Source organism: Sarcophilus harrisii, chromosome 3 (assembly GCF_902635505.1).
Source record: "Sarcophilus harrisii chromosome 3, mSarHar1.11, whole genome shotgun sequence".
NCBI classification, from domain to species: domain Eukaryota; kingdom Metazoa; phylum Chordata; class Mammalia; order Dasyuromorphia; family Dasyuridae; genus Sarcophilus; species Sarcophilus harrisii.
The window spans coordinates 92,258,465-92,402,643 of NC_045428.1; the positions used below are offsets into that span (position 1 = coordinate 92,258,465).

General features: G+C 32.9%; 1 pseudogene; it reads right to left on the reverse strand.

Moving 5' to 3' along the window:
* Positions 1–4,207: 4,207 nt before the first annotated feature.
* Positions 4,208–99,917, reverse strand: LOC100935226 (annotated as a pseudogene).
* Between the last annotated feature and the right edge of the window lie 44,262 nt (positions 99,918–144,179).

A 144,179-nucleotide genomic window follows, 5' to 3' on the forward strand; every position in this document is an offset into this window, starting at 1 on the left:
GAAATTGAAACTATTTCTACTCATTTGAAAGGGTGTTCTAAATCACTATTGATCAGAGAAATGCAAATTAAGACAACTCTGAGACACCACTACACACCTGTCAGATTGGCTAGGATGACAAGAAAAAAATAATGATGAATGTAGGAGGGGATGCAGGAAAACTGGGACACTGATGCATTGCTGGTGGAGTTGTGAAGGAATCCAACCATTCTCGAGATCATTTTGGAATTATGCCCAAAAAGTTATCAAACTGTGCATACCCTTTGATCCAGTATTTTTACTGGGCTTATATCCCAAAGAGATACTAAAGAAGGGAAAGGGACCTGTATGTGTCAAAATGTTTGTGGCAGCCCTGTTTGCACTGGCTAGAAACTGGAAAATGAATGTATGCCCATCAATTGAAGAATGGTTGGGTAAATTGTAGTATAAGAATGTTATGGAATATTATTGTTCTGTAAGAAATGACCAGCAGGATGAATACAGAGAGGCTTGGAGAGACTTGCATGAACTGATGGTGAGTGAAATGAGCAGAACCAGGAGTTCGTTATACACTTCAACAACAATACTGTATGAGTATGTATTCTCATGGAAGTGGATATCTTTGACAAAGAGAAGATCTAATTCAGTTCCAATTGATCAATGATGGACAGAATCATCTACACCCAGAGAAGGAACACTGGGAAATGAATGTGGACTACTAGCATTTTTGTTTTTCTTCCCAGGTTATTTTTACCTTCTGAATCCCAATTTTTCTTGTGCAACAAGAGAACTGTATGGTTCTGCACATATATATTGTATCTAGGATATACTATAACATATTTAATATGTATAAGATTGCCTGCAATCTATGGGAGAGGGTAGAGGAAGAAAAGGGAAATATCGAAACAGAAGTGAGTGCAAGGGATAATGTTGTAAAAAAATTACCCATGCATATGTTCTGTCAATAAAAAGTTATAATTAAAAAATCATTTATTCATTTTGACCTTAAAACAAATTAAGTCTTGGCTTCTCTCCCTTATTGCCACCCACAATCAAGAAACTATTTGTGGAGTTATAGAAAACATTTCCATAAAACTCAAGTTGTGGGGAAAAATTAGGTCTCCCACCCTAATGAAAATAAAAATCTTTAATAAAAAATGTTTTAAAAAAGAGAGTGATAGAGAGAGAAAGAGAGAATGCCTTTGATCTGTACTTATAACGTTCTTGGTGGTTTTCTGGAATTCTTGGGACTGCCTTCTTTTCAATTCAGTAATCACCACAAGAATCGCCAGATGTTAAAATCCAAAAATCTTTATTGTGTCATTTACCTGGTACTCAGCTAGCCTTGTGGCCTTCAGAGGGGACTTGGGTTCAATGGAGAAAATGAGGGAGAATAGGCCACCATGGTGGCGTGAGATGAAATGAGTCTGAATCCAAGTATTTGTGGTTCAGCATTCAGCCACCACAAAGGTGGATGATGGAATAAATCTGCCTCTGCCTCCCAGCTTATATGCTCTACACTGAGTGTAAACCAATCATTATATCACTAGGAAACCATCATTTGTTGTAAGATTAACTTAATCACACTGAACTTAAAGAACTATTAAGCAACATGCTAAACTAGATAACCACTGTCTCATCAATTCCACTGAATTAACATCTTGTAAGAATCCTTGTTTCAAGTTCAGAGTTCTGGCCCATAACATCTACTGAGACACAATCAATTCCTTCTCTGGGTAAGGAGAGGATTTTTCATTGTAAATCCTTCACAGTAGTCATGGATGGTTATATTACTAAAAATAACAGTCATTCATTGTGGGTCATCCCAGAATATTGCTATTACTTTGTATACAGTACATTTCACTTTGCTGAGTTCATGGAGGACATTCCAGGTCTTTTTTTTCTTTGAGAGCATCCTGCACATTATTTTCCATAGAACAATAATATTTCATCACCAATACACACCACAATTTATTGAGCCATTCCCCACTTGATAGGCCTCCCCTGAATTAATATTTTTTTGCTATGAGAAGAAAGTTGCTATGAATATTTTTGTTACATATTTAATTTAGTTAAATGTAATTTAATTTAATTTAATATTTACATTTTCCCTTTCTTTCTTTGGGTATTCATCCTAAGTAGTGGTGTTGTTAAGTCAAAGTACATGCATGAATTTATAAAACTTTAGGTACAGTGTATCTATTTATTTTGATGTTCTTTTTGTGAAGAAAAAATTAAACTCATCTTAGGGGATATTTGTTTAAAGGAATTTCTTTTAAAGGAACAATAACTGTAAGCTCCATGCCTCACCTTCCTCTGGAAACAACAAAGTGGCACAGTAGATTCTAGATTTAGACTCAAGAAGAAGTGAGTGCAAATCTGATTTAAGACACTTATTAGATACATGACACTAGACAAAGAATTTAACCCTGTTTGCACACTTTCTACAAATGTAAGAAAACTACACCAGTTATCTTTGAAAAGAAAACCCCAAATAGGATCATAAAGAGTTAAAAAAAAAAAAAAACTAAATGCTATACCTAGATGAATAATTGCTGAAAACTTCAACTTAACTTAGGATGAATTTACATTTGTTCTCTCCATTCATAACTAGAATCACAACTAAGCTCATATCCTCACTAATACCAATATAGTTCTTTCATTAGTTTCTGTTAACTATAAATGATGAGTTCAATTAATTTGCCATTGCTAGCAACCAATATTATCTAGGATCTGGTAGGAAAAAAATAAATAGCATAACCATTCTATACTTCCATTTTAGAAGTATCAGAAGGTTTTTCATTTATTTTCATAATATTTTTTAGTTTTTCAAAATATATGCAAAGATAGTTTTGAATATTCACCATTGAAAAACCTTGTTTTTCAAATTTTTCTTCCTCCCTCCCTCCTCTTCTTGTCTCTAGATGGCAAGTAATCCAATATTGGTTAAACATGTGCAGTTTTTTTAAATTTGTTTCTACATTTATTATGCTACACAAGAAAAATAAGATCAAAAAAATGAGAAAGGAAAAAAAAAGCAAGCAAACAATAACAAAGGTGAAAAAACTATGATGTGCTCCAAATATAGTCCCCATAGTCCTCTCTCTGGATGCAGATGGCTCTCTTCCTTCTGTTGGAATTGTTCTGAATAACTTCATTGGTTAAAAGAGCCACACAGATGATCTTATGATCTTATAATCTTGTTGTTGCTTTGTACAATGTTCTCTTGCTTCTACTCACTTCACTTATTATCAGTTCATGTAAGTCTTATCAGACCTTTCTGAAACCATCCTGCTGATCATTTCTTATAGAACAATAATATTACATTATATCCATATACCATAACTTATTCAGATGTTCTCCGACTGAAGGGCATCTCAGTTTCCAATTCCTTATCATTACATAAAGAGCTGCTTCAAACATTTTTGCACATGTGGATTCTTTTCCATTTTTTAATGATATTTTTGGGAACTGCATCCAATAGAGATACTACTGCATTAACAGGTATGCATTTTGAAAGTCCTTGTGCATAATTCTGAATTGCCCTCCTGAATTGTTCGATCATTTCACAACTTCACCTACAATATATTAGTATCCCAATTTTCTGACATCCCCTCCAATATTCATCATCATCTTTTCCTATCATCTTAGTTAATCTTAGAGTTGTAAAGTGGTATTTCAAAGTTGTCTTAATTTGCATTTCTTTAATCAATAGTGATTTAGAGCTTTTTATGATTAGAAATTTCTTTTATTTCTTTACCTAAAAATTGTCTGGTTCTTTAACCATTTGTCAATTGGAAAATGGCTTGTATTCTTATAAATTCTCTCTATATTTTAGAAATGAGGCTTTTATTAGAAACATGCATGTATTTTTCCCCAGTTTAACTGAAGTTGTTTTAAAAATAGCAGAAACTGATATTTCTTTGGCATTTTTGGGTTATTTTACTTTGCATCAATTCTGTTTGTATTAGTAATTATTTCCATTTCATCATATCAATAGTTCCTTTTTACAAGTTTAGCCAAAGAGTTTAACGTTGGATCTGAGAACCATCTGTTGGGAATGTTTAGCCTCTGCTGATCCACACAGACTACCTTTCTCATATCTTCAAAACTTGGATCATTAGGAACTACATCATAAAAGGGTGGCTTATAATCTTCAACAATACCTTTAATAGTCTTCTGCTAAGCTATTCCTTGTACATTCTATGATCCAGTAATATTGTCCTCCTTATGGTTTGTCCCACATAATATACTTCATTTCCTGACTATGCACTTTTACAGATTGAACCCTCTCCCCAGAATTCACTCCCTCATGAGGTACAGCTGGATTGTTTTGTGCTTCAAAGTTTTCTAGAGATTGGCCAGTGAGCCTTTCTGTCATATCTGCCATGTATTGTACATGTTCTGCTAGTTCTGCCAATTCCTTATTTTCTTCTTCTAGGCGGGCAATTTCATTGTCCTTCTGTTCAATTTCTTTATGTAGTTTCTCATTTTCTTGTAGTGCTTCATAAAGAGCCTTCCTCCATTTTTCTGCCACTTCTTTCCAGTACTGAGGAGGAGGATTTTCATCAATCATGAGGTCAAAAGCTTCTTGAGAGACTCCTTCTAGATTTTCATTTTCACTATGCTCTGGATCGAAAGCAACATCAGTGTGAGAAGACTTGGATGTTACTTGGTTATTTATGCATTTTACTTCCTTCTAGAAAAATGAAAACTCTTTTGTGAACTTTTATTCCTTTGTATCACAGATACATAGCACATGATCAATAAATGCTTATTGAATCAGATTCATAAAAAGTCAATAAGCAAACATTTATTAAATATTTACTTTGAGCAACATACTGTGATAAATGCTGGTGATACAAAGGCAAAACAAATAACTAAAACAAAACATAGTCCATGTCTTCAGATATAACATTCTAATAAGGCAAACATTAATACAACTATGTATATAAAAGTTACATGCGACACTTCTTGTCAAAGTTGGTATTGTAATTGAGTTTTGAAAGAAACCAGAGTCAGTTAAATTAACTCTGTGAGGCACAATTGATATAACCAAGCATGTAGAAGAAAGATAAGTCTATCATCAAAACTTAGAATCAATAAGAGAAAAGGAGAAAATATATTATGTTTTAAAAGAAAGAAAGAAAGAAAAGAGAGTAAAAAATTAGCGGAGAGCTTTTATGATTCACCACAAAAATAAAGTGATTGTATTAGCATTTCAAAGATCCTACCCTGGTTTAACTTTTTATAGTTTTTTTAATCATTAATGAACCTATAGTTAGTTTCAATTAGTGTGAATAACTCCTGAAGTAGTCACATATATTCAAATTAGTACTATTCAAAGTTATAATTATGTAAAATATTATAATTTTACATATCATAATTGATTCCAATCCAATGGAAATATGTAGAATAAATTTGAATAATTTGAACACTTCAGGAAGATTCCTTATTTGGACTATATCAATGGAAAACACTACTCATACTACAAGACTTATATTCAGGTTCACATTAATTCATTAATAAACAATTTTAGTGTACATTTAATTAGCTATAAATCTACCTCCCTGTCAGTCATCCCACAGATCTTGACCTTATCAATAGAGCTATTAGGGGAATGTTCTTAAATACTTTGCTAAAATTAAGTGGCACCATTTTTCATATGATCTGGCATTTCAACAATTCAATAATTTTAATGAGATAATGATACTATTCTTAGTGAATTTATTCTGGCTCCTGCTTATTACTTCTTTTTTGTTAGGGCTTGAAAATTATTTTATATTTACTAATAGAAATTTCCTGCAACTTGACAATATGTTTTGTGAGAACTCTCTTTCCCCTGAAAAGTCAGTATACGGGCGGAGCCAAGATGGCGGAGAAGTCACACGCAACTTTCTAAGCTCTTCTCTTACCCTCTTTATCAATATTATATCGAGCCTCAAAAATAGTCTTGACTGCTACAATTCGTAAAGATAAAAAGTAGAACAACTCACCGGCCGAAGAAAATCTGCAGTCTCACCAAAAAAGGTTGGTTCCGGGGCCAGGGGGGAGATCGGCGCAGACGGGGAGAGAAATTAGGTTCCGAGGAGAGTCTCAAACTGAGGGTGAAGGCACAGATCTCAGCATAAGCGCGCAGCCCCAACCCGCAGTACGGGGCTTCTCCTTGGGGCAGTTGTGATCCTGCACGGCAGGAGGACTCAGCCCGGGTTAGCCTCCAATCTGCGCAGTGGGGAGCTCGGCTTGGGGCCATAGAGCTTTTCCAGGGCCGATTTGCATCAGGCAGAGACTCTAGGCAGAGTTTGTGGCGGTCTGTGTTCTGCAGTCAGCTGCTAATACTCACAGTCCCAAAAGAGGCTCCGGCCTGGGGCGGTGACACTTTCACCACTTAGTCTCTAGCCTAGGGCAATCGATAATCCACTCAGCCCTACTAAGCAGTTTAATAGCTCAGCCAGTGCTGAATCCACTTCCTGTTGGGGGAAGGGAAAACTCTCACCCAGAGCACTCCCATACCTCGGAGCCAGAAATCGGTTTACATCTTTCCCTGCTCTGCAGAGGAAGCTGGTAACCCCCTTGCCTAGGAGACCTACCCTAAAGGCTTTCAAACATGAATAAAAAGATGAAAAGAACAATCGACAGCTTCTAGGCAGAAAAAGAACAGGTCAGCAAACCTGAAGAGACCTCAAACAGCAAAAATGCATCAGACTGTCCTCCTTTACATAATGCTCTCATAGAAGAGACCATTAAAAGTCTCAAAAGAGAGTTAGAAGATAAATGGGGAAAGGAAAGAGAAGCCTTACAAGAGAGCAACAACTTCCTGAAATACGAATTGGAAAAGTAAAAAAATCTCAGGAAAGTAAGAATTGTGAGTTGGAAAAAATAAAGAATTCACTAGAAAGTAGGATTTGTGAATTGGAAAGGACAAAGAACTCGCAAGAAAGTAGGATCCGTGAATTGGAAAAGACAAAGAACACGCAAGAAAGTAGGATCTGTGAATTGGAAAAAGAAAATAATTCACTAAAAAAAATTAGTGAAATGGAAAAAATTCACAGACCAAAACAATACATTCAAAAACTCAATTGGACATATACAGAAAGAAGTAAAAAAGCTATTGAAGAAAATAATTCTTTAAAAATTAGAACTGAACAAATTGAAACTAATGATTCATTGAGACAGCAAGAATCAGTCAAGCAAAACAAAAAATGACAAACTGAAAAAACCATGAATTATCTACTCACAAAAACGACAGACTTGGAAAATAGATCTAGGAGAGATAATCTGAGGATTATTTGACTTTCTGAAAACTATGATGAAAAAAAAGAACCTAGATACTATTTTACAAGAAATCATCAAAGAGAACTGCCCAGATGTAATAGAATCAGAAGGTAAAATAGGCATTGAAAGAATTCATCGAACACCTTCTGAAAGAAACCCTAAAATAAAAACCCCAAGGAATATTGTGGCAAAATTTCAGAACTATAAGATTAAGGAAAAATTTTACAAGCAGCCAAAAAACCATTTAAATACCGAGGTGCCACAATAAGGATCACCCAAGATCTGGCTGCCTCTACATTAAAGGAAAGAAGGGCCTGAATATGATATTCCTGAAAGGCACAAGAACTTGAGATGCAGCCAAGAATAAACTACCCAGTCTAAGCTGAGCATTTTCTTCCAGGGAAGAAGATGGACATTTAATGAAACAAATGAATTCCATTTGTTTCTGAAGAAAACCAGAACTAAACAAAAATTTGATCTCCAAGAATAGAACTCAAGAGATGCAGAAAAGGTAAAATAACTCTTGAGAATTGTATTTGTGTTGTGGATATACAAAAGAATACATGTATAATTTGATTGTACTGATATAACATAAAAAGGGAAGTAGATATGGAAAAGGGATGATGGCAGAATAAGGTGGGAAGGAGGGATAAAAGAGGGAAACCATCCCACAAAGAGGCTAAGGAAACTTATCATATCTGAGGGAATTTAGAGAGGGGAGGAACATTAGTGTGAATCTTACTCTCATCAGAGTTGGCCTCAAAGAAAAAATAATTGACATTTGTTTTAGAGAAAATTCTCTCTCGCCTCATTAAAAACGGGGGAGAGGAAAAGGAAAAGAAAAAGAGTAATAAGGGAAGGAAGGGGGAAAGACTCAAAGGGGGGGGGAGGGATTATAAAGAGGATAAGTATCGTGATACAAGAGGGATACATAAGTTTAAAAGGGGAAAGAGGGTTGGGGAGGGAAGAATAAGTAAAGCACAATCTGGGGTTATTAGGATGGCAGGAAATACAGATTTAAGTAATTCTAACCGTAAATGTAAATGGGATGAACTCCCCATAAAGAGGAGGCAGATAGCAGACTGGATCAAAAGTCAGAACCCACAATATGTTGCTTACAAGAAACACATCTAAAGCCGGGGGATGCATATAGAGTAAAAGTAAAAGGCTGGAGCAAAATCTATTATGCTTCAGGTGAAGTCAAAAAAGCAGGGTAGCCATCCTTATCTCAGATCGAGCAAAAGTAAAAATTGATCTAATTAAAAGAGATAAGGAAGGTAACTACATCCTGCTAAAGGGTAGCATAAACAACGAAGCAATATCAATATTAAACATATATGCACCAAGTGGTATGGCACTCAACTTCCTAAAGGAGAAGTTAAGAGAGTTGCAAGAAGAAATAGACAACAAAACTGTAATAGTAGGAGATCTCAACCTTGCACTCTCAGAATTAGACAAATCAAACCACAAAACAAATAAGAAAGAAATTAAAGAAGTAAATAGAATATTACAAAATTTAGGTATATTGGATCTTTGGAGAAAATTGAATGGAGATAGAAGGGAATATACTTTCTTCTCAGCAGTTCATGGAACCTATTCAAAAATTGACCATATATTAGGACATAAAGACCTCAAAATTAAATGCAAGAAAGCAGAAATAGTAAATGCTTTCTTTTCAGATCATGATGCAATAAAAACTACATTCAACAAAAAGTTAGGGGGAAATAGACCAAAAAGTAATTGGAAACTAAACAATCTCATTTTAAAGAATTGATTGGGTGAAGCAGCAAATTATAGATACAAATTAATAATTTCACTCAAGATAATGACAATGATGAGACATCATACCAAAATTTGTGGGATGCAGCCAAAGCGGTAATAAGAGGGAATTTTATATCCTTAGAGGCTTACTTGAATAAAACAGAGAAAGAAAAGATTAATGAATTGGGCTTGCAACTAAAAAACTAAAAAAGACCAAATTAAAACCCCCAATCAAATACTAAATTGGAAATTCTAAAATTAAAAGGAGAAATTAAAAATATTGAAAGTAAAAAACTATTGAACTAATTAATAAAACTAAGAGTTGGTTCTATGAAAAAGCCAATAAAATAGATAAGCCTTTGGTAAATCTGATTAGAAAAAGGAGGGAGGAAAATGAAATTAGTAGTCTTAAAAATGAAAAGGGAGAACTTTCCACCAAGGAAGAGGAAATTAGAGAAATAATAAGGAGTTATTTTGCTCAACTTTATGCCAATAAATTTGATAACCTAAGTGAAATGGATGACTACCTCCAAAAATATAGACTTCAGACTAACAGAGGAGGAAGTAAATTGCTTGAATAGTCCCATTTCAGAAAAAGAAATAGAACAGGCAATTAAACAACTCCCTAAGAAAAAATCCCCAGGACCAGATGGATTTACATGTGAATTTTACCAAACATTTAAAGAACAATTGGCCCCAATGCTATATAAATTATTTGATAAAATAGGGAATGAAGGAGTCCTACCAAATTCCTTCTATGACACAGATATGGTACTGATACCTAAACCAGGTAGACTGAAAAGAGAGAAAGAAAATTATAGACCAATCTCCCTAATGAATATTGATGCTAAAATCTTAAATAAGATATTAGCAAAAAGACTACAGAAAATCATCTCCAAGATAATACACTATGATCAAGTAGGATTTATACCAGGAATGCAGGGCTGGTTCAATATTAGGAAAACCATCAATATAATTGGCCATGTTAATAACCAAATTAACAAAAACCATATGATCATCTCAATAGATGCAGAAAAAGCATTTGATAAAATCCAACATCCATTCCTATTAAAAACACTTGAGAGTATAGGAATAAATGGACTTTTCCTTAAAATAATCAACAGCATCTATTTTAAACCATCAGTAAGCATCATATGTAATGGAGACAAACTGCAACCATTCCCAATAAGATCTGGAGTGAAACAAGGTTGCCCACTATCACCGTTACTATTTAATATTGTATTAGAAACACTAGCTATAGCAATAAGAGCTGAGAAAAAGATTAAAGGAATAAGAATAGGCAATGAGGAAGCCAAATTATCACTCTTGCCGATGACATGATGGTATACTTAGAGAACCCCAGAGATTCTGCTAAAAGTTATTAGAAATAATCCACAACTTTAGCAAAGTTGCTGGTTATAAAATAAACCCACATAAGTCATCAGCATTCTTATATATCACTAACAAAATCCAACAGTCAGAATTACAAAGAGAAATTCCATTTAAAGTAACTACTGATAATATAAAGTATTTCGGAATCTATCTGCCAAGGGAAAATCAGAAACTTTATGAGCAAAATTACAGACCACTTTTCACACAAATTAAGTCTGATCTAACCAATTGGAAAAATATTAAATGCTCTTGGATAGGGCGAGCAAATATAATAAAGATGACAATATTACCTAAACTAATCTATTTATTTAGCGCTATACCAATTAGACTCCCAAAAAACTATTTTAATGACCTAGAAAAAATAACAACAAAGTTCATATAGAAAAACATAAGGTCAAGAATTTCAAGGGAATTAATGAAAAAAAAATCAAATGATGGTGGCTTAGCTGTACCAGATCTAAAATTATATTATAGAGCAGCAGTTACCAAAACTATTTGGTATTGGCTAAGGAATAGATTAGTTGATCAGTGGAATAGATTAGGTTCAAGGGACAAAACAGTCAACAAATATAGCAACCTAGTCTTTGAAAACCCAAAGATCCCAGCTTTTGGGATAAGAACTTACTGTTTGATAAAAATTGCTGGGAAAATTGGAAACTAATATGGCAGAAACTAGGCATTGATCCATACTTAACGCCGTACACCAAGATAAGGTCAAAATGGGTTCATGACCTAGGCATAAAGAATGAAATTATTAATAAATTAGAGGAACATAGGATAGTTTACCTCTCAGACCTGTGGAAGGGGAAGGTCTTTATGACCAAAGCAGAACTAGAGGTCATTACTGATCACAAAATAGAAAATTTCAATTATACCAAACTGAAAAGTTTTTGTACAAACAAAACTAATGCAGACAAGATTAGAAGGAAGCAATAAACTGGGAAAAATATTTTTACAGTCAAAGGTTCTGATAAAGGCCTCATTTCCAAAATATATAGAGAATTAACTCTAATTTATAAAAATCAAGCTCATTCTCTAATTGAAAATGGTCAAAGGATATGAACAGACAATTCTCAGATGAAGAAATTGAAACTATTTCTAGTCATATGAAAAGATGCTCCAAGTCATTATTAATCAGAGAAATGCAAATTAAGACAACTCTGAGATACCACTACACACTGTCAGATTGGCTAAGATGACAGGAAAAATAATGATGATTGTTGGAGGGGATATGGGAAAACTGGGACATTGATGCATTGTTGGTGGAGTTGTGAACGAATCCCACCATTTTGGAGAGAAGTTTGATCTATGCTCAAAAGTTATCAAACTGTGCATACCCTTTGATCCAGCAGTGTTACTACTGGGATTATATCCCAAAGAGATTATAAAGAAGGAAAGGGACCTGTATGTGCACGAATGTTTGTGGCAAGCCCTTTTGTAGTGGTAGAAACTGAAACTGAATGGATGTCCATCAGTTGGAGAATGGTTGAATAAATTGTGGTATATGAAAATTATGGAATATTACTGTTCTGTAAGAAATGACCAACAGGATGATTTCAGAAAGGCCTGAGAGACTTACAGAACGTGCATGCTGAGTGAAATGAGCAGGACCAGGAGATCATTATATACTCTACAACAATACTAGATGATGACCAGTTCTGATGGATCAGGCCATCCTCAGCAACGAGATCAACCAAATCATTTCTAATGGAGCAGTAATGAACTGAATTAGCTATACCCAGAAAAGAACTCTGGGAGATGAGTAAAACCATTACATTGAATTCCAATCCCTATAGTTATGCACACCTGCATTTTTGATTTCCTTCACAAGCTAATTGTACAATAATTCAGAGTCTGATTCTTTTTGTACAGCAAAATAATGTTTTGGTCATGTATACTTATTGTGTATCTAAGTTATATTTTAATATATTTAACATCTACTGGTCATCCTGACATTTAGGGGAGGGGGTGGGGGGGTAAGAGGTGAAAAATTGGAACAAGAGGTTTGGCAATTGTTAATGCTGTAAAGTTACCTATGTATATATCCTGTAAATAAAAGGCTATTAAATAAAAAAAAAATAAAAAAAATAAAAAAGTTATCTTTGTTACTTTATCTATGAAGTTATCTATGTACTCAACATATGCATGGGAGACTTTGGAGAAAAGGTATCTACGCCCATTTTTTTTTGCTCTACTGCAATCAATTTATTTTTAAAAAGGTAGTTGATGAACACAGTGAGAACTTGTGTTCTCTATAACTCCCAGTTCATTATGTAACTAATAAAGATGTGTTGTGATTTGGAAAAAAAAAAAAAAGAAAAGTCAGTATAACACTTTTCCTTCTTTTTTTTTAGATTGTTTCTCATTCTCAACAGTTTCACAAAGCTTACTAACATTTAAGAATATTGGCTTTTAAATCAGAAGACCTGAGTGCGGTTTGGAGTTCTATTGTAATAGTTGTGGGTTCTGGAGTAAAGAATTCAATTTATTTAACAATAAAGTTTCTTCATCTACAAAATGTGAATGACATTATTTGTACTACCAATTTAAATCATATCCTATGAGGAAAAATCAAAATACTTTATGAATGACAAGAAATATATGAACATAATTAAACAGCATTCTCATATTATCATATACTGCAATGTTTTTGACCTTATGATTCAATTTAACCTTTTTTCAAAGTTATTAATGATTTCTTAATAGCATAACCTAATGACTTTTTCTCAGTTTCCAGTTCTCTTGACACCTATATTCCATTTTATATTGCTTAGGATCCATTTCTTTGAAGACTTTTTTTTCTGTATTTCATGAAACAGCTCTTTCTTGCTTTATCTCTTACCAATTTGACCATAATCCTTCTCATATTCTTTTGTCTGGATCATCAACCCATTAAATATTTGTGAATACCAAGATTCTATTTATGGCACTCATCTTTCTTCATTATTCACATCACACAAAAATTCCAATGGTTTTAAATAACATTTCAATGTTATTTAATTTAATTTAATGACTTTCAGATCCACATATACAATTCAGAAACTCAGTCCCACATCAATATCTGTTTGCTGGACATTTTGAACTAGATTATTCATTAGTATCTTCAATTTAATAATTTCAAGACAGATGTCCTTTGCTTTCCGTTTAAACTCACCCTTCACCCAGTCTTCTGTATTTATTTCAAATTTGCCACTAATATATGATACCATCTTTCAAATATTAAGGTTTGTGATTTGACTTTCAATTTTATGCCAGCTAATGGATAGATCCCAGGACCTGTATTAAGGAACATGTGAATTTAAATCTGGCCTCAGACATATACTATGTGATGCTAGGCAAGTCACTTAACTTCTACTTGCTCCAGTTTTCTTGCTTGTAAAATAAAAATAGCACTAACATCCAAAGGTTTTTGTGAGGATCAAATGAGATAATAATTGTAATGTCTTTAGGACATTACTTGGCACATAGTATGTACTACATAAATTTTAGGTATTTATTATCCTCATTATTATTATACCTTTCACCTCTCATTTTTGTTCAATTCATCTATATCATCAGTTGCCAAATCTTGTCATATCTACCTCCACAATATCTATTTATCCAATTATTTTTCTCAATCACTTTTTTTATTAACACTAAACATATATGAATCAAATGGCATAGCATCCAAATTATTTAAAAAAAAATTAAATAAATTGGAGAAGGAAATAGAGAGTAACAGTATACTACTAGAAGAAATCTCAAATTTTCCCTCTTAGAGCTAGATAAACTTAATAAAAAAAAAATAAAAAAAAAAAAAGACTTTGAGGGAATAAATAAAATCCTAGAAAATTTAGAAATTACAGACTTCTGGGGAAAACTGAATGGGAATATAAAAAGTATAAGTTGTACTCAGCTGTACATTATATCTTCACAAAAATTGGCCATGCATTACAGTATAAAAATCTCATACCATAATTCATTTTTTTTTGTTTGCTGAGGCAATTGGGGTTAAGTGACTTACACAGGATCACACAGCAAGGAAGTGTTAAGCATCTGAGGTCCTCCTGACTTCAGGGCTGGTACTCTGTCTACTGTGTCACCTAGCTGCCCCACCATAATTCAATTAAACAAAACTTAAATAAAAAACTGTAGATTAATAATTTTAAAATTTCCTAAATATCAAGTGGATCAAAGAACAAATGAGGGGGGCGGAGCCAAGATGGCAGAGAAGACACACGCGACTTTCTAAGCTCTTCTCTTACCCTCTTTATCAATATTATATCGAGCCTCAAAAATAGTCTTGACTGCTACAATTCGTAAAGATAAGAAGTAGAACAACTCACCGGCCCGAAGAAAATCTGCAGTCTCGCCAAAAAAGGTTGGTTCCGGGGCCAGGGGGGAGATCTGGGCAGACGGGGAGAGAAATTAGGTTCCGAGGAGAGTCTCAAACCAAGGGTGAAAGCACAGATCTCAGCACAAGCGCGCAGCCCCAACCCGCAGTACGGGGCTTCTCCTTGGGGCAGTTGTGATCTTGCACAGCAGGAGGACTCAGCCCGGGTTAGCCTCCAATCTGCACAGTGGGGAGATCGGCTTAGGGCCATAGAGGTTTTCCAGGGCCAATTTGCATTGGGCAGAGACACTGGGGCAGAGTTCGGGGCGGTCTGCTGTCTGCGGTCTGCGGTCAGCTGCTAATACTCACAGTCCCACAAGAGGCTCCAGCCTGGGGCAGTGACACTTTCACCCCTTAGTCTCTAGCCAAGGGCAATCGCTAATCCACTCAGCCCTACTAAGCCGTTTGATAGCTTGGCCAGTGCTGAATCCACTCCTGTTGGGGAAGGGAAAACTCACTCAGAGCACCCCATACCTCAGAGCCTGGAAATCGGTTTACATCTTCCCTGCTCCAGAGGAAGCTGGTAACCCCTTGCCTAGGACACCTACCCTAAAGGCTTTAAAACATGAATAAAAAGATGAAAAGAACGATCCACAGCTTCTATGCAGAAAAAGAACAGGTCAGCAAAACTGAAGAGACCTCAAACAGCAAGAATGCATCAGACTGTCCTCCTTTACAAAATGCTCTCATAGAAGAGACCATTAAAAGTCTCAAAAGAGAGTTAGAAGATAAATGGGGAAAGGAAAGAGAAGCTCATAAGAGAGCAACAACTTCCTGAAATACGAATTGGAAAAAGTAAAAATCTCAGGAAAGTAAGAATCTGTGAATTGAAAAATAAAGAATTCACTAGAAAGTAGGATCCGTGAATTGAAAAGACAAAGAACACGCAAGAAAGTAGGATCTGTGAATTGAAAAGAAAATAATTCACTAAAAAAAAATTAGTGAAATGGAAAAATCCACACACCAAAACAATACATTCAAAAACTCAATTGACATATACAGAAAGAAGTAAAAAAGCTAATGAAGAAAATAATTCTTTAAAAAATTAGAACTGAATAAATTGAAACTAATGATGCATTGAGACAGCAAGAATCAGTCAAGCAAAACAAAAAAATGACAAACTGAAAAACCATGAATTATCTACTTGCTAAACGACAGACTTGGAAAATAGATCAGGAGAGATAATCTGAGGATTATTGGACTTTCCGAAAACTATGATGAAAAAAGAGCCTAGATACAATTTTACAAGAAATCATCAAAGAGAACTGCCCAGATGTAATAGCATCAGAAGGTAAAATAGGCATTGAAAGAATTCATCGAACACCTTCTGAAAGAAACACTAAAATAAAACCTCAAGGAATATGGTGGCAAAATTTCAGAACTATCAGATTAAGGGAAAAATTTACAAGCAGCCAACAAAAACCATTTAAATACTGAGGTGCCACAAACAAGGATCACCAGATCTGGCTGCCTCTACATTAAAGGAAAGAAGGGCCTGGAATATGATATCTGAAAGGCACAAGAACTTGGGATGCACAAGAATTAACTACCCAGCTAAGCTGAGCATTTTCTTCCAGGGAAGAAGATGGACATTTAATGAAACAAATGAATTCCATTTGTTTCTGAAGAAACCAGAATTAAACAAAAATTTGATCTCCAAGAATAGAACTCAAGAGATGCAGAAAAGGTAAAATAACTCTTTGAGAATTGTATTTCTGTTGTGGATATACAAAAAAATACTGTAAAATTTGATTGTACTGATATAACATAAAAGGGAAGTAGATATGGAAAAGGGATGATGGCAGAATAAGGGGAAGGAGGGATAAAAGAGGGAAACCACATCCCACAAAGAGGCTAAGGAAACTTATCATATCTGAGGGAATTGGAGAGGGGGAAACATAGTGAATCTTACTCTCATCAGAGTTGGCTCAAAGAAAAATAATTGACATTTGTTTTAGAGAAAATTCTCTCGCCTCTTAAAACGGGAGAGGAAAAGGAAAAGAAAAGAGTAATAAGGGAAGAAAGGGGAAAGACTCAAAGGGGGGAGGGAGGGATTATAGAGAGGATAAGTATCGTGATACAAGAGGGGTACATAAGTTTAAAAGGGGGAAGAGGGTTGGGGGGAGGCAAGAATAAGTAAAGCACAACCTGGGGTTATTAGGATGGCAGGAAATACAGATTTAGTAATTCTAACCGTAAATGTGAATGGGATGAACTCCCCATAAAGAGGAGGCAGATAGCAGACTGGATCAAAAGTCAGAACCCTACAATATGTTGTTTACAAGAAACACATTTAAAAGCAGGGGGATACATATAGAGTAAAGGTAAAAGGCTGGAGCAAAATCTATTATGCTCAGGTGAAGTCAAAAGCAGGGTAGCCATCCTTATCTCAGATCAAGCAAAAGCAAAATTGATCTAATTAAAAGAAATAAGGAAGGAAACTACATCCCAGCTAAGGGTAGCTATAAACAACGAAGCAATATCATTAAACATATATGCACCAAGTGGTATGGCACTCAGCTTCCTAAAGGAGAAGTTAAGAGAGTTGCAAGAAGAAATAGACAACAAACTGTAATAGTAGGAGACCCTCAACCTTGCACTCTCAGAATTAGACAAATCAAACCACAAAACAAATAAGAAAGAAATTAAAGAAGTAAATAGAATATTAGGAAAATTAGGTATGTTGGATCTTTGGAGAAAATTGAATGGAGATAGAAAGGAATATACTTTATTCTCAGCAGTTCCTGGAACCTATTCAAAAATTGACATATATTAGGACATAAAGACCTCAAAATTAAATGCAAGAAAGCAGAAATAGTAAATGCTTTCTTTTCAGATCATGATGCAATAAAAACTACATTCAACAAAAAGTTAGGGGAATTAGACCAAAAAGTAATTGGAAACTAAACAATCTCATTTTAAAGAATTGATTGGGTGAAGCAGCAAATTATAGATACAATTAATAATTTCACTCAAGATAATGACAATGATGAGACATCATACCAAAATTTGTGGGATGCAGCCAAAGCGGTAATAAGAGGGAATTTTATATCCTTAGAGGCTTACTTGGATAAAACAGAGAAAGAAAAGATTAATGAATTGGGCTTGCAACTAAAAACTAAAAAAGACCAAATTAAAAACCCCCAATCAAATACTAAATTGGAAATTTAAAATTAAAAGGAGAAATTAAAAATATTGAAAGTAAAAAACTATTGAACTAATTAATAAAACTAAGAGTTGGTTCTATGAAAAAGCCAATAAAATAGATAAGCCTTTGGTAAATCTGATTAGAAAAGGAGGAGGAAAATGAAATTAGTAGTCTTAAAATGAAAAGGAGAACTTTCCACCAAGGAAGAGGAAATTAGAGAAATAATAAGGAGTTATTTTGCTCAACTTTATGCCAATAAATTTGATAACCTAAGTGAAATGGATGACTACCCAAAAAATATAGACTTCCCAGACTAACAGAGGAGGAAGTAAATTGCTTGAATAGTCCCATTTCAGAAAAAGAAATAGAACAGGCAATTAAACAACTCCCTAAGAAAAATCCCCAGGACCAGATGGATTTACATGTGAATTTTACCAAACATTTAAAGAACAATTGGCCTCAATGCTATATAAATTATTTGATAAAATAGGGAATGAAGGAGTCCTACCAAATTCCTTCTATGACACAGATATGGTACTGATACCTAAACCAGGTAGACTGAAAAGAGAGAAAGAAAATATAGACCAATCTCCCTATCGAATATTGATGCTAAAATCTTAAATAAGATATTAGCAAAAGACTACAGAAAATCATCTCCAAGATAATACACTATTATCAAGTAGGATTTATACCAGGAAAGCAGGGCTGGTTCAATATTAGGAAAACCATCATAATTGGCCATGTTAATAACCAAATTAACAAAAACCATATGATCATCTCAATAGATGCAGAAAAAGCATTTGATAAAATCCAACATCCATTCCTATTAAAAACACTTGAGAGTATAGGAATAAATGGACTTTTCCTTAAAATAATCAACAGCATCTATTTAAAACCATCAGTAAGCATCATATGAATGGAGACAAACTGCAACCATTCCTAATAAGATCTGGAGGAAACAAGGTTGCCCTACATCACCGTTACTATTTAATATTGTATTAGAAACGCTAGCTATAGCAATAAGAGCTGAGAAAAAGATTAAAGGAATATGAATAGGCAATGAGGAAGCCAAATTATCACCTTTGCCGATGACATGATGGTATACTTAGAGAACCCTAGAGATTCTGCTAAAAGTTATTAGAAATAATCCACAACTTAGCAAAGTTGCTGGTTATAAATAAACCCACATAAGTCATCAGCATTCTTATATATCACTAACAAAATCCAACAGTCAGAGTTACAAAGAGAATTCCATTAAAGTAACTACTGATAATATAAAGTATTTCGGAATCTATCTGCCAAGGGAAATCAGAAACTTTATGAGCAAAATTACAGACCACTTTTCACAAATTAAGTCTGATCTAACTAATTGAAAATATTAAATGCTCTTGGATAGGGCGAGCAAATATAATAAAGATGACAATATTACTAAATAATCTATTTATTTAGCGCTATACCAATTAGACTCCCAAAAACTATTTTAATGACCTAGAAAAAATAACAACAGTTCATATAGAAAACATAAGGTCAAGAATTTCAAGGAATTAATGAAAAAATCAAATGATGGTGGCTTAGCTGTACCAGATCTAAAATTATATTATAGAGCAGCAGTTACCAAAACTATTTGGTATTGGCTAAGGAATAGATTAGTTGATCAGTGGAATAGATTAGTTCAAGGGACAAACAGTCAACAAATATAGCAACCTAGTCTTTGACAAACCCAAAGATCCCAGCTTTTGGGATAAGAACTTACTGTTTGATAAAAATTGCTGGGAAAATTGGAAACTAATATGGCAGAAACTAGGCATTGATCCATACTTAACGCCGTACACCAAGATAAGGTCAAAATGGGTTCATGACCTAGGCATAAAGAATGAAATATTAATAAATTAGAGGAACATAGGATAGTTTACCTCTCAGACCTGTGGAAGGGAAGGTCTTTATGACCAAAGCAGAACTAGAGATCATTACTGATCACAAAATAGAAAATTTCAATTATACCAAACTGAAAGTTTTTGCACAAACAAAACTACTGCAGACAAGATTAGAAGGGAAGCAATAAACTGGGAAAATATTTTATAGTCAAAGGTTCTGATAAAGGCCCATTTCCAAAATATATAGAGATTTAACTCTAATTTATAAAAATCAAGCCATTCTCCAATTGAAAATGGTCAAAGGATATAGAACAGACAATTCTTCAGATGAAGAAATTGAAACTATTTCAGTCTATATGAAAAGATGCTCCAAGTCATTATTAATCAGAGAAATGCAAATTAAGACAACTCTAAGATACCACTACACACCTGTCAGATTGGCTAAGATGACAGGAAAAAATAATGATGATTGTTGCAGGGGATGCGGGAAAACTGGGACATTGATGCATTGTTGGTGGAGTTGTGAACGGGTCCAACCATTTTGGAGTGTAGTTTGGAACTATGCTCAAAAAGTTATCAAACTGTGCATACCCTTTGATCCAGCAGTGTTACTACTGGGATTATATCCCAAATTGATTATAAAGAAGGAAAGGGACCATGTGCACGAATGTTTGTGCAGCCTTTTGTAGTGGCTAGAAACTGAAACTGAAAGGATGTCCATCAGTTGGAGAATGGCTGAATAAATTGTGGTATATGAAAATTATGGAATATTACTGTTCTGTAAGAAATGACCAACAGGATGATTTCAGAAGGCCTGGAGAGACTTACACGAACTGATGCTGGAGTGAAATGAGCAGGACCAGGAGATCATTATATACTTCAACAACAATACTAGATGATGACCAGTTCTGATGGATCAGGCCATCCTCAGCAACGAGATCAACCAAATCATTTCTAATGGAGCAGTAATGAACTGAGCTAGCTATGCCCAGAAAATAACTCTGGAGATGACTAAAACCATTACATTAAATTCCAATCCCTATTGTTATGCACACCTGCATTTTTGATTTCCTTCACAAGCTAATTGTACAATAATTCAGAGTCTGATTCTTTTTGTACAGCAAAATAATGTTTTGGTCATGTATACTTATTGTGTATCTAAGTTATATTTTAATATATTTAACATCTACTGGTCATCCTGCCATCTAGGAGGGGGTAAGAGGTGAAAATTGAACAAGAGGTTTGGCAATTGTTAATGCTGTAAAGTTACCCATGTATAAATCCTTTAAATAAAAGGCTATTAAATTAAAAAAAAAAAAAACAAAGAACAAATGAGAGAAATAATTAATAATTAAAGAGAACGAAAACAGTGAGATAACATTCCAAAATTTTCAGGATGCAGCTAAAGCAGTTATTTAGGAAAATATGTATATTTGTATATATGCACATCAGTAAAAAGAAAAAGAACAGATCAATAAATTAGCCATGCAAATAAATTAGGAAAAATAATTCAAACTACCCAATTAAACACTAAAATAGAAATCAAGAAACTCAAAGGTGATGAATAATATTGAAAATTAAAAAAAAAAAACCTAACAAACAAAACTAAAGTTTTGTGGGGGGGGGGAGGAATTATACATACATATATATATATATATATATATATATATATATAAATTACTGATGAATTTGATTTGTTGAAATGAGGAAATTCAAATTACTATTATCAGAAATAAAAAAGGAGAATGTAGATGAATATAAATATGACTCATGCAAAGTAAAATGAGTAAAAACAGGGGAAATATGTATACTAGTAGCAGCAATATTTTAAAGATGACCAACTATGAAAGACTTAATATATTTGACCAAGACAAACATCTGAAAAATTACCAAAGGATCCATGATAAAAAACTCTATTTACTTGCAGAGAGAGAACTCTGGATGCAAACTGAAGCATAATTTATTTTGTGTGTGTGTGTGTTTGTGTGTGTGTGTGTGTGTGTGTGTGTGTGTGTGAGAGAGAGAGAGAGAGAGAGAAAGTACAACATGGCTAATATATAAATATGAATTACATCATTCTGATTGCCTATTTCATATCAAATTGCATTCTCAAGGGGAGATAAAAGACAAAGATAATTTGAAACTAAAACATTTTTTAACATTTACTTTTTTATTTTTTAAAAGTTTTTGTTTTCAAAACATATGCATAGTTTTCAACATTCACCCTTGCAAAACCATGTGTTCCAAAGGTTTTTGTCCCTTTCTTCCTTACATCCTCTCTGCTAGACAAGTAATCCAACATATGTTAACCATGAAATTCTTCTCTACAAATTTCCACAAATTCCATGCTACACAACAAAAATAAGATTAAAAAGGAAAAGAAATGAGAAAGAAAACAAAAGATAAACAAACAGTAGCAACAAAAAATAAAAATACTATTCTGTGATCTACTCTCAGTCCCCACAGTCCTCTCTTTCTCTGGGTGCAAATGGTTCTCTCCATCACATTCTCTTTAGAGAATTGGAACTGGGCTGAATTACTTCATTGTTGAAAAGAGTCAAGTCCATCAGAATTTATCATTATACAATCTTGTTTTGCTGTATACAATGTTCTCTTGATTCTACTGACTTCATTTAGCAGCATTTCATGTAAGTCTATCTAGGTTTTTCTGAAGTCATCCCGCTGATTTTTTTCTTACAGAACAGTAATATTCCATTATATTCATATACCATAAATTATTCAGTCATCATCTAACTGATGGAACTCTCAGTTTCCATTTCCTAGGCACTACAAAAAAAGGCTGTTGCAAACATTTTTGCAAATGTGGATCATTTTACTTTTTTGTGATCTTTTTGGGATACAGACCCAGGAGAGGCACTGCTAAGTCTAAGGTTATGCACAGTTTTATAGATTTTGGGGCTATCAATTTAAATTAAAATTGGGCTAAACAATTTAAAAATTAAAAAATAACATTCTATAACATTGAAAATTTAATGTAAAATTAGAAAACATTTAATAAAATAAAAATATTTTAAGAAAAACAAAGAAAAGCTTAAGATAATAAAGTTAAAGAGAATAGGAAAGTTGGTAGAAAAGTACAAGTTTGAAATGTGCTCAGAACTAGAGAAACAGAATAAAAGACACTAAAAGCAGAAGCAGAAGTTTATTGCTTTTGCTTTCCCATATCTTTATACAAGATCCTTTCATTTAAGGTAATAAAAGCATGAAAATGAAGTGAATCTATGTGTACAAATGTTGCATTTAGATTTACTTGTGGAAGCAAAAATAAAGAGAGAATGTAGAGAACAATTCACAAAATTCATCAGTTCAATGAATTTCAAAGCTAAAACAAACCATACCATTGAGCTTTCTCATTTAAAGAATTGGATTAGATTATAAATTTTGGAGGATAAATACTGTTTTTCTCCCCACTTTGTATCCTTCCCATTTAGCTGAGTGCCTAGCATATAATAGCCATTTAATAAATATTTTTATTGATTAATTGAAATTCAAATAGAAATAATTCACTAAGAACTCCAAGTTAGTACATTTTTGGCATTAATATCAGGAATTCATCAAAGTCATATATCACTCTAAAAAAATTCTACATTTTTACATGTTAATTTTGCAAGCAATTGATATCCTGAATCAATAGAGAGATCCATATTATTTTTTGTAACTTCTGTGGAATACTTCCAGTCCTGAAGTTCTTATATACTCCAAGGGATACAGTCTACTCAAATCAACTATAAATAGCTAGTTTCAGAGAAAATAAGGAGCAGATATAATAATAAGCTTAGGTTTACTATGTTTAAATTGGTAATCATTAAACATTCTTTTCATATGCTATCTTAGAAATAGAAATTCCAACTACAATTGCTTTTTGGAGTACTCTGTAAATGCTGTTAGGCTTTTTTTTTTTTTTTTAACTACAATAGATGTAATCAGTGGTGAGGTACTTTATGCTAATGACTTTTCTAAGCATTCCATAGCTGTCTGAAGAAATTATTGATTAACCTGAATTGATGCCAAGACCATATAGTCATCAACAAATATCAGTATCTAATGTTGCAATACATACTTGTATCCAGATAACAGAATGACAGCATTTCTAGATAAAAGCTGTGTTTTATATATGTTTATTTCACTGCTAAGATTCCCCCTAAGCCATCAAGAAAGGAATTTTGATTATGTTTGAATAAATTTGCAATTTTGAACAATTTAAAAATGCATTATTTTCAGGGTAACCTTGGGAATCTTCTGGGCCAGAAAACTTTCCTGGTCTGTATTCAATGAGGTTAGGGTCAGCAAGAATTCACCTAGATGCTTTCAAATTGTGTAGTACTTCATAAGTATTTTCTCTCTGAAAACACATGGAAACAATTGATCAAAATAACAGTGTGATTATCTTCCTTCAAGTAATACTTTACTACCATTCAGGTTTTAATTTAACCACAAAATATGGAATCTGATTAAAATATTTTCTATTCATATTCAAAGGCATTTTTATCTTCCCCATATCAGGGCTTCTTATGAAGGATAAAAAAAATATCATTACTAGAAAATGAAGTTCAGTATTTATTAGTGCCTGCCTTTAAAATGGCTATCAGACTACTAACAGAACATTCAAAGCTCTCAGCTCCCATTTACACTCCTATACAGATCAAGAAAAATGAGAAAAGGTATTTCAAAGCTGCTTGGCAAGTTAAATGACAGAGAAACAAATGTTGCCAAATGATTAACTTTACAGAGGGCTTGCTTAGCTATGCATCAGGAAAATAATTTTGACTGACTATCCATGTAGGGAATTCATGCTCAAAATAATCCTTGTTGATCCTTTAGGTGTTCTGTTCACTCTCCTGGAAGAGAATAGGAGGTAACATTGGCCAGATATTCAGGGAAGCTTGTCCACGTCAATCCTTCATTATCTCACTGATGGTTGCACAATATACTGTGCATTCATTGGAGGTGGGCTGAAAGAATATTAAACTTCTTCTAACTTTTACTTTTGGAACAATTCTGAGAATTAGGTCACACATGTAATGGAAATTTTATTGATTATAATAACAGTAGAGTTTGTGATGAGATGCAATCTTCCCTAAGTGGTCATTAGGTAGGTTAGTCTGTGAATTAGTAAATATTATTCAGCAATTCAAAATTAAGAGTAAGCTTTTTGTTTACTTCAGTATATACACAAAGATCTAATCTGCTCATAAAAAATGAGGATGAGGGTAAAGATTATGAATGCTTGTTTTTTGTTTTTGTTTTTGTTTTGTTTTACTAGACAGCCATTCACATGGTGAGTACTAAGAAAGAAAAATAAAGTGTCATGCTTGAAGACGTCTGTGTTTTCATTGAAAAAATCTATGACTCCAGTGGAATCTAATACTTCTATCAAATTTATTTTTTTTTCTTTTTTGTCACTTCAATTATGCATAGATCAAAAGAAAATACTTATTTTTCTATAATGGAAGAATGGGAGGAGGGAAGGAAGGAAGAAAAAAGGGAAGACAGGAAGAGAGGGAAGGAGGGATGAAAAAAGGAAAGGAAGAAGGAAGAAGGGAAGGATTGATGGATTGAAAGAGAAAGGAAAAACAGAGAAAGAAAATTATAGATCTATCTCCCTAGTAAATATTGATGCTAAAATCTTAAATAAGATATTAGCAAAAAGACTACAGAAAATCATCCCCAGGATAATACACTATGATCAAGTAGGGTTTATACCAGGAATGCAGGGCTGGATCAATATTAAGAAAACTATCAGTATAATTGGCCATATTAATAACCAAATTAACAAAAACCATATGATCATCTCCATATATGCAGAAAAAGCATTTGATAAAATCCAACATCAATTCCTATTAAAAACATTTGAGAGTATAGAAATAAATTGGCTTTTCCTTAAAATAATCAGCAGCATCTATTTAAAACAATCAGTAAACATCATATGTAGTGGGGAAAAACTGCACTCATTCCTTTTTATTTTTTTTATTTAATAGCATTTTATTTACAGGTTATATGCATGGGTAACTTTACAGCATTAACAATTGTCAAACCTCTTGTTCCAATTTTTCACCTCGTACCCCTTCTCTCCCCCAGATGGCAGGATGACCAGTAGATGTTAAAAATATTAAAATATAAATAAGATACACAATAAGTATACATGACCAAACCGTTATTTTGCTGTACAAAAAGAATCAGACTCTGAAATATAGTACAATTACCTTGTGAAAGAAATCAAAAATGCAGGTGGGCATAAATATAGGGATTGGGAGTTCAATGTAATGATTTTTAGTCATCACCCAGAGTTCTTACTCTGGGTGTAGCTGGTTCAGTTCATTACTGCTCCATTGGAAATGATTTGGTTGATCTCGTTGCTGAGGATGGCCTGATCCATCAGAACTGGTCATCATCTAGTATTGTTGTTGAAGTATATAATGATCTCCTGGTCCTGCTCATTTCACTCAGCATCAGTTCGTGTAAGTCTCTCCAGGCCTTTCTGAAATCATTCTGTTGTTCATTTCTTACAGAACAATAATATTCCGTAATATTTATATACCACAATTTATTCAACCATTCTCCAACTAATGGGCATCCATTCAGTTTCCAGTTTCTAGCCACTACAAAGAGGGCTGCCACAAATATTCATGCACATACAGGTCCCTTTCCCTTCTTTATGATCTCTTTGGGATATAAGCCCAGTAGTAACACTGCTGGATCAAAGGGTATGCACAGTTTGATAACTTTTTGAGCATAGTTCCAAACTACTCTCCAAAATGGTTGGATTCGTTCACAACTCCACCAACAATGCATCAATGTCCCAGTTTTCCCGCATCCCCTCCAACAATCATCATTATTTTTTCCTGTCATCTTAGCCAATCTGACAGGTGTGTAGTGGTATCTTAGAGTTGTCTTAATTTGCATTTCTCTGATTAATAATGACTTGGAGCACATTTTCATATGACTAGAAATAGTTTCAATTTCTTCATCTGATAATTGTCTGTTCATATCCTTTAACCATTTTTCAATTGGAGAATGGCTTGATTTTTTATAAATTAGAGTTAATTCTCTATATATTTTGGAAATGAGGCCTTTATCAGAACCTTTGACTGTATAAATATTTTCCCAGTTTATTGCTTCCCTTCTAATCTTGTCTGCATTAGTTTTGTTTGTACAAAAACTTTACAGTTTGGTGTAATCGAAATTTTCTATTTTGTGATCAGTAATGATCTCTAGTTCTTCTTTGGTCATAAAGCCCTTCCCCTTCCACAGGTCTGGGAGATAAACTCTCCTGTGTTCCTCTAATTTATTAATAATTTCATTCTTTATGCCTAGGTCATGAACCCATTTTGACCTTATCTTGGTGTACGGCGTTAAGTATGGATCAATGCCTAGTTTCTGCCATATTAGTTTCCAATTTTCCCAGCAATTTTTATCAAACAGTAAGTTCTTATCCCAAATGCTGGGGTCTTTGGGTAAGTAAAAGACTAGGCTGCTATATTTGTTGACTGTTTCATCCCTTGAACCTAACCTATTCCACTCATCAACAAATCTATTCCTTAGCCAATACCAAATAGTTTTGGTAACTGCTGCTCTATAATATAATTTTAGGTCTGGTACAGCTAAGCCACCTTCATTTGATTTTTTTTCATTAATTCCCTTGAAATTCTTGACCTTTTGTTTTTCCATATAACTTTGTTGTTATTTTTCTAGGTCATTAAAGTAGTTTTTGCAGTCTGATTGGTATAGCGCTAAATAAATAGATTAGTTTAGTAATATTGTCATTTTATTATATTTGCTCGCCCTATCCAAGAGCATTTAATATTTTTCCAATTGGTTAGATCAGACTTAATTTGTGTGAAAAGTGGTCTGTAATTTTGCTCATAAAGTTTCTGATTTTCCCTTGGCAGATAGATTCCTAAATATTTTATATTATCGGGAGTTACTTTAAATGGAATTTCTCTTTGTAACTCTGACTGTTGGATTTTGTTAGTGATATATAAGAATGCTAATGATTTATGTGGGTTTATTTTATAACCAGCAACTTTGCTAAAGTTGTGGATTATTTCTAATAACTTTTTAGTAGAATCTCTGGGATTCTCTAAGTATACCATCATGTCGTGGGCAAAGAGTGATAATTTAGTTTCCTCATTGCCTATTCTTATTGCTTTAATCTCTTTCTCAGCTCTTATTGCCAAAACTAGGGTTTCTAAAACAATATTAAATAGTAACGGTGATAGTGGGCAATCTTATTTCACTCCAGATCTTATTGGGATTAGTTGCAGTTTGTCTCCATTACATATGATGCTTACTGCTGGTTTTAAATAGATGCTGCTGATTATTTTAAGGAAAAGTCCATTTATTCCCATACTCTCAAGTGTTTTTAATAGGAATGGATGTTGGATTTTATCAAATGCTTTTTCTGCATCTATTGAGATGATCATATGGTTTTTGTTAATTTGGCTATTAACATGGCCAATTATATTGATAGTTTTCCTAATATTGAACCAGCCCTGCATTCCTGGTATAAATCCTACTTGATCATAGTGTATTATCTTGGAGATGATTTTCTGTAGTCTTTTTGCTAATATCTTATTTAAGATTTTAGCATCAATATTCATTAGGGAGATTGGTCTATAATTTTCTTTCTCTGTTTTCAACTCTACCTGTTTAGGTATCAGTACCATGTCTGTGTCAAGAAGGAATTTGGTAGACTCTTTCATTCCCTATTTTATCAAATAATGTATATAGCATTGGGCCCAATTGTTCTTTAAATGTTTGGTAGAATTCACATGTAAATCCATCTGGTGGAGGGGATTTTTTTTAGGGAGTTGTTTAATTGCCTGTTCTATTTCTTTTCTGAAATGGGACTATTCAAGCAATTTACTTCCTCCTCTGTTAGTCTGGGAAGTCTATATTTTTGGAGTAAGTCATCCATTTCACTTAGGTTATCAAATTTATTGGCATAAAGGTGAGCAAAATAACTCCTTATTATTTCTCTAATTTCCTCTTCAGTGGTGGAAAGTTCTCCCTTTTCATTTTTAAGACTACAAATTTCATTTTCCTCCCTCCTTTTTCTATACCAAAGGCTTATCCATTGGGGCGGAGCCAAGATGGCATAGAAGACACAAGCGACTTTCTAAGCTCTTCTCTTACCCTCTTTATCAATATTATATCGAGCCTCAAAAATAGTCTTGACTGCTACAATTCTTAAAGATAAGAAGTAGAACAACTCACCAGCCCAAGAAAATCTGCAGTCTTGCCAAAAAAGGTTGGTTCCGGGGCCAGGGGGGAGATCAGCGCAGACTGGGAGAGAAATTAGGTTCCAAGGAGAGCCGCAAACTGAATGATTGACAGCTTCTATGCAGAAAAAGAGCAGGTCAGCAAACCTGAAGAGACCTCAAACAGCAAAAATGCATCAGACTGTCCTCCTTTACATGATGCTCTCATAGAAGAGACCATTAAAAGTCTCAAAAGAGAGTTAGAAGATGAATGGGGAAAGGAAAGACAAGCCTTACAAGAGAGCAACAACTTCCTGAAATACCAATTGGAAAAGTTAAAAAATTCCCAGTAAGTGCAGGGAAACAAAATTGGTGAATTGGAAAAAATAAATAATTCACTAGAAAGTAGGATTTGCAAATTGGAAAAGACAAAGAACTCGTAAGAAAGTAGGATCTGTGAATTGGAAAAAGAAAATAATTCACTAAAAAAAAATTAGTGAAATGGAAAAAAATTCCACAGACCAAAACAATACATTTAAAAACTCTAGTGGACAAATACAGAAAGAAGCAAAAAAAGCTAATGAAGAAAATAATTCTTTAAAATTTAGAACTGAACAAATAGAAACTAATGATTCATTGAGACAGCAAGAATCAGTCAAGCAAAACCAAAAAAAATGACAAACTGGAAAAAATCATGAATTATCTACTTGCAAAAACGACAGACTTGGAAAATAGATCTAGGAGAGATAATCTGAGGATTATTGGACTTTCAGAAAACTATGATGGAAAAAAGAGCCTAGACACTATTTTACAAGAAATCATCAAAGAGAACTGCCCAGATGTAATAGAATCAGAAGGTAAAATAGGCATTGAAAGAATTCATCGAACACCTTCTGAAAGAAACCCTAAAATAAAAACCCCATGGAATATTGTGGCCAAATTTAAGAACTATCAGATTAAGGAAAAATTTTTACAAGCAGCCAAAAAAAAAAACCATTTAAATACCGAGGTGCCACAATAAGGATCACCCAAGATCTGACTGCCTCTGCATTAAAGGAAGGAAGGGCCTGGAATCTGATATTCCAAAAGGCACAAGAACTTGGGATGCAGCCAAGAATAAATTACCCAGCTAAGCTGAGTATTTTCTTCCAGGGAAGAAGATCTACATTTAATGAAACAAATAAATTCCATTTGTTTCTGAAGAAAAAATCAGAACTAAACAAAAAATTTGATCTCCAAAAAAGAACCGAAGAGAAAGAAAAGGTAAAATAATTTTAAGAATTTTTATTTCTTGTATATACAAAAGAATACATGTATAATTTGATTGTACTGGATATAACATAAAAGGGAAGTAGATATGGAAAAAGGGATGATGGCAGAATAAGGTGGGGAGGGAAAAAAGAGGGAAACCAATCCCACAAAGAAAGGAAACCTTATCAATCTGAGGGAATTTAGAGAGGGGAGGAATAAGTGAATCTTACCCCATCAGAGTTGGCCCAATGAAAAATAATTGACATTTGTTTTAGAGAAAATTTTCTTGCCTCATTAAAAAACAGGGGAAAGGAAAAGGTAAAAGGAAAGATAATAAGGGAAAAGGGGAAAAGACTCAAAGGGGGGAAGGGGGATTTATAAAGAGGGTAAGCATCGGATACAAAGAGGGGAAATAAGTTTACAAGGGGAAAGAGGGGGGGAGGCAAGAATAAGAAAGCATAATCGGGTTATTAGGACAAGGAAAACAGATTTAGGAATTTAACCGTAAATGTGAATGGGATGAACTCCCCAAAGAGGAGGGCAGATATCGACTGGATAAAGTCAGAACCCTTAAATGTTGTTTACAAAAAACATTTAAAGTAGGGGGAATAGAGTAAAGGTAAAAGGCTTTTGAGCAAAATCTATTATGCTTCAGGTTTAACAAAAAGGGGGTAGCCATCCTTATCTCAGATCAAGCAAAAGTAAAAATTGATCTAATTAAAAGAGATAAAGGAAACTACATCCCCCAAAGGGTAATAAAAAACGAAGCAAATCAATATTTCATATATGCACCAAGTGGTATGGGATCCAACTTCCTAAAGGAGGAAGTTAAGAAAAGAAAAGGATAAAAAACTGTATTAGGGAAGATCTAACCCTTAAATTTCAGAATTAGACAAATTAAACCACAAAACAAATATGAAAGATATTAAAGAAGTAAATAAAATATTAGAAAATTAGGTAATGTTGGATCTTTGGAGAAAATTGAAGGAGATAGAAAGAAATATACTTTTCTTTCAGCAGTTCATGGAACCTATTCAAAAATTGACCATATTAGGACATAAAGACTTAAAATTAAAATGCAAGAAAGAAGAAAAGTAAATGTTTCCGGATCATGATGCAAAAACAATTCAACAAAAAGTTAGGGGAAATAGAACCAAAAGTAATTGGAAACCAAAAAATAATTTAAAGAATGATTGGGTGAAGCAGCAAATTATGATACAATAAATAATTTTAATTAAGATAATGACAATGATGAGACATCATACCAAAATTTGTGGGATGCAGCCAAAGCGGTAAATAAGAGGGAATTTTATATCCTTAGAGGCTTACTTAATAAAACAGAGAAAGAAAAGATTAATGAATTGGGCTTGCAGCTAAAAAAAAACTAAAAAAGACCAAATTAAAAACCCCCAATCAAATACTAAATTGGAAATTTAAAATTAAAAGGAGAAATTAAAAATATTGAAAAGTAAAAAAATTGAAACTAATTAATAAAACTAAGAGTTAGTTCTATGAAAAAGCCAAATAAAATAGATAAGCCTTTGGTAAATCTGATTAGAAAAAGGAGAGGGAAAATGAAATTAGTGGGTCTTAAAATGAAAAGGAGAACCTTCCACCAAGGAAGAGGAAATTAGAGAAATAATAAGGAGTTATTTTGTCAACTTTAGCCAAATAAATTTTGATAACCTAAAATGGATGACTACCTCCAAAAATTATAGATCCAGACCAATAGAGGAGGAAGTAAATTGTTGAATAGTCCCATTTCAGAAAAAGAAATACAACAGGCAATTACACAACCCCCAAGAAAAACCCCAGGACCAGATGGATTTAATGTGAATTTTACCAAACATTTAAAGAACAATTGGCCCCAATGGCTGTATAAATTTTTGATAAAAATAGGGAAATTGAAGGAGTCCACCAAATTCCTTTCTATGGACACAGACATGGTACTGATACCAAACCAGGGGTTGGAAAAACAGAGAAAGAAAATTATAAAATCTCCCAATAATATTGATGCTAAAATCTTAAATAAGATATTAGAAAAGATCAGAAAATCATTCCGATAATACACTATGATCAAGTAGGATTTAATTAAGAATGGGGATGGTTAATATTAGGCAAACTATCAATAAATTGGCCACGTTAATAAACCAAATTAACAAAAAAACCATATGATATCCTTTAATAGGTACAGAAAAAAAGCATTTGAAAAATCCAAAATCCATTCCTATTAAAACACTTGAGAGTATAGGAATAAATGGAATTTTCCCTTAAAATAATCAGACCATTTAAAACCAGCAGTAAGCATCATTGTAATGGGGACAAACCAAACCATTCCCAAAAGATCTGGAGGTGGTTGCCCAATTATCACCATTACTATTTAAATTGAAAGGGAAACACTATTTAGCAATAAGAGCTGAGAAAGAGATTAAAAGGAAAAGAATAGGCAATGAGGAAACTAAATTATCAGTTCTTCCGTTGGGACATGATGGATACTAAGAGAAAACCCCAGTGATTCTTCAAAAAGATTAGAAATAATCCACAACTTTAGGCAAAGTTGTTGGTTATAAAATAAACCCACATAAGTCATCAGCATTTATATATCACTAAAAAATCCAAAGTCAGAGTTACAAAGAAAATTCCATTTAAAGAACTACTGAAATATAAAGTTTTCGGAATCTATCTGCCAAGGGAAAATCAGAAACTTTATGAAAAATTACAGACCACTTTTTCACACAAATTAAGTCTGATCTAACCAATTGAAAAATATTAAATGTTTTGGATAGGGCGAAAATATAATAAAGATGACAATATTAATTTAAACTAATCTATTTTATTTAGCGCTATACCATCAGAGTCCCAAAACTATTTTAATGACCTAGAAAAATAACCAAAACGTTCATATGGAAAAAAAAAGGTCAAGATTTTCAAGGGAATTAATGGAAAAAAATCAAATGAAGGTGGCTTAGCTTGTACCAGACCAAAATTATATTATAGAGAAGAGTTACCAAAACTATTTGGATTGGCTAAGGAAAGATTAATTGATCAGTGGAACAGATTAGGTTCCAAGGGATAAATAAGTCAAAAAACAGCATTTAGTTTTGATTAAACCCAAAATCCCAGCTTTTGGGGGAAAGAACTTACTGTTTGATAAAAACGTTAAAAAATTGGAAACCAAATTGGGAAATAGGCATTGATCCATACTTAATGCCGTACACCAAGATAAGGTCAAAATTTCATGACCCAGGCATAAAGAATTAAATTAAAAAATTTGGAGGAAAATAGTTTCCTTAAGACCTGTGGAAGGGGAAGGTCTTTATGACCAAAGCAGAAATAGAGATAATTACTGATCACAAAATAAGAAAAAATTTCCTTATACCAAACTGAAAAGTTTTGTCCAAACAAAACTAATGCAGACAAGATTAGAAGGAAGCAAAACCGGGGAAAATATTTTTACAGTCAAAGGTTTGATAAAAGGCCTCATTTCCAAACTATAAAGAGAAATTAACTCTAATTTATAAAAATCGCCATTCTAAATTGAAAAGTCAAAGGATATGAACAGACAACCAGATGAAGAAATTGAAACTATTTTAGTCATATGAAAAGATCCCAAGTCAATTATTAATCAGAGAAACAAATTAAGAGATCTCTAAGATACTATAAACCTGGTTTGATTTTAAGACAGGGAAAAATAATTATGATTGTTGGAGGGATGTGGGAAAATTGGGACATTGATGCATTTTGGAGTTGTGAAGAACCAACCATTCTGGAGAGTAGTTTGAACCAATGCTCAAAAAGTTATTAAATTGTGCATACCCTTTGATCCAAAGAAAGGTTAGTTAAGGGCTTATATCCCAAAAGAGATTAAAGAAGGAAAAGGACCTGTATTGACGAAATGTTTGAGCCCTTTTGTAGTGGTTAAAAACTGGAAAACTGAATGGATGTCCATCAGTTAGAATGGTTGAATAAATTTGGATATGAATATTTGGAATATTATTGTTCTTAAAGAAATGACCCAGGATAATTTTAGAAAGGCCTGAGAGATTCTACCGAACTGATGTTGAGGAAATGGAGGAAAGAGATCATTATATACTTCCAACAATACTATATGATGACCAGTTCTGATGGACCAGGATCCCCTCGCAACGAGATCAACCCAAATTACCAATGGAGCAGTAATGAAACTGAACCAGCTATGCCCAGAAAAAAAACTCGGGAGAAGACTAAAACCATTATTAATTCAATCCCTTATTTATGCCATCCTTTTTGATTTCCTTCACAAGTTAATTGTACAAGATTTCAGAGTCTGATTTTTTGGTTAAGAAAAATAACGGTTTGATCATGTATACTTTTGTGTATCTAATTTATATTTTAATATATTTAAATTACTGGTCATCCTGCCATCTAGGGAGGTGGTGGGGGGTGAGGTGAAAAAATTAAAAAGAGGTTTGGCAATTGTTAATGCTGCAAAGTTACCCATGCATATATCCTGTAAATAAAAGATTATTAAATAAAAAAATAAAAAAATTAAAAAAAAAAGAAAGCAAGACTCCTTTTAATAATCCCATTACATTGCCATTCAGATCCTTCACAAGAAGGAGTCGTATGAATTATCTCAAAGAAAAAGAGAGGTGCTAATTGAAGGGCACCTGAACCATTTGCCAAGGATGTATAAAAGCCTTTAAAGGAACTAGAACCTAGCAACATCAAAAGACGTAGAACAAGGAAGATCTTTAAAAGATCAACCTGAACAAATGTCAAAAAGCTATGCATCAGATAAGTCTAATTGGAAGCTGCACCCAAGAAACCATTAGACCTGACAACCCTCTTCGTTCTTGAGGTAGTGTTCATTTGTTAAGGATACAACTTTTGGTAGGCAAAGCATCCAATCACAATAGTCAGGACATTAAAATGAAGTTAACTGTTTTAAGATACAATTCATATATTCAAAAGTCCCAGCTGCTAAAAATGGTATAGGAAGTGAAAAGTCTTGGGGATGTTATTGTGGAAAACCAAATATTAGATTTTTTTTTTTGAGGCAAAGTGTGTCTGATGATTAAATGCAATAGTTCAAGCAAGGTACATGGGGGAAAAGGATGGGCAACAGCTTTGATCATTGTGACTTCTGTGACAAATTGTGTCACCACAATGCCATAGCTTTTATAGGTAACAATTGCAGTTAGGTCAAACCTCCTGCCCTGAGAAAACCGAAAAGAAATAATAAAATTAATTAGAGGCAAGTCAGAAACTCTGAGGAATCATGTCATGCTATTCTTTGAGATGTAAGTAGTCTAACTGGCATTAGGAACATAGCTGATCATAAATATTTCCTTCATCTTTTATTTAGAGGAATCATATTTTAACAAGCCCACTATAACAAAGGAGCATGGCTTCCACATCCTGACTAGTGGTAGACAAATTCTCCAAATTCTGCCATTCTTGTAAAGGCATTATTCAGTTTAGCTGAAGGTTTATAATGCTTTGTCTGGGCACTAGCATTCCCAGAAAGTCATATGCAGTGGGGGAGGGAGGGAGGAAACATAATAGAATTCCTAACATTGATATTGACACTAAAGAGGAGATTCCTTTATTGTCTAGTCCTATTGCTTCCATGCTCCAGATCAATCTGTTAGACTCATAGATACTATTCAGGTATTATGTAGATAAAATCTTATCTTTTATCTATTCCCATCATTTAAGGCCTTTTCATATTCCAGTTATATAGTTAATATATCAGCTTATTTGAAAACTTGCCTGTATTTCTGTTCCTCAAAGTGTCCCATGTTGGCAGTTTAATGTCTACTCAAGTTTAATTCCATGTCTTTCTCTAAGTAGAATTATCAGTAAATTAAGCAAAATGGTGAACCTCAGGAGTCTTTTTCATAATTGCAGGCCTATTGGGATAGTGAGAGAGTCAAGATACCAGAGTTTGGACAGAAGGCTTCAATTTCTGGTGCTAACTCATGAGGATATTATCCATAGGAATAATTTTGTTTAATTGCAAGTAATTTATATCAGAGAAACTGAGGACAAATGTGTTTTTGTTGTTGTTTTGTTTTGCTATTTTTTGTTTCTTTTTTGTTCTTGTTTTTGAGAGAAGGTACAATGGAGAAACTGAGAGAATGTATCATAATCTTATCACAGCATACTAATTTAAATAGCTCAGAGATTTTAGAGATTTTTTATTTTTATTCATTTTATAAAGACACTGAGGCCTAGAGTTCAATAACACCAGATAATATAAGTGGTTGAGTTTCAACTATTTAGTGACTGTGAAGACTTAGAATCAGGAACTCCTGACTTTTAGAAATGTAATTTTTTCCATCCATCATATCACATAGTTGTCCCAATTTATTTAACTGAAGTGATATCTACAAAGCCATTGATAATTTACCACACATAAAGGAAAGTAATTAGCAATTGCTATATACGTTTTCTTAATTGTATTCTTATCATCTGGAAAATTTCATATTTGAGAAGAACCGAAAAGGTTATCTACTAGTTCAAGAAGTATTGTGTTCTACTACAGTTTAACTCTAATTATTAAAAGTTTGTATTTTGGTTAAGGCAAATATATATCTCTACAACTTTCATATACTTTTTACAGAATTAGAAAAATTCTCATGAAATATTTAATACCATACTGCTATTTAAAACATTCTTGAAACCTTTGCATTTGATAGAAAATAATCAAACAATGTAAGCCAAAACATGAGAGAAAGTTAATTTAGGAAACTAAATTATCCTATACAACAGAGTTCACCCTAACTGACATTTAAGCAATACAAGAGAACACTTAACATAAGTGGCATACTGTAAATTAATTTCTGCTCTGGTTATTTTGTTAATTGATTTCTCAAAACCCAAATACCAGACATATACCTTATAACCCTTGCAATCTTAAGGCCTCAGTGATTTGATTAGATTTCCATTAAGTAGAAGTCCTAATCACATGTGTCCAAAAAGGTCTACATAAGATGTGACCATATGTGTTTGTTAACTTTGCAGACACCCTAATTTACCATCTGAATCTAAAAATAAATCACTATCTTACCCATATTTCCCTGCCTATCATCTTTTGATTTTAGAAGACTACTCATTGAAAGGTGGTCTTAAAACAGAGAATGAGTGACCAATAAGACTGAAGATTTCAAGAAATTATAGGCACCAAGATAATAAATCTTTTTCTGAACACTTTAATGCAGTACCTACAAAAAATTTTCTATCATTTTCAATGAAATAAATGTCTTTTCTACACCCCCCTCCAGTGTCCTAAAATGAGTTTACTCTAGACATGAAAACTTGTTTTTCACTAAAACAAAAAACTCATTTTAATAATAATAAAATCAAGAATAAAAAGTATTTTGGATGTCATGGCATTTAAATCCAACATTTAATCATCAGAATCCCAAACTTAACTAAGTTTATATAAAGCCCCACAATTTCCTAGTCTGTGCACCTAGAGCTTTAGGAAATTCCCTATAATGAGGCATATGGAGAACATTTTTAAGCCTGTATTCCATTGAATGACAAATGTGTAAATGATATTCATACATAATATTCTAATTTACTTAATAGTTCCAAAAATCTAATAAAGAAGAATATTTATTCATGTAAAAACATTTTAATCTAATATTCTTTTCATTATTCCACAAAGTATGTCTCTCTTTTATTGCTTTTTATTTCATTTTATTTTTTTTCACAATCACATGTTGTTGGTTATTTTGCTATAGTAATAGACCAATTACTAACACTTTTAAACTACCTACTTTTTCCTAATTTTATTCTTATCATCTGGCAAATTTCATATTTGAGAGGGACAAAAAAGTTTATCTACTACTTCAAGAGATATTGCACTGCTTCATACCTAAGAGAAAGACTTAAAAAATAAATTCATAATAATTTGTTACTTACAAAAGTAATAATGAAGTATCTAGTTTTTGTGACTTCAGTTAGAGAGAAATCCTTTATAGTGGATTGTGCATTGAGCACTCAAAAAATTTCTTTTTCCTATGTAACTTCCATTGTCCCTCATTGTCCAAAGAAAGATATACTCAGCAATCTAAGGAATTTGTATCTGTAGCTATATATATGCTTGTTGAAACCCCAAAAGAAAGAAAATCACTACTCTTCTCTGACCTTTTATTGATGATGTCATGCTGTTTTAGAATTTTTTCCCATTACTGTTCATTAGCAATCCCCTTAATAAGGTGTTCTACATTGTTGCATACTAATACTAATTCTGACTCAGTATTTTATTATCGGTCCTTTGGAAGGTTATCAAACTGTGTATACCAAAGGGTATCCTTTGGTACAGCAGTATCTCTATTGTGCCTAGATCCTAAAGAGATCATTTTTGAAAATAAGTTTTTATTGACAGAACCCATGCCAGGGTAATTTTTTACATTATCCCTTGCACTCACTTCTGTTCCAATTTTTCCCTTCCCTCCCTCCCTCCACCCCGTCCCCCAGATGGCAAGCAGTCCTATACATGTTAAATAGGTTACAGTAGATCTTGGATACAATATATATATGCAGAACCGAACAGGTCTCCTGTTGTTCAGGAAGAATTTAATTTACAAGGTATAAATAACTTGGGAAGAAGAACAACAATGCAAGCAGTTTACATTCATTTCCTAGTGTTCTTTCTTTGGGTATAGCTGCTTCTGTCCATCCTTGATCAATTGAAACTAAGTTAGATCTTGTCTTTGTCGAAGAAATCTAGTTCCATCAGAATACATCCTCATACGGCATCATTGTTGAGGTATATAATGATCTCCTGGTTCTGCTCATTTCACTCAGCATCAGTTCATGTAAGTCTCGCCAATCCTCTCTGTATTTATCCTGCTGGTCTTTTCTTACAAAACAATAGTATTCCATAACATTCATATACCACAATTTATTAAACCATTCTCCAATTGATGGGCATCCATTCATTTTCCAGCTTCTGGCCACTACAAACAGAGCTGCCATAAACATTTTGACATATACAGGTCCCTTTCCCTTCTTTATGATCTCTTTGGGGTATAAGCCCAGTAGGAACACTGCTGGATCAAAGGGTATGCACAGTTTAATAACTTTTTGAGCATATTTCCAAATTGCTCTCCAGAATGGCTGGATGTGTTCACAATTCCACCAACAATTTATTAGTGTCCCTGTTTTCCCACATCCCCTCACACATTCCCCGTTATCATTCCCTGTCATTCTAGCCAATCTGACAGGTGTGTAGTGGTATCTCAGGATTGTCTTAATTTGCATTGCTCTGATCAATAGTGATTTGGAACACTCTTTCATATGAGTGGTAATAGTTTCAATTTCATCATCTGAAAATTGTCTGTTCATATCCTTTGAACATTTATCAATTAGAGAATGGCTTGATTTCTTATAAATTAGAGTCAATTCTCTATATATTTTGGAAATGAGTTGTTTATCAGAACCTTTGACCGTAAAAATGTTTTCCCAGTTTATTGTTTCCCTTCTAATCTTGCCTGCATTAGTTTTGTTTGTACAAAAACTTTTCAATTTGATATAATCAAAATTTTCTATTTTGTAGTCAATAATGATCTCTAGTTCCTCTTTGGTCATTAATTCCTTCCTCTTCCACAGGTCTGAGAGGTAAACTATCCTATGCTCATCCAATTTATTTATAATCTCATTCATTATGCCTTGATCATGAACCCATTTTAACCTTATCTTGGTGTACGGTGTTAAGTGTAAATTAATGCCTAGTTTTTACCATACTAATTTGCAATTTTCCCAGCAATTTTTGTCAAATAATGCATTCTTATCCCAAAAACAGGGGTCTTTGGGTTTGTCAAACACTAGATAATTAAAGATATTGGCTGTTTTGTCCTTTGAACCTAACCTATTCCATTAATCAACTAGTCTATTTCTTAGCCAATACCAGAAGGTTTTAGTAACTGCTGCCTTATAATATAATTTTGGATCTGGTACAGCTAGGCCATTTTCATTTGATTTTTTTTTCCTTAATTCCCTTTAAATTCTTGACCTTTTGTTTTTCCATATGAACTTTTTTGTTATTTTTTCTAGGTCATCAGAATAGTTTTTGGGAAGTCTGATTGGTATAGTGCTAAATAAATAGATTAGTTTAGGTAGCATTGTCATCTTTATTATATTTGCTCGCCCTATCCAAGAGCATTTAATATTTTTCCACTTGGTTGGATCAGACTTAATTTGTGTGGAAAGTGTTTTGTAGTTTTGCTCATAAAGTTTCTAATTTTCCCTTGGCAGATAGATTCCTAAATATTTTAATAGTAGTTACTTTAAATGGAATTTTTCTTTGTAATTCTGAGTGTTGGATTTTGTTAGTGATATATAAGAATGCTGATGACGTATGTGGGTTTATTTTATTACCAGCAACTTTGCTAAAGTTGTGGATTATTTCTAATAACTTTTTAGTAGAATCTCTGGGGTGCTGTTAGTAAACCATCATATCATCAGCAAAGAGTGCTAATTTGGTTCCCTCATTGCCTTTTCTTATTCCTTTCATCTCTTTCTCAGCTCTTATTGCCAAAGCTAGCATTTCTAATACAATATTAAATAGTAATGGTGATAGTGGGCAACCTTGTTTCACTCCAGATCTTATTGGGAATGGTTGCAGTTTGTCCCCATTACATATGATGCTTACTGCTGGTTTTAAATAGATGCTACTGATTATTTTAAGGAAAAGTCCATTTATTCCTATACTCTCAAGTGTTTTTAATAAGAATGGATGTTGGATTTTATCAAATGCTTTTTCTGCATCTATTGAGATGATCATATGGTTTTTAATAATTTGGTTATTAATATGGCCAATTGTACTGATAGTTTTCCTAATATTGAACCAGCCCTGCATTCCTGTATAAATCCTACTTGATTGTGGTGTATTATCCTGGGGATGATTTTCTGTAATCTTTTTGCTAATATTTTATTTAAGATTTTAGCATCAATATTCATTAGGGAGATTGGTCTATAATTTTCTTTCTCTGTTTTCAACATACCTGGATTAGGTTTTAGTACCATATCTGTGTCATAAAAGGAATTTGGTGGGACTCCTTCATTCCCTATTTTTTCAAATAGTTTATAAAGCATTGGGACTAATTGTTCTTTGAATGTTTGGTAGAATTCACATGTAAATCCATCTGGTCCTGGGGATTTTTTTTTTAGAGAGTTGATTAATAGCTTGTTCTATTTCTTTTTCTGAAATAGGAGTATTTAAGCAATTTACTTCCTCCTCTGATAATCTGGGAAGCCTATATTTTTGGAGTTAGTCATCCATTTCACTTAGATTATCAAATTTATTGGTGTAAAGTTGGGTAAAGTAATCCCTTATTATTTCTTTAATTTCCTCTTCATTGGTGGAAAGTTTTCACTTTTCATTTTTAAGACTACTAATTTGATTTTCCTCCCTCCTTTTTCTAATCAGATTTACCAAAGGTTTATCTATTTTATTAGTTTTTTCATAAAACCAACTCTTAGTTTTATTTATTAGTTCAATAGTTTTTTTTTTTACTTTCAATATTATTAATTTCTCCTTTTAATTTTAGAATTTCAAGTTTAATCATTGATTGGGAGTTTTTAATTTGGTCTTTTTCTAGCTTTTTAAGTTGCAAGTCCAATTAATTGACCTTTTCTTTCTCTATTTTGTTCAAGTAAGCCTCTAAGGTTATAAATTTTCCCCTTATTACCACTTTACATCCCACAAATTTTGGTATGATGTCTCACTCTTGTCATTATCTTGAATGAAGTTATTAATTGTGTCTATAATTTGCTGTTTCACTCAATCATTCTTTGAGATGAGATTATTGAGTTTCCAATTACTTTTTTATTTATTTACACCTAACTTTTTGTTGAATGTAGTTTTTATTGCATTGTGATCTGAAAAGAAAGCATTTATTATTTCTGTCTTCCTGCATTTAATTTTGAGATCTTTATATCCTAATATATGATCAATTTTTGTGTAGGTTCCATGAACTGCTGAGAAGAAAGTATATTCCTTTCTGTCACCATTCAGTTTTCTCCAGATTTCTATCATACCTAATTTTTCTAATATTCTATTTACCTCTTTAATTTCTTTCTTATTTGTTTTGTGATTTGATTTATCTAAATCTAAGAGTGCAAGATTGAGATCTCCCGCTATTTTAGTTTTGCTGCCCATTTCTTCTTGTAACTCTCTTAACTTCTCCTTTAGGAAGTTAGATGCTATACCACTTGATGCATATATGTTTAATACTGATATTGCTTCATTGTCTATAGTACTTTTTAGCAAGATATAGTTTCCTTCCTTATCTCTTGTAATTAGATCAATTTTTGCTTTTGCTTGATCTGAGATAAGGATGGCTACCCCTGCTTTTTTTACTTCATCTGAAGCATAATAGATTCTGCTCCAGCCTTTTATCTTTACTCTGTATGTATCTCCCTGTTTTAAATGTGTTTCCTGTAAACAACATATTGTAGGGTTCTGACTTTTGATCCAGTCTGCTATCTGCCTCCTCTTTATGGGGGAGTTCATCCCATTCACATTTAAAGTTAAAATGACTAATTATGTATTTCCTGCCATATTAATATCCCCAGATTTTGCTTTCCTTTTTCTTGCCCTCCTTCCCCCCTTCCTTAATATTAAACTTATTGGTCCCACTTGCATCACCCAGCTCTCCCTCTTTAGGATCCCTTCCTCCTCCCTTCAAATCCCCCCCCCTTTCTTGTACCTTTCCCTTATTACTCTTTTTCCTTTTCCCTTTTCCTCTCCCACTTTTTAATGAGGTGAGAGAAGATTCTCTGTAAAGTAAATGTGTCAATTATTTCCTCTATGAGCCAACTCTGATGAGAGTAAGATTTGCACAATGTTTCTCCGCCTCTCTAATTTCCCTCAGATATGATAGATTTCCTTTGCCTCATCGTCACATGTAGTTTCCCTCTTTTTATCTCCCCTTTTCCCTTTTTCTTACATTATCCCCTTTCCATTTCTACTTCCCTTTTTTATGCTATATCAGTAAAATCAAATTATACATGTGGTTTTTATGTATATCCACAACAGAAATACAGTTCTGAAGAGTTCCTTTTACCTTTTTCTACTTGTCTTGAATCCTGTTGTTTGAGATCAAATTTTTTGTTTGTCTGTTTTTTTTTTTTCTTTAGAAACAGATGGAATTGCTCTGTTTCATTAATTGAACATCTTCTTCCATGGAAAAAAAATGCTCAGCTTAGCTTGGTAGTTTATTCTTGGCTGCATTCCAAGTTCTTTTGCCTTTTGGAATATCAAATTCCAGGCCCTCTGATCCTTTAATGTTCAGGCAGCCAGATCTTGTATGACCCTTATTGAGGCACCTTGGTATCTGGACTGTTTTTTCCTGACTACTTGTAGAATTTTTTCTTTAGTCTGAAAATTCTGATGTTTAGCCACAATATTTCTTGGAATCTTTATTTTAGGGTCTTTTTCAGAAGGTGTTTGATGGATTCTTTCAACACCTATTTATCTTCCGGTTCTATTACTTCTGGGCAGTTCTCTTTAATTATTTCCTATAAAATAATATCTAGGCTCTTTTTTTCATCATAATTTTCTGGTAGTCCGATGATCCTTAGGTTATCTCTCCTAGATCTATTTTTCAGGTGTGTTGCTTTTTCAAGTACATATTTGACATTTTTTTCCAATATTTCATTTTTTTGGTTTTGCTTGACTGATTCTTCCTGTCTCAATGAATCAGTCATTTCTATTTGTTCAGTTCTGATTTTTAGTGAGTTATTTTCTTCATTAGTTTTTTTTAATTTCTTTTTATATATGTCCAACTGAGTTTTTAAATAAGTCATTTTGCTCTATGGAATTTTTTTCCATTTCACTATTTTTTTTTTTAGTGAGTTATTTTCTAGTTCTCTTTAAAGGTTTTTAATAGTCTCTTCTAGGAGAGCCTTTTGTATTGGGAACCAACAATTGTTTGGAGAGTGTCTGCTATTAGTCTCTTCAGGGTTGAAAAGCTGTTCTCTTTCTGAATAGAAACTATCAATTATCCTTTTGATTTTCTTACTCATTTTGTTAAAGCCTGTAGGGTCTGCCTTCAAGACCAGGAGGTTGCCAGCTTCTTCTGCAGAGCAGTGAGAGGTATATGGACAGGTAGCTGTCCTGCTAGCTGGTTGCAAAAAGCAGTGAGGTACTGAAGTGTTCTGGGAAAGAGTTCCCCATCTGGAAGTAATTCAGGCCTGCAAGGCAGAGCTGGGAAAGTACCCTGCAAAGAACCCCTGCTGTGTGAGATAATGACTGCCCTGGGGCTAGACACTGAGCAGCAAGAGTTTCACTATCCCAAAACAAATCCTGCCCTGGGGCTGTGGGTATTAGCAGTTGAGCAGTGAATGGATTTGCAGGGACTGAAAGTGTCTCTGCCCCTGGAAACACAGTCCTGTTGGGGAAGTTCTATTGCCCAGGTTGAGCTCCCCATTGTGTTGATTAAAGGCTGCCCAAGCTGTACCCCTCTGCAGGCAGGTTTGTAACTGCCCCCGCAAAAGCCCCAAACTGCAGGATGTGGCTGCAGGGCTGTGTTTCTGTCTGCCTGAGTCACTTCTGGATTTGAGTAGTTATAGCCAGATCTTGTTAGGTTCTGCCATTTTTTAGAGTACCCTCTATTTTAGGCTTTAATTTCTTTGTCAGTTTGCTGCTTTGTAATCAAGGCAGAGCAGTTAGACTATAGCAGAGTGGTCTCTATAACTTCTCTAGCCACAGAGATCACCTCTGCTCCTGGTCTGCTCAGGACACTAGTCTCTCACTGCCTGTGCTAGTCTCTTCCTAGCCCCTCAGGACAAACCTATCCTGGCGATCTTCCAGATTGACTTCAGCTGGTAAATTGTATGCTTCTGATCTTCATGAATTTAGGCAGTGAAAAGCTATTTCTGAGGCTGGATAAAATAGTTGGTTATGAGGGGAATGAGAGGAGCTTAGAAAGTCGTGTGTGCCTTCTCGACCATCTTGGCTCCCTAAAAAGATCATTAAAAGGGGAAAAGAAACCACTGCTGCAAAATTGTAACAGCCCTCTTTGGAGAGGCAATGAACTAGAAACTGAGTGGATGCCCATTTGTTGGAGAATAGCTGGATAAGTTATGGCATATAAATATTATTTTTATAAGAAATGATCAGTGGAATGTAACCTCCCACTGGGGCTACTGATTATCAGGCCACACACACCAATTTTCCCCCAGACAGACATAAAGATAAGCTGATGTTAAGGTCCCAAGCAGCCTTTTTATATTGGTAATCTCAGCAGGGGTTAATAGGAAGCAAGAACAAGTGTATGTCTCTGAGTCCTGGGGTTAGTGCTGCATCCTAAGAAAAGATCTAGCAAGAGGACATGAGCCTTGCCATCTCAAGGTAGCACCTATAAGACACAACCTCCTGCCTCAGAGGCTAAGTCCCTTTTTATCTCCTGGGTCTACCCTACTAGCTGACATGGCATACATGGCAATTCTCAGAAGGAAAGTCCCTAACATATCCTAACAGTAGAATAATTTCAGAAAGGTCTGGAGAGACTTATATGAACTAATGCTAAGGGAAGTGAGTAAAATCAAGAGAACATTGTATTCAGCAACAATAAGATTATGTGATGATCAATTCTGCTGGATGTGGCTCTTTTCCATAATGAAGAGCTTGAGGCCAATTGCAACAGAATTTGTGATGGAGAGAGCCATTTATACCCAGAGACTGTTGGCACTTATTGTGTATAAAATAGTGTTTTCACCTTTTTGTTGTTGTTTGCTTACTTTTCATTTTCTTTCCTTTTGGATCTGATTTTTCTTGTGCAACATGGCAATTGTGGAAATATATATATAGAAGAATTGCACATGTTTAGCATATATTGAATCTCTTGCTGTCTAAGGAAGGGGATGGGGGGAAAGGAGAAAATTTGGAACACAATAATTTACAAGGGTGAACATTGAAAATTTTGCATGTATTTTGAAAATAAAAAGATAAAAAAGATTTAAATTGTAGGAAAGATAATGCCCCAATTGGTAAACAAACTTTCTTTTCTCTAATTTTTTTTTTATTTTCCCAGTTACAAGTAAATACTTTTTGTTATACATATACATTCATTTTTTATATACTTCTATATGAATTGTGTTGGGAGAGAAAAATCAGAATTATAAGGAAAAAACAAAAGAGAACAAAATTCAAGGAAAAGGAAAAGAAAAGTGAACATAGCAGGTATTTATTTATTTATATTCAGTCTCCCTAGTTCTCTCTCTGAATGAGGAAGAGGTTTTTATTTCTTTTTTTTAATTGAAGCTTTTTGTTTTCAAAACATATACATAGATAATTTCCTCCAACATTCTCATTATTGTCTGTTCTTGTCATCTTAACCAATCTGACAGTTTGTAGTGGTACCTCAAAGTTGTCTTAATTTGGATTTCTCTGACCGATAGTTACTTAGAGCATTTTTTTTTATGTGATTAGAAATGGTTTTAATTTCTTCATCTGAAAATTGTCTGTTCATGTCATTTATCAATTGGAGAATGACTTGTATTCTTATAAATTTGACACAAAATTTCTTTATTGAGCATCATCTACTATAAGAAATCCATCACCTTGATTGTCACCTTTATTAGGAGCTAATTTTTGCTAATTTATTACTCTGCTGTTTTTCATATAAGGAATTTCTCTAAAGAACTTGTTCTTTCCCCTTTCTGTTTTGTTAGCATACTTTATTTAGAATTGGAGATGAAAAAGGGGAACCTAAGTTTCTACTCATGATTTTTGTTAGAAATTTCATTTTAATGTGATTTGGAAAATTGTATTCAGTCTCTGATATTTCATATACTCCAAATTTTCCTATATTATGAATAACAAATGATTTTAGCAATGGTCCTGACCTTGATGTTTCTGCTTCATCAGTTGTCAATATTAATGGAAAGGATGTGATTTAAAACAAATATATCTATTACAAAATTGTTGGGGCACATGCAATTTATTATGTATAGCTCTATCAAGCCAGATTCCATGGAAAGAAGTAGATATGGCATCAGAAGATAGAAATTGGTAGAGAGTACTAGTAATTATAAGATATCATATGATTACAAAAAACTAGGCCATAAAAAACTTGACCTCAAATGTCTTTAAACAAATACCCAATATATAATATAATATAATAATAATGAGGAGGATTATACATATTAATGCAAGGAGGAAACTTTGACTTCACTGTCAATGAGACTATTTGTTATTTATTCCTGAATTATGAATATGAAAAATATCTTATTGAAAATGAATAGATTAAATAAAAATGTGCAGTCATAATATTATACAATAAGAACATATCCTCATATGGAGGGAAATCCTGAATCAGGATATAGTGGTAAACATTTGACTGAGAATTAGTTCAATGATAAAACAAATCAGTATGATGGAAGAACAATATTATAGGTCAGCTGACCAAAATAAAAAAATGTAAGTGTTTCTAGGAAATAGGTCATAAATGCAGTGAGGAGGTGAGAAAAAAATTCTAAAAGTTACTTATACAATCTGGCTATCAATATGAATGGGGCATTTTTGCTTAAAATGAAATGACTAAAACATTCTTTTTTCCATTTAATTTCATTTTTTCTCATTTACATGTAAACAAAAAAAAAAACATTTTTTCAAAAAAAATTCAGCTAGAAATTCTATCCCTTCCTCTCTCCCCATCCAGCTCCTTGAGAAGTCAAGCAGTAATTTCATTTAGATTATATTTGCATAGTCATGTTTCCATACTATCCATGTTGCAAAAAAACATGGTTAAAAATAAGTCAAAGAAAGACAATTTAAAAAATAAGTAAACTTTAATCAGCATTTAGACTACAATGCCCAAAGGCCTACAAAACCACATATCACTTAATCCAGCAATAAGTGCTACTACTGGGTCTCTATCCCAAGGAAATCATAAAGGAGTCATCAATTGGTAAATGGGTGAAAACATTACAATATAAGAAATAATGGAATATTATCGTTCTATAAAAAATTATGAACAAGAGGGAGAATTCTGGGAAGAAGGCAGAATAGGTTGATAAATTTCAAGATTTCCAGATTTCCCCCAAAATAGAATAATTTTCTTCCTCAAGGTAATCACAGACTGGTGAAAAATCAAGGAGACTTGGGGCAGAATAAGGATTCTCCAGATACAACCCAAAGAAACTCCACGGGTTGAAAATTAACCTGTCTGAAGTGCAAACATCTCTGGACTAGTTTGTCAGAAACACCACATGTCTAGCCCCGGGGTGAGTTGGGTTTGGCAGGTTCCTCAGCTTGAACCACAGAAACTTTCACCTCCTGGACTATTTATTGAGTGCCTGTTTGAGTAGGGGAAATGAGTGAATCTTGGCTGATTGGGAATACCAGGCTCAGCTGTGCCATTAAGACACAACCCTGAGTGAGAAGGAAACAGCACCCATTGAGTGCAGAGATAGTGGTAGTCCTTCAAAAAGGACATTGTTGGTAGCAAGCACTTGCAGAAGGTGGAGCTCTTGGTTTCAGGTTCCTCCTCAGAGTAGAGAACTGAAAGAAAGATTGAGGCACCATATGCCCAACCCATGATTAGAGGTGTTTACACTATTATTATTTAAAAAAAGAAAAAAGAAAAAGAAAAGAATCAGCAAAGCTTCTACTCTGAAGAGTAAAATGAAATGGCTCCCTGCTCAGAGAGAATTTGTAGAACACAAAAAATAATTTTAAAATAAAATGAGAGACATTGAGGAAAAAATTTAAAAAAAATAAATAAAAATAACCAAGAAACTTGAAAACAGTTAACTAGAAAAGGAGGCACAGATTCTCAAAGATGAAATTCTTTGGAAATTAGAATAGGGAAAGCCAGTGAAGCTATGAGAGATAAAGAATTTTTTAAAAATATATTACAAAGAATGAGAAAATAGAATATAGTGTGAAATATAAGAAAAATGACCGATCTGTATAACAGATCTAGAACAGAAAACATAAGAATAACTAGACTGCCAAATAGTTGTGACCAAAAAGAGTACCTTGACATAATAATGCAAGAAAGAAAATTGGAGTGATATAACATGAAAGGAAAGTAGAAAGAGAAAATATCCACCAATCAGCACTTCAAAGAGATCCTTTGTGAAAAGAACATAGGAAGATCATTGCCAAATTTTGAACTCCCCCCAGCCATCAAAGAAACATTTGCAAAAAAAAAAACAAGGAAAAAAAATTCCAAAATGCTGGAGTTACAATTAAAATTGCACAATACTTATAGGCAGGTAATAAAAGACTGCAGGTCCTGGAATCATATCTACTAACAATCAAAAGAACTTGACATGTAGCCAAAAGTAATATATCTAGCAAAATTATTTCTAATTTTGAATGAGAAAAAAAGTGAACTTCCAACAAAATTACAGATTTTCAGTACTTTCTATCAATCAAACACAAACTTTACAAAAAATTTAACATATAAGAAAGATTTGAAAGATCAGTTTTAAAGAACTTAACATTGGACAAACTGTTTAAACATAAAAAAGTTTTTTTTTTGTATTTTTTTTTTACGTAGGAAAATGTATACTATATGTTTAACATTCACATCAGCAACAGAATAGTTCAAAAGAAAGATTGATAGACTTAGGATAAAAATAGTAATTATGTTATACAAATTAGTTGCGGAGGAAGAATAGAAACAGAGGTATTAGAGAGGGGAGGAAGGCTCATAGTTCTGAAAATCTTTGGGAATTGGTTCAATCGGCAACACTACATATGTACCATGAAAGATATAGCACCTTCCAAAATCTGTAAAGAAATAAGAGGTCATGGATGGATGGATGGATGGGGAAGAAAAGAGTGAGGGAAGAAGACAAAGAAGACATTCTTGGGTCCAGAAGGGGGGGAGATTAAGTAATAGCAAAGCGAGTTATGGAGCAAAATTTAAAGAGGCAACAGGAATAGGAAAGATGTGTGTATGTGGGGTGTGGTAGGTGAGAATTTGTATATGTATGGATATATTTACATATGTATACATAAACATATATTTTCTAATTGTAGCTTGCTGGTGGGGGGAGGATGGGTGATGAAAAAGGAAAAAAAGGAAAAAAGTAAATAAGGTGAGCAGCAGAGAATCAAAGAACAATTTACAAGTAAGTAAAGAAAAATGAATATTCATGAATATAATTTCATCTACTAATAATAATATACTTTCTTGATTTGGTAATTTGTTGTTCCTCCCTGTTGTTCTGCTTGTCACATGTCAATGTTTTATTTTGTTTTGCTTTATTTTGTTTTGTATTTCTTTGCTGTTTTTCCTTTTTTCTTACTGTTTTTTCAAATAAAATATTTTTTTAAATGATGAACAAGCTGATTTTAGAAATTCTTGGAGAGATTTACATGAACTAATCCTGAGAGAAACAAGTAGAACCAGGAAAACTGTGTACACAGTAACAACAAGATTGTGTGATGATCAATTATGACAGACATTGTTCTCAGCAGTTCAGTGTTTCAACGCAATCCCAATAAATTGTGGAAAGAAAACATCATCTGCATCCAGAAAGAGAACTATAGAGAAGGAATGCATATCAATACATTTTGTGTTCATTTGTTTCTTTGTTTTTTTGTTTCTTCTCATTTTTCACTTTTGTTTTAATTTTTCTCTTCCAACATGATTCATAAAGAAATTTATATTTTAAAAATTAATGTACATGTATAACCAGAAAAGTAAAAACAATAAAAAAGAAATTATTCAATGGGTGGGTGGGCAGAGGGAGAATTAACACCCATAAAAATAAATTAATAATAAAAAATCTGTACCCAGACTCCATTAGTTCTTTGTCTGAAGATATAAAGTAGTTTTCATTATAAATCTTTCAAAATAGTCTTGGGTCCTTTTGTTGCTAAAAATAATAAATTCTTTATAGTTGATCATCAAACAATGTTCCTATTATTGTGTACTGTATTCTGTTTTTGCTCATATCACACTGTATCAGTTTATGTAAGTCTTCCTGTTTTTTTTTTTTAAGAAGGTTGCTTATTTTTATTTTTTAATTTTTTTTGGCTGGTCATTTTTAAAGCATAATAGAGTATTTCATCAAAATCAAAGATCACAACTTGTTCAGCAATTTTTCAATTGATGTGAATTCCCTCAATTTCCAGTTCATTACTATTGCAAATAAAGTTTCAATAAATATGTTTGCAAATAGATCTTTTTTCCCCTTTTCTGTCTTTTTGGGATACAGACCTAATAATGGTATTGCTGAGTTAAAGAATATGCATAATTTTATAGCCTTCTGGGCATTGTTCTGAATTTTCTCCAGAAAAGTTCCCAGGTCACAATTCGACTAACCATGCAATACTGTTCCTATTGTTCCACATCTTCTTCAACATTTGTCATTTTTTTTTTTTGGCCACATTAGTTGCTCTTATTATATGTGTGAGGTGGAACCTCAGAATTATTTTAATTTGCATTTTTCTGATTATAAATAATATTAATAAATATTAATAAATAAATAAAATAAGAAATATAAATAAAATAAAATAATAATATATAATATATAATAATATATTATATATATTATTATATATTATATTATATATAAAATAATATATAATAATAAGATAAAATAAAATAAAATAATAAGAAATAAATTAATAAATAAATGAAATAATAGTAATATAGAGCATTTTTTCCATATGGTTAAAATTAGCTTTAATTTTTTTTCTTCTGAAAATTCTATCTTCATATCCTTTTACTTATCAATATATTTTAATATTTATCAATTTGGAAGTGAATTGTTCTTATAAATTTCACTTGATTCTCTATAATTTGAGAAATGAAAATTTTATCAATCAAATGATCTAAATTGACATTCCAGTTTCTTACTTTCCTTCTAATCTTGGCTACATAAATTTTGTGCAAAATCTCTTTAATATGATGTGTTCAAAATTACCCTTTTATAATCCATAAAGTTTTTTGGGTTTTTTTTGTCTCTTGTTGGGTCAGAGAATCTTTCCTTATCCATAGGTCAGACAGAAAAAACTAAATTAACACTCTCTAAATTTTCGAATGGAATATCACCCTTTATGTCTTCACTATGTAACCATTTTGACCTCTGTATATTATATGAGATGTTGTTCTATACCTAGTTTCTTCCAAAATGCTTTCTACTTTTCCCAGCAATTTCAGTCAAATACTGATTTCTTGACTTAGAACTAGAATTTTTGTGTTTTCCAAACACACCATTGCTATGGTATATTAGGTATCTAATTTATCACACTAATGTATTAATCTGGTCCTTCACCTGTACCACATTGTTTCATTGGTTAATACATTGTAATAAAGTTTGAGATTTAGCACTGCTAAGCCAGCTTCCTTCATATTTTTATGGATTTTTCTTAATATTCTTAATATTTTCTGCTTCTAGATGAATTTTGTTATTATTTTTCTATCCATAAAAATAATCTTAATTTTTTGATTGACATGACCCTGCATAAACAAAATAATTCAGATAAAATTGTCATTTTTAAAAATTACATTGGTTCATTCTATCCATGAACAAGTAATATTTGTACCACGGTTTAAATTTTATTTGTGTGAAAAGCATTAGATCATTGTGCTCATATAGTTCTTGAGTTTATCTTGTCAGATTAGATCTCAACTTTTTTTTTTAGTTGTTTGCAGTTTTTTAAATTGAATTTTAATCTTTTATTTTGTAGGTAATCACATACAAACATGTACACACAAACATGTATGTGTATGTATGTCTCTATGCATATGTACAGTGTGCAAACCCACTTTATGTGGGGCCTATTTTCTTTCCATCAACTTTGTTGAAATTGTTATTTTTTCCAATTCTTTAGGATTCTTCAAGTATCTCATCATATCTTCAAAGAGTGAAAATTTCATTTTCTCATTGTTTATTTCAATTCTTTCCAATTATTTTTCTTGTTTTTTTTCTTTTCTTTTCTTTTCTTTTCTTTTTTTTTTTTTACTATAGCTAGAATGTCAAGAATAATGTTTAAGAAAAGTCATTATAATGAGCAACTGTGATTCAGCCCTGATCACATTGTAAAGGCTATTAGCTAATTCTCACTACAGATAATGTTTGTAGCTAGTTTTAGGTAGACACTAGATGCCATTTTTAGAAATTCTCCATTAATTCCTATGATTTCTAGTGTTTTTTTTTAAGTAGTAAGTGTTGTATTTTGTCAAAAGCTTTTTTTCATCTATTAAGATTGTTGATAAATTCTTGATTTATTTAGGAATTTTCATTCTGCAAAAGAAAGAATTTATCATTTAATTAAAAATCCTTATTTACTATTTATTCTATGCCAGACTCTCTACTGTGAGTTTATTTTATACCTAACTGTGACCAATCAGGAAGAAATAATGCCTTAAGTAGAAATTATTTGAACCTAAGGAGTAAGAAAATATATCATTTTAAAACTTATGATGAAGTAGAAGGCAAAGACAACATAGTCTACTGGGAATTTTAGCCTAATATATTTTAAATAATGCTGGTAAAAACCTAGGCCTAAAATTCCCTTGGAGAAATATTTGACAAAGGAAGATTGGGAAAATGACAAGAATGAAATTATTTTGATACAAATAGCTATAAAATTAGGGATGGTTTAGCAGCCAGAGTGTACATTGGCAAAACAGATTCTGAATGATAACTTAGATCTATGTGGTCAGGAGCAAGGATTAAAAAAAAATGCAAAACAAGACATAAAAAACAGCCCCATGAGTAGTTTGGTGGACATATTGGAAATAAGTTGTAATGTTGAAAAAAAAATCAAAGTAAATGAGACGATAAATATAGTTAATAAATAATAAAATGATGAGACTGAAATAGAAGAGCTGAAAATTTTATAGTGATTTAAGTTTTGTAAAGTGTTTCACTCAAATTATCTTATTTCAATCTCAACATTATGAAGTAAATGATAAAATATTATCATTTTACAGAAAAGGAAATAGACTTCATGAGCATGTATTCCCCAATTCACTTCTATTTCTGCCCATAGCTTTAATAGTTTTGAGTATGGATCTCTGGGACTGATTCTGGGTGAGATGTGCAATGTGTGTTTCAAGTAGTCTTTCTTCATAGAGTCCTAATAGCAAGGAAATTCATAAAGCCTAATGACAATCTATAAAAAGTGATTCTTGCTACTAAACTATGATGAATACCTTCCATTCATTAATTTTCAACTCCTCAACTCATATATGCAAGATGATATTACTAAGGAACCCTGATCTTCAAAAAGAATATAGAGGACATTAGGAGTATACTCAAATGAACTACAAAATACAATATTTGCTGTCAGTTTGTCAAGCATTTCAATTTTTCCCATGAGATATTAACATTATAAAATTTGCAGCTTGAAGGGATATGAAGGTGTCCATTTCAAACTCCTCATTATAGAAATAAAGAAACTGTTCAAAGAAGCATGCTCCTAAAAGAATAATCTTAGTGAAAATTCTATGAAAACTGGTGACATTTAATTCAGAGAATAAAAAAAATTGAGGAAGATATATCTTAAAGTTTTAAAAGAGTTTATGTGGAAATGGAATTATATCTCTTCTGGATGATCACAAAGTGCAAAATGAAGTGTAGTAGAAGATCACATTTAAACTCAGTAAATATGAACCTTTCATAATAATTGCATTAAAATTTTCCAGAAATGGAATTGAGTGCCTCAGAAGATAGAACACCTTCTATCACTACAGAACTATATAGAGGGGCTAGATATCTATTGAGTTGAGTTATTACAGAGTGGAATCCTGTTAAGAATTGAATTTATATGACATAGCAAATAGAATTCTAAACTTGACTAATGTAGTATGACTTGTTCTTATTAAAGCCATCCTGTCTCTTTGTAATTATTATTTCCTTTTCTATTTATTAACCATCCTGTACCTTCAGGAAATAAAATACAGTTAAGCATTGCTCTGAAGAATCTCCATATTTCAAATCTATTCCTTATCTGAATGCTAAAGTTCTATATTTCTAGCAATTAGAAGCCTTAGCATTGCTAAACAGTGGAATGTATGCTTTTGGAATATGTAAATGCTTGTGTATGTGAAAGGTATATATTTTTTTTCTTTGTTTAAACACTACAGTTGTGAAATTTCTGTAATGCTAACAACAGCTTCTCCTTAAATGACAGATCATTGCATAGAGATGCAAAGAATATCAGTTCTTGGCATCAGTATTTTGTCTCTGAGGAATATTAATATAACTTCTGTCCTGTAATTAAACTGAATTTGCTCCTGGATCTATTTATCGATGTGGTTTTACCTTTTAGAATGACAGTACTTTGATGATATGTGATTGTCATGATTGTCATATATCATCAGTTATGATACTTTGCTTATGTGTTCCTGAAAAGATGAAATGAAACATCTGTGAATAGACTTACTTAAAGCCTAACATAAAAGATAGACTACTAGATATCAAGGATTATATAAATGAAGAAGAGAGGAAACAAGAATATCAAAGAGAAGGCAAAACATATTTCCTTCCAAGTTACAATTGAGTAAAAATTTTGAAAGTGTGCAAATACCCCAAGATTTTGTCTTCCTAGAGTTTGAGGCTAGTGACTCTTATAGACAAAACAGATCAAAATTCTGGTACAGAAAGTTTTTTTTTTCTGATTTTATTAAATCCATTCAAAGTTTTACTCTTCATCCATTTGTTCTCAATGTCACTGATTGAAAAATCATCTTCCATTGCTCCACTTTCAATGTTCCCAATTGTATTTTTGGAGCAGTTGCCTGTTATTCCTACTTTTTTGATTATATTGTTGGTGGAGAATAAGGAATGGTAAGAAGAAAGAGAGCATCTCTCCATCCTGTAAGAATGATTCTTTCTTAAGTTTATAGATCTTTAAATCTTCCATTATTAAAATTGTTTGTCATTTGAATTTTTTTAATCTAGGCCCTGAAGTATGCCTGAGTCTTTCTTCCACTAACAAGATACTTGCTTATAAAATTATAAGAAAGTAGGAATATTTCTTTACTCATTAAAACCTACTTATGAGTTATGAATCATCAGTTTGATTCAATTTAGGTATCTGTAATTTCTAGAATTACAATAATTAAAATTGGATTAATCATTTTCCTTCAATAAGTAATATCCCTTTACAAGTGCCCCTTTAAAGTTGCAATGTAATTTCACCATTGTAGTGAGTTATACTTAACATTATATTGATAAAATTAGTAGCCTTAAAAATGAAAAGGGAGAACTTTCCACCAATGAAGAGGAAATTAAAGAAATAATAAAGGATTGCTTTGCCAATTTTATGTTAATAAATTGGTAACCTAAGTGAAATGGATGACTACCTCTAAAAATATAGGCTTCCCAGATTAACAGAGAGGAAGTAAATTGCTTAAATGGTCCCATTTCAGAAAAAGAAAAAGAACAAGCTACTAATCAAGTCCCTAAAAAAATAATCCTTAGGACCAGATGGTTTTACATGTGAATTCTACCAAACATTTAAGGAACAATTAGCCCCTATGCTGTATAAATTGTTTGAAAAAATAGGAAATGAAGGAGTCCTACCAAATTATTTTTATGAGAGACATGGCACTGATACCTAAACCAGTTAGGGTGAAAAAGAGAAAGAAAATTATAGAGCAATCTTCCTAATGAATATTGATGCTAAAATCTTAAATAAGATATCAGCAAAAAGAATACAGAAAATCATCCCCAGCATAATACACCATGATCAAGTAGGATTTATACCAGTAATGCAGGGCTGTTCAATATTAGGAAAACTATCAGTATAATTGGCCATATTAATAACCAAATTAACAAAAACCATATGATCATCTCAATAGATGCAGAAAAAGCATTTGATAAAATCCAACATCCATTCCTATTAAAAACACTTGAGAGTACAGGAATAAATGGACTTTTTCTTTAAATAATCAATAGCACCTATTTAAAACCATCAGTAATCATCATATACAAAAGGGACAAACTGCAACCATACCCAATAAGATCAGGAGTGAAACAAGATTGCCCACTATCACTGTTACTATTCAATAATGTATTAGAAATGCTAGTTTTGGCAATAAGAATTGAGAAAGAGATTAAAGGAATTAGAGTAGGCAATGAGAAAACCAAATTATCACTCTTTGCTGATGATATGATGGTATACTTAGAGAACCCCAGAGATTATACTAAAAAGTCAGTAGAAATAATTCACACCTTTAGCAAAGTTGCAGGATAAAAAATAAACCCACATAAGTCATCAGCATTCTTATATATCAATAACAAAATCCAACAGTTAGAGTTACAAAAAGAAATTCCATTTAAAGTAAATACTGATCGTATAAAATATTTGGGAATCTATCTGCCAAGGGAAAATCAGAAACTGTATAAGAAAAACTATGAAACACTTTTCACACAAATTAAGTCTGATCTAACCAACTGGAAAAATATTAAATGCTCTTGGATTGGGCGAGCACATATAATAAAAATGACAATACTACCTATACTAATCTATTTATTTAGCGCTATACCAATCAGACTCCCAAAAAACTATTTGATGACCTAGAAAAAATAAAAACAAAGTTCATATGGAAAAACAAAAGGTCAAGAATTTCAAGGGAACTAATGAAAAAAATCAAATGAAGGTGACCTAGCTGTACCAGATCTAAAATTATATTATAAAACAGTGGTTACTAAAAACCATTTGGTATTGGCTAAGAAATAGACTAGTTGATCAATCGAATAGGTTAGGTTCAAAGGACAAAACAGCCAATAGCTTTAACAATTTAGTGTTTGCCAAACCCAAAGACCCCAGTTTTAGGGATAAGAACTCACTATTTGACAAAAATTGCTGGGAAAATTGGAAATTAGTATGGCAGAATCTAGGCATTAACCCACACTTAACACCATACACCAAGATAAGGTCAAAATGGGTTCATGACCTAGGCATAAAGAATGAGATTATAAATAAATTGGAAGAGCATAGGATAGTTTACCTCTCAGAGCTGTGGAAGAGGAAGGAATTTATGACCAAAGAAGAACTAGAGATCATTATTGATCACAAAATAGAAAATTTTGATTATATCAAATTGAAAAGTTTTTGTATAAACAAAACTAATGCAGACAAGATTAGAAGGAAAGCAATAAACTGGGAAAACATTTTTATAGTCAAAGGTCCTGATTAAAGCCCTCATTTCCAAAATATATAAAGAATTGACTCTAATTTATAAGAAATCAAGCCATTCTCTTGTTTATAAATGGTCAAAGGTTATGAACAGACAATTTTCAGATGAAGAAATTGAAACTATTTCTAGTCATATGAAAAGGTGTTCCAAATCATTATTGATCAGAGAAATACAAAATAAGACTACTCTGAGATGCTACTACATACCTATCAGATTGGCTAAGATGACAGGAAAAGATAATGACGAATGTTGGAGGGGATGTGGGAAAACAGGGACACTAATACATTGTTGGTGGAATTGACTTTGAACTATGCTCAAAAAGTTATCAAACTATGCATTCCCTTTGATCCAGCAGTGTTTCTACTGGGCTTATATCCCAAAGAAATCTTAAAAGAAGGAAAAGGGACCTGTACGTGCACAAATATTTGTGGCAGGTCTCTTTGTAGTGGCCAGAAACTGAAAACTGAGTTGATGCCCATCAATTGGAGAATGGCTGAATAAATTTTGGTATATGAATGTTATGGAATATTATTGTTCGGGAAAAAATGACCAGCAGGAGGATTTCAGAAAGGCCTGGATAGACTTACATGAACTGATACTGAGTGAAATGAGCAGGACCAGAAGATCCTTATATACTTCAACAACAATACTATATGATGATCAATTGTGATGGAAGTGGCCCTCTTCAACAATGAGATGAACCAAAGCAGCTCCTATAGAGCAGTAATGAATTGAACCAGCTACACCTAGTAAAAGAACTCTGGGAGAGGACTATGAACCATTACATAGAATTCCCAATCCCTATATTTTTGTTTGCCTGCATTTTTTATTTCCTTCACAGGCTAATAGTACACTATTTCAAAGTCTGATTCTTTTTGTACAGCAAAATAACTGTTGGGACATGTATGCTTATATTTTATTTAATTTATACTTTAACATACTTAGCACATATTGGTCAACCTGCCATCAGGGGGGAGGGTATGGGAGGAAGGAGGGGAAAAATTGGAACAAAAGGTTTGGCAATTGTCAATGCTGTAAAATTACACATGCATATAACTTATAAATAAAAAGGTATAATAATAAAAAAAACATTATACTGATAAGACTTTATTTCTATAAAACGAAAAATATTTTAATAGAAAAAATTAATCATGTTGAAGTTATTTCATAGTAATGAACACATGTTTGAATTTACCAAGATGTCAGATCAAGTTCATACCATCTGTTTCCACAAGGCAAAGTTTATTACGTAGAATAGAGGAAAACAACTCAGTTTAGAAGTTATCTATGGCAAGAAGCAAATCAGCAGATAAAACATGAAATTGAATCTCTAGACTTTTTAGAAGTAGTTGAGTCATCTTATAAGAAAGCAAACAATAATTATGAGAATTACTTGTTGTATGACATTAGTACAAGAGCCTGGAAAAAAGCCTATATTATTATTATGATTTTGCCTCAATATTAGGCAAGAAAGCATGTCTATTTTGCAGTGAAAGCCAGGAATAAAGCTTTCACTGGAAACACAAATATCTTTCCCACTAAATCCCATTAGCAGAATGTGTCATCTGCTGGTAATTCTCCTTTCAGCTACTTAGTCATCCAATAGAATCTACACTCAGATTCATGTTAACCTACCTGAATTATACTATAATACTAAACCAATTTTGTTCATGATTTAACTTATGCAGTGCCAAGTTTCTCTAAGGCAAATCTTGATTTGACAGTATCATTGGGATTGTTCCTGTATAGTTTCTCTGGAAATAGACTACTCACAAATAAACCTAAGGTTACCAATCTTCTGTTTGTCTACTGTATAGATAATATGAATCTGCCTTTTCAATTCCCTTTCAGCTGAGCTTTGTAGCCAGTTTAATCTGAGGGAGGCACGTTGCAAATTAAAATCTGACATCTGAAACTGTGCTGGATTCTCAAAAATTCCCCTGGTCAAAGATTTGTCTATTCTGGCTCACTCATTGTTTATTCACCAACTGCCCTTTGTAAAAGGTTAGATTTTTCAAGTTTGAAACCTGCTATATAAGTGAAATGACTTAGAGTGTTTATATTTTATTAGAACATGCTATAAATAATGGGTTGCATAATTTTTCTCTATTTTTATACTGCTACTTATTATAGTTCTTTGTTCATTCTAATTAGTTCTTTTATTTTGTAACCTTTAAGGTGAACCTAATATTAACCTTAGATGGAGGTTATGTGTTCTGAATTAATTGAGTTGGAACATTGGATGTATGAATGCTTTAAAAATAAAAAAAATTCAAATAAAACAAATAAATCTAATTTGTACCCATACTAAAATATACGTTGACATAATATAAGGCAAATTAAGAAACATCTTTCACTCTTTTTTAGGCACCAATGTATCACCAGTGACCATTTGGGATCTTCAGTATTCCCAGGAAGTAGCAAAGCAAAGAGCAATTATAAATTATGTTGTTTGGGAATTTTAATTAAAGATCAACATCTCCTAATCTACATAAAATATAATTTAAAATTTTATTATCAAAAAAATTTATTACTTCTTAAAGAGTGAGTTTTAACAATATACAATCTATTCCTGTACACTGATAGTTTTAATTTATGGAACTGAAATAATTAAAAAGCAAAATGGAATAAAATATTTTGAATAAAAAATATTAATTTGCTAAAAACAATTTATATCTTTGAAGAACAAGTTAATTGATTTTTTTTATTAACACAAATACAAGTGTATTATGTCTATCATGTAGCATCTGTAGCCAATCTAGATTTGTGATTGAGATGGCAGAAAATGCTGAAGAGACCATTTATCAATCTTGTCTTTTCCAGTTTATAGATGTTAACACATATCTGGAGCACAGACATTCTCCAAAAACTTTTCAGAAAAAAAATTGGATTTAGTCATGTTATTTTGCAGATAAACGAGGGAATAGATAATCTGCATAATTTTCACAATTAATTAATTGCATATACACAAATAGGTCCATACATACACACACACACATATATATATATATATATATATATATATATATATATATATATATTAAAAAAAAACTGGAAAAGAGGGAGTCAAAACCATAGGTTATGATTGATAATGCAAAATCACAGACATATAGTTTTTGCCTCAATGCACTATGAAGTTACGCCCCTAGATGGCAGGATGACCAGTAGATGTTAAATATATTAAAATATAAATTAGATACATAATAAGTATACATGACCAAACAGTTATTTTTCTGTACAAAAAGAATCAGACTCTGAAATATTGTACAATTACCTTGTTAAGGAAATCAAAAATGCAGGTGGGAATAAATATAGGGATTGGGAATTCAATGTAATGGTTTTTAGTCATTTCCCAGAGTTCTTTCTCTGGGCGTAGCTGATTCAGTTCATTACTGCTCCATTGGAAATGATTTGGTTGATCTCATTGCTGAGGATGGCCAGGTCCATCAGAACTGGTCATCATATAGTATTGTTATTGAAGTATATAATGATCTCCTGGTCCTGCTCATTTCACTCAGCATCAGTTCGTGTAAGTCTCTCCAGGCCTTTCTGAAATCATCCTGTTGGTCATTTCTTACAGAACAATAATATTCCATAATATTCATATACCACAATTTATTCAGCCATTCTCCAACTGATGGGCATCCATTCAGTTTCCAGTTTCTAGCCACTACAAAGAGGGCTGCCACAAACATTCGTGCACATACAGTTCCCTTTCTCTTCTTTATAATCTCTTTGGGATATAAGCCCAGTATTAACACTGCTGGATCAAAGGGTATGCACAGTTTGATAACTTTTTGAGCATAGTGATGTGAACTATTCTTAACATGTTCCTTACCTCCCTAGATGGCTGTATAATCAGTGAATTCAGAGGATCATTTCTTACCTAAATTTGGTGTCTTTCATATCTCAGGGGTTCTAAATTGTTTCTAAATTTGGGGGATTGTGAGAGAGAGAGAGTGGTGATCCTGAGGAGTTTGCAGTCCTTTAAATATCTTTAGAAATGGTAAATCTTTGTTCTTTGAAGATGGATTTGAATTCTGATAAGTTATTCAAAATTATATATGGTGATTATATTAGGTGATAATATAGAATTAAGGTGTGACTTTAAGGAATAGGAGTTATTTCTTGCATGACTTCTTAAATTAACTGTGGAAGAAATTATAACAGTAAGAAAAATATCCATCTGCATGTATTAATTCTGATTTTTAAGAAATTCTCACTATTTAAAATATTTACCATCTCTAATTTTTTCAAAAAATAATAATAATTTTAAGGTTAACATGTGGATATTCTTTTATAAGATTTTCTTTTAGAATGGGTTTGATTTTATTTATATTTGCAACTCATGGCAAGTAACTACTTCCAACTATGAAAACTGACATAGATTGTATAATTTGTAGTTTCCTTGAGGTACTGACATACATCATATCATATGCTAAGTCTTTTTTTCAAAAGCTAAATACAGATAATTCAAAAATTGCCATATAGATTTCAGCTCTTGTTCATTTTTTTGTCCTGCCATTCAAATAACGTTATTTATTACTTAACTTCCTAAAGCTGGACACAAGGATAGTAAGAGAATATTCCAAATAATTTGACTAGCACAGAAGGCATTGGACTAGAGACACTTTTTTCCTCTGAAAGTTATGTTTAAATTAATGAAAGCATGTTAGCTTTCTTAATAATAACACTGTTGATACATATTGAGCACAAAGTCCATTCACATCCTAAATACTACTCAAATATCTCATATTAATATTTATTCCTGCATGCAACCTATTGCATTTTTGAAGCTGTTTTTCTGGAACTCAAAGTATCAAAACTTTTCCTATTCTGGGATTTCATTTTCAGAGAGAAAGTCAGGTAAGGATAGGACTACTAAAAATCATATTTAACAGCTGTAGGTGAAAAGATGATGGCACAGAAAAGGCAAGAAGTTACCTGAACTTTCCCCAGTTTCCCTCAGAAACAATCCTTAATCAAGTCTCTGGAGGAATTCTGGACTGAGCATACCCACAAAAAGACAGAGTGAAACAATTTCCAAGTTAAGATCACTTTCTGAAGTTATTTTTAGGATAGAGGACTCCAGGAAAAATCTATCTTTCTTGGGCAAAAGGGGAATGTGGCTCAGCACAGATGAGATATTAACAGTCTAGTGGGATTATCTAAGCCACAGTACAAATCAGCAACCAAAGCTTCATGGTCCTGGCTCAGCAATCTAGTGACAGCTTCATACTTGTGTAAAAGGCAAATTGCAAGCTATAAAATACTGGCACAAGATACAAATTAGATCTGGCCAATCCTGATAAGTTGATAAATTGTCAGTCCCAGTAAAGAAAGATAGTAAATAATCCTATGTCTTTCAATAAAAGAACCTTGGGAAAATGCCCCCTGTACCTAAGGAGCAGAGCTTAAATATATATGGCAAAAGGAAGATCAGAACACAACTCCCAGGAAGACAGCAATGGCAACTTGTCTACACATAATGTCTCAAAGGAAAATATTAATTCATTTCAAGCTAAAAAGTTCTCTTGGAAAAGCTCAAAAAGGATTTTAAAATTCAAGTAAGTAAAATTTTTAAAAGTAAAATTAAGAATGATAAATGGTATAAGGATATGAACAGAAAATTTTCAGATGATGAAATTGAAACTATTTGTACTCATATGAAAGGATATTCCAAATCACTATTGATCAGAGAAATGCAAATTAAAACAACTCTCAGATTGGCTAAGATGATAAGAATAGATAGTGAGGAATGTTGGAGGGGATGCAGGACACTGATGAATGGTTGGTGGAGTTGGGAATGGATCCAGCCATTCTGGGGAGCAATTTGGAACTGTGCTCAAAAAGTTATTGAACTGTGCATACCCTTTGATCCAGCAGTGTTACTACTAGGCTTATATCCCAAAGAGATCATAAAGAAGAAAAAGGTACCTGTATTTGACAAAATGTTTGCAATAGCCCTTTTTGTAGTGGCTAGAAACTGGAAATTGAATGGATGCCCACCAATTGGAGAATAGTAAAATAAATTGTGGTATATGAATGTTATGGAATATTATTGTTCTGTAAGAAATGACCAGCAGGATAAATACAGAGAGGCTTAGAGAGACTTACATGCACTGATGCTGAGTGAAATGAGCAGACCAGGAGTTTATTATACATTTCAACAACAATACTGTAATAGGATACATTCTGATTGAAGTGGATATCTTTGACTAAGAGAAGATTCAATTCAATTCCAATTGATCAATGATGAACAGAATCAGCTACACCCAGAGAAGGAACACTGGGAAATGAATGTGGACTACCTGCATTTTTGTTTTTCTTCCCAGGTTATTTTTACCTTCTGAATCTGATTTTTCTTGTGCAACAAGTGAACTATACAGATCTATACACATATATTTTATCTAATATATACTTTAATGTGTTTAACATGTATGAGACTGCCTGCCATCAAGAGGAGGGAATCAAGGGAGGGAAAGGAAAAGTTGGAACAGAGATGAGTGCAAGGGACAATGTTAAAAAATTATCCATGCATATGTTCTGTCAATAAAAAACTATAATTTAAAAAAAAAGTAAAATTAAGGAAAGAAATGAGACATGCAGGAGAATCAAAAAAAATAGTCAACAATTTGGGGGGCGGGGAGAGGGAGCTAACAGCTTAGTATATGACACTTTGAAATTGACATAGAAGAAAAAATGAACATAAAAGGGAGAAACAACTCAACCATAGAAAGGTACTATGAGAATAGGGAATACTGTGTTTCATTTTTAGAGGGCAATGAAGTAAAAAAATAACTTCTCCCATTACATTAAATCACCAGCCCCCCAAAGACATTAAATGATTACCTACCCCCAAAAACAGAATTTATAGAAGTACTCAAAAATGACTTTACAAATCTAATTAGAGAAATTGAGGGGAAAACAAATAAATAATAATAAAATAAAACAAGAAAAACAAGGTTTGGGAATATGTAATGAGCTGAAGCTCGAGTTGATGCACTGAGGTCCCAAGAACCTCAGACTAAAAAGTATTTGGGCCATACCTCTATTAATATATATGCTTAGAGAAGGAATGGCTCCTGCCCACTCTTTGTGCAAGTCCTGATGTGTTGTATAGGAAATGACAATTTTGGTGGGTGGAGGCAGAGGGGTGGAGAGACTGCTGGCTGGCTTCTGTTCTGGCTGGCTTCTGGTCTGGTTGCCTTCTTGATGCAGCTGCTGACATTGCTAATACCCCTTCACCTCCAATCCCCCTTCACCTCTGATCCTTCTTTACCTCTACTGAGAATAAAGATTGAAGATTTTCCCTTAACCTGAATTCCTGACTCAGGCTGATTTTAAAATATGTGGTCATCACATTTGGCACCCAAGCATGGGAACCAAGGACCCTACTTTCACTGAAGAAGTCTCCAGTGACCAGGAACTTGGGTGAGTATAATAGACAAACAGGAAACTTATTTTCTTAAAAATTAAACTAGTAACCTTTTTTTTTGGCTGAAATGGGACAGATGCTAGCTAAAGATTCTCCATCCATCCCCCCCCATATTACAAACAAAACTGTCCCCATTCAGCTTCCACCGAGACATGCGCTTTAGACAATACAACTGATAGAAGCTGATAGAAGACCAAGGGCTATTTATAATTTGGGAACAGATAGCTAGACTTCTGGGAACATTAAAACGCACCTCCCCTTGGTTCTTAGAGGAAGAGCAAATCTCTCAATTGACATTAATTGGGCAACAGCTCTCTGCATATTACAAAGAAAACTGTCCTCATTCAGTTTCCATGGAGGCATTCTATTTATACAATATAATACAGTTGGCCTTAAAAAAACTCTATAATTCCTAGAAGAAAGAAAAAAAGCTCTAGAAATAGCCAAATGGGGAAGCCTGAGATAAAGGAGGAAGACAATGAAGAGATTAATCACTATATCCCCACAGGGCATGGAGACTTAAGTGAGGCTCAAGGGTGTGGTGAATCTGAGACAGCTTCAGACCCACCTAAGGAGCAGGTAATTGACTCTCCTCCATCCACTCCACTCTACAGGATGGAGGGAGGAGGGGTAGTGGGGTTGGGGTGGGGTGCAGGGACAGCACCAGCACCTCTCTCTCAGCATCCAACTACTCCTATGACTAGATTGCAAAAGGGACTAATTAAGGCCAAAGTGGAAGGGATTGGTGTAGCAGAACTCCAACATCACATTTTTCCTGTAATATAACAGTTTAATTCTTCAGGTCAAGAAAGTAGAAAATACGCTCCTTTTGACATAGAAATTCTCAAAAACCTGAAAAAGGCTTGCACTCTTTATGGCTACATCAGCTTAAGTTAAGATGTTATTACAGAATTGGACTTTTGAAATCTTGACACCTAATGACTGGAAATCTATAGCAAGAGTAGGCCTAGAACCTGGACAAAACTACTTGTGGCTTTCTGAATATAGTGAGCTCTGTAGGATACAAGCCCAACAAAATAGTCAAAGTACAGTTCATGCTGCAATCACCCATGACCTACTAACAGGTGTAAATTTCTATGCAGATGTCACAGTACAGATTAATTATTCCATAGCAGCATATGATCAAATTGCTGCTAATGCTATCAAAGCGTGGGCTTCGCTCCACAATAAAGATGACAAGGGTGAGGCCTTCACAACAATAACACAAGGGCCAAATGAACCCTTTGCTGACTTTGTGGGATGTTGTTATCACAAGAACTAATGGTGAAAATGAAGCAATAGACATTTTGATAAGGCAACTTGCTAAGGAAAATGCTAATGAGGGTTGCAGAAGAATTATACTAGGACTACACAAGGATGCTCCTTTAGAGGAGTTCATAATATGCTGTGCCACAGTGGCACATAGATTTGTCATATAAATTTCAGATTGCAAATGCCTTTTATAGCCAGGCTATGATGCAGACTTCCCAAGATCCCAACATGGGAATACAGGGTCCCTTCTGGCCAGAGAGACTCGTCAATGCTTTCAGTGTGGTAAAGTAAGGCATCTGTTGGTATAGAGGCAGAGTGAGAAAACAGGGTGGGAGAACAAGACCCAAAACCCCATGTCCAAAATGCAACAGAGGCTTCCATTGGGTCTCATAATGTAGACAGGTTCAGGGAAACGGGATGAGGGGCCCAGCCCCAGGGCCCCAGGCAAAAAAACATTTGGGGCATGATGGCAGCCAATGGTGCACCCAGAGAGTTCCTAGAAGTCCAATACCCAAACATGACCAATCAGCCAGGAAGCCATATGATGGGAGAAAGGGATTACACAATCAATCAGCCAGGAAGCAACCTGATAGGAGAAAGGGATTACAATTAGGGAGAATAGAGTTGTATGCTGCTGTGACAACTGAGATACCCCCTGGAGAGGCAGAATCTGTTCCTCTCCAGTCTTTGGATCCCTTGCCTCCAGGCACAGTAGACTTGACCATTTCACCTCATTTTTGTATGTACAAAACAGTGTCCATCCACACACTGATGGGGGAAACTGGGGAATGTGTAGATAATATCCCAGTCACTAATACAGGGAGACAATGTATGATTTATCACCCAGGAGAAATAGTAGCATCAGGTTTACTCATACGGAATCCGAATAAGCAACCTGGTGATAGTCACCTAGATTCTGACTCCAGACCACAAAATCCAGGAATATACTGAACAGCAGCTGTAACAACTGACCGACCTATGCTCACGATCTATATAAAAGATCTACCATTAGAAGGATTGGTAGACACAGGTGCAGATTGGACAGTCATTAGAGGTGCCAATTGGCCCAGTCACTGGCCAAAGATTAAAGCAGACACCTACATGTCTGGTGTAGGAGGATCAATAGCAGCTGAAGTTCGTGCTGCCCCTATGAGATGGATGTTTGAAGGTGAAACAGGAGTTTTTACTCCTTTTATAGTTGAAAAAAATCCCCATCAATCAGTGGGGAAGAGACATTTTACAGTAATTAGGGTTAAAAATGAGTACTTCAGTTTTTTAAGCAGGGCTGGTGTTGAAGGCCTGCCAACACTTTCACCTGTTCCTATCCAATGGAAAACTGATATACCATTGTGGATAGAACAGTGGCCCTTAGGTAACGATAAAATTCAGGTCTTATTAGATATAATACAGGAGCAGCTTGACCAAGGACACTTACAACCTTCTCTAAGTCCTTGGTATTCCCCAGTGTTTTTTGTAAAAAAGAAATCTGGAAAATGGAGGATGTTAACTGATTTAAGAAAAGTGAATGAACAGATGGAAACTATGGGAACTCTTCAGCATGGACTTCCATCTCCTACTTAATTGCCTAAAGAATGGCCTCTTTGGGTCATAGATATTAAGGACTGTTTCTATTATATCCCTCTGGATAAGGAGGATATGAAAAGATTTGCCTTTTCAGTGCCCAGCATTAATTTAGCTGAGCCTTATAAAAGATATGAATGGACAGTTTTGCCACAGGGAATGAAAAACAGCCCTACTATGTGTCAAATGTATGTTGCTGCTACTCTTGCTCTAGTAAGAAAAGCATTTCCAAAAGTTATGCTATTACATTATATGGGTGATATATTGGGATGTGCAGGTAAGGAACAAATGTTAGAAGCATGTCTACAAAAAAACATAGAAACACTAAGGAATTACAAATTATACATAGCGCCAGAAAAAAATTCAAAGACATGCTCCTTTAAAATATTTAGGATATGAAGTATACCCTAAGTATACCTATATGAAGTATAGTACAAAAACTGTCCTTAAGAACAGAGAAGCTAAACACATTGAATGATTTTCAGAAATTGATAGGAGATATCCAATGGATGCGGCCAGTGTTAGGCTTGACTACCTATCAATTGCAACTGTTATTTTAACATTTTAATTGGAGACAGTGCTTTAAATTTACCATGCCAGCTTACAAAAGAAGCTCAAGAGACTTTGAGAGAAGTTGAACTGGCTTTATTCAATGTGGTTGAAAGAGTAACTCAAAAACCCTTGGAAATGTCAGTTTGTGCCACATAAGAGGCACCCACAGCAGTCCTTCATCAAGGAGACAGTGTGATAGAGTGGGTGAACCTCCTGGCACAACCAGAATAAAGCCTTACTCCTTACCCAGTGCTTGTGGCTAGAATTTTATTAAAGGCTATTAAGCAAGCAGTACAATTTTCTGGGACAAGACCTGACAAGATATACACCTTTTATACCAATACACAAATTAATGTGTGCTGTGAGACTATCCCAGAGTGGCAAATTTTATTAGCCATGGCTCCAAATTTTACATATGGGTATCCATTAAAGATAACCAGACTATTATATAATTGGAGATGGATTCTTGAAGAAAAAGTTTCTAAAGTTCCTCTTAAAAGACCAACTATCTTCATGGATGCATCCAAACATAATATTTGTGCTGTATACTCTCATGATTTAACTATAAAGAGAGTAGTCAGAACTCCTTTTCAGTCTACTCAGCAGAATGAATTGTACACGATCATTCTAGCTCTTACTTATTATCCAGGAGACATAAATATAATATCTGATTCAGCCTATTCATTAGGTGTGGTACAAAGAATTGCCACAGCCCATATAAAATTTGCAGCCTCTGATATATATCAGCTCTTTAAGAAACTTCAAGAGCAAGTGAGAAAGCATCCAGGTAAGATTTATATCTTGCATGTCCACTCTCATAGTGTACTTCCAGGTCCAATTTTTGATGGCAATTCAAAGGCAGATAGCCTTCTAATTACATTGGTCAATACGCCTTTATTCCAAGAAGCCCAGGCATCTCATTCTAAATATCATCAGGCTGCTCGAGCTTTACGTTTACAATTTGGAATAACAAGAGAGGAAGCTAGGAGCATCATAAAAGCCTGTACAACTTGCCTTCCTCTCCACGCTCCTACATTGCCTCCAGGGAAGAACCTCATGGTTTGAGACCCAATGAAATCTGGCAAATGGATGTGACTCATTATAAATCTTTTGGTCATCTGTCTTTTATCCACATTGTGGTAGACACTTTCTCAGGATTCACTTTTGCAATACCAGCAGCAAAAGAGACAGCCCAAGTGGTCACTGAATTCCTCACACAAGCATTTGGCATTATGGGTATGTCACAAGCAATAAAAACAGACAATGGTCCTGCTTATACTTCCAAACATTTTGCACACTTTTGTGCTCAGTATAAGATATTACACACCACTGGCATACTTTTTAATCCTCAAGACAGGCAATAATAGAGAGGAGAAACAGAGATATTAAGATGCACCTCCAAAAACAAAAGAAAGGGAGAGACACAGGTAACCCTAGAGAACTTCTAAATCTAATCCTTTATACTATTAACTTCTTGATTTTTGACAAAGATATACTGTTTCTGGCAGATAGGTTTTATAACCCACCAGAAGGGCAGTTTCCAATGCGAGCAACTCCACTATCTTTAGATAATCGCCAGGTGATGTGGAGGGACCCAGAAAGTGGTGAATAGAAGGGACTAGATAGGCTAACTGCTTGGGGTAGAGGGTGTGCATGTATTCTACAGGTGGAGAATGAATCAGATGGGTGCCAACGCGTATCTGCCTTGTCCATCACAGAGAGATGGAGCAGACCTTTGAAACGGAGAAGACCCAAGAAATACCTGTTGATTGTACTCACCATTGAAAAAGCATGGCAGTTATGGTGTTTGACTCATGGACATCAAAAATTGTTGGACTTGAAAACCCTCAGGAATCATTGGATTCTCTGAGAAATTATAAGACTGTTATAGGACTTCAAAATCTGCTGGAGTCATTGGATTCCCTAATATATAAACAGACTTTTGCATGACTTCAAAAACTTAGGGGGATCATTGGATTCCCTGACATGTAAAGCAATGGACAATAGATTGGTTTTAGACTATCTCTTGGCTGTTGAAAAAGATGTATGTGTGACTGTTGTTTATATACCCTCCTTCTAGGACTTCTGGTGATCTTTTACAACACCATGTTGATTTATATTGTTTGCTATTCTGCTACTTGTGTGTACAATTCATATTTGTTATACCACATCGAGCCTGCACTTACTGAGGGGAGGGTCATCCCTAATAGCCTCTGCGTTATTGCTATGTGCTTGGGTAATACTTCCCATGCTGATGGGTTTGTGTATAATAAGACCCTTCAGCCAAGAAACCCACTAGCAATCCCCACTTCCCTTTGGAGCTTTTCATCTCCCTTCCTGAGATGTCAGGGAGGATGTGATCATCTCCTTTTTAGTGCCTTCACCTCCCTTCCTGAGAAGTCAGGGGAGTCATGATCACCTCCTTTTGGGTACTTTCACCTCCCTTCCTGAGAAGTCAGGGAGGGTGTGATCACCTCCCCTTGGGGGCTCTGACCCCCCTGAGGAGTTAGGGATGGCCTGACCACCTGTGTTCTAAAACAAAAGAAAGTGGAAGATGTAATGGGCTGAAGCTCGAGTTGATGCACTGAGGTCCCAAGAACGTGAGGCTAAATAGTAATTGGGCCATACTCTATTAATATATATGCTTGGAGAAAGAATGGCTCCCGCCCACTCTTTGTGCAAGTCCTGATGTGTTGTATAGGAAATGACGATTTTGGTGGGTGGGGGCAGAGGGGCAGAGAAACTGCTGGCTGGCTTCTGGTCTGGCTGGCTTGTTGACGCAGCTGCTGACATTGATAAACCCCCTTCACCTCCAATTACCTCCAATCCTTCTTCACCTCTACTGAGTATAAAGATTGAAGATTTTCCCTTAACCTGAATTCCTGACTGAGGCTGATTTTAAAATATGCAGTCATCACAGGAATGAAAGTCAACCACTAGACTACACTAGACTACACTAGACTAGACAACAACTAGAAAAAGAGATCCAGAATCTTAAGGAAGAAAATGACTCCTTTAAAATTTAGATTTGGCAAAAAGCAAGTCAGTGCAGTTATAAAAGTCCAAAAAATAATGAAAACAAAATATAAATAATGAAAAAAATAAAACAGAATGTGAGAATTTTTTAAAGAAAAACAATAGATTTGAAGAACAGAACAAAAAGAGAAAACATTAGAAGAATTCAGGAAAAAAAAAAGAATTTATTTTATTTCTACTTCTAGATTCTTCTAGATTCTTTTACTTATTTCTATCCATTAACTTGCCTTGCTATTACTTTATCTCCCTGTACTCACATAATTCCTACCTTATCTTCTTTACCTTTTCCCTTCCTCTACATCACATTCTCACTACACATCTTATCTCACTTCAATTAATCTATTTGGGGGAAGGGAAGAAACTGGAAAAAGAATAAAGCAAAAATATAAAGCAGAAAACAACAACAACCAAAAAAAACTAAAGAAAACACAAATAGACTATTATGGATAATATTTCTTTTTAGTTATTTATGCTTTTTGAAAGGAAAATTTATTGTTACATATTTTGAATCCTCCCTGATGTTCTGCAGGACATTTGGCAATGTTTTTTTTTTTTTTTTTTTTTTTTTTTTTTTATTTCCTTTTTCTATTTTTTTTTCTTTTTCTTATTTTCTATTTGTTTTAAATAAAGAACTATGTTTTTGAAATGGGAAGAAAAGTTTAACAATTTTCTACCACTTTTTGTTTTAGAGATATTAATGGGGTGTAGAGAGGGTTAGTAACCTTCTAGGAAATTTAAAGCCATAGTTGTCAGTTGATACTGAAATCCAGATCTCTCTGATGCATAGGATGGATTCTAAAACACCGAAATTTTGCCTCTGTAAGATTCCTTTATTCCCATACACTTATTCCAAAGAAATTTCCCATTTTTAAATTCAATCAACTGTCTTATTCTGCCAAAAATTGTTGGAACCCAACAAATGTGTAACCCAATATATTAAGCATTTTTTGAGATTCAGATCTTTTATAAAGTTAATAACCATGTTTTTAATGCCTTTCTCTAAGTAACTGGTAAAACTGCTAACTTAGAATTAAGAAATATGTAGGATAATGTATTGGATTTCTTCTTCCAAAATAACTTTAAACAATCAATGCCTTTTACCATTTTAATATCATGTTCTCAAATTTTGTCAAGAAATAATCTCAAATATTCTGACCTGTGCTTTTCATATTATTATCTTCTTAACATAATGGTACATTTTTCCCCAAATTAAATACAACTTCTTATATTATTTGTAATTAATCAAAGCCCCTTGCTAGTGTCTCATTAATTACATCTGTCATACTTTTAATATCTGTAGATACAGTTCATCTAGAATTGTTTTCCTGAGCTAATGAAGGGGCAGAAGATCTTTAGTAGTAGTAATAGTAGATAAATTATATGTGTATTTATCTTGACTTATGTTTTCTATTAACTACTTCATTTTGTTGTTCCCTTTGTAGTCTTAAAAACTTTGCAAAGGAGTGAGATCTTTTTGAATGGTTTACTTTTAAATTAAAATGTTATGATAAATTATTAAGACTTCAACTTTTAGAATTAATCTAAAAATAACAAAACTTTCCATGTTTTATTATGCTGGCCATGATATTCCTTATCTAGATCCAAAACAGATCTGGTGTTTCCTGGTTAAAAACTTGAATTTACAAGATTAAAAAAAAAGCCTTAAGGAGTTTTATGACTATACCAAGGTCACACAGACAAATAAGGTATAGCATATTTGTTTTAAAATCTATTACATTTTTTTCTGGTATCACATTGCCTTCCATTATCAGCAAGTAGAATAACTGACCACAGGAACTGAATTTAAAAGCTGTTCAGACTAAGATCTTTCAGTTCTTTGACTTTTTGAAACAGATTTTTCAAAACCCAGACAAACAAGCAGAAAACCAGATGTTGAATGATATAGCCATTAATATTAAAAAAAATAGTATAAAATTTAATTTGATACTCTTTTGAACTGGGACTTTTTTCAAGCTAGCACTCTGGTAATTTAGGTTAGATATTGGAAAAAATATGTATTCAGAGGTAATTCATAGTTAAATAATGAAGATTTATGTATTAGAAGGCTATTCAACAAAGGTAATGAGAGTCTCTAGAGTTGATTCATCTAAATAAAGTTACCATTGTGATGGTTAGATACCATCTATCTGAGAGTATCCATGAAGATGAAGATTTTATGGTTGCTTTTTACTCAAGTGATATAAAATGTTCAACCCTTAGTCATCTGAGACACCAAATTCTCAAAGAATATCTTAATATCTTGTAAGGAAAAAAAAAAACCTTGCTTAACCTGTATGGGTAGAGGGATTAATATATTGAATAAGAAAATAGAATTTCTTTTATATAATATTATTCCAAAATAATAGGCCTGAGCATTGGACGTGACTAGGCCTTATTTGACTGATCCTTGAACTCTGCATATTCTTGGCATTATCTGTAGGGACTAGCCATCGCTGGTACTGCTTATGTTTGAAGAGGAGTGGCTCCCTCCCAAATATGAGCTATTTAATTAACCTCATACGCCAAGATCGAGCTTTGGTTCATGTCAATAAGGACATGTCTTATAATAAATGAACTCTAGTCTTGCAACCCCAATTTATGCCAAAAAGGCTTATATAACAGAATTGGCCCAATGCTTTCTTTGTTTAAAGAACATATAAAAAGTCTAAGTCCCGCTGCAAAGCTGAGCTTCACCCATGGAAGGACGCTTCGCATGGGACTTTCCCAGTTCATGTTGATCAGGCTGTTCCGGGGCTCCCAGTTTGTGTGAGATCAATGGTTCCAATGAATTGGTGATGTATTTCTCATTATTCCATTTAATATTGTTAGGCTTAATACTTTTTTTTTTTGTTATGTTTAATCATTTGCTGTCCGTGTGGGTTTAAATCCTGTTTTATTCCTTTACCTGTTTAAATAAAATTTACTTTTACTTTAACTCGAGAGTGTTCTTTATTGGAGCAAATCCGAACTAAAAATCACAAAACATATATGTATATGTGTGTGTGTGTGTGTGTGTGTGTGTGTGTGTTATCATAGATATTTTCAGTTAGAATGAAGTTTAGCAGATACAATTTTAAAACTTCTGGATCATTTATGAATCATTAGTACTACAATTCAAGTTGATCTATTTTTCTAAGTATTTATGTTCATTAATATTTTTTTTTCTGTCATGTTAAGAAAAAACCTGCCACTCTTAAACTGAACAAAACAATCACAGTTTTATAGATTTGGGATTCATGGCTCTTTAGAGGTTATTGAGTTGAAAATACTAATTGTACAGATGAAGAAATTGCATTCCAAAAAAGATTCTATGACATGATTTTGGTATCATACAGATAGTAAGTAAGTATCATACAGATAGTAAGTAAGAAAAATATAATTGAATTTTCATTAAAATGAATGAATTTTTAATTATTTAATTTTTAATTAAATTTAATTTTTAAAAAAAAAATTTAAAAATGTGAATTTCACCTATTTTTGAAGAAAAAACCAGAACTTAACAGAAGTTTGATCTACAAATATAGAACTCAAGAGAAACCTAAAAAGGTAAAAAGAAATCTTGGGAACTATATTTCTGCTGTAAAGATGTATAAAGAATACATGTATACCTTGTTCTAGAAACTAGAGGTGGAAAGGACACTGTACCAGAAAAAGGGTAAAGTGGGGGTACTACGTCTCATGAAGAGGCAAAGGAAACCTATTATATCTGAGAGAAAGAATGGAGGGGGATGAACATAGTGGGTATTTTACTGCCATCAGAATTGGCTTTAAGAGAAAAAATTTTAGACATATTCAATTTATGGTATATCTTCTTCCATCTCATTGAAAAGTGAGAAGGGAAAAGTGAAAAGGGAAGGAATAAGCTAAGCAGAAGGGAATATGGAAACTGTGAAGGAAAGGAGTAAGATAGGGGAAGTAACTCTAAGGTGGGGAGGAGGGATACTAAAAAGGGAGGGCTGTGAGAAGCAAGTGGTGCTCACAAGTTTAATACTGGGAAGGGGGGTAAGGGGGAAAGAAGGAAGAAAAGCATAAACAGGGGTTAACAAGATGGCAAGTAATACAGAATTGGTAATTTTAACCATAAATGTGAACGGGGTAAACTCCCCCATAAAGAGGAAGTGGTTAGCAGAATGGATTAAAAGCCAGAATCCTACAATATGTTGTTTACAGGAAACACACCTGAAGCAGGGAGATGCACGCAGAATAAAGGTAAAAGGTTGGAGTAAAATCTACTATGCTTCAGGTGAAGTCAAAAAAGCAGGGGTAGCCATCCTGATCTCAGATCAAGCAAAAACAAAAATTGATCTAATTAAAAGAGATAAGGAAGGGCACTATATCTTGCTAAAGGGTAGCATAGATCATGAAGCAATATCAATATTAAACATATATGCACCAAGTGGTGTAGCATTTAAATTCTTAAAAGAGAAATTAAGAGAGCTGCAAGAAAAAATAGACAGCAAAACTCTCAGAATTAGATAAATCAAAGCACAAAATAAATAAGAAAGAAGTCAAAGAGGTAAATAGAATACTAAAAAAGTTAGATATGATAGATCTCTGGAGAAAACGAAATGGAGACAGAAAGGAGTACACTTTCTTATCAGCAGTTCATAGAACCTGTACAAAAATAGACAATATATTAGGACATAAAAACCTCAAACTCAAATGCAATAAGAAAGAAATAGTAAATGCATCCTTTTCAGACCAAGATGCAATAAAAATTACACTCAACAAAAAGCCAGGGGAAAGTAGACCAAAAAATAATTGGAAACTAAATAATCTCAAACTAAAGAATGATTGGGTGAAACAGCAAACCATAGATATAAGTAATAACTTCACCCAAGAAAATGACAATAATGAGACATCATACCAAAATGTATGGGATGCAGACAAAGTGGTAATAAGGGGAAATTTCATATCTATAGAGGCCTACTTGCATAAAATAGAGAAAGAGAAGGTCAACAAATTGGGTTTGCAACTAAAAATGCTAGAAAAGGAACAAATTAAAAACCCCCAGTCAAACACTAAATTTGAAATTCTAAAAATAAAAGGAGAGATCAATAAAATTGAAAGTAAAAACACTATTGAATTAATCAATAAAACTAAGAGTTGGTTCTATGAAAAAATCAACAAAACAGACAAACCCTTAGTAAATATGATTAAAAAAAGGAAAGAGGAAAATCAAATTGTCAATCTTAAAAATGAAAAGGGAGAAGTTGCCACTAACAAAGAGAAAATTATAGCAATAATTAGGAATTACTTTGCCCAACTTTATGGCAATAAATTCGACAACTTAAATGAAATGGAAGAATACCTTCAAAGATATAGCTTGCCCAAATTAACAGAGGAAGAAGTAAATATCCTAAATAGTCCCTTCTTAGAAAAAGAAATAGAACAAGCTATTGACCAACTCCCTAAGAAAAAATCCCCAGGACCACATGGTTTTACATGTGAATTCTACCAAACATTTAAAGAACAATTAACCCCAATGCTATATAAACTATTTGAAATAATAGGGATTGAAGGAGTCCTACCAAACTCCTTTTATGACACAGACATGGTACTGATACCTAAACTAGGTAGGCTGAAAACAGAGAAAGAAAATTATAGACCAATCTCCCTAATGAATATTGATGCTAAAATCTTAAATAAGATATTAGCAAAAAGACTACAGAAAATCATCTCCAAGATAATACACTATGATCAAGTAGGATTTATACCAGGAATGCAGGGCTGGTTCAATATTAGCAAAAATTATCAATATAATTGGCCATGTTAATAACCAAATTAACAAAAACCATATGATCATCTCAATAGATGCAGAAAAAGCATTTGAAAAAAATCCAACATCCTTCCTAATAAAAACACTTGAGAGTATAGGGATAAATGGACTTTTTCTTAAAATAGTCAGGAGCATATATTTAAAACTATCAGTAAGCATCATATGCAATGGGGAAAAACTGGAACCTTTCCCAGTAAGATCTGGAGTGAAGCAAGGTTGCCCACTATCACCATTATTATTCAATATTGTATTACAAACACTAGCCTCAGCAATAATAATCGAGAAAGAGATTAAAGGAATCAGAATAGGCAATGAGGAAACCAAACTATCACTCTTTGCCGATGATATGATGGTATACTTAGAGAACCCCAGAGATTCTACTCAAAAGCTATTAGAAATAATTCATAACTTTAGCAAAGCTGCTAAATAAATAAATAAATCCTAGATAAAATAAATCCCCATAAATCCTCAGCATTTTTATACATCACCAACAAAATCCAACAGTAACATATACAAAGAGAAATTCCATTCAAAATAACTATTGACAGTATAAAATATTTGGGAATCTATCTACCAAAGGAAAGTCAGGGATTATATAAGCAATATTACAAAAAAGCTTTCCACATAAATAAAGTCAGACTTAAATAATTCGAAAAATATTAAGTGCTCCCGGATAGGCCGAGTGAATATAATAAACATGACAATACTGCCTAATCTATTTATTTAGTGCTATACCAATCAGACTTCTAAGAAAATAGTTTTATTTATTTATTTATTTTATTTAATAGGCTTTCATTTACAGGTTATATGTATGGGTAACTTTACAGCATTAACAATTGCCAAACCTCTTGTTCCAATTTTTCACCTCTTACTCCCCCCTCCCCCAGATGGCAGGATGACCAGTAGATGTTAAATATATTAAAATATAAATTAGATATACACAATAAGTATACATGACCAAATCATTATTTTGCTGTACAAAAAGAATCAGGCTCTGAAATATTGTACAATTACCTTGTGAAGGATATCAAAAATGCAGGTGGGCATAAATATAGAGATTGGGAATTCAATGTAATGGTTTTTAGTCATCTCCCAGAGTTCTTTCTCTGGGCGTAGCTGATTCAGTTCATTACTGCTCCATTGGAAATGATTTGGTTGATCTCATTGCTGAGGATGGCCAGGTCCATCAGAACTGGTCATCATATAGTATTGTTGTTGAACCATATACCAAGATAATGATCTCCTGGTCCTGCTCATTTCACTCAGCATCAGTTCGTATAAGTCTCTCCAGGCCTTTCTGAAATCATCCTGTTGGTCATTTCTTACAGAACAATAATATTCCATAATATTCATATACCACAATTTATTCAGCCATTCTCCAACTGATGGGCATCCACTCAGTTTCCAGTTTCTAGCCACTACAAAGAGGGCTGCCACAAACATTCGTGTACATACAGGTCCCTTTCTCTTCTTCATGATCTCTTTGGGATATAAGCCCAGTAGTAACACTGCTGGATCAAAGGGAATGCAGAGTTTGATAACTTTTTGATCATAATTCCAAACTACTCTCCAGAATGGTTGGATTCGTTCACAACTCCACCAACAATGCATCAATGTCCCAGTTTTCCCGCATCCCCTCCAACAACCAACAATGCATCAATGTCCCAGTTTTCCCGCATCCCCTCCAACAATCATCATTACTTAGAGTTGTCTTAATTTGCATTTCTCTGATTAATAATGACTTGGAGCATCTTTTCATATGACTAGAAATTGTTTCAATTTCTTCATCTGAGAATTGTCTGTTCATATCCTTTGACCATTCAAGAAAATATTTTAATGATCTAGAAATAATAACAACAAAATTCATATGGAATAACAAAAGGTCAAGAATCTCAAAAGAATTAATGAAAAAAAAATCAAATGAAGGTGGCCTAGCTGCACCTGATCTAAAACTATATTATAAAGCAGCAGTCACCAAAACCATTTGGTATTGGCTAAGAAATAGATTAGTTGATCAGTGGAACAAGTTAGGTTCACAAGACAGAATAGTCAACTATAGCAATCTAGTGTTTGACAAATCCAAAGATCCTAACTTTTGGGATAAGAATTAATTATTTGACAAAAACTGCTGGGATAACTGGAAATTAGTATGGCAGAAATTAGGCATGGACCCACACTTAACACCGTATACCAAGATAAGATCAAAATGGGTCCATGATTTAGACATAAAGAATGAGATTATAAATAAATTGGAGGAACATAGGATAGTTTACCTCTCAGACTTGTGGAGAAGGAAGAAATTTCTGACCAAAGATTAACTAGAGACCATTATTGATCACAAAATAGAAAATTTTGAATATATCAAATTAAAAAGCTTCTGTACAAACAAAACTAATGCAAACAAGATTAGAAGGGAAGCAACAAACTGGGAAAACATCTTCACAGTTAAAGGTTTTGATAAAGGCCTCATTTCCAAAATATATAGAGAACTGACTCTAATTTATAAGAAACCAAGCCATTCTCCAATTGACAAATGGTCAAAGGATATGAACAGACAATTTTCAGATAATGAAATTGAAACTATTACCACTCATATGAAAGAGTGTTCCAAATCATTATTAATCAGAGAAATGCAAATTAAGACAACTCTGAGATGCCACTACACACCTGTCAGATTGGCTAAGATGACAGGAGAAAATAATGATGATTGTTGGAGGGGATGCGGGAAAACTGGGACACTGATACATTGTTGGTGGTATTGTGAACGAATTCAACCATTCTGGAGAGCAATCTGAAATTATGCCCAAAAAGTTATCAAACTGTGCATACCCTTTGACCCATCAGTGCTACTACTGGGCTTATATCCCAAGGAGATACTAAAGTAGAGAAAGGGACTTGTATGTGCCAAAATGTTTGTGGCAACCCTCTTTGTAGTGGCTAGAAACTGGAAAATGAATGGATGTCCATCAACTGGAGAATGGTTGGGTAAATTGTGGTATATGAACGTTATGGAATATTATTGTTTTGTAATAAATGACCAGCAGGATGAATACAGAGAGGATTGGCGAGACTTACATGAACTGATGCTGAGTGAAATGAGCAGAACCAGGAAATCATTATATATGTCAACAACTATACTGTATGAAAATGTAATCTGATGGAAGTGGATTTCTTTGACAAAGTGACCTAATTCAGTTTCAATTGATCAATGATGGAGAGAAGCAGCTACACATAAAGAAAAAACACTGGGAAATGAATGTAACCTGTTTGGATTTTTGTTTTTCTTCCCGGGTTATTTTTACCTTCTGAATCCAATTCTCCCTGTGCAACAGAAGAACTGTTCGATTCTGCACACATATATTGTATCTAGGATATACTACAACATATTCAACATATGTAGGACTGCTTGCCATCTAGGAGAGGGAGTGGAAGGTGGGAGGGAAAAATCAGAACAGAAGTGATTACAAGGGATAATGTTGTAAAAAAAATTACCCTGGCATGGGTTTTTTCAATAAAAAGTTATTATTAAAAATATATATATATATATCTGCTAAAAAAAAAGAAAATTAGAATGGAGGAAAAGGGGAAGTCAGAGAAGTTATAAGAGATCAAGAAATAATAAACAAAATAAAAAGAATGAAAAAATAGAAAAAAAGTAACATAAGAAAACAGACTTTCAGGGAGTATAACAAAGATGCCACAATAACTCAAGGAAGAAGCTGTTCCACCTCTCTCAGTTTTTCTCAAAAACCATATAAAAGCAAACCTCTGACCAGAGTCTGATGGAAAGAAACCACTTTCCAGCTCAAGATAGGCCAGTTGTATCTGGGTTAAAAGGGATCAAACTGAATAATTATAATCTCAAGTTAAAAATAATGCAACCTGCCAGAAAAAAAGAAATATCAAGGAGAAATAGACAGGATTACCAGAATCTCACAGCTTCTACAATAAAGAATTAGAGGGCCTGGAATACCAAATTTCTTAAGGCAAAGGACCTAGGATTACAACCAAGAATTAACTATTCACAGAGACTCAGCATCATCTTTCAGAGTTAGCAATGGAGCTTCAAAGAAGTAAAATACTTTCAATCATTTCTGTTGGGAAAAAAAAAAAACAGAACTAAACAGTGTCAAGAATCATAGATAGAGAAGAAACTCATTGTGAGGTATAAGATACTCAGCCCAGCCAGGGCTTATTATACTTATTATGTTTTTGGTTTGACTCCCCAGACGCTCTAGGGACATCTCAGCCTTCCTGAGAAGTGAGGGGGGCATAACAACCTGAGTTGTAATTAAAGCAGAGTCATACTAAGTAGCAAAGAGACATCTGCACAAAATGGCAAATTGTTTATGTGGTCCCACATGTGCAGTATATAGTTAGCTCATGCACAGTGTGTTATAGCTATGTAAGGATGTTAGGGTATATAAAGTGCAGGGAATTTTGAATAAATGAAGTCCTCTTTGACCATCCTCTCTGAATTCCACCACTTCACTCATCACCCTGCTCAGGATCAGGGTTCAGGCTGGTACCAAAATCCTCCAGTGAGCAAGTCCAGACAAAACAAAACATTTAATTTGCAAACACAGGACTTAATAGAAGCATACAAAGATAAACAGAGGGGAAAATATATATTAAATTAAGGTTAAACTGTTTACATACCTAGAGGGGAAAATGATATTTGTAATTCTCAAAAACTGTATCAGTCATAAGCAGAGGAGGACACTATATGATGGAAGGAGTGGTTGTGAATAGATTGGTATGATGATATTAAATAAAAAGACATTAAGGGGTGAAAAATGTTCTGTACTAGAAATATAGAAAAGGAGAGTGTAAGGGGAAAATTAGCACATGAAGAAGCACAAATCCCATTTGAGTGAAAGAAGGGAGGGGGATGAAAAATGGATGGAGCTTGATCTTGAAGTTGTGACTCTCAGAGGGGGTAGGAGATAGGGTAGTAGGTAAACAAAAACACTACTAAAGATAGGGTGGAAAGAGAGAACAAAAGTTTGTGTGAGAAAAACAACAAATCACATAAAATATCTATAATTCATCAGAGAATGAAAATAATGAGACAACATACCAAAACCTATGGGATGCAGCCTAAGGAATTGATAGGGGAAATTTTAAATTTCCAAATAGCTCAATGAATAAAATAGAGAAAGAGAAAATCAATGAATTGGGCATGGAACTAAAAAAGCAAGAAAAAGAACAAATTAAAACCCCCAATTAAATACCAAATTACAAATTCTGAAATTCAAAGAAGAGTTTAATAAAATTCAAACTAAGAAAACTATTGAATTAATAAATAAAACTATGAGTTGATTTTATGATAAATTCATCAAAATAGATAAACTTTTGGTTAATTTCATTAAAAAAGGAAAGGAAAATAAAGCAAATTACAAGCATAAAAAATGAAAATGGTGAACTTAATACCAATTTGTCCGACTATATGCCAAGTATGACAATCTAAATGAAATGGATGAATGTTTACAAAAATATTCTTTTTTTTAATTGAAAAAGCCATTAATGAATTCCCTAAGAAAATTTTGTAAAATTGAAAAAGCCATTAATGAATTCCCTAAGAAATAATGTCCAGGGCCAGATAGATTTACTAGTGAATTATACCAAATGTTTAAAAAACATTTAATCCTAAACTATATAAACAACTGCGAAAAATAGAGAGGGAGTCCTGCCAAATTCCTTCTATAACAAGAATCTGTTACTGATTCCTAAGCCTGGAAGGACCAAAACAGAGAAAGAAAATTATAGAACAATGGCTATAATGAATATTGATGCAAAAAAATTATTAAATTTTTTTATTTACAAAACATATATATGGATAATTTATCAATCTTGTGTTTCAGATTTTCCCCATTTTCCCCCATCCCTACCTCTAGATGGAAAGTAATCTAATATATGTTAAACATGGTAAAAAAATGTTAAATCTAATATATGAATACATATTTATACAATTATTGTACTGCACAGGAAAAATCAGATCAAGAAGGAAAAAAATATAAAAGAAAATAAAATGCAAGCAAACAATCCCCCCCCCACAAAAAAAAAAAGAGTGAAAATGCTATGTTGTGATCCACTCTCACTTCCTACAGGTCTTTCTCTCAGTGTAAATGGGTCTGATCATTGGAATCATCTCATTTTTGAAAAGAGCCATGTCTATAGAGTGGATCTTTGGATAATCATGCTATTGACATGTACAATGATCTTCTGGTTCTGCTTATTTCATTTAGCATCACTCAGTTTCCTGCTTTTTACAACTGAAAAAAGGGCTATCACAAATATTTTTGCACATGTGGGTTCCTTTCCCTCCTTTAAGATCTTTTTGGAATATAAGCCCAAGTAGAAACATTGGATAAAAGGGTATCCATATTTTGATCGTCCTTTATGCATAGGAATATGCATAGTTAAATTGTAATTCAGAATGATTGGATCAGTTCACAACAGCAATGACATTGTATGTGTCCCAGTTTTCCCTCATCTCCTCTGACATTCATTATTACATTTTCCTATCATCTTAGCCAATATCAGAGGTGTATAGTGGTACCTCAGAATTATCTTCATTTACATTTCTTTGATCAGTAGTGATTTAGAGTACTTTTTCATATTACTAGAAATGGTTTCAGTTTCTTTTTCTGAAAATTATCTGTCTATATCCTTTAAGCATTTATCAGTTAGAAAATGGTTTAAATTCCTACAAATTTGAGGTAATTCTCTATATATTTTACCAACAAGGCCTTGTTCAGGGACCTTGATTGTAAAAATATTTTCCAATTTTATTGCTTCCTTTCTAATTTTGTCTGCATTATTTTGTTTCTACAAAATATTTTTAAACTTAATGAAATCAAAATTATCAATTTTGTGTTCAATAATGATCTCCAGTTCTTCTTTGATCATGAATTCCTTTCTTCTCCACAGATCTGAGAGGTGAACTATTTTTGTTCTTTATATTTGCTTATAATATCACTCTTTATGTACAAATCTTGAAATTTGGTATTGTATATTTTGAGCATTCCATGTTATTCTGCTGAGCACATGATATGTTCTGGATTTTTAAGTTTTTTTTTTTTTTTAATTTTCCTTTTTTATTTTTATTTTTCTATTCTGTTTTTTCCTATTTTATATTTAGTGCAATAAATAAAAAGACAGGAAGGAAATGCATCAAACTATATCTAGTGTCTCCCTGTATTAAGCACAAGGTTTTTTCTTGTTTTGAAACAAATAAAGGTACTAGTATAATGATGAGTGAAAGGTTTATGCTATAGGTCTAAATATATTCATGATTTCTGGTACAAGAAGGCTATTTCTGGAAATATGAGTATAAATAAATTTCAAATATGCCATTTTAGGATTTATCCTTAATGAATTTTTTTCCTAATGGTTCATTTTTTTTTATTTTATTTTCTTTCTAATGAGTAACTTTCAACCACAGCATGCTTCTTAACTGCCTAATCAATCTCAGCTGCTTTCACTATGAGAGCCCCCTTTCTCCTCTTAATATTTTGTAATTAGTTTCACTTTGCATATTTTTAGTTTCATATTTTCCAATGGTTGTCATTAATGACTTTTAGGGGAACATCAACTTTAAAAAATTCTCCACCTCTTCTTTTTTTTTTCCTTCTGGGCAAGGTAAATAAAATTTTGTGATAAGCTTAAAATAAGATGCATTTTCTGCTTTAAAAAAATGAAATATTTCAATATAAAAAGAAAATATAAAAAAAATTCTAAATTGCCAACCAAGTAGCCTGGCATTTGAAGATTTAAAATGACAATATGGACTTTATTTCTAAAAATTCACATACTACTTATTGACAAAAATGTTCTAATGATATAACTGATTTGTTTTAATATCTTCTTTAGTGAATAAAGGCAACTATCATTCAAAGAAAAAGCACAGATTCATTGAAAAAATGAAATATTTTGTGATAAAATTTTAACAGTTTTTTTCAAATTAAGTCAATTCAATGAAGAAAATAATTTAAATATTGTGCTTAATATCTCTTTAAATGCTTGATTTTACTATTGTCTTAATTATTTCTATTAAAGTGTTTGGTACTTTAGAAAGCTTAAATTTTTTTTTAATTAACATGAATAAGGTGCCTAAATAGTGCCAATTCTAAAATTGTTCACAAAACTTCATTTGGATGCCACTGAAACCAATTTAAATTTGGGGAAGAATGTAGAAGACACTGAGAATCACATTTAATAGACACTAACAGTGGTAAAAATGAATGTATGAAGAATCTTTGGTTAAAAAAAATTATTTCTACAGAAGCTATGAATTTCTTTTTCAGGCATATGATTCTTGTTACATACATCATATATTTATACAAACTATAATAAATTTCTACATTTTCTCTAAATTTTCAATATGTCTTTCCATGTATCATATTTCTATTTCTCATACGTCATTTGGAAACTTTATCATGTAAATTAATAGCAATAGAAAAGCAACTTTTAAATATTTTAGATTGATTTGTCCAGTATTACATGTTTAATATATATATAAAACTCATGATTTGAATCCAAGAAAAGCACATTAAAGAAAAGTGTGTGCATGCACACACACCCACACCCACACACATATTCCCACACACTTTCATTTTCTCTCTCTTTTTTTGTATTTTTCTCTGTATCTCTCCTTTTCTTTTAAGGTTCTAATAATTTAAGTAAATTTAATTTAATTCTAATGAATTAAACACTCTGTACTGAGATAAAGTCAAAATAAAATGATTTAGATATAAATGGTGCTATCATTAGCAAATTAAGGAACATGAAAATGTGTACCTGTAGTTCTATGATAAGGGATGAAATTATGATCAACTGAGTAATCAAGAGTATAAAATAAAGTAAAATGTAGATTGTTGTTTATTAAGTGAAATTTAAAAGGTTTTACAAAGACAAAACCAATGCAACCAGAATTAGGGAAGAAAGAAAGTAAAATAATTTATAAGAAGTTTCTCTGATAAAGGTATGATTTCTCAAATATATAGAGAACTGAGGCAAATTTATAAAATAAGAGCCATTTCACAATTTATATATGGTTCAAAAATATGAACATGATTTTTCCAGAAGAAAAAAAAATGACAGTTCTCAGTAGTCACATGAAAAAAATTGGTTTAAATCACTATTGATTCAGAGAAATGCAAATTAAAACAATTCCAAGATACCCTATCAGATTGGCTAACATGAAAGAAAAGGAAAATTACTAATGCTAAAGGCAATGTGAAAAGTTGGAACCATAATATAAAATTGGTAGTGTTGTGTCCTAGTGCATTCTGGAGAACAATTTGGGACAAAGCTCAAAGGACTGCAAAACTCTGAATATTCTTTGACTAAGAAATATCACTAATATGTCTCTATCCCAAAGATATAAAACAAAAAAGGAAAGGACCTATGTGTATTAAAATATGTATCATCATCTCTTTGTTTTTCGTGGCAAAGATTTAAAAATTAAGGAGATGTCCATCAATCTGAGAACGGATAAACACATTATATTGTGTGATTGTGATAGAATATTACTGTTGTAAGAAATGATAAGCAAAATGTTTCAGAAAAAAAAAAACCTGGAAAGATTGTTATATGCTTATTTAAAGTGAATTGAGCAGTATCAAGAGATCATTGAACATAGTAACACCAGTACTAAAAAAGAAAAAGCAGGAGGAAAAAAAGAAGAAATAAGAGAAGGAGAAGGAGAAGGAGGAGGAGAAGAAGGAGGAGCAATTAAATAAGATAAATAGTAAACGAACTTTGCTACTCTCTTCAAAATAATTGTCCAAGATGTTTACAAAAGACATGATGAAATGACCACACTCCAGAGAAAGAACTGATGAACTGAATACAGAATAAAACAGACTTCTTTTTTTAATTTTTTCTTTATTTTTCTTGTTTATCTGTGTGTATTTTGTTTGTTTGTTTGTTTTTTGTGACAGGATTAATATGGAAATATATTTTACATTACTTCACATGTTTAATCAATTTCATATTGCATGCCTTCTCAAGGGATTAAATAGCAGGTAGAATATTGAATTCAAATAAAAACAGTTATTAAAATAAGTTTACATGTTATCAGGAAATATACAGGAAATAATTAAGTGTATAGAAAAAGAACTTATTTATGATAAAGCTTTTGAATATGCACAAGTATGTCTTTATGTGTATATACAATTGCAACTAATCAAGAATCATGCATGATTAAACCAGAATTGAAAAAAATCTATGTTATCTTCAATTTCCACTCCTTCCAGAAAATGGGTTGTCTGAAAAGTACTATTAATTTTTTATTAAAACGTTTTAAGTATGTCACATATCAATGTCACAATGACACAGAAAATATTCCAATGATATTTCTAATGCAAAACAGCAGAATTTCACTTAATTTATCAAAGCAAAAAAAATTAAACTGCTGCCAATGATTGCCATCTTTTCATTCTCCTAAAACTTATTCCAATTTTTATTCTAATTTCTTAGTTATAACTCTACCCTAATCAATCAATTAGTATTTTATTCTTTCCCAGAAGTCAAAATTGAGTATATGGGAAAATAAATACTTACTTTGGATGATGAATTCCTTTGAGGAACACAATCTTTAATAAGTCTGTTTCCATGCATCCAAAAATATTTTAATTTTTTTTTCCTGTCTCGTGTATGGGGTGGGGGTGGGAGGAAGGTGTGACAATGATTGTTATTATAAGCTCTGCTTGTATGCTTTTGATTCACACCTATTTACCACCATGTCAAGATTGTGTTTCTATACATAATTTTACACTGACTTTCAAAATGGGTTTGTTACTGAAGAGACAATGATATTTTCTAGCATTAAGAATGATTTACACAATTCATCACTTAGTAGTATGAAGTGTCCAAACTTGGTTACAGTTGAGCACATTTTGTTTTGTTTGTTTTATATCTAGTATTTTTATTAAAAAAAATGTGCTCTGGGATTCTCAACGAAATTCTGGCACAAAGAGGATGCTAATGCTCAGTATGTGTTTATTGGTTGGTTGATTTCTTTAAAATTTATTTACAAAGGTTTAAAGAAATTCTTACATTGATAATGTCCTTCTTTTCCTTTATAAATTTCCTTACTTCTTAATGACTACAAAAAATTTAAAGATAAGAAAAAAAATCTTTTCAATTGGAAAATACTTACTTGGATGCACTTACACATTACATTAAGAAACATTTCAAAAAAGAGGGAAAAAAAACTTTAAGGAAAATCCTAGTAAGTGTAAAAAACAAAACAAAACAAAACCCTCATTTCCAATAAATATGGAGTTGAATGAGAAATTGACATTAGCTTGTATTTAGTATATGATGTTTGCCTTTCTGCCATGGACAACCATCATTATCTTACCTCTCTCTCTTCAGAGAGAAATGGATGTTTTAAATTCTCTCTCTAGGTTTTTAAACTAAATGTTTCAAAGCCACACACACACACACAAAATAAAACATGAATGTCTTTATTATTACAATGAAGACATGAAAGCATGTGAAGAAACAGATGGTATATTTATTTTTTGCAAAAGACATATAAATCTTCTGAAGGACTGAGAATGCTAAGTTCTGAAAAATGTATGGTAAAATATGTGATTAACGTCTGTAAAACTATACTATAAGAAGAAAACTAGCAAGCTTTGCTAAATGCTAAAAACTCTTCTACAACATCAATTAGGGAATGGCTGAGCAAATTATAATACATGAATATTATATTGCTAGGTAATAACACATGATGAATACAGAATGAAGAATTCAGAGAACCATGGAAAAGTATAGGAAATAGTGCCATTGAAGTAAGTAGAACCAGGAAAATGATATCCAGGAGTATTATCAAATTATAATTGGGAAGAGAAAAATAAAACCTATATTTGGATTCAGATGTTCTTTCTACTATATAGTTGCAACAAGTATACAAACTGATACTAGAACCATATTTATTAGTGTTGTGCTACTTAAATTTTTACCATTTTTCTAGAAAGGATAAAAACCTAAATGACAAGGATTTAATACACAAAAGGTAAATAAAAATGGCAAAAAAATATATTTCTAATGTTCATAACATTCCAGGCCTAGGCACAAGACCCAGATGATTCATTCTAGGTAAAAAAGAAATAACTGGAAAATGTGGTTTTTCTGTAACTGTCAGAATCTTTTAATTTCTTGGATAAAAAAGTAAGGTACCACAAGATTAGAGATTTAAAGAAAATATAAAATATCAAATAGCATAAAATTAGTGTCATGATTCCAAAATATCTTGAAAGGCTAAGAGATTTTATTGAACTTAATAATATGAAATATATTAAAAATAAATATAAAACCTTAAACTTGGGTTTAAAGAAAAAAATCAGTTCACTAAGTACATGATTGGGGAAGCACAGTTAGTCAACAGCTTCTCTGAAAAAAAGGTGGGGTATATAAGTTGAATTAAAGTTCAATGGGCATCAACATTGTAATAAGACAGCCAAGAAAAAAAATCCACTTTTGGTATCATGAAGAAAAATAGGATTTCCATGATTAGCAAATGATGAACCTCATGGATTTTATCATGTTCAGACACATAGAACATTGTGTTCAGTTTGGGGCATTATGGTTGGTAAACTGGCCTAGGTAATGGCCAAAGGAAAATTGGTTGGAGAGGAAAAAACAAGACCTTGAAATTGTTTTACATTTGAGAAGTGAGTGTGTTACTTGACAGAGTAGTGGACTGAATCATAATACCAGTCAAGTACAGACAGACTGTCTCATTGACGAGTGATTAGGCATGTTCTTTACTCTATAAAGCAGCACTAAAATCAGTACTTATATATCAAATGATAAATTTAGGTTTTGGGTAATGAAAAATGTACAATTAGTGCTATTGTCCCAAAAGTGATTAGACTGCCTTGAGAGATAGGAGTATCTGTCAGTGATAATCATCAATTGGAGGCTAGATAAATACTCATTGAGTATATCATAAAGAAGATTTTTATTATGGCATATATTGGAGTAGACAAGTTCAGAGATTCTATGGATGATAAAGTTCCAGTATAAATTGAGGCAGTGTTAAACATAATTTTCCCTGAAAACACATTTATTTCTGAATTCTGACCCAAGAATTTTCTATGCTAAAGTAATTTATGAAAGTTCTTTATAAATTAAGATTAAATTTTCCAGCTAATTGATTTCAAACATTAGATGTTGCTCTGTCCAATAGTCTGATGCTTATACTTTGTTGGTTGCTATAGATGAAGGAAAAAAGCCTATCAACAGAACAAAATGTTTCATTAAAATGTGTTGGCACTACAAATTTAAACCACAATGTAGGGTGATAAAATATTTTATGCAAGAATAGGTTTTAATGTGAAAACCCTCCTAGTAATTGAACATAACAAACATTAATGCATATATACTAAGGAATGCTATGCAATAGTGCTAGTGCTGTATTTCTCAAGATCAATTTTTATTGTTTTTTATCTTCATATTTCAAACTTCAATAATAATAATGATTAGTGTAGTTTGATAGCAATAAAGTACTATTATTTGAAAGATATTTATTCTTTGTCCTAGTGACACCTAAGAAACCAATCTTCAAGGTAGATAGGCTTTATAGCATTATAAAACTCAAGATGCTTTTATTTTTAAATTATATTTTTAGGCATTTGCTTATCTAGTTGTTCTCAACAATGTCATGATTATCAATTGACACAATGTACATAAGCTTTTAAGACTTCCAGTGCAGAGGAAGGAGGAGCCAAGATGGTGGATTGAAGGCAGGAACTCACCCAACCTCTCCCCAAACTGCCGCAAATCCCTTTAAATAATGATTCCAGACAAATTTGGCAGCATCAGAATACCCAAAAAGATGGAGTAGAATATTTTTCCAGCTGGAGCCAACTTAGAATGTCAGCAGTAACAGTTTGTGATACCAGAGTAGTAGTTCAGCATTCAGTTCCAGTGCAGGCCATAGGCTCAATCCCAGACCTGGCCTGAGTCCTAGTCCTGCCTCAGAAAAAGTGGCAGTATTGGTGACTTTCAGAGTTCTCTGTGCAGAGAAACCTAAGTACATTTTGAAGGTGAGGAGAAAAACATGAAACCATGTTGGCAGCCCAGTGTAGAATTCTAGCAAAAGTCATTCCAGTGTAGCCACCACCCCAAACCCAGAAGTCCCAGTTTCAGCAAAGTAGGATTCTGTTGCTTTAACACACTAGATATCACAGCTACAAATGGGGTGAGAACTTCCCTAACAACTCCAGGGAAGAAAAAAGTGCATGTGTTCAGGTCCAAGAAGCATCTTTGAAAAAAGCAGCACAAAATACCTTAAGCTTGAGATCGTGCAACCTCCAAACTAGAAATAGAACTCTACTTTAACAAAGTTAAAATCCAAGTAATAGATTAGGAAAATGAACAGATAATAAAGGAGTTTCTGACCACTGAAAATTATTATGGTGACAAAGGAACATTAAAACATACACTCAGAAGATAAAAACAAAGTCAAATCTTCTAAATCCAAAGTCTATAAGAAAAATAAGAATTGGGATCAGGTCATGGAAGAGCTCAAAATGAATGTTGTAAAGCAAGTAAGAGAGATAGAGGAAAATTGGGAGAAAGAATTGTAATGCAAAAGGAAATACAAAAAATTAATAAGGAGAAGAATGTCTAAAAAAACCAAAATTTGCCAGTTGGGAAAGAAGATCTAAAAACCCTCTGAGAAAAATAATTCCTTGAAAAATAGAATTGATCAAATGGAAGCTAATGACTTTATAAGAAATCAAGATACAATAGAGCAAAACAAACAAAAACATTTGACCTGGAAAACAGATCCAAGAAAGATAATTTGAAAATTATTGGTCTACCTGAAAGTCTTGATCATAAAAAGACCCTGGACATCATCTTTCAAGACATCATCAAGAAAACTGCCCTGATATTATAGGGTAAAATAGAAATTGAAATAATCCACTGATCATTTCCTGAAATAGTTCCCAAAATGAAAATTCCCAGGAATATTATGGCCAAATTCTGAAACTCCCAGGTGGAGGAGAAAATATTGCAATCATCCAGAATGAAACAACTGAAATATAGTGGTGCCACAGTCGGGATAACACAACATTTAGCAGCTTCTAAACATTAAAAGACCAGAGCATTTAGAATATGTTATTCCGGAGAGCAATGAAGTTAGTATTACAATCAAGAATTATCTATCCAGCAAACCTGAGAAGAATCTTTCAGAGGAAAAGGTGGTCATTCAGTGAAATATAGGATTTTCAAGCATTTATGATTAAAAGACCAGAGCAAAAGGAGGTAAACATACTTATCCGTTTACATTCCTATATGGGAGGATGATTCTTGTAACTCATTAGAATGTTATTATTATGGCAGTTAGAAGGTATATATATAGACAGAGGTCACAGGTGTGAGATGAATATGAAGGAATATATCTTTTTAAATATACAGTCTTGCTGCCATATAGCAATACAAATAGAATATTAGTATGAAAAGATGAGCCATTACTTCCATAAAATGTTTTAGATCTTTGAAGAATCTTTGTAACATATCAGATACAATCAGTCTTCCTATCCAGTTCCAGACACAAAGTGTGCTTGAACTGTTCTTGATATGTATATTGATAGACCATTGACATATGCTGTCAAACAAATCATTAAAAGGGAAAAATAATTTTATTTATGAAAACAATGTTATAATTAATTAGAAATAACTAACATATAGGAATTATAAAATTGTTTGGTAATTAAAACAAAAAAATCAAAGAGAACTAAAATATGATTTTTCTTTTGTTTTTTTCCAAGTACAAGTAAAGATAATTTTAAACATTCATTTTGTAAGATTTTGAATCAGTGTTTCCCTCCCTCTTCTTCAAGAAAACTAGCAATCTGACATAGGTTGTACATATACAATCATTTTAAACATATTTATATATTACTAGTGTGAAAGAAAAATTGGAACAAAAGGAAAAAAAATGAGAAAGAAAAGAAAGCCCAAAAAAGTAAAAACAGCATTCCCTGATCTGTATTCAGTCTCTATAGTTCTTTTTCTACATGAGGATGCCATTTTCCATCATAAATATCCTGGAATTGTCTTGAATGACTATACCTCTGAGAAGAACTAAGTCTATCATAGTTGACCAAAAAAAGTGATTATATGTTTATTTAAGTATCTCAAAATAAGGTAGACATTGTATATCTTGAATTAGTCACTATTTAAATTATTCTTGAGATTAAGTAAAGGAATGCATTGATTTTACAAATTTTAGTGTCTGCAAAATATAAATTATATATATTTCTCTGTCCAGTCATTTATGTCTGTGTGTGTAGAATATATCAGTAATATTTTATTCTTATTACCTAGATTATATAAGTAATGTGACACCTGAGTTAGGAATTAATTTAAATTCTAAACTAAATAACTTATTTTTACCTGTTCAATTTGCTTTCAACAGATTTTTCACTCGTGCTGAGGCCAAACTTGGACCAAATACATTGAAGTCCTCTTTTCCTATCATCATTCACTGCCCCCGCCCCCAATTTGGAACACTGTGGAGGTGGAAGGGTAATTCTAGTTGTGATCCTTTGTAGAACTGTATTGTAGCCTTTCCACACTTTATCTTCTATAACGTAGCTTTCTTAGTATAACATTATAGGCTTCATAGGTGCTTACTACAATACTTAGGTACCTATGTGGTACAATGAGTCAGAAAGATCTTCAGTCAGAAAGACTGGAGTTTAATTATAGTCTCAGATTCTTATTAGCTGTATGATTTTGAACAAGTCACCTAACCTTTTTTTTTTTTTTTTTTGCTTCAGTTTCTTCAACTGTAAAATGGGAATAATTACAGCACCTACCTCCCAAAATGGTTGTGAAGATCAAATCACAAATTTGTAAAGTACCTGCTGCCTAGTAGATACTATATAAATAACTGTAGTAAGTAGTAGTAGTAGTGGTGTTGGTGGTGGTGGTGGTAATTGTGGTAGTAATAGTAGTGGTGGTGGTGGTGGTAGTAATTATTATGGCATTTTTTCCTAGTGACAGAGGTGTAAGATGTCTCTACCCAACATTTTCTAAGTTGGGAAAGGTGTTCTCTTTCCTCACTCCTCTTCTACCCCAAAGGGGGCATGTTTAGTACATGTAATCTATTGTCAGAAATCAGCACAGTTCACATTTGTTATCATCTCTAATTCACTTCATTTTAAATGGTTGCATGGGCTAACTGTTGCTTTTTCATTACCTTTTCATTGCTTAAAGTTCCAGTTCATTAAATAAAGAAGTGAACTAAAACCACCAAAATTTCTCTCCATTTTGCATCCTGAAAAACTACTTCTCATCATGTTTTTAAGAGCGTAGTTAGAATTTCATTTCTCCCATCTCTTCCCTTTGTATGTAAGCTTATCATCATATAACATAACAAATAAGTGAAAGAAACAAATGAGGGCAATGCTATGTATATAGTGTAATACAAAGTTATATCCATTCATTTTAGTTAGGAAAGCTACTGTTAGTTTTTGAGATAGCTAACCTAGACAAAAGAAAGAAAGAAATTGGATAGTCTTTGCTAGTTAACTGATGAGATGTAAATGGGCTTTGTGAATGTGTAGTTCCAGCAAGAAGAGGCAGAAATTATGATATAGAGACTACAATTAAAATGGATTAATTTGCAATACTTCTTATTTTAATTACTATATTTGACATGAGAATGGATTACCTTTCAAAAGTTTCTGCCCTTGTTACCAACTCTTAAGAGAATGAGAAATCAAATAATCTGCTTATTCTTTGTATTCCATGGAACACCATCACTTTTCTTGGTTAGTCTGACCTCTCCAAGATTTTCATAGATAACTGAAAGAATTGAGTCCAGTTGGAGCCTCAGTAAATAGAGTTTAATGAATCCTGTAGAAATGTTAATTGCATGGAAATGACTTTTTTTAACCCAAGTCTGATAATCTAACAAAAGAGAAAATAGAACATATCTTCATTCTGATGACAATGCTTGCAACAAATCTGAAAAATAACATAATTTTAAACCCCCCACTCTTTGATTTCTGTTGGGAGCTTTTTAGGCAGAGAGAAAATGTCTAATGGCTACTCTTAAATTATCCTAAACTTGGAAAGATAATATTAATATTAAGGTTTTTCCCCCTAACCCAATTTCCTGTCAATTTGTTGAATTTCCTGGGTATGCAAGCATCATTAATGTTAAAAATTATTTAAACCCTTTATATTTCATTTCCTCTTCAATTGTAGTCCATTAAATGCAATTTGAGTATAAGTGGGCCTATTTCTTCTTCTTTATCCCAACCTATATCCTGTTTCTAAACCTATTTCACTGAGGAACTGCTACATTAAAGTAAAAGCAGGCAAAATGCCAAGAATTAATCTGAGCATGGAACCAAGGAAGAGAAAGTCATACTGTAGATATCTAGAAGGCACATCTAGTCTATTTTAGGTGGTTATGTAGGTACATAGTTTCCATTTAATACACATTGGAGAGTATCATTAATAAATGCTACATCATAAGAAAAGAAAACCAGACTTGTTTCAAACTCTAAAATCTACACCACGTTTCAATACTTAAACACTTTGATTTTCCAAATAATAATAGTAATAATGCAGTACCTATTCAAGGAAACATATTATCTAAATTTATTAACAAAATGGAAGCACAGAAGAAAACAAGGTATGATTCTTCCCTTACTTTTCAGATATTCATCCTATTTTATTTATTTATTGCATTGTCTATTAGTCAGTGCCTACATTTATAGACAAATATTCATCTTATTCAATAGAGAAGCATGCCAAAAATCTCACCTATAAAATACCACTATATGATGAATTTTCTGATAACAGTCTGATCTTTAGGCCCATAAGTGTATCACTTGTTGTGTTTACTTGCACTTGAATTTATACTTAAAAATTTTAAAGCTAGAGAGGAAATATCAGTCTGGTTTAATTTTTCTTTTCTTTTTGTTGAAGTTAAGAGAACAACTGACAGAGCAAATGCATCAGTTAACTAATGATTCTCAGCCCTAGATTTCCTTTTACTCTGACCCAGATGGTGATTTTGCCAGTTTTTCCCAATGTCTGGCTGAGTTGCAAACATGGATTAAAGGAAACTGATAGATTCTCAGTCTAGGCCAAACAGAATGCTGAAACTCAGGAAGAATCATCTGGAGATTGCATAAAGGGCATTTTTTTTTCTCAACATTTTTTTTTCCTTTTTGCCAACGAAGCCTGTAGTCTAAGGCCACTTTGATTCTTAAGTACTTACTAGTAAACACCAGTGGCTAAAATCCTGATATGTTTGACATTTTAAAATCTGAAATTAATGGAAAAAAAACAGAAAAGTAAGCTGATGATGCCATCAGTGCTTTCTAAACATATTTCTTTAAAGTTTTTTTTTTTTTTTTTTTTTCCTGCCAGCAATAGTCAATTGTATTAGAACAATGGATAGCTTTACAATTTGGCACTTGGTAGATATCAACAAATTGTCAACCATGGATATGATTTAAAATAAAAGAAATTATCCAATCCTTTGCTTCAAAACCAGGTGTGAATTTCCAGATAAGATGCTATTTATCCAATACTTAAAGGTTTACAAAGGGTTACCTTACAGTCATGAGTGGTATGCAAGTATATATGTATAAAAAATGCACATATATTAAGTATTTATGTAGAGAGATGTATGGATAGACATATATACTGATTTATGTATTATACATTCACATACTAATACAACCACACATGTCTGAATCCAGCTATCTATCAAGTGTGTGATATTTCAGAAGAGAAAATGAAGCTCAATGAGTTCATGAAACTTGTCCTTGATTCCCTAATGAACAAATGTTGGAGCCAGTAAACCAAATCCAGTGTTTATATGTTTGTATTCATTAAAACAATATTTGGAAAATCTCTTAATTCTTGTATCTATTTAAATAATTAGTTTTGGAAGTATGATTGTAGGGTCATCATATGATCATTGTATATATTTCATCCATTTCTAGTTTGGATGGAAACATATATTTCTACAAATAAACTTCTATGCATGTATGTGTAAATGTGACATATATAATATAACATAAACTCCTTAAAGATAAGGAATATATTGTTTTTTGTCTTTTCATCTCTCAATACCTGACAAAATATAGTCTACAGAAAATGTTACTTTTTAAGTCTTTGTTGCATTAGAAAAGATAAGATTCTAGAATTGATGGTTTTCTCTACTTCCTGGGTTATCAGTCATTGCTGAGGAAAATCACAAACAGTGTTGCATGTTTATGATGTGAGCTTTCTAGCATGAGAAAAATTTTGTAATCACAAGACTGATAGATAATCTCTCTCTCTCTCTCTCTCTCTCTCTCTCTACACATATATACTTAACCCCACCCCAAATATTTCCATAAGTAATTCAAAACTTCTCCAGTTATATCTATTCCTCCAATTGCTCAACTATTTTTTCAACTTTTTTCTTTTTTTAAATTCATTTAATATTTCCCCCAGTTACATTCAAAACAATGTTTTTATATTTATTTTTAAGATTTTTTGAATATTAGATTCTCTTCCTTTCCCACTCTCAATTACAAAACCACATGTTAAGTTAATCAAAGTATTGCCATAAAAGCCAAGTTGTGAAAGAAAACATAGATCTCCCACCTTAATGAATATAAAAATCCTCAAGAAAAATTAAGTTAAAATAAAGAGTGAGATAGAGAAAAAAATAGTAAATGCTTTGATCTGTATTCAAACTCATTGGTTCCTTCTCTGTGTATGGATAGGAATTTTCATCATTAAATCCTTCAGAGCAGTTATAGATGATAGTACTATTCTTCCTAGAACATTGCTATTATTTTTGTATACAGTATATTTCACTTTGTTCATTGAGTACTTTCCAGATTTTTCTTTTCTTATTTTTTTTGAGAGCATCCTGCTCATTACTTTTCAGAGAACAATAATATTCCATCAGAGAAACTTGCTTCATTTTTTTGCACTTAACATTGCTAATTACATTTTCCTCATTTATTCTCTCTCTCCTTCCATCCTGTCTCTCCTCAGAACTGTTTTACTACAAACTACTTCCTTCCCCAATATGCCCTCCCTTTTATTACCCTCTCCTGCTCCCCAAATCTCAATTCCCTCCTATTTTCCTGCAGGATAAGATAGATATCTAAACCCCCATGGGATATGTATGTTATTTCCTATTTGAGTCAATTTAGACTAGAATAAGGTTCACTTATTCTCTCTCTCTGCTCCCCCTCTTTCCTTCCACTCTAAATAATTTTTTTTTTGCCTCTTTTCTTCATGGTAGATAATTTATGCCATTCCACTTTTCCCTTTCCTTTTCTCCCAGTAAATTCCTTTCTCTCCTATTAATTTCAATAAACTTTGGATAAAAAACATGATCTTCATTTAGAAAAAGAACTATGGTGGAGATGTGATGTAAATCAACATATGCTATGTTCACTCTTTTTTCCGTTTTTTTTCCCTCACTCATGTTTTCCCTTTTGTTCTGATTTTTCTCTCTCAACATGATTCATAACAAAATATACATTTAAAAAGTTACTATCCATGTATAAGCAGAAAAAATAAAACAAATATAAATAAGTAAAAATATATTATCCCTTCATCTTCAACTCATATTTATGCCCTCTATATATACTACTAACTGCTATAATAATGAGAAAGTTCTAATGAATTACAAGTATCATCCTCCCATGTAGTTATATAAACAGATAAATCCTATTAAGTCCCTTATGATATCACTTACCTGTTTACCTCCGTATGCTTCTACAGAGTCCTGTATTTTAAAATGAAATTTTCCATTCAGTTCTGGTCTTTCCATCACAAAACCTGAAACTCCTCTGTTCATCGAATGACCAACTTTTCCTCTGAAGGATTATAATCAGTTTTGCTGAGTAGGTGATTCTTAGTTACAATACTAGCTCCATTGTTTTCTGGAATATCATATTCCAAGGCCTCAGGTTCTTTGATGTAGAACCTGCTAAATGTTGTGTTATCCTGACTATAGCATGACTATACTTGAGTTGTTTCATTCTGGATGCTTGCAATATTTTCTCCTTGACCTGGGATTTTCAGAATTTGGCTTTAATATTCCTGAGAGTTTTTATTTTGGGTTCTCTGTCAGGAGATGATAAGTGGAATCTTTCACATTTTATTTTATCCTTTGGTTTTAAAATATCAAGACAGTTTTCCTTGATAATTTCTTGAAAGATGATATCCTGGCTCTTATTTTGATCATGACTTTCGTGTAGACCAAGAATTTTTAAATTATATCTCCTGCAACTATTTTCCACATCTGTTGTTTTTCCAATGATATATTTCACATTATTTCCTAATTTTTCATTTTTTGGTTTTACTTTATTTTTCTTGATTTCTCAGAAAGTCATTAACTTCCATTTGCTCAATTCTATTTTTTAAGGAACAATTTTCCTAAATTAGCTTTTGTACCTTTCCCAATTGGCCAATTGTGCTTTTAAAGGCATTTTTCTGCCCATTCATTTTTTGTATTTCATTTTGCCGATCTCTCAATTGTTTCCCTAATTTTTCATCTATTTCTTTTATTTGATTTTCAAATTCCTTTTTGAGCTTTTCCACAGCTTGAGCCCATTTCTTATTTTTTCTTAGAGGTTTAGGATGTAGGAACTTTGACTTTGTTATCATCTTTGGTGTATATGTTTTGATCCTATTTTTAATATTCATTTTTATAAGAATTTGAGTCCCAAATATTTCACCTTCTCTCCCTTTCCTTCTCCCTTACCAAGATAGCAAGCAATCTGATATAGATTATATATGTATGATCACATTAAACATATTTACAAATTAGTTATTTTGTGAAGGAAAACTCATAACAAAACAAAGATTTTTTGGAGCATCATGTTAAGGGAATGAGCATGAAGGTTGATGTAAGATCTAATTAGCATTGTAGGAGGTTGAGGTTTTAGACGTAGTCATTACCATGGGTTGCTGAGATTTTGACTAATAGTGCAAGGCCCACTCCTGCCTCACAAGTTGAGAAGACTAGTAGGATTAAGGGGGCTTATGGACATTGAGCATATGTGGAAGTGGGTGATTAGGAGGGTTATAAGGATGAACAAGGACAACATTATACCCTCTAGGTATAGGAAGGAACAAAAGGGAAACATCTCAAGAAAGATAAAAAACAGAAAATAGTATGTTTCAATCTACCTTCAGATTCTTACTCTGGTTGTGTATAGCATTTTTTCCTCATGAGTCTTTTGAAATTATCTTGGATCATTGTATTTAACAGAGGTATCCTATCAATGATGATCATTGCATAATGTTGTTACTGAGTGCAATGTTTTCCTGGTTCTGTTTATTTTATTCAACATCAGTTCATATAAGACATTCCAGGGTTTTCTGAAATCTTTCTCATCATTTCTGACAGTTCAATAGTATTCCATTATATTCAGATACCACAACTTGTTCAATCATTGCCCAGATGATGAGTAGCCCTTCAATTTCCAATTCTTTGCCATCACAAAAAGAGCTGCAAGTATGCTTGTTTATGTAAACCCCTTTTCCTTTTTTATCTCTTTGGAAAACATACATAATAGTTTGTGTATTGTATGCTTTAGTAACAGTATGTATTTTGTATTTCTGGATCAAAGATTATACAAAATTTTGTAACCTTTTCGTGTAGTTCCAAAAGTCCTCTCCAGAATAGTGAGATACAGTCAAAATTGCATCAACAATGTAGTAGTGTTTCAATTTCCCCATGACTCCAAGATTTGTCAATTCCCTTTTCTTTCAGATTGACCCATCTGTCATATATAAGGTGATACCTCAGAATTTTTTTTTTAATTTGCATTTCTCTACTAGTGATTTAGAGCATTTTTATATGCTAATAGATAGCTTTAATTTCTTCAATTCAATTTAATACATGGATATATCCTTTGATTATTTATCAATTAGGGAATTACTTATTTTCTTATATATTTGATTCAGTTCTCTATATATTTTAGAAATGAAGACTTCCCAGAAAAATGAATTGTAAAAATAGTTTGCCAGTTTTCTGTTTTATTTTTTCTTTGGGATATATTGGCTTTGTTTGTGGGAAAACTTTTTAAAGCTAATATAATCAACATTAATCATTTTGCATTTTACAAACTTATTTATCTTCTGTTAATAAATTATCCATTTCCCCGTAGATCTTACAGGTAAACTATTCTTTAGTCTTCTAGTTTGCTTATGGTGTCACCCTTTATTCTAAATCATGTATCCATTTTTACGTTATTTTGTTTTAGAGTGTGAGTTGTTGATCTGTGTCTAGTTTCTGCTATAAAGTTTTCCTTTTTTTCCAGTTGTTTTTGTCAAATAGTGAATTCTTATCCCAGAAGTTGGAGTCTTTGGGTTTTTCAAACAATAAATTAAAATAGTAATTTCCCACTAAGTCTTGCATGCCTAATGGGTAGTCTGATTAGAATGGCACAGAATAAGTAAATTAATTTAGGTAAAATTGTCATTTTTATTATAGTAGATTACTTACCCATGAGCAATTGTTATTTTTCCAAATATTTAGATGTGATGTTATTTGTGTGAAAGATATTTTGTAATTGTCTTTATACAGTTCCTTGGTTTCTCTGAGCAGGTAAGCTCTCAAGTATTTTGATTTTTAACAGCTAATTTATTTTATTTTATATCTTCCAAACTTAATAATACTTTTTCTGATTACATGTATAGATGATTTTGGACATTTACTTTTATAAGATTTTCATTTTATTTTTTTTCTTCTTCCCTCACTTCAATCCCCCTGTCCAAGATGGCAAGCAATCTCATAAAGGTTATACATGTACAATCATATCAAAAACACATTTTATTTCTATATTAGTCATGTTCTGAAAGAAAAATCAAAACAAAGGGGAAAACAGAATGAAAAAAACAAAAAAGTGAAAATAGTATGCTTCAGTCTGCATTCAGACTCAATACTTCTTTCAGTGGACACGGACAGCATTTTCCATCATAAGAATTGGGAATTGTCCTAAGTTATTGGGTTGCTAAGAAGAGCTAAACCTCTCAAAGATGATCACCACACAATATTTCTATTATTGTGTATAATATTATCCTGGTTCTGTCAGAATTAGTCTTTCCAGATTTTTTGAAATACACCTGCTCGTCTTTATTTAAAGGACAATAGTATTCCAAAACATTCATATACAATATGGAAATGATTTGATTCATTTCAATGTTGAAGAGAGCCGCGTCCATCAGAATTGATCATCATATAGTATTGTCTTTGAATTAGATAATGATCTCCTGGTCCTGCTCATTTCCCTCAGCATAAGTTCACGTAAGTCTCTCCAGGTTTTTCTGAAATCCTCCTGCTGGTCATTTCTTACAGAACAATAATATTCCATAACATTCATATACCACAATTTATTCAGCCATTCTCCAATTGATGGGCATCCAGTCAATTTCCAGTTTCTAGCCACTATAAAGAGGGATAACACAAACACTTTTTGCACTTTTCCCTTCTTTAAGATCTCTTTGGGATATAAGCCAGTAGTAAAACTGCTGGATCAAAAAGTATGCACAGTTTGATAATTTTTTGAGCATAGTTCCAAATTGCTCTCCAGAATGGTTGAATGTATCCACAATTCACCAACAATGTATCAGTGTCCCCGTTTTCCCACATTCCCTCCAACATTCAGCATTATCTTTTTCTGTCATCCTAGCCAATATGAGAGGTGTATATGGTATCTTAGTTTGCATTTCTCTGATTAATATTGGATTTGAAGCATCTTTTCATATGGATAGAAATAATTTAAATTTCTTCATCTGAAAATTCCATTAGCATTGTTGTTAAAGAACTCTTCAACTTGTAAATTTTTTTGTTTGTATATATAACATCATGGGTTTACTCCAAAAGCAAATTTAGACTTTCTGTTTGGAAAAACTTCCTAACAACACAAGCTATTAAATAGTAGAATGAAAATTATCTTCAAAAATGGATAGTGTTTTCCTCCTCACATTTCTTCAAGAGACAATATGATCACTTATTAAATATGTTTAAATGGGGATTCCTTCTTTGAATGAAAAAAGGAATTTATCAATATATGAACAAAAACATGTTATATGCTTATGATATACCAATATTGTGACACATACTAATGATATAAGTAAAAAAATCTAGGTGTATTTTACATTCAAGGATCTCAGAGACTAATTAGGAGAAATAGCATGTAAAAGTAGGTTCTGTAACTAATACATTGTTGGTGGAGTTGTGAAATGATCCAACAATTTTGGAGATCAATTTGGAACCATGCCCAAATGGCTATATGCATACTCTTTCATCCACCAGTGCCATTACTGGTTTTGTATCCCAAGTAAATAAAAAAGGAGGGGGAAAGACCCACATGTATAAAAATGTTTGTAGCAGCTCTTTTTGTGATTGCAAAGAATTAGAGGGTGAGTAAATACACATCAGTTGGGGAATGGCTAAATGAGTTATGATAAATGAAAGCAATAGAATATTATTGTTCTATAAAAATGTTGAGCAAGAAAGCTGATTTTAGAAAAACTTGGAAAGATTTATATAAACTGCTCCTGAGAAAAACAAGCAGAACCAGGGATACATTGTACACAGTAACAGCAAGATTGTGCAATGATCAACTATGAAAGTCTTGGTTTTTCTCAGTAGTTCGGTGATCCAAGGGCATCACAATAAACTTTGGACAAAAAATGCCATCTGCTTCCACAAAAAGAACTATGGAGATTGAATATAAATCAGCACATGCCATGTTCATTTCTTTTTTTATTATTTTCTTTCTCTCTCATAGATTTTCTCTTTTATTCATTTTTTTCTCTCCCAATATAATTCATGAACAAATATATATTTAAAAAGTTAATATACTGGTTAAGAAATAGATTAGTTGATCAGTGGAATAGGAGACACTTTCAGTGCCATGAGGAGTAGGGCAACTGCAAATACCCAGAGCCAGCTTTGGGGGTTGGGGGGTGGGCAGTGACACTTTCCTGCTCAGCTTCTAGACCCAAGGTAGTTGCTAATCCTCAAGTGGAGCTCCTTGCAGGGCACTTCCACAGCTCAGCCAGTGGGACACAGGCCTGAGTAACTTTCAGTGTGGAGCTTTTCTCAGAGGAGACCTGCAGCTCAGCCACTCTTTGTAGCCGATTGGCAGGTTAGCTACTGTCCATATACCAATCCCTGCTCTGCAGAGGAAGTTAGTAACCTTACCTTGAAGGCAAACCCTACAGGCTTTTAAAAAATGAGTAAAAAAACAAAAGGACAATAAATAGCTTCTATACAGAAGGAGAGCAGGTTTTAAACCCTGAGAACATTAATAGCAGACACTCTTCAAACAAAAACAGAAAGGGGGATATGACCTGATCCACTTCACACAAGGTTTTCCTAGAAGAAACCATAAAAAGTTTTGAAAGAGAGCTGGAAGACAAATAGGGAAAGGAAAGAGAAACTATGCAAGAGAGTAACAACTTTATGAAATGTGAATTGGAAAAGGTAAAGAACTCCCAGGAAGTACAGGAAAATAGAATTTGTGAATTGGAAAAGGTAAAGAACTCCCAGGTAAGTAGGATTTGTAAGACAGAAAAGACAAAGAACTCCCAAGAAAGTAGGATCTGTGAATTGGAAAACATAAAGAACTCCCAAGAAAGTAGGATATGTGAATTGGAAAAAGAAAAGAACTCACTAAAAAAAATAGTAAAATGGAAATAAATTCCATAGAGCAAAACAGCTCATTTAAAACCCAATTGGACATATACAAAAAGAAGCTAAAAAAGCTAATGAAGAAAATAACTCATTAAAAATCAGAAATGAACAAATAGAAATGAATGATTCATTGAGATATCAAGAATCAGTCAAGCAAAACCAAAACAATGAAAAATTAGAAAAAATGTTAAATATCTAATTGGAAAAACAACAGACCTACAAAATAGATCTAAGAGAGATAATCTGAGGATTATTGGACTTCCCAAAAATTATGATGAAAAAAAGAGCCTAGATAAGATTTATCTGGAAATCATCAAAAGGAATGGCCCAGATGTGATAGAATTAGAAGGAAAAATAGACATTGAAAGAATTCATTGAACACCTTGTGAAAAAGACCCTAAAATAAAAACTCCAAGGAATATTGAGGCTAAATTACAGAACTATCAGACTAAGGAAAAAATATTATAAGCAGCCGGGTAAGAACAATTCAAATCCCTAGGTGCCACAATAAGAATCACTCAAGATCTAGCTGCTTCCACATTAAAAGATCAAAGGGCCTTGAATCAGATATTCTGAAAGGCAAAAGAACTTGGAATGCAGCCAAGAATAAACTACCCAGCTAAGCTGAGCATTTTCTTCCATGGTACAAGATGGACATTTAATGAAACAGATGAATTCCATTAGTTTCTAAGTAAAAAATCAAATCTAAAGAAAAAAAAATTTTGATCTCCAATCATAGGACTCAAGAGAAGCAAAAAAGGTAAAAAGACTCTTGAGAACTGTATTTCTGTTGTGTATATACATAAAGAATACATGTATAATTTGATTTTACTGATATAACATAAAAAAGGGAAGTAGAAATGGAAAGGAGATAATGTCAGAAAATGGGAAAAAGGGAAAAAAAAAGAAGGAAACTATATCCCACAAAGAGGCAAAGGAAAACTATCATATCTGAGGGAATTTAGAAAGGAGGAGGAACATTGTGTGCATCTTAATCTGATCAGAATTGGCTCAAAGAGAAATAATTAACATATTTGGTTTACAGAGAAACTTTGGTCACCCATTAAAAAGTGGGAGAGGAAAAGGGAAAAGGAAAAGAGTAATAAGGGGAGGGTACAAGAAAGGAAAGGGATTCAAAGGGGGTGGGAGGGATCCTAAAGAGGGAGAGCTGCATGACACAAGTGGGGCCCATAAGTTTAATACTGGGAAAGAGGGTAAGGGAGGGCAAGAAAAAGAAAAGTATAATCTGGGGATAATAAGATGGCAGCAAATACAGAATTAGTAATTTTAACTGTAAATGTGAATGGGATGAACTCTCCCATAAAGCAGAGATGGATAGCAGACTGGATCAAAAGTCAGAACGGTATAATATATTGTTTACAGGAAACATATTTAAAGCAGGGAGATACATACAGAGTAAAGGTAAAAGGCTGGAGCAGAATCTATTATGCTTGAGGTAAAGTCAAAAAAAGCAGTGGTAACCATCCTTATCCCAGATCAAGCATAATCAAAAATTGATCTAATTAAAATAGATAAGGAAGGAAATTATATCTTGCTAAAGGGAAGCATAGACAGTGAAGCAATAGCAGTACTAAACGTATATACACCAATCGTTATAACATCTAACTTCCTAAAGGAGAAGTTAAGGGAGTTGCAAGGAGAAATAGACAGCAAAACTATAATAGTGGGAGACCTCAACCTTGCACTGTCAGAAATAGATAAATCAAACCACAAAACAAATGAGAAAGAAATTAACAAGGTAAATAGAATATTAGAAAAATTAGGTATGATAGCTCTTTGGAGAAAACTGAATGGTGACAGAAAGGATCTACTTTCTTCTCAGCAGTTGATGGAACCTATACAAAAATTGACCATATATTAGGACACAAAGACCTCAAAATTAAATGCAGGAAGGCAGAAATAGTAAATACTTTCTTTCAGATCATGATTCAATAAAAACTACATTAAACAAAAAGTTAGGGGTAAATATACCAAAAAGTAATTGGAAAATAAATAATCTCATATAAAGATTGAGCAAATTATAGACACAATTAATAATTTCACCCAAGATAATGACAATGATGAGACATCATATGAAAATTTGTGAAATGCAGCCAAAGCAATAATAAGGGGAAATTTTATATCTTTAGTCTTACTTGAATAAAATAGAGAATGACAAGATCAATGAATTGGGCTTGCAACTTAAAAAGCTAAAAAAGAACAAATTAAAAATCCCCAATCAAATGCTAAACTTGAAATACTAAAATTAAAAGAGAAATCAATAATATTTAAAGTTAAAAAAAGCTATTGATTTAATAAATAAAACTAAGAGTTGATGATATGAAAAAAATAGAAAAACAAGATAAACTTATGGTAAATCTGATTAGAAAAAGGAAAGAGGAAAATGAAATTGTTAGTTTTAAAAATAAAAAGGGAGAACTTTCCACCAATAAAGAGGAAATTAGAGCAATAATTAGGAGTTACTTTGCCCAACTTTATGCCAATAAATTTGATAACCTAAGTGAAATGGATGATTACCTCCCAAAATATAGGCTTCCCAGATTAACAGAGGAGGAAATAAATTCCTTAAATAGTTCCATTTCAGAAAAAAAAAATAGAACAAGCTATTAATCAACTCCTTAAGAAAAAATAGCCAAGACAAAATGGATATACAAGTTAATTCTACCAAACATTTAAAGAACAATTAATTCCAATGTTATATAAACTATTTGAAAAAATAGGGAATAAAGGAGTCCTACCAAATTCCTTTTATGACACAGACATGGTACTGATAAACCAGGTGGGTTAGAAACAGAAAAATAATTATAGAACTATCTCCCTAATGAATATTGATGCTGAAATCTTAAATAACATATTAGCAAAAAGACTAAAGAAAATCATCCTCAGGAAAATACACTATGATCAAGTAGAATTTATACCAGGAATGCAGGGCTAGTTCAATATTAGCAAAACTATCAGTATAATTGGCCACATTAATAACCAAATTAACAAAAACCATATGATCATCTCAATAGATGCAGAAAAAGCATTTGATAAAATCCAACATCCATTCTTATTAAAAACACTTGAGAGTATAGGAATAAATGGACTTTTTCTTAAAAAAATCAGAAGCATCTATTTAAAACCAGCAGTAAGCATCATAAATAATGGGATAAACTGGAACCATTCCCCATAAGATCAAAATTGAAACAATGTTGCCCACTATCACCATTACTATTTAATATTGTATTAGATATGCTAGCTTTGGCAATAAGAGTTGAAAAAGAGATTAATGGAATTAGAGTAGGTAAGGAGGAAACTAAATTATCACTCTTTGCTGATGATATGATGGTATACTTAGAGAACTCCAGATATTCTACTGAAACGCTACTAGAAATAATCCACACCTTTAGCAAAGTTTCAGGATACAAAATAAATCCACATAAGCCATAAGCATTCTTATAAATCACTAACAAAATCCAACAGTTAGAGTTACAAAGAGAAATTCGATTTAAAGTAACTACCGATAGTATAAAATATTTAGGAATCTATCTGCCAAGGGAAAATCAGAAACTATATGAGCAAAACTACAAAACACTTTCCACACAAATAAAATCAGATCTAACCAATTGGTAAACTATTAAATGCTCTTGGATACAGTGAGCAAATATAATGAAGATGACAATACTACCTAAACTAATTTATTTATTTATTGCTATACCAATTAGACTCCCAAAAATCTATTTTAATGACCTATAAAAAATAACAACAAAGTTCACATGGGAAAACAAAAGGTCAAGAATTTCAAGGGCTAATAAAAAAAAAAAATCAAATGACGGTGGCCTAGCTGTACCAGATCTAAAATTATATTGCAAAGCAGCAATTACCAAAACCATTTGGTATTGGGTAAGAAATTGACTAGTCGATCAGTGGAATATGTTAGATTCAAAGGAGAAAACAGTCAATAACTTCAATAATATATTGTTTGACAAACCCAAAGCCCCCGCTTTTGCGATAAGAACTTATTGTTTGACAAAAACTGCTGTGTAAATTGGAAATGAGTATGGCAGAAACTAGGCATTGATCCATACTTAACACCATACACCAAGATAAGGTCAAAATGGGTTCATGGCTTAGGCATAAAGAATGAGATTATAAATAAATTAGAAGAACATAAAATAATTCACCTCTCAGACTTGAGGAAGAACAAAGTATTTATGACCAATGAAGAACTAGAAATCATTATTGATCACAAAGTAAAAAAAAAAAAAAAAGATTATATCAATTTGAAAAGTTTTTGTACAAACAAAACTAATGGAGAGAAGATTAGAAGGGAAGCAATAAACTGGGAAAATATTTTTATAGTCAAAGGTTCTGATAAAGGCCTCATTTCCAAAATATATAGAGAGTTGACTTTAATTTATAATAAATCAAGCCATTCTCCAATTGATAAATGGTCAAAGGGTATGAATAGACAATTCTTAGAAAAAGAAATTGAAACTATTTCTAGCCATATGAAAAGGTACTCCAAGTCATTATTAATCAGAGAAATGCAAATTATGACAACTCTGAAATACCACTACACACCTATCAGATTGGCTAGAATGACAGGGAAAATAATGTGGAATGTTGGAGGGGATGTGGGAAAACTGGGACACTGATGCATTGTTGGTGGAATTGTGAATACATCCAGCCATTCTGGAGAGCGATTTGGACCTATACCCAAACAGTTATCAAACTGTACATAGCCTTTGATCCAGCAGTGTCACTACTGGGCTTATATCCCAAAGAGATCTTAAAGAAGGGAAAGGGATCTGTATGTGCAAGAATATTTGTGGCAGCCCTCTTTGTAGTGTCCAGAAACTGTAAACAAAGTGGATGCCCATCAATTGGAGAATGGCTAAGTAAATTGTGATATATGAAAATTAGGGAATATTATTGTTCTTAAGAAATGACCAATAGGATGATTTCAGAAAGGCCTGGAGAGACTTAAATGAACTGATGCTGATTAAAATGAGCAGGACCAGAAAATCATTATATACTTCAATGACAATACTATATCATGATCAATTCTGATGGACCTGGCCCTCTTCAACAATGAGATGAACCAAATCAGTTCCAATAGTGCAGTAATGAAGAACTCTGGGAAGTGACTATGAACCACTACATAGAATTCCCAATCTCTCTATTTTTGTCAGCCTGCATTTTTTATTTCCTTTACAGGTTAATTTTACATTATTTCAAAATCTGATTCTTCTTGTGCAGCAAAATAACTGTATGGATATGTATCCATATATTGTATCTAACATATTTAACATGTATTGGTCAACCTTCCATCTGGGGGAGCTGGTGGAGGGAAGGAGGGAAAATTTGGAACAAAAAATTTTGCAGTTGTCAATGCTGAAAAATTATCAATTCATATATCTTGTAAATAAAAAGCTATAATAAAAAATAATAATTTTTAAAAAGTGTCTCTTCTGGATCTATTTTCCAGGTCATCTTTTTTTTCCCAGTGAGATAATTCACATTTTTTTCAATTTTTTTCATTCGTTTGATTGATTCTTCATGTCTAGTAAACTTCCTAGCTTCCATTTTCCCCATTGTTTTTAAAGTGTCATTTTCTTCATTTCTTCACTGCTTTTTTATCTCTTTTTCCAATTGATTAATTCTACTTTTGAAAGTGGTGTGTTCTTCAGTGGATTTCTTTCCATTTGGCCAATTATATTTTTAAAAGAAATTCCCTTTCTTTTTCAAAGCTGTAGACTCTCTCTTGCATACAGACCTCTCATTTATTTTCTCATTTTTTTTCTTTTCTTCTACCTCTCTTATTTACCTTTTAAAGTATTTTATGAGCACTTTCAAGAAGCCTCTTTGGACTTGATTTTATGGACTTTACTTTTATGGTTGACTTCTGTTTATGAGGTGCTGTTTCAAGCTTCACTTTCAATTCTGAGCCTTGGTGTTTAGCACACAGACTCCTTGTGTTTCCAGAGGGTAGTTTTCCCTGTTTTTTTTTTTTTTTTTCAGGAAAAAGCCTGGTTTCTCAGAATTTGCCTTCTGAGCTAGTACTGGAGACTGAACCACTGATCAGCTCCACTACTGAGCCATGCTCTCAGTACTGCTGAGATCCTGGCTCTCAGTTGCTGTCTGAGCTGCTGATTTGCTGTGATTAAGATCTTCCCACATTCTTTCCCAGTGTCTGTAGACCCTCCCATATGCTTTTCCAGAGTCTGTCTGAGCTGGGCTGAACATTCTTTTCATCCCACTGAGACTGACCTTTCTTGAAGTTTTTCCAATCTATATTGAATTGAAGAGTGGTTTCATTCAATCAAGTCCTTTTTAGAAGCTTGGTTTCATGTGGTTTTCAAGGGAAACTGGGAAAGCTCAAGCAGCTTCTTCGTTTCATTCCACCATCTTCGCTCCACAGTCTATATTATTTTTTTTTTAAAATAAGGTACTGAAAACTGAACAAAAATTATATGAGTAGATTTTTTATAAATGTTATTGAAGAAAATGTGTTCCCCCCCTCAGATGTATTAATGGGCACAATCCACACAACTTTTCAAAATGAAAAATATTTCAGGGTCTTATAAAATAAAATAAAATAATAATGTTCTACTTTATCCACTATAACAAGTGCTTTGCTAAATGCACAGATAGCTATTCCTCAATATCCTGAGGGAAACAAAACAATAGTCTCCACAATATAAAATTTCTGTTCTGCTTTCTCTCCTAATTTTTATCTGTGACTCAAGCATATCCTCTCTCTATTCCATCTTTAAAAAAAAGTTATTTTTTTCCAAGTATGAATTCTTAAAGCAAAGGTTAGATTTTAGTTGGTCAACTTTACAATAGAATTCATTGGCTCCCTGCTGCTTCAAATGTCAGAAATAATCTTGTCTGACATCTTAAAAAAATTTGTTTCCAATTTGCATTTATAGAAATTGTTGTACCTTAAGGCCCTTCAAGTAGCTTTTCTTCTAGCCAAGCTGGGCTTCTTGATTGTCCTAATTCATTATAATGCTCACAATTGCATGACACTGAGTATCAGCCATACCTAAAATGCACTCTTTTCTGAGATAGACCTTTTAGGTGTGTTACTTTACTTTGTAAGTAAGGTCAAGCAATTAGCTTTTCCAAATAAGATATCCTAATCTAATCTCCATCCTCAAATATCCTTGTAAATTGTGTGCATTTTTCTCCACCAACATTTATAAATTTTATTTTTGTCTTTGTTTCCCCAGTGAATACCACAATTAAAGGGAAGATTGTATCAACTAGCCCTTCACCTTTGCCCTAGCCCTCAGAGTGCAAAGAAATAAAATATTTTAATGATGTTTTTATATCAAATACAATAAAAATGTTTGTAGGTATTTCTCCTTTAGGTTGTTACAAGCCTCCCACCAATTACCTTGGAATATAAAGCACGAACAGCTTAAACACACACACACACTACCCAAAAAGATCATGATGACAGTACAAGTGATAAGGACAGCAATATTGGAGACTATCAGAGAACATGGAAAAGTATTACAGAGGAGAATGTTAGTGAAAAATGTATTTTAAAATAATCATGGAAATTGTTATTCTGTTTTTTAAGGGTAAAGTCATATACCACATTTAATAAAAAAACTTCTGTTTATTCTCTCTCAATATTATGTCTTTCAATCCAAAATATAAACATGAATTACATAATAATCCAAAGCATTGTGCTTAACACCAATGAAATAAGACAAATACTGTTATCTAAGTGAATTTATCATATAATTATATATGATTTATATATATATATATATAGTTATATACATTTTATATATATAGTTTTTATATATTCATAGTTATATATAGTTATAGTCACAGATAATTATGCTGTAACACCAATTAGTGCAAAGGAGTGGTCCAGAAAAAATACTGTGATAAATATAATGGACATATTCACTTTTAATCAACTGTGTGGATGAGGATTTGCTTGAATATATTGTTGGACAGAAGTAATATCAAGGAAAGCTTCTTGAAAGAGAAAAACATAGAAAGTGGGCTATAAAGGAAGAGAAGGTTTTCAATAGACAGAAAACCCATTTCAAGACCAGATTCAATGATCTAAAAAATTAAGATATGGATTAAATAGTATGATAAAAATGAAGGATAGACAGAAGTTTAGTTTGTCATGCTTGTGTGTGTGTGTGTAAATATACTGAGCACAGTGATTGTTTATTTTTTTCATTTGTATCTCCATTACTTAGAATAGTTCCTGGTTTATAATGGAGTAAGTCCTTAATAAATACTTGTTAATTGATGGATCTATCATGTGAAAGGGAATAGTGAGAGATTATGTCATAAAGTCAGGATTTGGTTCATTTAAGGAAGACATTATCAATAATATGAGATTTATACTTTTTTCCCCTTTCTGCAATGTCTTTAGCCCAATTCAATAAATAATCAATCTCTTGTTTTCTAGACTTTTGATGACAGTCTCTTCTTTTTTTTATATCTGCTCTATACATGACTGCGATACCAATCTTGCTAAAATTTATCTTCAATCTTCACTCTTTGGTTACAAACAGAGAGAGAGCTTACACCTTCCTAATGGATTTATTGCAAACTCCATGGCCTAACAAGTAAGAACTTAGATAGTTTAGTTTCAATTTAAGCTTTATCAATTCTTTTAGTTATAATTTGTCTATTTACTTATCACATTCTACATTAAATTTATTTGTGTACAATCTCCCTTAATTTATTGTGATCTCCTTGGGAAAAGTGATCATTTGTTACTAGCCCAGATCACTCCAAATATATAAATCCAATAAGTGCTTCATGAATTAATACATTTCCCCCTACCAATAAATTTTAGGAAGAACTAATTGACATGTAGAAAACATTTATTCTTTATATTTTCAAATTAATTATTTTATATTAACAATTGTGTTAACAATTGTTAATTGTATTGTATTAACAATTATACCCAAGAAGTACACCTATTCTTTACGTTTTCAGAGTACTCCAGAGGTTTTAAGAGCTATCACAAACACTGATTTGACCCACAAAGAAACATGAAAATTAAGAGAACAAACAATATTAAACTTATAAAACAAGAAACTACCTATCTAAATTTAAAAGGCTAATGACAATTCCAAGACTATAATTGAGCTCATACTGAGATCATCTCAGACTACTCTTTCCACTCTACCACTAGTGCCAGAATATCTTATTTTAAGGCTTCACTATTTTGTTTGAGAAAATTAAAAACCAATAATAATTTCCATTTAAAACATTCAGATATTCCATGGTTAATTTCATACCTTTCATTGGGGGGAACATACTTTTGTGAAGCCTTTAAAAAAAGAACTGGAAATTATCAAAGAGGGATAAATTATAATTCATTGTGAATAGAAACAGATAATGACTGCTTGGCTAGCTCAGTTTGTGTTTCAAGCCTTCTTATCAGTTTGCATTAGTTATAAATTCTTCCAAAGATGAATGGGAAACCAAGAAAATACTTCTCTTCATGTTTCTCAAAGGAGAACAGAGAGGAGTGAAAGTCAACAACTCTGTGGTTTTTACCTGAGTTTCTCTTAGTATGGACTCAGAACGAATGCAAGAAAATCCTTTCTTCTTCTTTCTCTTTTTCTTCATTTCCCCCTCTTCCCCTCTCTCCTCTTCACACTTTTCCTTCTCATCCTCCTTTTTCTGAATTGTTCCACAACTTATAACATATAGCAGGAAGATTGATTTAAAGGAAAAAATTCTAAGAAGAACTGACTAATAAAGCTATTTCTCTTGTCCAATATAGTTCTACCTATGTTTTTTTTCCCCTCTCCTTTTAGGCATTTCTCAAGGATTTATTTCCAAAATTAACAAAAATAGGAAAACTACTTCATCCTGCTATATGTATTGGCCGAAGGCAATTTATCTTGGAAGAGATAATGGACTCTCATAAATATTATTGTTTTATAAAGGCTTTATAAAGGATGTACCATAGAACCCTATTGGCTTTATAAAGGGATTTCTTGAATCAGTTCTAAACTGATTAAGTGGATTTTTACCAACAAAACACATTTTCTCTTATTGCTATGTTCTCTCTAATCTCTTGAAAATTAAAATATAAGTCCCTTGTACAAAATTCATTTATTGACTCACTGTACATGTATTATCAATTCCTACTATATTACCTAGCACATTGTAAGTGCTTAATACATGAAATGATGCTAAGTGAAATCAGCAGAACCTAGAGATCATTGAACATAGCAACAACAAGTTTATATATACAAGGATCAATGAGGCCCTTTTAAACAATGAGATGATGCAAGTCATTTTCAATAATCTTATGATGAAGAAAGCCATCTACACCCAGAGAGAGAACAATAGGAACTGAGTGTGGATCACAACACAGTATTTTCATGCTTTTTGTTTTGTTTCCTCAAATTTTATTTTCTTTCTCATTTTTTCCTTTTTCAAATGATTTATCTTGTGCAGCAAGATAATAGTATAAATATGTATGCATTTATTGAATTTAGCATGTATTTTACCATATTTAATATATATTGGATTACTTGCCATCTAGGAAAGGGGGTGGGGAGAAAGGGGGAAAATTGGAACACAAAGTTTTACAGGGGTCATTGTTGAAAAATTATTCAAGCATATGCTTTGAAAATAAAAATAAAAATAATTTTAAAACAAAACTGCGGGTAGATAGGTTTTTTTCCCACACTACACTGCCAACCATTCAAATTCTATTGAAAAAAGAACAACTGTAATAGGCTGACCACACTGTTTGAATGTCATATATATGCTTGCAAAAAATATTATCTTACAAAGAACTCATACAATGCAAGCACTTACTAGGTGATTAATAAAAGTGATATAAAAATATTCTCAAAGTTTTCTTTGAAAATGATTGTGTAACATGGGAGTTACTTACATCCGAGTTACATAATGGCTCAGCATGGCATGCTCTTGTCAGAGAAGGTGTTCTATGAGCAAAGCAGGATTGAAATAGCTAAAAATAAACACAAAATATGCAATTACAGAACCCATCCCAAATGTTCACATGAACTATTTTCAAAACATATGAATGGATATTTTTCAAAATTGACCCTTGCAAAACCCTGTGTTTCAAATTGTCTTTCTTTCTCCCTACCCCATTCCCTAGATGTTAAGTAATCGAATATATGTTAAACATGTAAAATTCTTCTATACATATTTCTACAATTATCATGCTACACAAGAAAAATCAAATCAAAATGAAAAAGTGAGAAAGAAAACAAAATGCAAGCAAACAACAGCAAAAAGAGTAAAAATACTATGTTATGATCCATTCCACACTCAGTATTCACAGTCCTCTCTTTAGGTGTACATGACTCTCTCCATCACAAGACCATTGGAACTGGCCTGAATCATCTCATTGTTGAGAAGAATCTTATTGAATTCAATTCAAAATAATGCTGGTTTTGATAGCTCATAATTATATAGTTCTTTAAAGTTTGGAAAAAACGACAAAACTATTGCAATATTATTTCAGAACATGTTCCATTTAAAATAACCAAACAAACTCATCTCTTCATTTTCAGAATCTTTTACCTTTCATAACTTAAAGTTGACACTTTTTCATTGTGTATTTTTTTCTTATGGAAGCAATGTTTTTCCTCAGAAAGTACTTGTAAAGGTTATATGATAGGTAGGAATAAAGTTTATCATGACAAAGTGAATGTGAAGAGCAAAAATATTGTTCTTAAAAAAAAAAAAAAGATGCTTCTTTTTATCTGACATGCAGGAGGCAGAGATCAGCTTGGATAAGCAAGAGCATCCAATGTGTCACCACTAATTGCTAGACCTGCCAACTATGGAGCCCTGTAGACTGGAGAGTAATTTGAAATATTTTTATAAATAAGGACATTGAAAATCCAAAACAGGAGAACAGTCTCTTTGAGAACTAAATAAACATGTAGAAATGCAGATATCTATCACCTACTTCAGTCTCACCTTAGGAATTTCTTTTTTCTATTTTTTTTTCTCCCATCATTGAAATTCCTACTGATTTGGGGTTTTTAAGCTATTATACTTGTTGAATAAATTTTAGTTGATATAAAATGTCCAAAAATGTTTATATCATATATATATATATATATATATATAATGTATGTACATATATATGTATGTATGTATATGTACATATATACACACATACAGAAACATATATACATATACAGATATATACACACATATTTATATATACTTATATGAATACACATATTACAAACAAATGTATTTATATACACTTATATGAATATACATACCTATTTATATGTTTGTATATATGTATAATCATGAAATAAAATATGCACATACATAAGATGCCTATTTTAAAATTATAGTTTAGAATAGGTGATATATAAAAAATCCTACTTTTCTATATTTGGCATACATTTAAAATTTATGAATATGGAGTTTAAAATGAGAACTGAGGGGCAACTAAGTGGCACAGTAGATAGAGCAACAGCCCTGATGTCAGGAGAATCTGAGTTCAAATCTGGTCGCAGACACTTAACACTTCCTGGCTGTGTGACCTTGGGCAAGTCATTTAACCCCAATTGCCTCAACAAAAGATAAAATAAAATGAGAGCAGAATTTTAAGTTCTTGAAGTTAGCAAAATAATTTCCTTATTTCTACCAGAAGCATTGGTTTAGCAAAACTAGAGAAATATTTCTTTAAAAATAAAGCTTCAATGGCCAGAAACTGGAAACTGAGTGGATGCCCATCAATTGGAGAATGGCTCAATAAATTGTGGTATATGAATATTATGGAATATTATTGTTTGGTAAGAAATGAACAGCAGGATGATTTCAGAAAGACCTGGAAAGACTTACACGAACTGATGCTGAGTGAAACGAGCAGGGCCAGGAGATCATTATATACATCAACAACAATACTATATGATGACCAATTCTGATGGATCTGGCCATCCTCAGCAATGAGATGAACCAAATCAGTTCCAATGGAGCAGTAATGAACTTAACCAGCTATGCCCAGGGAAAGAACTCTGGGAGATGACTAAAAACCATTACATTGAATTCCCCTATATTTTTGCCTGCCTGTATTTTTGATTTCCTTCACAGGCTAATTGTACAATATTTCAGAGTCTAATTCTTTTTGTACAGCAAAATAACAGTTTGGTCATGTATACTTATTGTGTATCTAATTTATATTTTAATATATTTAACATCTACTAGTCATCCTGCCACCTGGGAGAGGGGGTGGGGAAAAGAAGGGGAAAAATTGGAACAAGAGGTTTGGCAATTGTCAGCGTTGTAAAGTTATCCATATATATAATCTGTAAATAAAAGGCTATTAAAATAATAAAAAAAATAAAACAGAAAAAAAATAAAAAATAAAAAAGCTTCAAAATGAAAGATACATGCAGCAAGTGAAATTCATTGTAACTATAAAAATGCTAATTGATTTAATACAATAAAATGATATTTATCGCATGCACATAAACATACTTTTTCAAAAGTTTTCACAAAAATTCATTTAAAAAGCCAATTTTAAGATCGAGATTCCTTAAGTCGCTTAATCACCAAACTTGTATCTATTTAAATTTTGAACTTTTCAAGAAAAATAACAAATATATTATCTAGGGATAAAGATAAGCATTTGAAAGTAGGAGAGAGTACTTTGAACAGAGAGTCAGAAAACTATAATTCTAAGTCCCTGCAAACTCTAAACTATATCATTTTATGATTCTAATCCCAATTTTGTCAGTTTGATTTTAAGCAACTGCCAATCTATTTAGCTCTCAGTTTCCTCATCTATAATATGAAAAAAAAATCTTAGAGCATATAATCTCTAATCTAATTTCAAGCAAAATAAAAGGGAACAATCGTTTGGAAGAGGAAGAAAAAGGAGGTGGTATATCTATCATTAAATATTGGAGGAGCTATTATGTATAATAGAAATTGTTTACATTCTATTTGGAAAGTAGAATTAAGGATTTGAAATTGTAGGCAGAAAAATTCCTTATTTTTATTATTATTCATTTCAACACTATTGTGAGTAATAAAATTGAACATGTAAATTTCTTGTTTTAAGTCATGAGAACATTAGCTTACAAAATGTTAGAAATTTTATCATTATTATCAAACAAAATTTTTACCCCCACACACACACACACACATACACACGCACACAAACACATACCACATGCATTATGGACAAAACATGGTGCTGACTTATAAAGGTAATAAAAGGAACAGTATAAAATACAGTTCCTGTCCTAAATAAGGTTATGTTGTGGTAAATGACATCTATCCATCTACCTATCTATCTATGTATCTACATACACACAAATATATGCACAAACATATTTACAAATAATTATCTATAAACATATAGTGTATATATAAATATTTATGTATGAGGAAATGTAAATTAATTAGCGAGTGATTGATCACTAAGAACTGGAAGCTTCCTGTAGGAAACAAAACTTATGGTATTTCAAGGAAGCTTAGATATAGTAATTAAGAGAGAAATTAATGCAGGAACAACAACAACAACAACAAAAAAAAAAGATGATTTAGAAGACTTAAAAATTTGTGTTGGGCTTCTAAATTCAGGGGAAAAGGTAGTAGATTAATATTATTCTAATATAAGTGAGTAATGGGAGATGTTATACAAATCTAGGGCCCAATTATATAAAATAACATAATTTGGGGCTAAAGGTTATGAGCAGCCATCTTGTCAACTTGGGGAATATTTTCCAAATTGTCTTGGGTACTAGTTACCTCCCCAGCTCTGGTCTGTCCCAGGTTCCATTTAGTTTGTTTGATTGCTTATATGGCACGGATGAGATGGAAGCTGCTAATTACTCCTTCTGTTCAGATCAAAGATTATCAATTTTTTTTTATTTAATAGCCTTTTATTTACATGATATATACATGGGTAATTTTACAGCATTAACAATTGCCAAACCTCTTGTTCCAATTTTTCACCTCTTACCCCCCCACCCCCTCCCCTAGATGGCAGGATGACCAGTAGATGTTAAATATATTAAAATATAAATTAGATACACAATAAGTATACCTGACCAAAACGTTATTTTGCTGTACAAAAAGAATCAGACTCTGAAATATTGTACAATTAGCTTGTGAAGGAAATCAAAAATGCAGGTGTGCATAAATATAGGGATTGGGAATTCAATGTAATGGTTTTTAGTCATCTCCCAGAGTTCTTTTTCTGGGCATAGCTAGTTCAGTTCATTACTGCTCCATTAGAAATAATTTGGTTGATCTTGTTGCTGAGGATGGCCTGATCCATCAGAACTGGTCATCATATAGTATTGTTGTTGAAGTATATAATGATCTCCTGGTCCTGCTCATTTCACTGCATCAGTTCGTGTAAGTCTCTCCAGGCCTTTCTGAAATCATCCTGTTGGTCATTTCTTACAGAACAGTAATATTCCATAATATTCATATACCACAATTTATTCAGCCATTCTCCAACTGATGGACATCCATTCAGTTTCCAGTTTTTAGCCACTACAAAAAGGGCTGCCACAAACATTCGTGCACATACAGGTCCCTTTCCCTTCTTTATAATCTCTTTGGGATATAATCCCAGTAGTAACACTGCTGGATCAAAGGGTATGCACAGTTTGATAACTTTTTGAGCATAGTTCCAAACTACTCTCCAAAATGGTTGGATTCATTCACAACTCCACCAACAATGCATCAATGTCCCAGTTTTCCCCCATCCCCTCCAACAATCATCATTATTTTTTCCTGTCATCTTAGCCAATCTGACAGGTGTGTAGTGGTATCTTAGAGTTGTCTTAATTTGCATTTCTCTGATTAATAATGACTTGGAGCATCTTTTCATATGACTAGAAATTGTTTCAATTTCTTCATCTGAGAATTGTCTGTTCATATCCTTTGACCATTTTTCAATTGGAGAATGGAAGATTATCAATTTTTACCATATACCCTTTTAAGGCTCTATGATCTTCTATGTTTCCACTCCTTGCTGAACTACTGAACTTTCATCTGCTTAACTAATGTAACACATGATCTTCTGGGCTTTGATATCTCTATGCCTGGTACACCTTTAGGACTTCTTATATTTCTACATGCACCGTAGCTGACTACTTTTTTACTTTAGTAATTATTTTTTTCTAGTTATGCATGAATATTAACTTTCCTAATACATATTTCTTTATGAATCATGTTGGGAGAGAAAAATCTGAACATAAGGGAAAAAATATGACAGAAGAAAAAAATAACAGTATTCACAGTTATTTTTATGGATGCAGATAGAGTTTTCTATCCAAAATTTATTGCAATTGCCTTTGATCAATGAACCACTAAAAAGAACTAAGTTTTTGTAGTTGTTCTTCATAAAATCTTGCTGTTACTATGTATAATGTATGTTTGGTTCTGCTTGTTTCACTCAGCATCAGTTCATGCAAATTTTTCCAGGCCTTTCTAAAATCATCTTGCTCATTGTTTTTAACAGAACAATAAAATTCCATTATTTAATTTACTACAACTTATTCAGCCATTAACCAATTGATGAATATCTACTCATCTTCTAGTCCTTTGCTACCACAAAAAGAACTGCTACAAACATTTTTTTTCACTTGTAAGTCCTTTTCCCTTCTTTATGGTTTCCTTGGGGTACAGACCCCAGTGGCACTGTACAGTACAGTGGCACTGCTGGATCAAAGGGTATACACAATTTTATAACCCTTTGAGTATAATTTCAAAATACTCTCCAGAATGGTTGGATTATTTTAAAGCTCCAGCAGTGACTGAACCTACTTTTATGTACTATTTCTCCTAATTAGATTGTGAGCTCCTTGAATGCAAAATCCATCTAGATATTTTTTACTTATATCTCTTACACTTGGCACAGTAATGGCACCTTATAATAATGTAACTATTTTTGCTCATACAGTTATAAATGCATTCTTTTACATTTATTCATAGATTACTTCATAGAAGGAATAACCATTTTAGCACATTGAATAAGTAATCATACATTTGCTGCTTGAAGAAATACAAGAAGGAAAACACTACCCATTTTTGAAAACTACTTGTTTATAGCTTGTGTTGTTAGGAAATTTTTCCTGATGGAAAGTCTAAATTTGCCTCCTGAGGAAATAAAAGATATGATATATGCAAAAAAAAATCTGGAGGATTTACAAGATTGAAGATCCTTTAACAACGGTGCTAATGGACAGGAACATTTTCTTGGAAGAGATAACATTTAAACCAATATATTAAATATGACTATCCTAATTTAATTTATCACCTTAAATAATATTAGATTTAATTCTCCTTTAAAAAGTTCATAGAATTCATTTGTAAATCATCTGATCTTGGAGATTTTTCTTAGGGAGTTCATTCATGGTTTGTTCAATTTATTTTTCTAATATGGGACTGCTTGAGTATTTATTTCCTCTTCTGTTAATCAGGACAATTTATAATTTTATAAATATTATTAATTTTGGTTAGATTATCAGACTTGTTGGCATACAGTTGGGCAAAAAAGCTTCTAAATATTATTTTAATTTATTTTTCACTGGTAAGTTCACACTTTTCATTTTTGATGTTTGTGGTTTGTTTGTTTTTACTTTCTCCAATCAATTTAAGCACAATTTTTACTATTTTCTTGTTTTTTTCATAATACCAACTCTTAGTTATATTAATAGTTCTATAGTTTTCTTACTTTCAATTTTATTAATCTCTCCTTTGTTTCAGAATTTCTAATTTTATATTTAATTAGGGTTTTTAATTGGAATTTTCTAGCTTTTTTAGTTGTGTGCCCAATTCATTCATCTCTTTCTCTATTTTAATCATGTTACTATTTAGAGATATAAAACTTCCCCTAAGAACTGTTTGCCTGTGTCCCATAGGTTTTGATATGTTGTCTCATTATTTTCATTCTCTTGGATGAAATTATGGATTGTTTCTATGATTTGTTGTTTGACCCACTCAGGTTTTAGAATTAGATTATTTATTTTCTAATTGTTTTTAGTCTATCTTTCCCTGATACTTTATTGAATATAATTGGTCTGAAAAGGAAGTATTTACTATTTCTGCCTTTTTGCATTTAATTTGAGGTTTTTATGCTCTATTACATTGTCAGTTTTTATATGGGTGCCAAGTATTGTTGAGAAAAATGTGTATTCTTTTCTGTCCCTATTTACTTTTCACCAGAGATCTATATCTAGGTTTTCTAGTATAGTATTAACCTCCTGAGTTTCTTTCTTGTTTATTTTGTGTTTAGATTTTGTCTGATTCTGAGAGGGGAAAGTTGAGAAAGCCTATTATTGTTGTTTTGATGTCTATTTCTTCCTGTTATTGGTTTAATATCTTTTCTAAGAAATTACATGCATTTTTGTTTTCCTTATGAGGTTATTTTTACCTTGTTTCTGAATCTGATTTTTCTTGTGCAGCAAGATAACTGTATAAATACATATACAATATGTTACCAATATACCAATATACCAATACCAATATATGTCAAATATGTTAAAGTATATGTTAAATACAATGTATTTAACATATACTTTAACATATTTGACATATATTGGTCTACCTGCCATCTAGGGAAGGGGTAGGGGAAAAAGGGGAAAAGTTGGAACAGAAGGTTTTGCAAGGGTCAATGCTGAAAAATTATCAATGCATATGTCTTGTAAGTAAAAAGCTAAAAAAAAATTGCATGTGCTACCTTTTGGTGCATAAACCTTTAATATCATTACTATATCATTGTTGATGTAATTTAATTGATGATGTAGGTTATCAAGATGTAACTTCCTTCCTTATCTCTTTTACTTAGATCTATTTTTGCTTTTGTTTATTTGAGATCAGAAATGCTACTCATGCTTATTTGCTTCAGCTAAAGCTTAATAAATTCTTATCTATCCTTTACCATTACTCTGTATGTATATTTCTATTTCAGATGTGTTTCTTGTGAACAACATATTATAGCATTCTGTTTTTGGTCCACTCTACTATATGTTTCCATTTTAGGAGAGTTCACTCCATTTACTTTCAGTTATGATTAGCAGCTCTGTATTTCCCACCATCCTATTATCTCTCCTATATATATTTTTTTTCTCTCTCTCTTTCCTAATTAATATTGTTTTGTTTCTTTTTAACCCTCCCCACCCTCTATATGATCTACTTTCTATAACGCTTCAAACCTTCTCTTGCCATTTTCTCCCATTGTTTCTGCCCTCCCTTTTATCATTTTCTCCCTATTCTTTCCACTTTCATGTCCTAATTCTTTTTAGGGTTATACAAATCTCTATACCCAACTGAATGATTAAGTTATTCTCTCTGTGCTAGAACTGATGAAATCAAGCTTCAGACATTCATTGCTCACCCTCCTCCCTTCTTTTCCTCTATTGTAATAGAACTTTTGTGCCTCTATATGTGATCTAATTTGTATCATTATATCTCTCCTTTCCTCTTCTCCTCCTGTGGTTCTTTTTCCACCATTAATGTCATTTTTTTTCCCCTTTGATATCACATGAGAGTCCATTCACAACCACATCCTCTGTCCATGTGATGGTTCTAACTTTCCCAATAACAAATACAGTTTTTGAGTTACAGATATGATTTTCATATTTAGGGTTGTAAATAGTTTTATCTTTAAATTGTATATATATATATATATATGTGTGTGTGTGTGTGTGTGTGTGTGTGTGTGTGTATGTGTGTGTGTGTGTATTTACTTTTGATTATATTTCAGGAGCTTTGCAATAATGTTCCTGGGCATTTTCCTTGTGGAATCTCTCTTCTGAGGTGATCAATGGATTCTTTCAGTGACTATTTACCTCTCTGTTTCACTATGTTGGAACAGTTTTTCTTGATGATCTTTTGAAAAATGTTCTCCAGACACCTATTTTTTCTATCATGACCTTTAGGTACACCAATAATTTTTAACTTGTCTCTCTGAGATCTATTTTCCAACTTGGCTATTTTCCCAATCAGATATTTTATACTTTTTTCCCATTTTTTTGATTCTTTTAGTTTGTTTGGTGGCTTCTTGGTGTCTTATATAATCATTAGCTTTCATTTGTTTCATTCTAGTTTTTAAAGTGTGATTTTCTTCAGTAAGCTTTTGTAACTCTTTTTCCATTTGATTAAATCTACTTTTATTTTCTAAATTTTTTAAGTCTACTTTTCAATGTGTTTTCTTCAGTAATTTTTTTTTTTTTGCATTTGACAAATTGTATTTTTTTTAAAGAATTTCCGTCTTTTTCCAAATTGTTGACTTTCTCCTGCATACCTCTCATTTATTCTTCTACTTCTTTTATTTGCCTTTTAAATCATTTTATGAGCACTTCCAAAAAGCCTCTTTGCGCTTAAGAACAATTCTTATCACTCTGATGTCCTCTGTAGACATTCTGTCCTCCTATGAGTTCATGTTTTGGTCTTCCCTATCACCATAGTAGCTTTGTATGGTCAAGGTTCTTTTCTGTTTCTTGCTCTTTAGTGCCATGAGATGGAAGCCTTTTCTTTTAACATTTCCTCTCTTTCTACCTTTATGGTGAAGCCCTACTCCTGTGACAAAGGGGGTTCTATTCCAAACTTATTGTGCAGCTCTGAGCTCTGGCTTTGAGCACAGGTGCCCCTTGTATTTGCAAGGGGTAGTTTTACCTGCTCTTTCCAGGATAGGTTTCCTGGAATTTGCCTTCTGAGTTGATACTGAGGGTTGTCCCACTGGTTTGCCAGGATCAAGGGTCTTAGTTGCTGATGTGCTATGTGGAAGACCCTGTCACTGACTTTCCCAGACTCCATCCGAGCTTTGCTGAACATCTCTTTTTCCCCAATGAGAACCACCTTTTATAAAGTGCTTTCAATCTACCTTGAGGTAGAGGGTGGTTTCATTGCATCTGATTCTGCTCAGAAGCTTGCTTTCTCATGGCCTTTGAGAGAAATTGGGAGAGCCTGAGCAGCTTCCTGGCTTCGATCTTGCCATCTTGGCTCCTAGGATTTAAATTTTTTAAAAAAAATTATATTTGCTTATGGTTTTCAGAGCATAATATGTGAAAACATTCCTCTGTCCAAATAAGAAACTAAGTATGTTTTTAAACATTTTATTTTTGATTTTTTTTTGTTTTTAAAATTTTGATTTTTTAATTCAATCCCTTCTTTCCATATCTCTCACATGTAATTAGAAGACAAGCAATACATATAAAATCATAAAAAAAAGTTTTTTTGAAATAAAAAATTAAGAAAAACTAAGTAAAAGAATTATACTTCCATTCGTACTCAAAATATTACAAATTATTCTCTCTAGGTTGCGGATAAGTTTTTCAAAAAAATGTGTTTGGGGAATTATTTTGAATCATTGAATTGATCACAGTCTTTCACAGTTGATCATCACCACAACATAAGTGTTTTTGTGCACAGTAATCTCCATAATTATCTCCCAAGTTTTCTCATTTCATTTCATATCAATATATAGAGGTCTTGCCATTTTTTTATTCTTCTTGAAACATCCCCTCATCTTTCTTATGGTACAATAGTACTCCAACAAAAACATATGCCATAGCTTGTTAACAATAATCCAATTAAGGAGCTATATCCCATCTCCTCAATTTTTCAATCCTTTGACAATCCATTAAGAACTGCTATATTGGGTCATCTTCTTTTATTTATTTCACAAAAATATTTACTACAAAAATGAATCAATATCTTTAATAAATTATGTGATTATCTCATCCTTATACAATATTTTCTCATAATGACAGCTATTATGAGAATAAAGAATCTTACTAAAGCATACAATAATTATTTTTAAACACTAGAAGTACAAATAACTTTGTATCTTTGTTACCTAAAAAAAAATCAATATTGCAAATTGTTTTTGAGTTGTAGAGTCAAAAACTGACATAATAATTGCTTTCATCATAATTGCAATTTCCTTTACTGAATTGATAGAGGGATGGTAATTGTACCTTAAATTTCTTTGTCATCATGAAGCACCACATAAAGAAATCTCTGATAACAATTCAGGTCCACATATCTCTTTAACTTTTAAAAATTTAGAAAAAGACTCTGGGAACATTGTGAAATAAAGCAGGGATTACTGGCTTCTCCAAAAATCTCCTTCAAAAAAGGTAAAATAATTTTGAGTGGCAGAAATACTTTAAAATTGGGGTAAACCAATTGTCCTCCTGAGGCAATCTGAGAAAATCTTAGAAATGATCAGACTTACCATGTCTGGTCTCATTTAAGTACAAAAACCACTAGGAAATCTACTAAATCAACAAACAACAAGTTCTGAGGGCACCTGGGTTGGGTGGCAACTTCATCTTTATTAATTATTACCCTACTGAAAGTGTGGGGATCACACTGCTGAGTAGGAGAAAATTAAAACAACAAAGTGTCATCCATGGGTATCAGATGTCAGCTCCAAGTGTGTTGATCTGGCTGCTGCTGCTATGGAGGGGGGGGGCAGTAGAAATGATGTACAGCTGTTTAATATAGTAGCAGAGGGTAGCTGTGGACATTTGCAAGAAGCAGAATCACTAATTCCACTTCCAGAGGAACTTTAGGAAGCAAGTGTATTTGTGGAAATATTATTGCTGGGATCCTTAGCCATGCTTGCATTTGCTCAAGGTGTAGAGGAATGACTGAGACAGAGCTTAGGCGGGAAAAGTAAGAAAATCCTGAAGCCTGGAGAATTATCACCCACCCCCTCAAGACTGAAATTAGACTGTAATAACATGCTACTGAAAATAATAATAACATCTAATGAGTAAGCAAAAAGAAAAAGAGCCTGACAATTGATAGTTACTATGAGGATAAAGATTTGGGTCACACTCAGAAGACAGTGATTTAAAAAAAAACCTACACTTTTAATGAAAAATGTCAAGTGATTTTTGGAATAGCTTTAAAAGAACATTGAAAATCAAATGTAATTCAACTGATGTAAAGAAACAGGGATAACAATTATGATCTCAGACAAAGTTAAAGTTAAAATAGATTTAATTAAAACACATAAACAGGGAACCCATGTTATAATAATATGTACCATAGGCAATAGAGCAATATTAAATTCTAAGCCTATATGTACCAAATGCTATAGTATCTAAGATTTTAATTGAAAAGTTAAAAGAATATAGGTCAATGACAGGACGAATACAGAGAGGATTGGCGAGACTTACATGAACTGATGCTGAGCAAAATGAGCAGAACCAGGAAATCATTATATACCTCAACAGCGATACTGTATGAGGATGTATTCTGATGGAAGTGGATTTCTTCAACAAAGACAAGATCTAACTTAGTTTCAATTGATCAAGGAGAGACAGAAGCAGCTACACCCAAAGAAAGAACACTAGGAAATGAATGTAAACTGCTTGCATTTTTGTTGTTCTTCCCAGGTTATTTATACCTTCTAAATCCAATTCTCCTTGAGCAACAAGAAAACTGTTCGGTTCTGCACACATATATTATATCCAAGATCTACTGCAATCAATTTAACATGAAAAAAAAAGAATATAGGTCAAAACACACAGAAGTACTATAATAAGGAGTGGATTTTCCCCATCCCTTTTCAGAATTAGATAAATCTCACTAAATAAGCAAACAATAATGATAAGAAATAATTTAAGTAAATAAATAGAATTTTTGATGAACTAGCTATGATATATCTAGAGAGAACTGAATTTGGATAAAAAGGAATACTTTTTTTTTAATCTCAGTGATATATGCTACCTTTACAGAAACTGAATTTACAGAATTTACAGAATAATTTACAGAAATTATATTAGTGCATAAAAATGTTGTAGTTAAATTCAGAAAAGTAAAAAAGGTTTAAATGCATCCTTTTTGGGTCACAATACAATATGAATTATTTTCTATAAGATACCATGTAAAGACAGATTAAAAACTAATAAGAGGGAGATGGAACCAAAATGGCTCCATCTCCCTCTGATTAGTAATTTTTCCTCAGAATAGACATATTTCATATCCTATACCAAAATAAGATCAATATGGGTACATGACTTGGACATAAAGGGTGATATCATAAGCAAATTAGGAGAGCAAGAGATAATTCACCTCTTGGAGCTTTGGAGAAGGGAAGAATTTATAATCAAAAAATAGCTAGAAAACTTTATGAAATGAAAATGAACAACTTTGATTGTATTAAATTAAAAAAGGGATTGCACACACAAAAAAAAACACAAAGAAGATTAAAAGGTAAGTACAAAGCTGGGGAAAATATTTTTATAGCTAATGTTTCTGATAAAGGTAATTTATAAACTGTATAAAGAAATGTGTCAAATTTAGAAGAATACAAGTCATTTCTGAATTGATGAATGGTAAAAAAAATGAACAATTTTCAGATGAAGAAATTAAAGTCATCTGTCCTATAAAAATGCTCTAAATTATTATTGAATAGAGAAATGCAAATTAAAGCAACTTTGAGGTCCCTCTCAAATTGGCTAAGATGGCATGCAAATATAATGATAAATATTGGAGGCAATGTGGAAAAAATGGGACATTAATGCTTTGTTGTTGGAATTGGGGAATCATTTAACCATCATGGAAAATCATTTGGAAATATGCCCAAAGGACTATAAAACTTTGCATATTCTTTGATCTAGCAGTGCCACTACTAGGTCTGTATCTTAAGGAAATCATAAAGGAAGAAAAGTATTCACAGGTGCCAAAATGTTTCTAGTTACTCTTTTTATGATGGCAAAGAATTGGTCAAGTAGAGGTCCATTAATTAGGGAAATGACTGAATAAGTTATATTATATGAAAGCAATGGAATATTTTTGTTCTATATAAATGATGAACAAGCTGATTTTATAAAAGCATGCAAAAATTTATAGATAATGGGTGAAACAAGTAGAGCCAGGAATATAGTGTACATTATTATAGTAAGATTATGCAATGATCAGCCATGGCAGACTTTGTTCTTCTTAGCAGGTTCAGTGATCCAAGGCAATCCCAGTAGACTTTGGAGAGAAAATGTAATTCATAAACAAATGTATATTTAAAAAATTAATGTATATGTGTAACCAGAAAAAATAATAATATAAATAAAAAGCCTATTAGACTGGATATGAATAAATTGGAAATAATAGCAATCGTTCATGAGTAGACCAAGCTAATGTAATAAAAATGACAATTCTACTTAGACATTTACTTTTTCAGTTACGTAATAACCAAACTGTCAAAAACTTTTATGTAGATAGAAAAAATAATAACAAAATGAAGTTGTGTGATGTTCTCTTCTCTAAAATATAATGTTCTCTGGGAGCAGGTTTCTTGGGGGGCTTCTGGGAGCAGCCTTCATTTCAGTTCAATGTAATAATCGCCTCAAATGTAGCCAGGAGTTAAAATCCAGATCCTTTATTGTTTCCTTCAAAATAGCCTGGTTAGCTTTCTTAGAGGCCTATCTCTCTTCTTGGTTTTAAGAGCTCTTGCAGCTAGTTACTTGCCTCTTCCAGCTTCAACCTCTAGCTCCCTCTGAATCCAAACCCTCCAGCCAGCACAAAGGTGGAATTTGGAATGAATCTGACTCCACCTCCAAGAGAGTTGGCTTATGGGTTTCTGTCTTCCCTCGTTCTGCCCAACTTGTGAATCTCCTTGACTTGTGAATCTCCCAAAGTCCCCAGCCAGCACAAAGGTGAAAATTGGAATGAATCTGTCTCTGCCTCCAAGAGAGTGGGCTTGTGGGCTTCTTCTTCTTCTATATGCTCTCTTAAATATGTGAACTCTAATAAGTACTAAGTACATAATCATTGTCTCTATCAATTCCAGTGACTTAGCACCTTATAAGAAATCTAACACATTTAGAAGAAGAAAACATCAAGATCAAGGGAGTAATGAAAAAAAAAATTAAAAGGAAGAAGAGATAAATCATACCAGGTTTAAAACTATATTATAAAGTGGCAATCATCAAAATTATTTTGACTTGACTAAGAAATAGTATGATGGCTCAGTAGAATAAATGAGATACAGAAAACAATAGCCCATGATTATAATAATCTACTGTTTGATAAGCAAAAGACTCCAGCTCATATAACAGGATCTCAGTATTTGACAAAATTGCTGGGAAAACTGGAAAATAGTATGGTAAAAATGAGTCATTGACCAATAGGTCCCACTGTATACCAAGATAAGATTAAAATGGGCACATAATTTAAACATAAAGGGTAATGCAATAAGCAAATAAGGAAATTTTATGTGAGAGCTATGTAAAAAGGAAAGAATTTATGGCTAAACAGGAGAGAATATTATAAAATGTAAAATAAACAATATTGATTATATTAAATTTTAAAAAAAAATTGCAGGGGACAGAACCAAGATGTCAAAGAGCAGACACATTTTTTTTTCCTGATCTCCTCCTAGTGTCCCTCAGATCAATACCACATTAAGCCTCTGAACTGGTTTTGGAGTGGCAGAAGCCATAAATCTTAGAAATGCAACAAATTTCCAGAAGAAGATAGTTTGGAAAGAGTTCAGAAAAGTTCTGGTTCAATTGGGCAAAGGGGGAAGTGGCCAAGCACATATGTAATGCATATGGGGAACCTGGATGTTGTACTTTCTGGGTATCTGGGAATCTACTGAGGAACTCTTATGCCACATGTCCTCTGAGACATTCAAAGTAAATACTAAAGGCAAACAGTGAGCCTCTGAAATTCAAAAAAACCTGGCACCTGGCCATGCCTACCCAGCATCAGAAGTCATTCAACAGCACTGAGCCCAGGGCAATCTAAAGCAGCTGCTGCCCTTTTTGCCCTAAGAGAAGACTTCAATTTTTTTTTTTTGTAAAATGAGCAAAAAAGAAAAAAAGAGAACTCTGACAATAGATATTTTTTTTTATGGAGAAAGAAAGGAACAGACATCAGATCCTGAGGATCCTAAAAGCAAATCAGCTCCAGATGAAGCTTCAAAGGGTGATATGAGTTGTTCCCCATTTCACAAGACACTCTTGGAAGAATTCAAAAAAGATCTTAAAAGAGAGAAGAAAAATAAGGAAAGAAAATGAGAACTTTGTAAGAGTGTTGGAAAAGGGAAAATAGAAATTATCTGAAGAAAACTCCTTAAAAATAGATTTAATAAAATTGAAAAAGCATGTAACTCCTTACAAAATAGATATAAAAAAGAAAACAAATCTTTGAAAAAGAATTTTGTAAAATGGAAAAAATGCAATGAATAAAAAAACTTAAGAAGTTGAGTTGGCTGAATACAAAAAGAGATTAAAAAAAGCTAACTGAAGAAAATAATTCACTAAAAATTAGAATTGAACAAATGGAAGTGAATAATTCAATGAGACTTGAAGAATCAGTCTAATAAAAAATGAAAAAAATAGAAGAAAATGTAAAATACATCATTGAAAAAACAACTCACCTGGAAAATAGATCTAGGAGAGACAATCTAAGGATTATTGGACTTCCTGAAAACCATGATGAAGACAGGAGCTGAGACATCATCTTTCAAAAAATCATCAAACACTTCCTGGATATACTGGAACCAGAGGGTAAAATTGTCATTGAAAGAATTCGCTGATCATCTCCTAAAAGAGACTCCCAAAATGAAAACTCCAAGGAATAACATAGCTAAATTTCAGAATTATCAAATCAAGGAGAAAATATTGTAAGCAGCCAAAAATAAAAATCAAATAGTGAGGAGCCACAATCAGTAATACCCAGGACCTAGCAGTTTCCATTTCAAAGGCTCAAGGGCCTCAAATCTGATATTCTGAAAGGTAAAGGAACTTGGATTGCATCCAAGAATCAACTATCCAGAAAAATTGAGCATTATCTTTTAGGAGAAAAGATGGACATTCAATGAAACAGGTAAATTTCATTTATTTCTGATAAAAAGACCATAGCTGAATAGAAAACTTGATCTTCAAATACAAAACTCAAGAGAAACACAATAAGGTAAAAAGGGAAGAAGAAAAAATTACTATCTTTTAAAACATAAAAAACATATCCCTATATGGAAAGATATGTTTAACTCTTGAGATCTGTATTTCTTTTATGGACATACTTAGAGGGAGCAGGTAAATTTAATTTAATTGTGATGATATAAAAAAATAAATTAGAGGAGGAAAGGTGATTTTACTGGAAGAAGAGTAAAATGTTGTTAAAATTGGGTAAATTACATCTCATGAGGAGGCAAAAAAAAAAAGAATTATTACAATTGAGGGAAAGAAGGGAGTGGTATGAGTGTTATGTGAATCTTACTTTCATCGTATTTGGCTCAAAGAGAGAATATCAGACACAGTTAGCTTCACAGAGAAGGTTTCTGACTCTACAGGGAAGTAAAAGGTGAAAGGGGAAAGAAAAGGAGGAAGCTGTGGAAGGGAGAAAAGAAGGAGAAAAGGAAATGTATAAGAAAGGAGGAGGTACTGTAAAAGATAAGGTCTGTTTGAGGATGGTATGGTCAGAAGCAAAATACTGGGGAAGAGAAAAAGGGGAAAAGGAAAGAGAAAAGTATACCTGGGGGGAAACAAGATGGCAGGAAATACAGAGTTAATAATTTTAATTGTGAATGTGAATGGAATAAACTGTCCCATAAAATGAAAATCTACTGCAGACTGGATTAAAATTCCGAATCCTACAATTTGTTGTTTACAAGAAAAACATTTAAAGCACAATGATGATATTCAGAGTAAAATTAAAAGGCTGGAGCAGAATCTATTTATTATGTTTCACCTGAAGTAAAAAAAAAAAAAAAAAAAAAAAAAAAAAAAACAGGGATAGTAATCCTGATTTCTTATCAAGCAAAACCCAAAAATAAAATTAATTAAAAGAGATAAGGAAGAAAACTACATTTTACTAAAAGTTACCATAGATAATGAATTAATATCAATATAAACCTATATGCAACAAGTGGTATAGCATCCAAATTCTGAGAAAGAAAAAGAGAGAGAGAGACAGAGACAGAGACAAGACAGAGACAGAAACAAAGACAGATAGATTGGGGCAGGGGGAGGGAAAGTTCTGAGTCAAATTTATTGGAATACAAGTTATTTCCCAATTAATAAATAGTCAAAAGGTATGAATAGGTAATTTTCAGATGAAGAAAATAAAGTTATGTAAAGTCTTAGGAAAAATGCTCAAAATCATTATTGATTATATAAGTGAAAAATAGAACAACTCAGACTTACCATCTCATATCTATTAGATTGGCTAACATAACGGAAAAGGAAAATGATACATGTTGGGAAGAATGTGAGAAACCTGAAATATTAATGCTTTGTTGGTGGTGTTTTGAACTGATTCAAGCATTCTGGAGAGGCATCTGTAACTATGCCCATATCCTTAGATCAAGAAATAGCACTACTAAATCTTTTCCCAAAGAGATTATAAAAGAAGGAAAATGACCCACATATACACAAATGTATATAATGGCTCTCTGTCTCTGTCTCTCTCCCTCCCCCGCCTCTATCTCTGTCTCTCTGCTTCTCTGTCTTTCTCTCTTTCTCTCTCTCTCTCTCTCTCTCTCTCTCTCTCACACACACACACACACACACACACACAAATACACACAAATAATTGAAATTGAGGGGATGCCCATCAACTGGAGAATGGTTGGACAAATTGTGGTAAATGAATGTAATAAAATACTATTGGTGCATAAGAAATAACAAGCCAGCAGATTCCAGGGGAAATTTTTTTTTGTTTATTTTAATTGGAAAGTCTTACATGAATTGATGGTGATTGAAATGAGCAGAATAAGGAGAATACTGTACATAATAACAGCAATATTGTGTTATGATCAACATTGTTACTTATTCTTCTCAGTAATATAATGAGTTAAGATAATTCCAAAAGGATCATGATGAAAAATTGTATCCCATCTAATGAAAGATCTATGGTGTCTGAATGTAGATCAAAACATACTATTTCATTATTATTTTGGTTTTTCCTTTCTCTTGGTTTCCCTGATTTTATTCTGATTTTTCTTTCACAATATTACTGACATGAAAATATTTTTAATATGATCGTACAAGTATAATGTAAATCAAGTTGCTTGCCTTCTTGTGGAGGATATAGGAAAAGAGGGATGGAATACAGAAAATGAATGTTTATAAATTAATGTTGAAAACTATATTTACATGTAAATTGAAAAATACTTTCATTAATATTTTATTTTTCCCAGTTACATGTAAACATATTTTTACATTTCTTTTTAAACCATTGAGTTACAGATTTTCTTCATTTTTCTCTCACCTCTTCTCATTGAAAGGGCATATGCAAAGTTATAAAAAAAAATTTCCATAAAAGTCATGTTATGAAGAAAACACAAATATCCCCACTTCCAAAAAAAAAAAAAACCTTAAAAATAATAAAATAAAAACAAATACATGTTTCAATCTGTATTCAGACACAACTAGTTATTTCTCTGATTATGGATAACATTTTTCATCACAAATCCTTCAAAGTATTGTCTCCAAATAGCAAAGTAATTCATAGCTGACCATCACAAAATATTTTTCTTACTTTGGACACAATCCATTTCACTTTGTGTGAGGTCATGGAGGACATTCAAGATATTTCTACAAAGTATATTGCTCATCATTTCTTATAGAACAACAGTATTCCATCATACTAACAAACCACAATTAATTTAGCCATTCCTTAATTGAAGGAAATCCCCTCAATTTCCAATTCTTTACTCTGAGAAAAAGAGCTGTTATAAATATTTTTGAACATATAAGTCATTTTTTCTTTTTTTTTAAAATCTCTTTTGGAATACATTCCTAATATTGGTATTGTTAGGTCAAAGTATATGGGCTATTTTATAGCCCTTTGGGCAGAGATCATATCTTCTGAAAATTTATTATTTGGAAAATGACACTTTTTTAAAAAATAAATTTGAATTCAGTTCCCCAAACATTTGAAAAATGATGGGAAATTTCAGGGGATGGAGCCAAGAGGATGGAGTAAAATCAGGAAGTGGCTCAAGCTCTCCCAGTTTCCCTTGAAAACCACATGAAACCAAGTCTCTTTACTGAGTCTAATGGAATGAAACTACTTTACATCTCAAGATAGATTGGAAAAACTTCAAGAAAGGTCAGTCTCACTGGAGTAAAATGGGTGTTCAGCCCAAGTCAGATTGGGAAAGTTGATGAGAGGGTCTTAAGCACAACAAATCATCAACTAAGACTTTCAGTCTTGGATCAGAAGAGAATCAAATCAATAGGGAATTTTCTAGTCCAAGCCAGGAGGCAAAATTTGGGAAACCAGGCTGCTTCTTGAAAGGAACAGGCAAAGATAACCCTTGCAAACATAAGGTGCTCCTATGCTTATAGCCAAGGCTCAGAGTTACACAGTGTGTGGAATAGAAAGAGATAAGGTGAAGAACTTACAGGAATGTATGAATTCTTTTTCTATATTTTATTTTCATTATTTCTGTGTTTCCCCTATGACCTGTACAATATGTTCAGGCTAATATTTTCTTGAGCCTTGGCCAGTATAAACATATTTACTTAACCTGAGCTGATGTCATTTATCAGTATTTTGACATTTATTGATATTTAGTTGATTAGCTGGACCACTATCTCCTTGATTAAGCCTGAAGGCTTGATTTTCTGTTTCCTACAAACCAGGAGATTTGGGGGAAACAGAAACCTTCCATTCCAATCTCCCACAATAGCAACACCCAATTAGATGCCTCCCCCCTTCTCTTTTTTTTTTTTTTTTTTTAATAGCCTTTTATTTACAGGATATATACATGGGTAACTTTACAGCATTAACAATTGCCAAACCTCTTGTTCCAATTTTTCACCTCTTAGCCCCCAACCCCTCCCCTAAATGGCAGGATGAACAGTAGATGTTAAATATATTAAAATATAACTTAGATACACAATATGTATACATGACCAAAACATTATTTTGCTGTACAAAAAGAATCAGACTCTGAATTATTGTACAATTAGCTTGTGAAGGAAATCAAAAATGCAGGTGAGCATAAATATAGGGATTGGGAATTCAATGTAATGGTTTTTAGTCATCTCCCAGAGTTCTTTTTCTGGGTATAGCTAGTTCAGTTCATTACTGCTCCATTAGAAATGATTTGGTTGATCTTGTTGCTGAGGATGGCCTGATCCATCAGAACTGGTCATCATCTAGTATTGTTGTTGAAGTATATAATGATCTCCTGGTCCTGCTCATTTCACTCAGCATCAGTTCGTGTAAGTCTCTCCAGGCCTTTCTGAAATCATCCTGTTGGTCATTTCTTACAGAACAGTAATATTCCATAATTTTCATATACCACAATTTATTCAGCCATTCTCCAACTCATGGACATCCATTCAGTTTCCAGTTTCTAGCCACTACAAAAAGGGCTGCCACAAACATTCGTGCACATACAGGTCCCTTTCCCTTCTTTATAATCTCTTTGGGATATAATCCCAGTAGTAACACTGCTGGATCAAAGGGTATGCACAGTTTGATAACTTTTTGAGCATAGTTCCAAACTACTCTCCAAAATGGTTGGATTTGTTCACAACTCCACCAACAATGAATCAATGTCACAGTTTTCCCACCTCCCCTCCAACATCATCATTATTTTTTCCTGTCATCTTAGCCAATCTGACAGGTGTGTAGTGGTATCTTAGAGTTGTCTTAATTTGCATTTCTCTGATTAATAATGACTTGGAGCATCTTTTCATATGACGAGAAATAGTTTCAATTTCTTCATCTGAGAATTGTCTGTTCATATCCTTTGACCATTTTTCAATTGGAGAATGGCTTGATTTTTTATAAATTAGAGTTAATTCTCTATATATTTTAGAAATGAGGCCTTTACCAGAACCTTTGACTGTAAAAATATTTTCCCAGTTTATTGCTTCTCTTCTAATCTTGTCTGCATTAGTTTTGTTTGTACAAAAACTTTTCAGTTTGGTATAATCAAAATTTTCTATTTTGTGATCAGTAATGATCTCTAGTTCTGCTTTGGTCATAAAGACCTTCCCCTTCCACAGGTCTGAGAGGTAAACTATCCTATGTTCCTCTAATTTATTAATGATTTCATTCTTTATGCCTAGGTCATGAACCCATTTTGACCTTATCTTGGTGTACGGCGTTAAGTATGGATCAATGCCTAGTTTCTGCCATATTAGTTTCCAATTTTCCCAGCAATTTTTATCAAACAGTAAGTTCTTATCCCAAAAGCTGGGATCTTTGGGTTTGTCAAAGACTAGGTTGTTATATTTGTTGACTGTTTTATCCCTTGAACCTAATCTATTCCACTGATCAACTAATCTATTCTTTAGCCAATACCAAATAGTTTTGGTAACTGCTGCTCTATAATATAATTTTAGATCTGGTACAGCTAAGCCACCATCATTTGATTTTTTTTTCATTAATTCCCTTGAAATTCTTGACCTTTTGTTTTTCCATATGAACTTTGTTGTTATTTTTTCTAGGTCATTAAAATAGTTTTTTGGGAGTCTGATTGGTATAGCGCTAAATAAATAGATTAGTTTAGGTAATATTGTCATCTTTATTATATTTGCTCGCCCTATCCAAGAGCATTTAATATTTTTCCAATTGGTTAGATCAGACTTAATTTGTGTGAAAAGTGGTCTGTAATTTTGCTCATAAAGTTTCTGATTTTCCTTGGCAGATAGATTCCTAAATATTTTATATTATCAGTAGTTACTTTAAATGGAATTTCTCTTTGTAACTCTGACTGTTGGATTTTGTTAGTGATATATAAGAATGCTGATGACTTATGTGGGTTTATTTTATAACCAGCAACTTTGCTAAAGTTGTGGATTATTTCTAATAACTTTTTAGCAGAATCTCTGGGGTTCTCTAAGTATACCATCATGTCATCGGCAAAGAGTGATAATTTGCCTTCCTCATTGCCTATTCTTATTCCTTTAATCTCTTTCTCAGCTCTTATTGCTATAGCTAGCGTTTCTAATACAATATTAAATAGTAACGGTGATAGTGGGCAACCTTGTTTCACTCCAAATCTTATTGGGAATGGTTGCAGTTTGTCTCCATTACATATGATGCTTACTGATGGTTTTAAATAGATGCTGCTGATTATTTTAAGGAAAAGTCCATTTATCCCTATACTCTCAAGTGTTTTTAATAGGAATGGATGTTGGATTTTATCAAATGCTTTTTCTATATGTATTGAAATGATCATATGGTTTTTGTTAATTTGGTTATTAACATGGCCAATTATATTGATAGTTTTCCTAATATTGAACCAGCCCTGCATTCCTGGTATAAATCCTACTTGATCATAGTGTATTATCTTGGAGATGATTTTCTGTAGTCTTTTTGCTAATATCTTATTTAAGATTTTAGCATCAATATTCATTAGGGAGATTGGTCTATAATTTTCTTTCTCTGTTTTCAGCCTACCTGGTTTAGGTATCAGTACCATGTCTGTGTCATAGAAGGAATTTGGTAGGACTCCTTCATTCCCTATTTTATCAAATAATTTATTTAGCATTGGGGCCAATTGTTCTTTAAATGTTTGGTAAAATTCACATGTAAATCCATCTGGTCCTGGGGATTTTTTCTTAGGGAGTTGTGTAATTGCCTGTTCTATTTCTTTTTCTGAAATGGGACTATTCAAGCAATTTACTTCCTCCTCTGTTAGTCTGGGAAGTCTATATTTTTGGAGGTAGTCATCCATTTCACTTAGGTTATCAAATTTATTGGCATAAAGTTGAGCAAAATAACTCCTTATTATTTCTCTAATTTCCTCTTCATTGGTGGAAAGTTCTCCCTTTTCATTTTTAAGACTACTAATTTCATTTTCCTCCCTCCTTTTTCTAATCAGATTTAGCAAAGGCTTATCTATTTTATTGGCTTTTTCATAGAACCAACTCTTAGTTTTATTAATTAGTTCAATAGATTTTTTACTTTCAATATTTTTAATTTCTCCTTTTAATTTTAGAATTTCCAATTTAGTATTTGATTGGGGGTTTTAATTTGGTCTTTTTTAGTTTTTTAGTTGCAAGCCCAATTCATTAATCTTTTCTTTCTCTGTTTTATTCAAGTAAGCCTCTAAGGATATAAAATTCCCTCTTATTACCGCTTTGGCTGCATCCCACAAATTTTGGTATGATGTCTCATCATTGTCATTATCTTGAATGAAATTATTAATTGTATCTGTAATTTGCTGCTTCACCCAATCATTCTTTAAGATGAGATTGTTTAGTTTCCAATTACTTTTTGGTCTATTTCCCAAGTCTATTTGGTCTATTTGTTGAATGTAGTTTTTATTGCATCATGATCTGAAAAGAAAGCATTTACTATTTCTGCTTTCTTGCATTTAATTTTGAGGTCTTGATGTCCTAATATATGGTCAATTTTTGAATAGGTTCCATGAACTGCTGAGAAGAAAGTATATTCCCTTCTATCTCCATTCAATTTTCTCCCAAGATCCAACATACCTAATTTTTCTAATATTCTATTTACTTCTTTAATTTCTTTCTTATTTGTTTTGTGGTTTGATTTGTCTAATTCTGAGAGTGCAAGGTTGAGATCTCCTACTATTACAGTTTTATTGTCTATTTCTTCTTGCAACTCTCTTAACTTCTCCTTTAGGAAGCTGAGTGCCATACCACTTGGTGCATATATGTTTAATATTGATATTGCTTCGTTGTTTATGCTACCCTTTAGCAGGATGTAGATTCCTTCCTTATCTCTTTTAATTAGATCAATTTTTACTTTTGCTTGATCTGAGATAAGGATGGCTAGCCCTGCTTTTTTGACTTCACCTGAAGCATAATAGATTTTGCTCCAGCCTTTTACCTTTACTCTATATGTATCCCCCTGCTTTAAATGTGTTTCTTGTGAACAACATATTGTAGGGTTCTGACTTTTGATCCAGTCTGATATCTGCCTCCTCTTTATGGGGAGTTCATCCCATTCACATTTACGGTTAGAATTACTAAATCTGTATTTCCTGCCATCCTAATAACCCCAGATTATGCTTTACTTATTCTTGCCTCCCCAACCCTCTTTCACCCTTTTAAACTTATGTACCTCTCTTGTATCATGATACTTATCCTCTTTATAATCCCTCCCTCCCCTTTGAGTCTTTTCCCCTTCCTTCCCTTATTACTCTTTTCTTTTCCCCTTCTCCTCTCCCCCGTTTTTAATGAGGCGAGAGAGAATTTTCTCTAAAACAAATGTCAATTATTTTTTCTTTGAGGCAACTCTGATGAGAGTAAGATTCACACAATGTTCCTCCCCCTCTCTAAATTCCCTCAGATAAGATAAGTTTCCTTTGCCTCTTTGTGGGATGTGGTTTCCTCTTTTATCCCTCCTTCCCACCTTAGTTCTGCCATCATCCCTTTTCCATATCTACTTCCCTTTTTATGTTATATCAGTACAATCAAATTTTACATGTTTTTTTGTATATCCACAACAGAAATACAATTCTCAAGAGTTATTTTTACCTTTTCTGCATCTCTTGAGTTCTATTCTTGGAGATCAAATTTTTGTTTAATTCTGGTTTTTCTTCAGAAACAAATGGAATTCATTTGTTTCATTAAATGTCCATCTTCTTCCCTGGAAGAAAATGCTCAGCTTAGCTGGGTAGTTTATTCTTGGCTGCATCCCAAGTTCTTGTGCCTTTCGGAATATCATATTCCAGGCCCTTGTTTCCTTTAATGTAGAGGCAGCCAGATCTTGGGTGATCCTTATTGTGGCACCTCGGTATTTAAATGTTTTTTTTTTTTCGCTGCTTGTAAAATTTTTTCCTTAATCTGATAGTTCTGAAATTTTGCCACAATATTCCTTGGGTTTTTATTTTAGGGTTTCTTTCAGAAGGTGTTCGATGAATTCTTTCAATGCCTATTTTACCTTCTGATTCTATTACATCTGGCAGTTCTCTTTGATGATTTCTTGTAAAATAGTATCTAGGCTCTTTTTTCATCATAGTTTTCGGAAAGTCCAATAATCCTCAGATTATCTCTCCTAGATCTATTTTCCAAGTCTGTCGTTTTAGCAAGTAGATAATTCATGGTTTTTTCCAGTTTGTCATTTTTTTGTTTTTGCTTGACTGATTCTTGCTGTCTCAATGCATCATTAGTTTCAATTTGTTCAGTTCTAATTTTTAAAGAATTATTTTCTTCATTAGCTTTTTTACTTCTTTCTGTATATGTCCACTTGAGTTTTGAATGTATTGTTTTGGTCTGTGGAATTTTTTCCATTTCACTAATTTTTTTAGTGAATTATTTTCTTTTTCCAATTCACAGATCCTACTTTCTTGCGTGTTCTTTGTCTTTTCCAATTCACGGATCCTACTTTCTAGTGAATTCTTTATTTTTTCCAATTCACAATTCTTACTTTCCTGTAATTTTTTTATTTTTTCCAATTCACCGATTTGCACTTCCTGGGAATTTTTTAACTTTTCCAATTCATATTTCAGGAAGTTGTTGTTCTCTTGTAAGGCTTCTCTTTCCTTTCCCCATTTATCTTCTAACTCTCTTTTGAGACTTTTAATGGTCTCTTCTATGAGAGCATTATGTAAAGGAGGACAGTCTGATGCATTTTTGCTGTTTGAGGTCTCTTCAGGTTTGCTGACCTGCTCTTTTTCTGCATAGAAGCTGTCGATCGTTCTTTTCATCTTTTTATTCATGTTTTAAAGCCTTTAGGGTAGGTCTCCTAGGCAAGGGGGTTACCAGCTTCCTCTGCAGAGCAGGGAAAGATTTAAACCGATTTCTGGCTCTGAGGTATGGGAGTGCTCTGAGTGAGAGTTTTCCCTTCCCCCAACAGGAAGTGGATTCAGCACTGGCCGAGCTATCAAACGGCTTAGTAGGGCTGAGTGGATTAGCGATTGCCTTAGGCTAGAGACTAAGTGGTGAAAGTGTCACTGCCCCAGGCCGGAGCCTCTTGTGGGACTGTGAGTATTAGCAGCTGACCGCAGACCGCAGACCACCCGGAACTCTGCCCCAGTGTCTCTGCCCAATGCAAATCGGCCCTGGAAAAGCTCTATGGCCCCAAGCCGAGCTCCCCACTGTGCAGATTGGAGGCTAACCCGGGCTGCTTCCTCCTGCCGTGCAGGATCACAACTGCCCCAAGGAAAAGCCCTTACTGCGGGTTGGGGCTGTGTGCTTGTGCTGAGATCTGTGCTTTCACCCTCCGTTTGAGACTCTCCTGGGAACCTAATTTCTCTCCCCGTCTGCGCCGATCTCCCCCCTGGCCCCGGAACCAACCTTTTTTGGGGAGACTGCAGATTTTCTTCGGCTGGTGAGTTGTTCTACTTCTTATCTTTACAAATTGTAGCAGTCAAGACTATTTTTGAGGCTCGATATAATATTGATAAAGAGGGTAAGAGAAGAGCTTAGAAAGTGGCTTGTGTCTTCTCAGCCATCTTGGCTCCGCCCCCGCCTCCCCCCTTCTCAATGCTCTCTTACTTGTGATGTAATAATCTCAAAT